The sequence below is a fragment of the Mobula birostris genome, chromosome 10, assembly GCF_030028105.1.
Source record: "Mobula birostris isolate sMobBir1 chromosome 10, sMobBir1.hap1, whole genome shotgun sequence".
Lineage (NCBI taxonomy): Eukaryota > Metazoa > Chordata > Chondrichthyes > Myliobatiformes > Myliobatidae > Mobula > Mobula birostris.
This window is the reverse complement of record NC_092379.1, coordinates 16,456,177-16,585,398: the sequence shown is the minus strand read 5'-3', so window position 1 is coordinate 16,585,398 and position 129,222 is coordinate 16,456,177. Positions and strand designations below refer to the sequence as shown.

Below are 129,222 nucleotides of genomic sequence, written 5' to 3'. Positions count from 1 at the left end.
TGTCTGACCCCGGGTGTGTGTGATGGGACGGTGTAGAGGGAGATTCACTTTGTGTCTGACCCCGAGAGTGTGTGATGGGACGGTGTGGAGGGAGTTTCACCCTGTGCCTGACCCCGGGAGTGTGTGATGGGATGGTGTGGAGAGAGTTTCACTCTGTGCCTGACCCCGGGAGTGTGTGATGGGACGGTGTGGAGGGAGCTTCACTCTGTGTCTGACTCCGGGAGTGTGTGATAGGATGGTGTGGAGGGAGTTTCACCCTGTGCCTGACCCCGGGAGTGTGTGATGGGATGGTGTGGAGGGAGTTTCACTCTGTGTCTGACCCCGGGAGTGTGTGATGGGACGGTGTAGAGGGAGATTCACTCTGTGTCTGACCCTTTTTTTTTACAAAATTCTTTATTACAAATGTCGGTGCTATACAATATTTACAAACCCAGTGACTAACAGATTTACTACACTACAGCAGACAATACATGTTAAACCAATATATTGCCATGCTCATCAATGATGGCATTTACACCCCGCGGAGCCCAACGGTCCCGGAACATCTCTACGGTCGCCGTGGACTGTGTGTATTCCTTTTCAATATTCACCCGGGCACGAACATACCCCCTAAACATAGCCAGGCAGTCCGCCCGGGGAGAACCTCCTGCCACCCTTTTCCAGGAGCCACGGATGGCAATTTTCGCCAGTCCCAGGAGCAAGTTGACAAGGACATCCTCATCCCTCTGTGCCCCCCTCCTTACTGGATGACCATATATGAATAGGGTGGGACTGAAATGCAACCAGAAGGCGAGAAGCAGCCCACGCAAATACGCGAAAAGGGGCTGCAGCCTCACACACTCCACGTACATATGGTACACGGTCTCCTCCAGCCCGCAGAAGTGACACGCGGCTGGGAGATCCGTGTACAAACTAAAGAACTTATTGCAGGGCACCGCTTTGTGCAGCACCCTCCAGCCGAGATCCCCAAGGTGCATGGGGAGGACTCCCCTGTAGAGGGACTTCCATTGGGGACCCCCCTCACCTCCAGGTGGAAAGACCGACCGCCATGGCGTGTCGGGACGGTGGACAAGGGCTAGGAAGTGGAGGGTGTGGAGCAGCAGCCCATAAAGGTACCTCCTGCCTGCATCCCTGAATGGGATTGTGGGTGTTGATGAAAGATGGCTCAAGTTGTGTGGATTCGTCTCTCGGGTAAGGCTGCGGGGCCTGGGCCCGACGAGCAGCTCAGCCCGAGTCGTTCCACACATCTGAGCCACACTGACATCTGTTGAGACAGGGCAAGGGTCGGCCAGGACCCCACCCTCTGCCAGAGGAGGGGATTCCCGGCCTGAGGCAACCATGTTCCAGACTCTCAGTAGGTCCTGATAGAAGCCGGGCAGCCTCTGCAAAGCTGCACGGCTGACGCCCGCCGGTGGTAGCTGCATATCTTCGGCAAGACAGCAGCCCCTCCGGAGGAAGAAAGTCGCCAACACGTGCCACCTGGGAGGGTGCTCGGCGTACAGGAATCTCTGCAGAGTCCTGAGGCGGAGAGCCGCCAGTCGTGTGCGTACACACACCAGCGACTGTCCGCCCTCTCCTTCTGGGAGACTCAGAACCGCTGCAGAGACCCAGTGCTTCCTGTTTCCCCAGAAGAAGTCCACTAGCTTCCTCTGCATTCTTGCGACAAAAGGGGCAGGGGGGGCCAAGGTGACCATCCGGTACCACAACATGGAGGCCACCAGCTGGTTTATGACCACCGCCCTGCCTCGATAGGAAAGCACCCTGAGAAGGCCTGACCAGCGCCCTAGCCGGGCCATGACCTTTGTCTCCAGGTCCTGCCAGTTTGCCAGTCAGGTCTCCCCAGAAGGACTCAGGTAGACTCCCAGATAGAGAAGACGTCTGGTGCTCCACTCAAAAGCTCTCATCTCCTCCGGCAGGGAGTCCATCTGCCACTGGCCTACTAAGAGTCCGGAACATTTCGCCCAGTTGATCCTGGCGGAGGATGCCGCCGAGAAAGCATCTTGGCACTCGCGCATCCTCCGCAGACCCTGGGAGTGTGTGATGGGACAGTGTGGAGGGAGTTTCACTCTGTGTCTGACCCTGGGAGTGTGTGATGGGATGGTGTGGATAGAGTTTCACTCTGTGTCTGACCCTGGGAGTGTGTGATGGGATGGTGTGGATGGAGTTTCACTCTGTGTCTGACCCCGGGAGTGTGTGATGGGACTGTGTGGAGGGAGATTCACTCTGTGTCTGACCCCGGGAGTGTGTGATGGGACGGTGTGGAGGGAGTTTCACTCTGTGTCTGACCCTGGGAGTGTGTGATGGAACGGTGTGGAGGGAGTTTCACTCTGTGTCTGACTCCGGGAGTGTGTGATGGTATGGTGTGGATGGAGTTTCACTCTGTGTCTGACCCCGGGAGTGTGTGATGGGACAGTGTGGAGGGAGTTTCACTCTGTGTCTGACCCTGGGAGTGTGTGATGGGATGGTGTGGATAGAGTTTCACTCTGTGTCTGACCCTGGGAGTGTGTGATGGGATGGTGTGGATGGAGTTTCACTCTGTGTCTGACCCCGGGAGTGTGTGATGGGACGGTGTGGAGGGAGATTCACTCTGTGTCTGACCCCGGGAGTGTGTGATGGGACAGTGTGGAGGGAGTTTCACTCTGTGTCTGACCCTGGGAGTGTGTGATGGGACGGTGTGGAGGGAGTTTCACTCTGTGTCTGACTCCATGAGTGTGTGATAGAATGGTATGTTGGGAGCCTCAGCCTGTGTGTGATGGGACAGTGTGGAGGGAGTCTCACCCTGTGCCCGACTCAGCGGCACTCCATTCCCCCATCTCTCACCGACAACAAGGCGTTCTGGATGGCAAGCGAGTCGGTGGGCAGAAGCAGAGCCTGGTTGGAGAGGTGCTCGAGCAGCCGCCTCTCGAGGAGGGGGTCAATCTTCTCATCCTGGTCCAGGCCACTGGGTTTGGTGGGTGGTAGGGCAGCCGGCGGGACTGGGCTGTCACTACGCAGGCCTGCACCTACCCCCTGAGCAGTCTCTGTCTGGGCTGTGGAGGCAAAGGCAAGGTGTGGTTGAGGGGGGTGTGTATCTTAGTGACCCCATCCCCACCCAGGTCACCTCATCACGGAGTCCAACAGGACGCACACATGCCCTTTGGCCCAACCGATCCATGCTATCCAGTACCAAGAACACACACAAGTATGGTTTAAGATCAGTCTTCCCTTCTCGAGAGCCCTGCAGACTCGCCAGTCCTCAGTCCCACCACTGGCCTCTGACACTTTGCATGCCTGACTCTGTCCTCGACCTTCCATGTTATCCACACACTCTGCCTCTGCCTGAGGGAACCGCTCTCTCTAACTGGGGCAAATTCCTGCACGGCGTCACGGTCCAGCTATTTACTCACGCTTTTCCACAGATCACAGAGTCGCATAGAGCACAGATACAGGCCCTTCAGCCCGACTAGTCCATGCTGACCACAGGCCCGACCCGGCTCATCTCAATGCTCTGCTTTCAGCTCATAGCCCCCGAAGCCCCACCTCTCCATGTCCCTGCCCAAGTGCTTCAGATGACACTATTGTCCCTGCCTCAACTCCCCCTCCAGCAGCTCGTTCCATAAACTCAAATGCAAATGTTGTCCCTGGGGTCCCTTTTAAATCTCTCCCCTCTCACCCTAAATCTGTGCCTTCCAGATTTGGACTCCCCTGCCCTGGGGAAATGACTGTTACTGTTCATCCCAGCTGTGCCTCTCATCATTTTAAACATTTCTGTACGGGTGTCCCTCGTTCTCCTATGTTCCTACTGCATGAAGATCTTGCCTGGCCGACCTCACCCTCTGGCCCTGGCAACTTCCTCGTGAATCTTCTCTGCCCTCTTTCCAGCTGAGCCACGTCTTTCCAAAACTGTGCACAGTACTCCAAGTGTGGCCTCGCCAGTGTCTCTTACATCTGCAACATAACGTCTCTTCTCCTACACCCCCTGATGAAAGCCAGCGTGCCAGACGTCTTCTTCACCACCCTGTCTCCCCGTGACTCCACTTTCAGGCAACCATGTACCTGTACCCCTGGGCCACTGTGTACCATTACACCCCATAGTACAAGTCCTGCGCTGGTTTGACTTTCTAAAATAGAGTCACAGAAAACTACAGCACAGAAACAGGCCTTTTGGCCCATCTAGTCTGTGCCAAACCATTTAAACTGTGTAATTTTACTGATCTGCAAATAGACCACAGTCTCCATACCCCTCCCATCCACGTACCGATCCAAAGTTCTCTTGAATGTTGAAATCAAAATCACATGCACCACTTGTGCTGGTAGCTTGTTCCACACACTCACCACCCTCTGAGGGAGGAAGTTTCCTCTCATGTTCCCCTTTAACTTCTCACCTGTCACCCTTAACCCACGACCTCTGGTTGTTTAGTCCCACCCACCTCAGTGGAAAAAGCCTGCTTTCATTTGCCCTATCCGTACCACTCCATCAGATCTTCCCTAAATCTCTGCCCTAACCTATTCAATCTTCCCTTATAGCTAGTATCCTTGTAAATTTTCAATCTTATTTACATCTTTCCTGCAGGTAGGTGCCCAAAACTGCACACGGTACTCCAAATTAGGCCTTACCAACGTCTTAATCAATTTCAACAGATCTCATTTCCTGTACTCAATACATTGATTTATGAAGGCCAATGTGCCAAAAGCTTTCCTAATGGCCCTTTCTACCTGTAGGGTCAGTATGTAGCACCTCACACTTATCTGTACTGAAATCTATTTGCCACTGCACGGCCCACTTCCTAACTGATCAAGATCCCCCCCTTGCAATCTATGACAATCTACTTCACTATCAACAAACCTCCTAATTTTATGTCATCTGCAAAACCTACTGATCACTCACGTCCAAATCACTGATACATATAACAAATTATTTATTCTGTGAATACAGGTTCATAATTCCTTGAAAGTGTTGTCCCAAGTCGATAGGGTTGTAAAGAAAGCTTCTGCAACCTTGACCTTCATAAATCAAAGTACTGAGTACAGGAGTTGGGATGTTATGTTGAAGTTCTATAAGACGTTGGTGAGGCCTAATTTGGAGTACTGTTCGCAGTTTTGGTCACCTACATACAGGAAAGATGTAAACAGGTTTGAAAGAGTGCAGAGAAAATTTACAAGGATGTTGCTGGGTCTGGAGGACCTGAGTTATAAGGAAAGATTGAAAAGGTTAGGACTGTATCCTGAGAAAGTAGAAGACTAAAAGGAGTTTTGATAGAAGTATTCAAAATTATGAAGGGTATAGGTAGGGTAACTGCAAGCAGGCTTTTTCCACTGAGGTTGGGCGGGACTACAACCAGGGGTCATGGGTTTAGGGTGAAAGGTGAGAAGTTTAAGGGAAACATGAGGGGAATCTTCTTCACTCAGACGGTCGTGAGAATGTGGAATGAGCTGCCAACATAAGTGGTGGATACGAGCTCGATTTCAATGTTTAAGAGAAGTTTGGATAGGTACATATGTAGTAGGGGTATGGAGGGCTATGGTCCCGGTGCAGGACGGTGGGAGTAGGCAGTTTAAATGGTTTCGGCATGGACTAGATGGGCTGCTGTACTTCTCTTTGACTATAAATAACAAAGGTCCCAACACTGATTACTGGCACACCACTAGTCTCCAGTCTCTGGTCTGAGAAACAATCTTCATCCACTATCCTCTTGCTTCCTACCACTGAGACAGTTTTGAATCTACCAAACTCGCTCTCCCTGGACTCCACGGGACCCGACCTTCCAGACCAGTCTACCACGTGGGATCATGTCAAATGCCTTCCAAAAGTCCAAATGGACTACATCCACTGCCCTATCCCCGATTACCTTTGTGGTAATCTCTTCAAAAAACATCTCCAAAGAGGCTCGTCGAGCACACAGAGCCACACTGACTCCTCTGGATCAGACACTTGTCGCTGGTAGATACTGACCCTAGGAATTCCCTCCAGTAACCTCCCTACCACTGAGGTCAGGCTGCCTGGCCTGGAGTTTCCTGCTTGTCACTGCTACATATTAGCCACCTCCCTGTCTTCGGGAACTCCACCAGTGGTGAACAATGAAGCAAAGGATGAAGACAAGGGTCTCTGCAATTTCCTCTCGGGCCTCCTACAAAGTCCTGGGATGTGCTCAGTCAGGCTTGTGAACAGAAACATAGAAAATAGGTGCAGGAGTAGGCCATTCCGCCCCTCGGGCCTGCACCGCCATTCATTACGATCATGGCTGATCATCCAACTCAGAACCCTGTACCTGCCTTCCCTCCATACCCCCTGATCCCTTTAGCCACAAGGGCTTTATCTAACTCCCTCTTAAATATAGCCAATGAACTGGCCTCAACTATTTCCTGTGGCAGAGGATTGCACAGATTCACCACTCTCTGTGTGAAGAAGTTTTTCCTCATCTCTGTCCTAAAAGGCTTCCCCTTTATCCTCAAATTGTGACCCCTTGTTCTGGACTTCCCCAACATTGGGAACAATCTTCTTACATCTAGCCTGTCCAATCCCTTTAGAATTTTATATGTATCCACCCTGGTAAAATGACTGCCTTCCAAAAGATCTCCACATTTTCCCAACCTTCTGAGCAGTCATATTTTCCTTCTCATTAACTACAGAAGATAAATACTCGTTGAAATTCCCACCCATCTCCAGTGGCTCAGGATACAGGCAGCCGTGCTGATCCCTAAGTTGACTTACTCTCTCTCTAGTCTTGGCTTGCCTGCAGAAGGCAGAGGGTGGTGGTGGAGGGAGTACATTCAGATTGGAGGATTGTGACTAGTGGTGTCCCACAAGGATCTGTTCTGGGACCTCTACTTTTCGTGATTTTTATTAATGACCTGGATGTGGGGGTAGAAGGGTGGGCTGGCAAGTTTGCAGCCGACACAAAGGTTGGTGGTGTTGTAGATAGTGTAGAGAATTGTCGAAGATTGCAGAGAGACATTGACAGGTTGCAGAAGTGGGCTGAGAAGTGGCAGATGGAGGTCAACCCGGAGAAGTGTGAGGTGGTACACTTTGGAAGGACAAACTCCAAGGCAGAGTACAAAGTAAATGGCAGGATACTTGGTAGTGTGGAGGAGCAGAGGGATCTCGGGGTACATGTGCACAGATCCCTGAAAGTTGCCTCACAGGTAGATACGGTAGTTAAGAAAGCTTATGGGGTGTTAGCTTTCATAAGTCGAGGGACAGAGTTTAAGAGTCGCGATGTAATGATGCAGCTCTATAAAACTCTGGTTTGGCCACACCTGGAGTACTGTGTCCAGATCTGGTCGCCTCACTATAGGAAGGATGTGGAAGCATTGGAAAGGGTACAGAGGAGATTTACCAGGATGCTGCCTGGTTTAGAGAGTATGCATTATGATCAGAGATTAAGGGAGCTAAGGCTTTACTCTTTGGAGAGAAGGAGATGAGAGGAGACATGATAGAGGTGTACAAGATAATAAGAGGAATAGATAGAGTGGATAGCCAGCACCTCTTCCCCAGGGCACCACTGCTCAATACAAGAGGACATGGCTTTAAGATAAGGGGTGGGATGTTCAAGGGGGATATTAGAGGAAGGTTTTTTACTCAGAGAGTGGTTGGTGCGTGGAATGCACTGCCTGAGTCAGTGGTGGAGGCAGATACACTAGTGAAGTTTAAGAGACTACTAGACAGGTATATGGAGGAATCTAAGGTGGGGGCTTATATGGGAGGCAGGGTTTGAGGGTCGGCACAACATTGTGGGCCGAAGGGCCTGTACTGTGCTGTACTATTCTATGTTTTATGTAGTCATCGTTTACTTTTAATCTCGCTATAAAACTTCCCAGGATTTTCCTTAACCCTACCTGCTAGATCCACCTCATTTCCTCCTTTTGCCCTTCCGATTTCCCTTGTAAGAGTATTCTTACTTTATAGTGATCGAGGGACTTGCTCTATCCTGATCTCCTAAACCATGCTTCTTTCTTCTTCTTCACCTGAGCTCCAACATCTCTCCTCAGCCAGGGTTCCCTAAACTCTCCTGGTTTGCCCAGACAGTACATGTGTTAGCTGGACACTTAATACTTCACTCCCATTTGCCGTTCATTCCCTTCCCTTCAAACAGCCTCACCCGACCAACCTCTCTTGCATCCTGCCTAATTCCACCCCCAAACTGGCTCTGCTCCAGTTTCATCACTCCCTTCCCTCTCCCCCTCACCACCCCCTTCCCATCAACCCTCCCCCTCATCCTCCAACCCCCAATGAACCTCCATCTACACCCTCCCACCACCCCTTGTACCCCATAACCTCTCACCACCCCGATCCACCTCACCCCTCCCACCCCAAACTCCCCCTGCCCCCATCCCCTTCCTACTCCCACCTCAAACTCTGCTTGCCCCATCCCCTTCCCACCTCAAACTCCCCCTTAACCCCCCACTGCCCCATCCCCCTCAACCCCACCCCCTGGCCCCCATCACCCTTAAAGTCCCCTTGCCCCTTCCCACTGCCACCTCAAACTCCCCCTCAACCCCCTCCCCCTTAAACGCCCTGGCCCCCATCACCCTTAAATTCCCCTGGCCCCATCCCCCACCCACCTCAAACTCCCCCTCAACCCCCCCGGCCCCCATCAACCTTAAACTCCCCTTGGCCCCATCCCCCACCCACCTCAAATTCCCCCTCAACCCCCTCCCCATCCCCCTTAAACCCCCCCAGCCCCCATCACCCTTAAACTCCCCTGGCCCCATCCCCCTTAAACCCCCCCGGCCCTCATCACCCTTAAACTCCCCTTGACAATCCCCTTCCCACCTCAAATTCCCCCTCAACCACCCCCCCCCCCGGCCCAATCCCCCTCCAACCCCCCGGCCCCCATCACCCTCAACCCCCTGCCCCATTCCCTCCCTCTCAACTCCACCCCTACCCCTCAACCTCCTTCCTCATCCCTCTCCCCCTCCCCCTCAAACTACCCCTATCCCCTTCCTTCTTAACCCACACCCCTCTCCCTCTCCCTACACCTTTTCCTCCCCTCCCCTGCCCCTCCCTTTCCACTGTCCACCAGCTACATGCCCCTCCCCTCCAATCCAAACCCCGACCCACCCTCCATCTCCACCTCCCCTCCCCTTTAACTTCCCTTTCCCCAGCCCCTTCTTCTTCCCCTCACCGCCTGGCTCCCTCCGCCTCCGCTGCAGCCTCTCCCTCAGACTGTGTAGCTGCTTCTTGTGGGCCTGGATGTCGCTCCACGTGTCTGACATCTTGGTTCCGGGCTCCGGGCCGTAGCCACAACTCGAGCCCGAGGCTGCAAAGCGAACGGTAGGCCCGGTGCATCACTTCCGCCCGGAGGCCCGCCTACTCCTCTGACGGACAGCTCATTGACCAACCCCCAGTACTGACAGCTGTCACTCTTCCATCAGTTGATTGACAGTGTTGGCTCCGCCCACACCCCACATCACAACAAAACAACCGCAAGCCATTCGGCCCTCCTGCCCCATGCCAATCCATGTGCCAAACCAACCCCTAGGTCTCTCTTTTCTACAACACTCCTCAGGGTATGAACGTCCACTGTGAAATTCCTGTTCTCAATAGTCTTCAAAATGTAACTCTCCCTCCATCCGTCCCATCACTCCCTCCCAGGGTCAGACACACAGTGAATCTCCCTCCACACCGTCCCATCACACACTCCCGGGTCAGACACAGAGTGAAACTCCCTCCACACCGTCCCATCACACACTCCCAGGGTCAGACACAGAGTGAATCTCCCTCCACACCGTCCCATCACACACTCCCGGGGCCGGACACAGAGTGAAACTCCCTCCACACCGTCCCATCACACACTCCCGGGGCCGGACACAGAGTGAATCTCCCTCCACACCGTCCCATCACACACTCCCAGGGTCAGACACAGAGTGAATCTCCCTCCACACCGTCCCATCACACACTCCCGGGGCCGGACACAGAGTGAAACTCCCTCCACACCGTCCCATCACACACTCCCAGGGTCAGACACAGAGTGAATCTCCCTCCACACCGTCCCATCACACACTCCCAGGGTCAGGCACAGAATGAAACTCCCTCCACACCGTCCCATCACACACTCCCGGGGTCAGACACAGAGTGAAACTCCCTCCACACCGTCCCATCACACACTCCCGGGGTCAGACACAGAGTGAAACTCCCTCCACACCGTCCCATCACTCCCTCCCAGGGTCAGACACAGAGTGAATCTCCCTCCACACCGTCCCATCACACACTCCCGGGGTCAGACACTGAATGAAACTCCCTCCACACCGTCCCATCACATACTCCCGGGGTCAGACACAGAGTGAAACTCCCTCCACACCGTCCCATCACACACTCCCGGGGTCAGACACAGAGTGAAACACCCTCCACACCGTCCCATCACACACTCCCGGGGTCAGACACCGAGTGAAACTCCCTCCACACCGTCCCATCACACACTCCCAGGGTCAGACACCGAGTGAAACTCCCTCCACACCGTCCCATCACACACTCCCGGGGTCAGACACAGAGTGAAACTCCCTCCACACCGTCCCATCACACACTCCCGGGGTCAGACACAGAGTGAAACTCCCTCCACACCGTCCCATCACACACTCCCGGGGTCAGACACAGAGTGAATCTCCCTCCACACCGTCCCATCACACACTCCCGGGGTCAGACACAGAGTGAAACTCCCTCCACACCGTCCCATCACACACTCCCGGGGTCAGTCACTGAGTGAAACTCCCTCCACACCGTCCCATCACACACTCCCGGGGTCAGACACAGAGTGAAGCTCCCTCCACACCGTCCCATCACACACTCCCGGGGTCAGACACAGAGTGAAACTCCATCCACACCGTCCCATCACTCCCTCCCAGGGTCAGACACAGAGTGAAACTCCCTCCACACCGTCCCATCACACACTCCCGGGGTCAGACACAGAGTGAAACTCCCTCCACACCGTCCCATCACACACTCCCGGGGTCAGACACAGAGTGAAACTCCCTCCACACCATCCCATCACACACTCCCGGGGTCAGACACTGAGTGAAACTCCCTCCACACTGTCCCATCACACACTCCCGGGGTCAGACACAGAGTGAAACTTGCTCCTGGGGCTGGCGAAAATTGCCATCCGTGGCTCCTGGAAAAGGGTGGCAGGAGGTTCTCCCCGGGCGGACTGCCTGGCTATGTTTAGGGGGTATGTTCGAGCCCGGGTGAACATTGAAAAGGAATACGCACAGTCCACGGCGACCGTCAAGATGTTCCGGGACCGTTGGGCTCCGCGGGGTGTAAATGCCATCATTGATGAGGATGGCAATATATTGGTTTAACATGTATTGTCTGTTTGTAGTGTAGTAAATGTGTTAGTCACTGGGTTTGTAAATATTGTATAGCACCGACATTTGTAATAAAGAATTTTGTAAAATAAAAATAAAAAAAAAGGGGTCAGACACAGAGTGAAACTCCCTCCACACCGTCCCACCACACACTCCCAGGGTCAGACACAGAGTGAATCTCCCTCCACACCGTCCCATCACACACTCCCGGGGTCAGACACAGAGTGAATCTCCCTCCACACCGTCCCATCACACACTCCCGGGGTCAGACACAGAGTGAAACTCCCTCCACACCGTCCCATCACACACTCCCGGGGTCAGACACAGAGTGAAACTCCCTCCACACCATCCCATCACACACTCCCGGGGTCAGACACTGAGTGAAACTCCCTCCACACTGTCCCATCACACACTCCCGGGGTCAGACACAGAGTGAAACTTGCTCCTGGGGCTGGCGAAAATTGCCATCCGTGGCTCCTGGAAAAGGGTGGCAGGAGGTTCTCCCCGGGCGGACTGCCTGGCTATGTTTAGGGGGTATGTTCGAGCCCGGGTGAACATTGAAAAGGAATACGCACAGTCCACGGCGACCGTCAAGATGTTCCGGGACCGTTGGGCTCCGCGGTGTGTAAATGCCATCATTGATGAGGATGGCAATATATTGGTTTAACATGTATTGTCTGTTTGTAGTGTAGTAAATGTGTTAGTCACTGGGTTTGTAAATATTGTATAGCACCGACATTTGTAATAAAGAATTTTGTAAAATAAAAATAAAAAAAAAGGGGTCAGACACAGAGTGAAACTCCCTCCACACCGTCCCACCACACACTCCCAGGGTCAGACACAGAGTGAATCTCCCTCCACACCGTCCCATCACACACTCCCGGGGTCAGACACAGAGTGAATCTCCCTCCACACCGTCCCATCACACACTCCCGGGGTCAGACACAGAGTGAATCTCCCTCCACACCGTCCCATCACACACTCCCGGGGTCAGACACAGAGTGAATCTCCCTCCACACCGTCCCATCACACACTCCCGGGGTCAGACACAGAGTGAAACTCCCTCCACACTGTCCCATCACACACTCCCAGGGTCAGACACTGAGTGAAACTCCCTCCACACTGTCCCATCACACACTCCTGCAGTCAGACACAGAGTGAAGCTCCCTCCACACAGTCCCATCACACACTCCTGGGGTCAGACACAGAGTGAATCTCCCTCCACACTGTCCCATCACACACTCCCGCAGTCAGACACAGAGTGAAGCTCCCTCCACACCGTCCCATCACACACTCTCGGGGTCAGACACAGAGTGAAACTCCCTCCACACCGTCCCATCACACACTCCCAGGGTCAGACACTAAGTGAAGCTCCCTCCACACTGTCCCATCACACACTCCCGGAGTCAGACACAAAGTGAATCTCTGTCCACACCATCTCATCACACACTCCCGGGGTCAGACACAGAGTGAAACTCCCTCCACACCGTCCCATCACACACTCCCGCGGTCAGACACAGAGTGAAACTCCCTCCACACCATCCCATCGCACATTCCCGGGGTCAGACACAGAGTGAAACTCCCTCCACACCATCCCATCGCACATTCCCGGGGTCAGACACAGAGTGAAACTCCCTCCACACCGTCCCATCACACACTCCCGGGGTTAGAAACAGAGTGTATCTCCCTCCACACCGTCCCATCACACACTCCCAGGGTCAGACACTAAGTGAAGCTCCCTCCACACTGTCCCATCACACACTCCCGGAGTCAGACACAAAGTGAATCTCTGTCCACACCATCTCATCACACACTCCCGGGGTCAGACACAGAGTGAAACTCCCTCCACACAGTCCCATCACACACTCCCGGGGTCAGACACTGAGTGAAACTCCCTCCACACCGTCCCATCACACACTCCCGCGGTCAGACACAGAGTGAAACTCCCTCCACACCATCCCATCGCACATTCCCGGGGTCAGACACAGAGTGAAACTCCGTCCACACCGTCCCATCACACACTCCCGGGGTCAGACACGAAGGAATCCCCATTTGACCCATCCCAAGAGTCTTGTGCTCCCTCTTATCTTTTGTGCCATGTCAGCTCCCAGTGTTTCCTGGATGACTCAGAGCGAGAGTCCACATCGCAAAAGTGCTCTCAGAGCACAGTTGTCTGTCAGCTACCATCAGGCAGTGCCGTGGTCCTGGGGCTCTGGCAAACAGAAACCTTTCCCACCAGCATGGTATCAAATATCATTCAGATCCAGCTCCTTCTCCTCTTTGCTGGTAAGGGACCTACTCTTTTCCTTCTGATTACATTGGTGTGGTTCTCACCCACAGACGGGAACTGTGCGCGGTGCTCCCGGTGTGGGTCTGACCCAGGAGTATGGAGACGGGAACTGTGCGCGGTGCTCCCGGTGTGGGTCCGACCCAGGGGTACGGAGACGGGAACTGTGCGCGGTGCTCCCGGTGTGGGTCCGACCCAGGGGTACGGAGACGGGAACTGTGAGTGGTGCTCCCGGTGTGGGTCCGACCCAGGGGTACGGAGACGGGAACGGTGCGCGGTGCTCCCGGTGTGGGTCCGACCCAGGGGTACGGAGACGGGAACTGTGCGCGGTGCTCCCGGTGTGGGTCCGACCCAGGGGTACGGAGACGGGAACGGTGCGCGGTGCTCCCGGTGTGGATCCGACCCAGGGGTACGGAGACGGGAACTGTGCGCGGTGCTCCCGGTGTGGGTCCGACCCAGGGGTACGGAGACGGGAACTGTGCGCGGTGCTCCCGGTGTGGGTCCGACCCAGGGGTACGGAGACGGGAACGGTGCGCGGTGCTCCCGGTGTGGATCCGACCCAGGGGTACGGAGACGGGAACTGTGCGCGGTGCTCCCGGTGTGGGTCCGACCCAGGGGTACGGAGACGGGAACTGTGCGCGGTGCTCCCGGTGTGGGTCCGACCCAGGGGTACGGAGACGGGAACTGTGCGCGGTGCTCCCGGTGTGAGGCAGACCCAGGGATACGGAGGCAGGAACTGATGCTAACCACTCCATTTTTAAAAAAATCTCCCTAGGCTCCTGCTTGGCTGGAACCAACTTCCGCGTGTCCTCGGCAAAGATGGTGGCCACTGAGGGCTCTCCGGTGTCCCTGCAATGCCGGTTCTCCTACCAGCACGACAACCGGTACTTCCTGTGGTTGTACGTGCCTCCCAGTGGGGGAGGAGCCCTCAAGAAACTGCTGTACTGGGAGCCCGGCTCCCAACAGCCCATATACCTCGCCGGGAGCACCGACCGTTACCTGGCCCGCAAGGACATCCGCCGCGGGACCATGTCCTTGCAGATCAACCGTGCCACGTCCACCGACACCACCCGCTACTTCTGCCAGATTACCGACAACCTCTGGGACGTCAACGCCACGGACTGGTGTGGCTGTGGGATCTCCCTCTCCGTCGAGCGCAGTGAGTCCGGTGTCTCCACCCGTTGCCGCGTTTGACAATAGACAATAGGTGCAGGAGTAGGCCCTCGGCCCTTCGAGCCAGCACTACCATTCACTGTGAATGGCTGACCATCCACAATCAGTACCCTTTTCCTGCCTTCTCCCCATATCGCTTCACTCCGCTATCTTTAAGAGCTCTATCTAACTCTTTTTTGAAAGGATCCAGAGAATTGGCCTCCACTGTCTTCTGAGACAGAGCATTCCACAGAACCACAACTCTCTGGGTGAAAAAGTTTTTCCTCAACTCCATTCTAAATGGTCTACCCCTTATTCTTAAACTGTGCCCTCTGGTTCTGGACTCTCCCAACATCGGGAACATGTTTCCTGCCTCTAGAGTGTCCAATCCCTTAATAATCTTATATCAGATCCCCTTGCATCCCCCTAAATTCCAGTGTATACAAGCCCAGTCGCTCCAATCTTTCAACATATGACAGTTCCGCCATCCCGGGAATTAACCTCGTGAACCTACGCTGCACTTCCTCAATAGCTAGAATGTCCTTCCTCAAATTTGGACACCAAAACTGCACACAGTACTCCAGGTGGGGTCTCACCAGGGCCCTGTACAACTGCAGAAGGACCTCTTTGCTCCTATACTCAACTCCCCTTGTTATGAAGGCCAACATGCCATTAGCTTTCTTCACTACCTGCTGTACCTGAATGCTTACTTTCAGTGACTGATGAACAAGGACACCTAGATCTCATTGTGCTTCCCCTTTTCCTAACTTGACACCATTCAGATAGTAATCTGCCTTCCTGTTCTTGCCACCAAAGTGGATAATCTCAAATTTATCCACATTAAACTGCATCTGCCACGCATCTGCCCACTCACCCAGCCTGTCCAAGTCACCCTGCATTCTCATAACATCCTCCTCACATTTCACACTGCCACCCAGCTTTGTGTCATCTGCAAATTTACTAATGTTACATTTAAGCCCTTCATCTAAATCATTAATGTATATTGTAAATAGCTGTGGTCCCAGCACTGAACCCTGCGGTACCCCAGTAGTTTGAGAGGGGTGTAAATTGAATTGAATTGACTTTATTACTTACAACCTTCATATACATGAGGAGTAAAAATCTTTACGTATGTCTCCATCTAAATGTGCAATGCGCAATTTATGGTAATTTATAATAAATAGTATGTACAACAGGACAGTCAATATAGCTTAGAAATACAATTGTATCAGCGTGAGTTAATCTGCCTGGTGGAAGAAGCTGTCCCGGAGCCTGCTGGTCCCGGCTTTTATGCTGTGGTACCGTTTCCCGGATGGTAGGAATTGGAACAGTTTTGAGTTTGGGGTGACTCGGGTCCCCAATGATTCTTTGGGCCCCTTTTTCACACACCTGTCTTTGTAAATGTCCTGAATAGTGGGAAGTTCACAACTACAGATGTGCTGGGTTCTCTGGGAGACCCCTTGCCTTCTCGCCCCGTACTGGGGCAACCGGTCACTGCGGGCACCATCCATTCAGCCCACACTGCCCCTGCTGAAAACCAGAATCAGGTTTATTATCACCGGCATGTGACATGAAATTCATTAACTTAGCAGCAGCAGTTCAATGCGATACATAATCTAGCAGAGAAAATAAATAAATAAAAAATAAGTAAACAAGTAAATCAATTACGTATGTTGAATAGATATTTAAAAAGTGCAAAAACAGAAATACTGTATATTAAAAAAAGTGAGGTAGTGTCCAAAGCTTCAATGTCCATTTAGGAATCGGATGGCAGAGGGGAAGAAGCTGTTTCTGAATCGTTGAGTGTGAGCCTTCAGGCTTCTGTACCTCCTACCTGATGGTAACAGTGAGAAAAGGGCATGCCCTGGGTGCTGGAGGTCCTTAATAATGGACGCTGCCTTTCTGAGACGCTGCTCCGTGAAGATGTCCTGGGTACTTTGCAGGCTAGTAGCCAAGATGGAGCTGACTAGATTTACAACCCTCTGCAGCTTCTTTCGGTCCCGTGCAGCAGCCCCTCCATACCAGACAAATGATGGCCAGTCTGCCTCCAACACCACCCCTGGCGGGATATTCCAGGCACCCACCACTCTCTGTGTAAACACAAACTCCCCCTCCCATCTGAAATTCACACCCCCTGGTATTCGATCTTTCCACCTTGCGGAGAAAGATACCGACTGTCTACCCCATCTTTGCCCATCATAATCGATAGACTTCTGTCAGGTCTCCCTTCGCCCTCCTTAACTCCAGAGAAAACAACCTTGTCCAACGTCTTCATACAGCTCCTGTCCTCTAATCCAGGCAGCATCCTGGCGAGCCCCTCTGCACCCTCTCCAAAGCCCCCACACCCTTCCTGTAATGTGCTGTAGATTTTATTTCTGTGAAAAGACACTAGCCCGTCTGTCTGTGCCTGTCTTAATTTTATAAACTTCTGTGGAGTCAGTAAGTTGGTTTATTACTGTCACAAGTACCGAATACAGTGAGAAGTTTGTCTTGCACACAGTTCATAAAGATCAGATTATTACAGAGTGCATTGAGGTAGAACGAGCTAAAGCAGTAACAGAATGCAGGATAAAGTGTCACAGCCACAGGGAAGAGTGCAGTGCAGGGAAAGGATAAGATACAAGATCCTAATGAGGTAGGTTGGGAGGTCAAGGGTCAGTCTTACCGTACAAGAGGACCGTCCAAGTGTTTGATAGCAGTGGGGCAGAAGCTGGTCCTTGAGCCTGGTGGGACGTGCTTTCAGGAGTCTGTATCTTCTGCCCGAAGGGAGAGGGGAGAAGAGAGAACATCTGGGGTGGGTAGGGTCTTTCATTACGTTGGCTGCCTGCGTTTGACCCACGTTAGCCTGTTGTGGCTGTGAATGAAGTCACCGGGAGACACTGAAGCTGGTGGATATAGAAGCTCTTATTCTGCACAACAACCAGGCATCATACGGGAGACATTCTTCGAAGAAGAGGCTCCCCAACCCCAACGTTAGATGACATTGTAGGACAATTTCTATTGATACAATGCATTCATAATGCTCCCTTTGAGTTATGTATAGTTTTCAAACACCTAGTTCTTCACACCAACACCCAAGACTGAATGTTAATCACCACTGTCTCTTAGTTGCCTTCATGCATATGCAGACATCTCAGGTCCATGGTGACTTTCCTGGTTTGCAATCGATCCCAGTCTGCAGTTCCAAGAAGACCATTGTTCTGAGCTGCATTTTAAACTCAATCTACAATCCACATTCAGGTCTGAAGACAGGTCAATGCTGAAATTAATATTTGCTATATTCCATAACTCCAGAATATGCCCTAAAACCTTTCCTATCATATATTCACACATAGCCCCTTCAGCCCTACCACGGTTGCCATCCCAGCTACTCCCCTCCATCTGTGTTTGGCCTAGATCTCTCTAAGCCTTTCCTATCCAAGTCCCCTTTAAATGTTATTAATGTACCTGCTTCAAGCACTTCCTCTGGCAGCTCATTTCATGTTCGGACAAACGCCCGGGTGAAAAAGCTGCCCCTCGGGTTCCTATTCTTGCCCCTCTCACCTTAAACCTGTGCCCACTGGTTTGTGATTCCCCAACCCTGGGGAAAAAGGCTGCGGGCATTCACCCTATCTGTGCCCCTCATTGTTTTGTACACCTCTATATAGTCACCCCTCAGTCTCCTACACTCCAAGGAATAAAATCTTATTCCTCTCAGCCACTCCCTGTACATTAAAAGACAGTTGGACAAGTCCATGGATAGGAAAGGTCTGGAGGTTCATGGGCCAATGGGAATCTAGGTTGGCACAGGCCAGTGGGAATCTAGCTTGGCATGGGCCAATGGGAATCAAGGTTGGCATGGGCCAATGGGAATCTGGGTTGGCTTGGGCCAATGGGCCTGCTTCCGTAGTGCGTGACCCTGTGTGGCCATGCTCTCCTCTCTCCTCGCTGCTGCCATCAGGAGGGAGGTACAGGAGCCTCAGGACCTGCACCACCAGGTCCAGGAGTAGTTACTACCCCTCGACCATCAGGAACCAGTGTGAATAATTTCACTCCCCCCAACACTGAACTGATTCTACAAGCTACAGACTCACTTTCAAGGACTCTTCAACTTATATTATTAATTACTTAGTTTTTTCCCCTTTTTATCTATTTATTAATTATGTTGCTTTATTTTCTTTTTTGTATTTACACAACTTGTTGTCTTTTGCACATTGGGTTGTTTGCCCGTCATCGCGTGGAGACTTTCATTGATTCTGCTGTGTTTCCTGTGAATGCCCACAAGGAAATTAATCTCAGGATTGTATACGGTGACATATGTGTCCTTTGATAATCAGCCTGCTTTGGACTTGGAACTTAGATGTCCGTGCCAAGTCCAACGTCAAATACAACTAAATCCCATCTTGCTGCACATGCTCCCTATCCATGTGTCAGTCCAACAGCCCCTTAAATGCCTCTGTTGTATCTGCCTCCACCACCACCCCACACTGCACATTCCAGACACCACCAACTCTCTTCGCAAAAGAACTCTTCTTTGAACTTATCCCCCCCCCCCACCTTAAAAGTGCACCCACTGGTAGTTGACATCTCCTCCCAGGGGAGAAGGTTACCGGCTGTTTACCCTATCTATGCCTCTCATAATCTTCTAAACTTCAATCAGGATTTTATAAACCTTTTAAATCTTCACCCTTTCACTTTCTAGTTTTAGACTTCCTTGCCCTGAGGAAACGTCTCTTATCAACACCCCTCATGGTTTTATAAGCATTGGTATTGTTGTCCCTTGGCTTCCTTCACTCCCGGGAAATGTCCCAGACTGTCCATTGTCTCCTAATAACTCCAGCCCCCAGGTCCATTCCAGGGAGTGTCTTCAGGTGGAGGCAGGGAGTCACATGGCAAAGGAAACTGGGAAACAGACGCCGGAAAGTCAGGAAACTGGGAAACAGAAACCAGAAACTGGGGAACTTCGTAAACAGAAACTAGAAACTGGCGAAATGGGGAACAGAAAATGGAAACTAGGGAAATGGGCAAAAAAAGTGGCAGATGGAATACAGTGTTAGGAAATGTACGATAGTGCATTTTGGCAAAAGGAATAATAGTGCGGACTGTTATCTAAATGGGGAGAAAATTCAAACATCAGGGGTGCCGAGGGACTTGGGAGTCCTTGTGCAAGACTTGTTGAAGGTTAATTTATAGGTTGAGTCTGTGCCAAAGAAGGCAAATGGAATGTTGGCATTTATTTCAAGGGGAATAGAATATTAAATACGGAGATAATGCTGAGCCTTGAAATAGAGTAAGACGTTGGTAAGGCCTAATTTGGAGTTTTGTATGCAGTTTTGGTCACCTACCGACAGGAGAGATGTCAATAAGTTCTAAAGAGTAGAGAAAAATTACAAGGATGTTGTTGGGTCTGGAGGACCTGAGTTATAAGGAAAGATTGAATAGGTTGGGGCTGTATTCTTGAGAGGAGATTTGATAGAGGTAGGCAAAATTATGAGGGGTACAGACAGGGTAAATGCAAGCAAGCTTTTTCCACTGAGGTTGGGTGGGACTACAACCAGAGGTCGTAGGTTAAGGGTGAAAGGTGAACAGTTGAAGGGGAACATGAGGGAAAACTTCGTCTCTCAGAAGGTGGTGACAGTGTGGAACGGGCTGCCAGCACAAGTGGTGCATGCAAGCTCGATTTCAACATTTAAGAGAAGTTTGGATAGGTGCATGGATGGTAGCAGTATTGGAGGCTCTGGTCCCGGCGCAGGCTGATGGGACTAGGCAGTTTAAATGGTTTGGCACGGAGTAGATGGGCCGAAGGGCCTGTTTCTGTGCTGTACTTCTCTATGACTGTGCCATATAACATCCCGTAAACATGTATTCCACACAATTTTATTGATGAGAAAACACAATTGGAATGAAAAGCGAAGTCCATTGGAGAGCAGGGTGGTCACAGTGTCGCTGTACTGTGGTAACGGGCAGGGTCTTGCCCATTGGTTCAAGAACCGAATGGTTGAAGGGAAATAGTTGTTCTTGAACCTGGTGGTCTGGGTGTCCAGGGTTCAGTAACCCCTGCCCGATGGGAGCTGTGAGAAGATGGCCTGGCCCAGGTGGGTGGGTGTTGGACTCCCGACACGACGCCTCCTACAGATACTACTGATGGTGGGGAGCGACGAGCCCGTTATCTGCCGGGCTGAGACCGCGACTTCCTGCACCTTCTCACATTCCTGTGCATTCGAGCTGCAACACCAAACTGCGATGCAGCCCAGAACATGTTTTGGAACAAAGTCTGTTGTAGGGCGAAGTTGTCATGGTGATTTAGGCTCGTGCCAGTCGGATTGAGAGTCAAATAGTTGAGGGGAAACAGCTGTTCCTGAACAGGGCAGTGTGGAACTTCCAGCCTGAGTGCCTCCTGCCCAATGGGAGCTGAGAGATGTCTTGGCCGGGCAGTGGGGAACTTTGATGACAGATTGTTGATGCACAACTTTGCTGAGTCTTCTGTGTCTTGTCAGCAAGTCCTGTGACTACATGGTTTGAAATACCCTCTTCTTCCCCATCAGAACTGGAGGAGGTCCAGCTCCTGTGAAGGAAAGGGGAAGTTCTGATTGCACCATTGACAAGAGGTCATTCCATCCCAGAAGGTTTAGATAGAATCACCCAAGTCACCCAGGAGAAGGACACAGAGAGTTGGAAGAGCAGGGGTGAACAGAGAGCCCCAGGGACCCATGCATGTTGTGTGGTCTACACTTGTGCACTGAGGTCCTCTGTTCCTGGGCACACCACACCATTCACAGTGTGTGTGTGTCCTACCCTCATACACTGATGTCCCCCTGTCCCTCAACACTCCCCACCATTCACAGTGTGTGTGTGTCCTACCCTCATACACTGATGTCCCCCTGTCCCTCAACACTCCCCACCATTCACAGTGTGTGTGTGTCCTACCCTCATACACTGATGTCCCCCTGTCCCTCAACACTCCCCACCATTCACAGTGTGTGTGTGTCCTACCCTCATACACTGAGGTCCCCCTGTTCCTCAACATTTCCCACCATTCACAGTGTGTGTGTGTCCTACCCTCATACACTGAGGTCCCTCTGTCCCTCGACACCTCAACACTCCCCACCATTCACAGTGTGTGTGTGTCCTACCCTCATACACCGAGGACGCTCTGTCCCTCGACACCTCGACACTCCCCACCATTCACAGTGTGTGTGTGTCCTACCCTCATACACCGAGGACGCTCTGTCCCTCGACACTCCCCACCATTCACAGTGTGTGTGTCCTACCCTTGAACACAGAGGACGCTCTGTCCTCAACAGTCGCCTCGAAGTCTGGTGCCGATACCGGCTGGCAGTGAGGGTAGGGGTCCGTGGTTGGGAACCCTTGCATTGGTGGTTTGGTTTCGGCTGGGGCAGCACAGACTGAGGTTGCCGCAGCACACGCCGCAAATTCCAGTCCTGTAGGTTAACCGTCGTTGCCTGCTGGCTTACCTGCAGTTGCCGTGGCTGTGTGATAGCGAGCAATAGCTGCTGGCCACTGATCGATGGGTTAACTGACCCCTCCTGTAAATGATCTTAGTCATAGTCATAGTCATACTTTATTGATCCTGGGGGAAATTGGTTTTCATTACAGTTGCACCATAAATAATAAATAGTAATAACACCATAAATAGTTAAATAGTAATATGTAAATTATACCAGGAAATGAGTCCAGGACCAGCCTATTGGCTCAGGGTGTCTGCCCCTCCAAGGGAGGAGTTGTAAAGTTTGATGGCCACAGGCAGGAATGACTTCCTATGACGCTCTGTGCTGCATCTCGGTGGAATGAGTCTCTGGCTGAATGTACTCCTGTGCCCACCCAGTACATTATGTAGTGGATGGGAGACATTGTCCAAGATGACATGCAACTTGGACAGCATCCTCTTTTCAGACACCACCGTCAGAGAGTCCAGTTCCATCCCCACAACATCACTGGCCTTACGAATGAGTTTGCTGATTCTGTTGGTGTCTGCTACCCTCAGCCTGCTGCCCCAGCTCACAACAGCAAACATGATAGCACTGGCCACCATAGACTCAGAACATCCTCAGCATCGTCCGGCAGATGTTAAAGGACCTCAGTCTCCTCAGGAAATAGACGGCTCTGCCCCTTCTTGTAGACAGCCTCAGTGTTCTTAGACCAGTCCAGTTTATTGTCAATTTGTATTTGTAATCCTCCACCATGTCCACACTGACCCCCTGGATGGAAACAGGGGTCACCGGTACCTTAGCTCTCCTCAGGTCTACCACCAGCTCCTTAGTCTTTTTCACATTAAGCTGCAGATAATTCTGCTCACACCATGTGACAAAGTTTCCTACTGTAGCCCTGTACTCAGCCTTATCTCCCTTGCCGATGCATCCAACTATGGCAGAGTCATCAGAAAACTTCTGAAGATGACAAGACTCTGTGCAGTAGTTGAAGTCCGAGGTGTAAATGGTGAAGAGAAAGGGAGACAAGACAGTCCCCTGTGGAGCACCAGCTTCCTTGGACTTCAACATCCCTACAGGCTTTCTGTAACCCACCACGAGGAACACCAGCTTCACTCCAATTCAATGTGTCAGCTTCACCATTCTGGCAATATCTTGTTGCAAACTGACAATACCTAGATTCCTCCCTGTTATTGTCGTTTATTCCCAAAGTCCCTGGATAACTTAACCACACTGTCCGGTAACTTTCCTCATCATCAGAAACTGTTTGCTTGCAGTCAACCCCATTCCTCCGATCAGTCTGCATTGGAGACTGTTCTTCCAATAACATCCCAACCACCTTGTAGGTTCTGTTTATCATGTCCTGTATGGTCGTCTACTCAACATGACAACCGTCTGACTTGCTGAGAAGCCATAAAACCATAAGATACAGGAGCAGAAGTAGACATTCAGCCCATTGAGTCTGCTCCGCCATTCAATCATGGGCTGATCCAATTCTTCCAGTCATCCCCAATCCCCTGCTTTCACCCCATACCCTTTGATGCCCTGGCTAATCAAGAACCTATCTATCTCTGCCTTAAATCATCGGGTTCTCTCCTCCTGCCATTAGAGACATTTACACCACACGCTGCATCCGTAAAGCAAACAGCATTATGAAGGACCACACGCACCCTTCATACAAACTCGTCTCCCTCCTGCCATCTGGCAAAAGGCACCGAAGCATTCGGGCTCTCACGACCAGACTATGTAACAGTTTCTTTCCCCAAGTCATCAGACTCCTCAATACCCAGAGCCTGGACTGACACCAACCAACTGCCCTCTACTGTGCCTATTGTCTTGTGTATTATTTATTGTAATGCCTGCACTGTTTTGTGCACTTTATGCAGTCCTGGGTAGGTCTGTAGTCTAGTGTAGTTTTGTGTTGTTTTACGTAGTTCAGTGTAGTTTTTGTATTGTTCATGTAGCACCATGGTCCTGAAAAACGTTGTCTCGTTTTTACTGTGTACTGTACCAGCAGTTATGGTCGAAATGACAATAAAAAGTGACTTGACTTGTCCTCCACAACCGCTCGTGGCAACAAATTCCACAGATTTACCACCCTCTGACTAAAGTAATTTCTCTGCATCTCAGTTCTAAAAGAACGTCCTTCAATCCTGAAGTCATGCCCTCTTGTCCTAGACTCCCCTACCATGGGAAATAACTGTGCCATATCTAATCTGTTCAGGCCTTTTAACATTTGGAATGTTTCGATGAGATCCCCCCTCATTCTCCTGAACTCCAGGGAATACAGCCCAAGAGCTGCCAGATGTAAGCCAACATTGTTCCCAGAGTTTGGATGCCGTCGTATGGGTGCAATTTATATATGTTCTTAATATGTTGAAATTAAGCCCAAGTTTTCAAAATTATTATACATTGAGTTATTGCAATCCAGACTCGATGAGCCAAATGGCCTGATTCTGACTCTATGTCTTATGGACTTAAACTTCCTCTTTTTAGGATGTGGGAAACTTCTTTGGACCATTTATCAATATTTTCCAGCTGAGGTGGTTGATGAAAGAACATCCATCTCCTTTCAGCCTCTGGTTCTGTGTCTCTTTTGGGGCAAGTTGTGTCATGGCTGCCAACCCTGACGTGAGCCACTAGAGGGCACCTTGGAGTCCGTGAAATGTCTAACCCGTAATTCCTCAGAGACTGGATGGTGGCGCTGCCTTGGAGAGGGTGTTTTTTCCGAGGAAGAGCCACCTGAGGTCCCTGCTGGGTCCTTAGATACCATTTCTGTTTACTTTGAAGCTCTATGCAAAGCACTTCAACTTGATTACACTTATTATGTTGTTTTTTCCACTTACAAAGTTCAAAGTAAGTTTTATGATGAAAGTACATACATGACATCATATACAACCCTGAGGTTAATTCTCCTGTGGACATACTCAACAAATCTACACAATAGTAACTCTAACAGGATCCATGGCGGATCTGCCGAACTCGGACTTTCAACCAGAGTGCAGAAGTCACCAAGTGCAAAAAAAAAGAAGCAATAATGCAAATAAATAAAGGAAGAACTATCGAGAACATGAGACGAAGAGTCCTTGAAAGTGAGTCCGTTGGTTGCGGGTACATTTCAACGACAGGGCAAGTGAAATTGAGTGAAGTTACCCGCTTTGTTCAAGAGCCCAACGTTGCTGAACCTGGTGGTGTGAGCCCTGAGGCTCCTGTACCTTCTTCCTGATGGCAGCAGCGGGAAGAGAGCAGGACCTGGACGGTGGGGGTCTCTGATGATGGATGCTGCTTTCCTGTGACAAAACTTCATATAGACGTGCTCATTAGTGGGGAGGGCTTTACCCACGATGGACGGGGCCATATCAACTACTTTTCGCAGGATTTTCCGTTCGGGGCAGTGGTGTTTCCATACTAGGCTGTGATGCAGCCAAGCATTAGATTCCCCACCACACATCTCTAGAAGTCTGTCAAAGTTTTAGATGTCATGTCAAATCTCCACAAACTCCTGAGGAAGTAGAGGCACTGCCATGCTTTCGTTGCAATTGCACTTGCGTGCTGGACCCTGAAATGATATCACCGAGGAATTCCAAGTTGCCTCTGATCCTCCGATGAGGACTGGCTTATGGACCTCTGGTTTCCCCCTCCCGAAGTCAATAATCAGCTCCTTGGTGTTGCTGACACTGAGCAAGAGGTCATTTTTATGACACCGCTCAATCTCCCTCCTACACGCTGATTTGTCACCACCGCGACCGCGGTGTCATCAGCAAACTTGAACATGGCCTTGGCGCTGTGCTTGGCCTCACAGTCCTAGGTGTAAAGCGAGTCGAGCAGGGGGCCAAGCACACAGCCCTGTGGTGCGCCTGTGCTGGTGGAGACCGTGGAGGAGACGTTGTTGCCAATCCCAACTGAATGTGTTCCACAAGTGAGGAAATCTGGGATCCAAATGCAAAAGGAGGTATTGAGGCCAAGGTCTTGGAACTTATTGATTAGTTTGGAGGGGATGATGGTATTGAATGCTGAGCTGTAGTCGAGAAAGGGCATCCTGATGTTTTGGATCTTTGCCGTCCGGATGTTCCAGGGTTGAGCAAAAAGCCAATGGGGTGGCACCTGCTGTGGACCTGTTGTTCCTGTAGGCAAATCGGAGTGGTTCAGTTGAGCAGTTCACTCACTCAGTTAACACAGAGATTTGCTCTTTACACTTTATACCATCTCTGTCTTACTGCTTTCATTGTTTATCACCCGTCTCCTTTTCCTCGCAATCAAACCAGGTTTATTTAACATAGTCATAGTCATACTTCATTGATCCTGGGGGAAATTGGTTTTTGTTACAGTTGCACCTTAAATAATTAAATAGTAATAAAACCATAAATAGTTAAATAGTAATATGTAAATTATGCCAGGAAATAAATCCAGGACCAGCCTATTGGTTCAAGGTGCCTGACCCTCCAAGAGAGGAGTTGTAAAGTTTGATGGCCACAGGCAGGAATGACTTCCTATGACGCTCTGTGCTGTATCTCGGTGGAATGAGTCGCTGGCTGAATGTACTCCTGTGCCCACCCAGTACATTATGTAGTGGATGGGAGACATTGTCCAAGATGGCATGCAACTTGGACAGCATCCTCTTTTCAGACACCACCGTGAGAGAGTCCAGTTCCATCCCCACAACATCACTGGCCTTACGAATGAGTTTGTTGATTCTGTTGGTGTCTGCTGCCCTCAGCCTGCTGCCCCAGCACACAACAGCAAACATGATATCACTGGCCACCACAGACTCGTAGAACATCCTCAGCATCGTCCAACTATATATAGTTACAGCCGAATGAAACAGCGTTCTTCTGGGGGCCAAGGTGCAAAACATACACAACACATTCAAAACAGAGAGGGAAAAAAACAGTCACACAAAAAAAAAACAGATATATATATATATAGTCCAAGACTCTGAACGGCATGTCCCACAAATTGATGGTAAAGTTTCCAGCAATCCAGCCTGTCATTCCACAGCTTGAACACTGGAGGGCAGCACTGACTGGAGAGGTAATTAGTTCAGGTAGTTAATTTTTTCTCTCTATTTCCATTAACCCGCATATCGGATTTTCCAACTCAGTAGCTGCACGTTTATTTAAGTGCACGTTTATTTAAGTGCTAATGTCCCTGCAATTTTCTTTTCCCCTCTCTGAATCTTACCCCATACTTTTCGTGAAGCAGCTGCATTTCATTAGACACAACGTGATTGGTGTATTTTATTCTGATTGCTTCATTAATCTTGCAAAATCAAAATACTTTGTTTAGGCAAGACCTCAGTCATCGCGTAACAACTGGAGCTTCGGTAGCGGTGATACAACTCTGAGATCGTCTTCTCCAGATAGCCACAAGACAACGAAAACCATGGAAGTCAGTTCAAAGGGAAACAGCAACCTCCCCCCGCCCCCGCCACCACGCACACAAAAGGAATGTCAACACGATAATTAATTCCACCCCTAAACTCCCTTCCTGCACAAAACACAACAAGAACATCAGCACCCAAATCCCCTCCCCCACTCAAGAAAACGACGACAAACAAGTGACAACAAAGGATATAAAAACCACGAGATAGTCCAAACCTATAAACACAGAACTTCCTGTAACATCTTTCAACATCATCAAAAGAGAGAGAGACTCTCAATAGTTTCCAAATGAAGGGTCAATAAATTGCAACCACAAGTATTTTTTATGCACAGTTAACTTTATAAGACTAAAGTACTACAGACTTTTCCTTCACTCTTAAACTTTCTTTAGATGGGGTATTGAAGCGAAAACTAGGCGATTTCTCTGACGATCAGACAAATAAGGAGGATGGTCTTGCGCAGGCTAAAACTTTCCCCTTCCTCTGGGATTCTTCCACGTCCTTCAGTCTTTGCCCATGCCAAGCTGTTGGACCCTGATGCGTTTGCACCCAAGGGTTCTTCAGAAGTTAAGAATGAGGCATGAAAAGTGTTGCTTACGGTGGTTTTCTCAAGAGCAAGGGAAGAAACACGGCTGGAGAACGAGCAAAGGAGTCAGAGGCGGAGGAAGCAACACCAGTTTCCAGAAAATACAGAGACAACTCAATGAGCAACCATATGTATGTGTCAGTTGTCGTCATTTTCCACAATGACGATAGGAAGCTGTGCGGAAAAGCTTTTAAAGTGGAAAACCATCGCCCCGGGGCAGTTTCACTTTCTCCAGCCCGGAGCCCTATCTCAGTGGTATGAGCAGTCGTCACATTTTTATAGGCGATTATGTAAAAATACAAACGTGAAAGTTAAACTACAAGAAAAATGACAATTCTACAGCCCAGTCCAACATGCCCTTGTACACTGAGATCTCTGTCCCGCGACACTCCCCACCATTTACAGTGTGTCCTACCCTTGTACACCGAGGTCCCTCTGCCCCTCGACACTCCCCACCATTCACAGTGTGTCCTACCCTTGTACACCGAGGTCCCTCTGCCCCTCGACACTCCCCACCATTCACAATGTGTCCTAACCTTGTACACCGAGGTCCCTCTGTCCCTCGACACTCCCCACCATTCACAATGTGTCCTAGCCTTGTACGCCGAGGTCCCTCTGTCCCTCGACACTCCCCACCATTCACAGTGTGTCCTAGCCTTGTACACTGAGGTCCCTCTGTCCCTCGACACTCCCCACCATTCACAATGTGCCCTAGCCTTGTACACCGAGGTCGCTCTGTCCCTCGACACTCCCCACCATTCACAATGTGTCCTACCCTTGTACACCGAGGTCCCTCTGCCCCTCGACACTCCCCACCATTCACAATGTGTCCTAGCCTTGTACAGCAAAGTCCCTCTGCCCCTCGACACTCCCCACCATTCACAGTGTGTCCTAGCCTTGTACACCGAGGTCCCTCTGTCCCTCGACACTCCCCACCATTCACAATGTGTCCTAGCCTTGTACACCGAGGTCCCTCTGTCCCGCGACACTCCCCATCATTCACAGTGTGTGTCTTGAACAGAGATGTGAACTGTTGTGGAGACGCTGGGGTGAAGATGTTAGGACTGCATTGTAAGTAGCCTCCATTCATACAAAGGATAAGACTACGACTCTTAATGACCCTCATGTGAGTGCCACACCTTTAAACAACTCACAGAGTTTATCAGCCGGAAAACTACCCACCGTGGGACAGAACTGAAGGAGCCTCTCAGACGAGTGGCGAAATGTCTTCTAGACAACACAAGGTGCCTTCATTTACTGCTGTTCGATGTACAGTGTTCTGGATGATTGAGAACCTTCATAGACGTACAGTTAGGGTTAATGTAGAGCACATTTGCAAAAGGCAACCCACTTCAATTCCACTTCCCTCTCCCACACCGACCTACCTGTCCACGGCCTCCCCTACTGCCGCCGTGAGGTCAGACGTAGGTTGGAGGGGCAATGCCTCGCATTGCGTCTGGGTAGGCCTCCAATCTGATGGCATTAGCATCGGTACCTCGCACTTCCGGTGATTTCTTCACCCTCCCCCGGTCCCGATGAAGGGTCTCAGCCCAAAACATCAGCTCTTTAACCCCACTGAATAGATACATCTTGGCCTGCTTACTTCCTCCAGGCTTTAGTGTGAGTTGCTTCAGGTTAATATCTTGTTTCATAACCTCTTAACAAATCTCCCCTCAGCCTCCGCTGCTCCAGAGAAAACAACCTAAGTCATAGGGTCGTAGAAAAGTACAGCACAGAAACAGGCCATTCGGCCCATCTAGTCCATGCCAAAACCATACTAAACAGCCTACTCCCATCGCCATGCACTGGGTCCATAGCCCTCCATACCCCTACCATCCACGTACCTATCAAGACTTCTCTTAAGCATTGAAATCGAGCTCACGCGGACCACTTGTGCTGGCAGCTCGTTCACCACTCTCACCGCCCTCTGAGTGAAGAAGTTCCTCCTCACGCTCCCCTTAAACATCTCACCTTTCAGCCTCAGCCCCATGACCTCTGGTTGTGGTCCCACCCAACCTCACTGCTTTTCCAGCCAAAGGTCTCCTTATAGCCTCTGCCCTCGAATCCAGGCAGTATTCCGGTGAACCTCTTCCGTTGGTTGTTGTTCGTCCATCGTTGACGTCGATGAGGACCTCGACACCATTATGATGATGATGATGGTGATGGTGTTGAGACTAGCGCGTGATTTGGATTTAAGTGAGGGAGAGTTGCGCAGCGTCAGCCTCACTCTCTCTTCCCAATTCCCATCTGGGTCCAGTGGCAAGACAGAGTCTAGACGGCTGGAGATGGGACTAGGCTCAGTGGATGACCAGGACGTCTTCTGTGTCTTGTCCTGCCCTACACGTTCCACGACGCTTGCAGAGACCGCCTTCTTGACCGTTGGACCTCCCATTGGTCTCGTCCGCTCAATCCGCCGGAGTCTGTCTTCACATGCTGGGATAGACAACTCCCTATCTCACCGAGGGTTTGAGACCCGTCGGCTACGCTCACCTGGTTTAGCCGGCTTGTCGAAGACGTTGCCTGGGGTGTGGCCGCTGTCGCATGCAAACAGCTACGGGGGAGCCACAAGTGAGAGCTGAGTGCTGGGTGGGGACCAAAGGTGGACTAACCGCCCTGAAAAGGACACGACATGTTCCCCCACCAGAAGTGCTACCCCTCCCTGACACCCCATACACCCCTTCCACACCCTCTCCAAAGCCCCCACATCCCTCCAGTCACGGGGCGGCCACGACTGCACACAATATTCCAGGTGAGGCCTCAGCCAGAGGTTTGTGAAGCTGCTACGCAACTTCCCAACTCTTGAACTCAGTGTCTCGACGTGCCCCTTGCCTTCTTTACCCTTCTCGACCACATTCAGGGAGCTGTGGACTTGGACCCCAGGGTCCCTCTGTATGTCTGGCCATTAACTGTGTACTGCCGCTTTACAGTTGATTTCCCAAAGTGCAATATCTGGCACTGTGCGGAGGGACTTGGGAGTGTTTGTGCATGAATCGCAAAAGGTTGGTTTGCAGGTGCAGCAGGCTATCAAGAAGGCAAATGGAATGTTGGCCTTCATTGCTAGAGGGATTGAATTTAAGAGTAGGGAGGTTATGCTGCAACTGTACAAGGTACAGCTGGGGCCACACTTGGAGTACTGTGTGCAGTTCTGGTCTCCTTACTTGAGGGAGGATGTATTGGCTTTGGAGGCAGTTCAGAGGAGGTTCACCAGGTTGATTCCAGAGATGAGGGGGCTAGACTGTGAGACAAGATTGAGCCACCCAGGACTGTCCTCGCTGGAATTCAGAAGAATGGGAGGGGATCTTATAGAAACATAGAAAATTATGAAAGGGATAGAGAAAATACAGGCAGGAAAGTTGTTTCCACTGGTAGGTGAGACTAGAACCAGGGGACATGGCCTCAAGATTCGGGGAAGTAGACTTAGAATGGAGATGAGGAGGAGCTGCTTTTCCCAGAGAGTGGTGAATCTGTGGAATTCTCTGCCCAATGAAGCAGTGGAGGCTACCTCAGTAAATATAATTAAGGTTGGATAGATTTTGCATAGTAGGGGAATTAAGGGTTATGGGGAAAAGGCAGGTAGGTGTAGATGAGTCCGTGGTCAGATCAACTATGATCTTATTGAATGGCGGGGCAGGCTCGACGGGCTGAATGCTCCTATTTCTTAACGTTCTTAAACTCCTTCTGGCATTTCCCTGCCCATACCTGTAACTGATCTACATTGACCAAACCCACCACCAGTCTTTGCGCCGTCTGTGAATTTGCCAACTGACCCACCCACGTTTTCACCCAGGACATTTACGTAAATGGCAAACAGCAGCTGTCCCAGCGCGGGTCCCTGCAGAACACCGCTAGTTACGTCTCTCCGGCCAGGCCACTGTCTTCTGTGGGCAGGCCAGTTCTGAGTCCGAACCGTGGATCCCATGCACCTTAATCTTCCGGATGAGCTTCCCACAAGGAGCCTCGTCTGACCTGGCTCTCTCTGTCTCTCACCGACCCTTCCCTCCAGTGCGGTCTCCCGACGTGCGGCTGCAGGCCCCTTTCCAGGAGGGGGCGGTCTGGTCAGCGAGGGCGACGCTCATCTGCAAGGCAGTGGGGTTCTACCCCGAGAGCATCACCTTCCGGTGGATGGTGGACAGAAAATCGCACTCCCTGCCCACGGAGCAGGACGGCCCCGTCAGGAGCAGCAGCGGGACCTACAGCGCCAGCAGTCAGATACACATCCCGCTCCCGGAGTGGGACCGGGTCGGGAGCGTCTACTGCCTGGTCACGCACGTCTCCAGAGACGCACCCGTCGTCAGTGTGTTCCAGAGAAAAGCTGGTAAGACTGATGCCTCCCCAGAGGACGGGGGGGGGGGGTGATATCAGCCCTCACCCCCATCCCGTCAGTGCACTCCAATGAACCCCCTTCCGATCCTTCACCTGTTGCCATCTCTGTGACTCCCATTCCTCCTTGTCTCAGTGAAACCCCTCGCTCACCTCTGCACTCCCCACCGCTGTGAACCCATCCCAATCCTACAGTCTTGGCAAACCCCTGGGCCCCACGCCCCTACCTGTGTATGTGACTCCTTCCCTCCTCTCTTCGTGACCGCTCACCTCTCCTATGCGCCTACCCGTCTCCTCGCCGACGATAACCCAGTTAAACTGACCCTTTTCCTCAGCACACCCCTCCATGTTACCGCGACCACTCCCAGCCCCACGGCAACACAAAGTACACTGCAGGTGCCGGGGTCAATTCAACACTCACAACACGCTGGAAGAACTCAGCAGGTCGGGCAGCATCCGTGGAAACGTTGACTGATCGTTTTCCACGGACGCTGCCTGACCTGCTGAGTTCCTCCAGCGTGTTGTGAGTGTTGCCCCAGCCCGTCTCCTTGAACACACTCACACCCCACCCCACAGCCCGTCCCTTCTCTGTGATCGCCTCCCTCCCCTACACCCCCTCCCATCTCCATGACTTTCACCCTCTCCAATGCCATTCCTCATGTCTGTGACCCCCCCCCGCCTCCTACCCCGCCCCGTCCTCCACCCCACCCCTGTCCCCGTATAGTTTCTGATCCCCGGCTGAATTCCCACTCCCGCAGGGAACGACAGGCACGGTTTGATGCGTGACCGCATCCTCTCTCTCAGTTCCAGCCCCACAGCCGCCAGTCACATTCTTGCTGCGGCCCCCGGAGACCCCCTCTGGGGACGGAGCCAGCGTCACAGTCACCTGTGGGGCCACGGGATTCTACCCGGCATCGGTCTCCTTCGGCTGGGAGGTGGAGGGGAGGCCGGTGACCTCAGGAGTGCGGAACACGGAGCCGGTGAGAACCCCCGACGGCACCTACCTCGCCATCAGCACGCTGAACACCCCTCGATCACGCTGGAGCTCGGGGGCTCGCCACACGTGTCTGATCAGCCACCAGCAGCTGGATCAGCCCGTCAGAAAGGACATCGACGTCCACGGTGAGTGGGCTGAGGCAGGGGGTGGGGGGAGTGTGGGGGGTGTCACATATCAGCAGCTCACATACATCTCCGAATCCCTGTCTGACCTGCACTGGGAATACCATGCACAGTTCCCATCTCTGTATCCCAGGGTCAGACACACACTGGAATCATTGTACACAGTTCCCATCTCCGACTCCCTGTGCCTGACCAACACTGGGAATACCGCGCACAGTTCCCGTCTCCGTATCCCAGGGTCAGACCCACAACAGGAGCACCCTGCACGGTTCCCGTCTCCGTATCCCTGGGTCAGACCCACAACGGGAGCACCGTGCACATTTCCTGTCTCCGTATCCCTGGGTCAGACCCACAACAGAAGCACTCTGCATAGTTCCCGTCTCTGTATCCCTGGGTCAGACGCACACCGGGAACACCGTGCACAGTTCCTGTCTCCATATCCCTGGGTTAGACCTACACCGGGAGCACCATGCACATTTCCTGTCTCCGTATCCCTGGGTCAGACCCACACCAGGAGCACCGTGCCCAGTTTCCGTCTCCGTATCCCTGGGTCAGACCCACACCGGGAGCACCGTGCACAGTTCCCATCTCCGTATCCCTGGGTCAGACCCACACCGGGAGCACCGTGCACAGTTCCCGTCTCCGTATCCCTGGGTCAGACACACAGCGGGAACACCGTGCACAGTTCCCGTCTCCGTATCCCTGGGTCAGACACACAGCGGGAACACCGTGCACAGTTCCCGTCTCCGTATCCCTGGGTCAGACACACAGCGGGAACACCGTGCACAGTTCCCGTCTCCGTATCCCTGGGTCAGACACACAGCGGGAACACCGTGCACAGTTCCCGTCTCCGTATCCCTGGGTCAGACCCACACCAGATCAGTGAGGAAACCTACAGCACAACCAGTCAGTAATATTTGGATGAATATTCCTGTTCCAGATTGGGATCCGGTCATGTGTGCCTCCTCTCCAGCCTCGCACCAATCCTTAACAACACCATTAACAACAGAAGCCATGGAGATGGACTCAACAACAGTCGGTAAGTGCCAGGAAGCTCCCCCCCCCCCCCACACTTCCCCATCTTCCTCCCCGACATATCCTTATCCCGATGTTGCCCTCCCACCCCTAAGCTCTTCCCCATCTTTGAAAGCATTCCCACCCCAACATCCCTCCCCATCTCAGAGACCCTCTCCCTCACCTATGCCCCCGCCCCGCCTCTATGATCTTCTCCTTCCCTTACACAATGCCCGTCTGTGTCCTCCTCACTTCCCTGTCTCCGTGATTCATTTGCATTCAAACACCCCTTCACAGCTCCACGACCAACACCCATGCTGCCCCTCCCTGCTCTACACCTCTCCCCGTCTCTGAGTCTCTTCCCTCTCCACAGTGACCCTCTGCAGTTTCTGATCCCCGGCTGAATTCCCACTCCCGCAGGGAACGACAGGCACGGTTTGATGCGTGACCTCATCCTCTCTCTCAGTTCCAGCCCCACAGCCGCCAGTCACGTTCTTGCTGCGGCCCCCGGAGACCCCCTCTGGGGACGGAGCCAGCGTCACACTCACCTGTGGGGCCACGGGATTCTACCCGGCATCGGTCTCCTTCGGCTGGGAGGTGGAGGGGAGGCTGGTGACCTCAGGAGTGCGGAACATGGAGCCGGTGAGAACCCCCGACGGCACCTACCTCGCCATCAGCACGCTGAACACCCCTCGATCACGCTGGAGCTCGGGGGCTCGCCACACGTGTCTGATCAGCCACCAGCAGCTGGATCAGCCCGTCAGAAAGGACATCGACGTCTACGGTGAGTGGGCTGAGGCAGGGGGTGGGGGGAGTGTGGGGGGGTCACATATCAGCAGCTCACATACATCTCCGAATCCCTGTCTGACCTGCAGTGGGAATACCGTGCACAGTTCCTGTCTCTGTATCCCTGGGTCAGACCCACACCGGGAGCACCCTGCACAGTTCCTGTCTCTGTATCCCTGGGTCAGACCCACATCGGATCAGTGAGGAAAGCTACAGCACAACCAGGGAGTAACACGTGGATGAATATTCCTGTTCCAGATTGGGATCCAGTCATGTGTGTATAACCATATAACAACTACAGCACGGAAACAGGCCATCTCGGCCCTTCTAGTCCGTGCCGAACTCTTACTCCCACCTAGTCCCACCGACCTGCACTCAGCCCATAATCCTCCATTCCTTTCCTGTCCATATAGCTGTCCAATTTAACTTTAAACGACAACATCGAACCTGCTTCAACCACTTCTGCTGGAGGCTCGTTCCACACGGCCACCACTCTCTGAGTAAAGACGTTCTCCCTCATGTTACCCCTAAACTTTTGCCCTTTAACTCTCAACTCATGTCCTCTTGTTTGAATCTCCCCCAGTCTCAATGGAAAAAGCCTATCCACGTCAACTCTATCTATCCCCCTCATAATTTTAAATACCTCTATCAAGTCCCCCCCCAACCTTCTACGTTCCAAAGAATAAAGACCCAACTTGTTCAACCTTTCTCTGTAACTTAGGTGATGAAACCCAGGTAACATTCTAGTAAATCTTCTCTGTACTCTCTCAATTTTATTGACATCTTTCCTATAATTGTGTCTCCTCACCAGCCTCGCACCAATCCTTAACAACACCATTAACAACAGAAGCCATGGAGATTGACTTGACAACAGTTGGTAAGTGCCAGGAAAGCTCCCCCCCTCACACTTCCCCATCTTCCTCCCCGACTCTCTCCTCTGCCATTCCTCGTGTATGTGACCCCTCCCTTCTCTACCTCTCTCCCTGTTTTTGAGTCTCCCTCTCAACTCCCCCACCCCTGTCCCTGTATAGTTTCTGATCCCCGGCTGAATTCCCACTCCCGCAGGGAACGACAGGCACGGTTTGATGCGTGACCGCATCCTCTCTCTCAGTTCCAGCCCCACAGCCGCCAGTCACATTCTTGCTGCGGCCCCCCGAGACCCCCTCCGGGGACGGAGCCAGCGTCACGCTCACCTGTGGGGCCACGGGATTCTACCCGGCATCGGTCTCCTTCGGCTGGGAGGTGGAGGGGAGGCTGGTGACCTCAGGAGTGCGGAACACGGAGCCGGTGAGAACCCCCGACGGCACCTACCTCGCCATCAGCACGCTGAACACCCCTCGATCACGCTGGAGCTCGGGGGCTCGCCACACGTGTCTGATCAGCCACCAGCAGCTGGATCAGCCCGTCATAAAGGACATCGACGTCTACGGTGAGTGGGCTGAGGCAGGGGGTGGGGGGAGTGTGGGGGGTGTCACATATCAGCAGCTCACATACATCTCCGAATCCCTGTCTGACCTGCACTGGGAATACCATGCACAGTTCCCGTCTCTGTATCCCAGGGTCAGACACACACTGGAATCATTGTACACAGTTCCCATCTCTGACTCCCTGTGCCTGACCTACACTGGGAATACCGTGCTCAGTTCCTGACTCTGTATCCCTGGGTCAGACCCACACCATGAGCACCATGCATAGTTCCTGTCTCTGTATCCCTGGGTCAGACCCACACCGGGAGCACCGTGCATGGTTCCCATCTTCGTATCCCTGGGTCAGACCCGCATCGGGAGCACCGTGCATAGTTCCTGTCTCTGTATCCCTGGGTCAGACCCACACTGGGAGGACCATGCATAGTTCCCATCTCCGTATCCCAGGGTCAGACACACACTGGAATCATTGTACACAGTTCCCATCTCCGACTCCCTGTGTCTGACCTACACTGGGAATACCGTGCACAGTTCCTGTCTTTGTATCCCTGGGTCAGACCCACACCGGGAACACTCTGCACAGTTCCTGTCTCTGTATCCCTGGGTCAGACCCACACCGGGAACATCCTGCACAGTTCCTGTCTCCGTATCCCTGGGTCAGACCCACACCGGGAGCACCGTGCACAGTTCCCGTCTCCGTATCCCTGGGTCAGACCCACACCGGGAGCACCGTGCACAGTTCCCGTCTCCGTATCCCTGGGTCAGACCCACACCGGGAACATCCTGCACAGTTCCCGTCTCCGTATCCCTGGGTCAGACCCACACCGGGAACATCCTGCACAGTTCCTGTCTCCGTATCCCTGGGTCAGACCCACACCGGGAGCACCGTGCACAGTTCCCGTCTCCGTATCCCTGGGTCAGACCCACACCGGGAACATCCTGCACAGTTCCCGTCTCCGTATCCCTGGGTCAGACCCACACCGGGAACATCCTGCACAGTTCCTGTCTCCGTATCCCTGGGTCAGACCCACACCGGCAGCACCGTGCACGGTTCCCGTCTCCATATCCCTGGGTCAGACACACACTGGGAGCACCATGCATAGTTCCTGTCTCTGTATCCCTGGGTCAGACCCACACCGGGAGCACCGTGCATAGTTCCTGTCTCTGTATCCCTGGGTCAGACCCGCATCGGATCAGTGAGGGAATCTACAGCACAACCAGGGAGTAACACGTGGATGAATATTCCTGTTCCAGATTGGGATCCAGTCATGTGTGTATAACCATATAACAACTACAGCACGGAAACAGGCCATCTCGGCCCTTCTAGTCCGTGCCGAACTCTTACTCCCACCTAGTCCCACCAACCTGCACTCAGCCCATAATCCTCCATTCCTTTCCTGTCCATATAGCTGTCCAATTTAACTTTAAACGACAACATCAAACCTGCTTCAACCACTTCTGCTGGAGGCTCGTTCCACACGGCCACCACTCTCTGAGTAAAGAAGATCCCCCTCATGTTACCCCTAAACTTTTGTCCTTTATCTCTCAACTCATGTCCTCTTGTTTGAATCTCCCCCAGTCTCAATTGAAAAAGTCTATCCACGTCAACTCTATCAATCCCCCTCATAATTTTAAATACCTCTATCAAGTCCCCCCCTCAACCTTCTATGTTCCAAAGAATAAAGACCCAACTTGTTCAACCTTTCTCTGTAACTTAGGTGATGAAACCCAGGTAACATTCTAGTAAATCTTCTCTGTACTCTCTCAATTTTATTGACATCTTTCCTATAATTGTGTCTCCTCACCAGCCTCGCACCAATCCTCAACAACACCATTAACAACAGAAGCCATGGAGATTGACTTGACAACAGTCGGTAAGTGCCAGGAAGCTCCCCCCACACTTCCCTATCTTCCTCCCCGACTCTCTCCTCTGCCATTCCCCGTGTATGTGACCCCTCCCTTCTCTACCTCTCTCCCTGTCTTTGAGTCTCTCTCTCAACTCCCCCACCCCTGTCCCTGTATAGTTTCTGATCCCCGGCTGAATTCCCACTCCCGCAGGGAACGACAGGCACAGTTTGATGCGTGACCTCATCCTCTCTCTCAGTTCCAGCCCCACAGCCGCCAGTCACATTCTTGCTGCGGCCCCCTGAGACCCCCTCTGGGGACGGAGCCAGCGTCACGCTCACCTGTGGGGCCACGGGATTCTACCCGGCATCGGTCTCCTTCGGCTGGGAGGTGGAGGGGAGGCTGGTGACCTCAGGAGTGCGGAACATGGAGCCGGTGAGAACCCCCGACGGCACCTACCTCGCCATCAGCACGCTGAACACCCCTCGATCACGCTGGAGCTCGGGGGCTCGCCACACGTGTCTGATCAGCCACCAGCAGCTGGATCAGCCCGTCATAAAGGACATCGACGTCTACGGTGAGTGGGCTGAGGCAGGGGGTGGGGGGAGTGTGGGGGGTGTCACATATCAGCAGCTCACATACATCTCCGAATCCCTGTCTGACCTACACTGGGAATACCGTGCACAGTTCCCGTCTCTGTATCCCAGGGTCAGACACACACTGGGATCATTGTACACAGTTCCCATCTCTGACTCCCTGTGCCTGACCTACACTGGGAATACCGTGCACAGTTCCTGACTCTGTATCCCTGGGTCAGACCCACACCGGGAGCACCGTGCACGGTTCCCATCTCCATATCCCTGGGTCAGACACACACCACGAGCACCATGCATAGTTCCTGTCTCTGTATCCCTGAGTCAGACCCACACCGGGAGCACCGTGCATAGTTCCCATCTTCGTATTCCAGGGTCAGACACACACTGGAATCATTGTACACAGTTCCCATGTCTGACCTCCTGTGTCTGACCTACACTGGGAATACCGTGCACAGTTCCCATCTCCGTATCCCTGGGTCAGACACACACCGGGAGCACCGTGCATAGTTCCTGTCTCTGTGTCTCTGGGTCAGACCCACACCGGGAACACCCTGCACAGTTCCTGTCTCTGTATCCCTGGGTCAGACCCACACCGGGAACACCGTGCACAGTTCCTGTCTCCATATCCCTGGGTCAGACACACGCCGGGAGGACCATGCATAGTTCCCATCTCCGTATCCCAGGGTCAGACACACACTGGAATCATTGTACACAGTTTCCATCTCCGACTCCCTGTGTCTGACCTACACTGGGAATACTGTGCACAGTTCCTGTCTCTGTATCCCTGGGTCAGACCCGCATCGGATCAGTGAGGGAACCTACAGCACAACCAGGGAGTAACACGTGGATGAATATTCCTGTTCCAGATTGGGATCCAGTCATGTGTGTATAACCATATAACAACTACAGCACGGAAACAGACCATCTCGGCCCTTCTAGTCCGTGCCGAACTCTTACTCCCACCTAGTCCCACCGACCTGCACTCAGCCCATAACCCTCCATTCCTTTCCTGTCCATACATCTATCCAATTTAACTTTAAACGACAACATCGAACCTGCTTCAACCACTTCTGCTGGAAGCTCGTTCCACACAGCCACCACTCTCTGAGTAAAGAAGTTCCCCCTCATGTTACCCCTAAACTTTTGCCCTTTAACTCTCAACTCATGTCCTCTTGTTTGAATCTCCCCCAGTCTCAATGGAAAAAGCCTGTCCACGTCAACTCTGTCTATTCCCCTCATAATTTTAAATACCTCTATCAAGTCCCCCCTCAACCTTCTACGTTCCAAAGAATAAAGACCCAACTTGTTCAACCTTTCTCTGTAACTTAGGTGATGAAAACCAGGTAACATTCTAGTAAATCTTCTCTGTACTCTCTCAATTTTATTGACATCTTTCCTATAATTGTGTCTCCTCTCCAGCCTCGCACCAATCCTTAACAACACCATTAACAACAGAAGCCATGGAGATGGACTTGACAACAGTTGGTAAGTGCCAGGAAAGCTCCCCCCCTCACACTTCCCCATCTTCCTCCCCGACTCTCTCCTCTGCCATTCCTCGTGTATGTGACCCCTCCCTTCTCTACCTCTCTCCCTGTCTTTGAGTCTCCCTCTCAACTCCCCCACCCCTGTCCCTGTATAGTTTCTGATCCCCGGCTGAATTCCCACTCCCGCAGGGAACGACAGGCACGGTTTGATGCGTGACCGCATCCTCTCTCTCAGTTCCAGCCCCACAGCCGCCAGTCACATTCTTGCTGCGGCCCCCCGAGACCCCCTCTGGGGACGGAGCCAGCGTCACGCTCACCTGTGGGGCCACCGGATTGTATCCGGCATCGGTCTCCTTCGGCTGGGAGGTGGAGGGGAGGCCGGTGACCTCAGGAGTGCGGAACACGGAGCCGGTGAGAACCCCCGACGGCACCTACCTCGCCATCAGCACGCTGAACACCCCTCGATCACGCTGGAGCTCGGGGGCGTTCGTGATGTTGTCTTCTTCATGGCTGTTACAAGGCGCTGTCATCCGCATGCCGGGCGAGCGCACCCGAGCAGCTCCTTTGTGGGGAACTCTCTGCTGGAAGACGCTCGCATGGAGAGCAGAAGAAATGTTACAAAGACGCACTAAAGGCCTCCCCGAAGTCGCTTGACATAGACACGAGCTCTTGGGAAACACTGGCACAAAACCGCCCTACCTGGCGCGGCCTCACCCACAAGGGCTGTCAAGCTTACGAAGCAAGGCGCACTGCTGAAGCACAACATAAGCACGAACTGCGCGAGTCCAGAGCCACCAGCGCAACAACTGCAGTGCCTACACATGTCTGCCCAACATGTGCCAGGACATTCCTGACTACTCATCTTCCGACACAGTCTCAAGGTGACGAATGGTGTCGAGGGTCTTCGTCGACGACGATGGACGAACCACAAGGCGCTGAGCGAGAGAGAGACTGCGTGGCGCGCCACTCCTCACACTGACATTTTCGCGGTATTTTTCCCTTTATTTTACGAGGTCGAGTTGTGGTCTCGACACTCAACCCGGCACGGATGGAAAGCGTACTCGGGAGCGGACCCGACTAGATTCGAACCCGGGAACCTCCACTCCCAGGTCCTGCGCCACCAGCCGGCCCCTGCTCCACAGTTTGATTACGCCTGATCCCCTCAGCCGCAATCTCCTGCTTTCTCTCAATTTCCCTGCATGCCTCGACCAGTCAAGGATCTATCAACCTCTGCCTTAAACTTGCATAAAGACTTAACCTCCACACATGCCTGTGGCAAAGAATTCCACAGATTCACCACTCTCTGGCTAAAGAAATTCCTCCTCATCCCCTCTATTCTGAGGCTGTGTCCTCTGGTTTTAAACTCTCCATCATAGGAAACATCCTCTCCACATCCACTCTATCAAGGCCTTTCACCATTCAATAGGTTTCAATGAGGTCACCCCTCATTTTATGAATTTTAGTGAATTCAGGTTCTGAGCCATCAAACGTTCTTCATATGACAAGTCATTCAATCCTGGAAAATTTTTCATGAAGCTCCTTTGAACCCTCTCTGGTTTCAGCACATCCTTTCTGAGAGATGGAGCCCAAAACTGCTCACAACACTCCAAGTGAGGCCTCACCAATGCTTTATAAAGTCTCAACATTACATTCTTGCTTTTATATTCTCGTCCTCTTGAAATGAATGCTAACATTGCATTTGCCTTCCTCACCTCAGACTCAACCTGCAAATTAACCTTCAGGGAATCCTGCACAAGGTCTCCCAAGTCCCTCTGCGCCTCTGTGTTTTCTATTGTCTCTCCATTTAGAAAATAGTTAACCGTTTCATTTCTTCTAAAATGCATGACCATACACTTCCCGACACTGTATTCCGTCTGACGTTTCTTTGCCCATTCTCCTAATCTGTCTAAGTCTTTCTGTAACCTCTCTACCTTCTCAAAACTACTTGCTCCTCTACCTGTTTTCATATTGTCTACAAGCTTTGGAACAAAGCCAACAATTCCACCATTCAAAACATCGACATATAACGTAAAAATAATCGGTCCCGACGCAGAAACCTGAGGAACACCACTAGTCACCCGCAGCCAATCAGAAAAGGCTTCTGTTGTTCCCACTCTTTGCCTCCTGCCAATCAGCCACTGCTTTATCCATGCTAGAATCTTCCCTGTAATACCATGGGCCCTCTATAAACCGTTCCCGTCTCCGTATCCCTGGGTCAGACCCACACCGGGAGCACCGTTCACGGTTCCCAAATCCGTATCCCTGGGTCAGACCCACACCGGGAGCACCGTGCACAGTTCCCGTCTCCGTATCCCTGGGTCAGACCCACACCGGGAGCACCGTGCACAGTTCCCGTCTCCGTATCCCTGGGTCAGACCCACACCGGGAGCACCGTGCACGGTTCCCAAATCCGTATCCCTGGGTCAGACCCACACCGGGAGCACTGTGCACAGTTCCCGTCTCCGTATCCCTGGGTCAGACCCACACCGGAAGCACCGTGCACAGTTCCCGCCTCCGTATCCCCGGGTCAGACCCACACCGGAAGCACCGTGCACAGTTCCCGCCTCCGTATCCCTGGGTCAGACCCACACCGGGAGCACCGTGCACGGTTCCCGCCTCCGTATCCCTGGGTCAGACCCACACCGGGAGCACCGTGCATGGTTCCCATCTCCGTATCCCTGGGTCAGACCCACACCGGGAGCACCGTGCACGGTTCCCGAATCCGTATCCCTGGGTCAGACCCACACCGGGAGCACCGTGCACGGTTCCCGAATCCGTATCCCTGGGTCAGACCCACACCGGGAGCACCGTGCACAGTTCCCGTCTCCGTATCCCTGGGTCAGACCCACACCGGGAGCACCGTGCACAGTTCCCGTCTCCGTATCCCTGGGTCAGACCCACACCGGGAGCACTGTGCACAGTTCCCGTCTCCGTATCCCTGGGTCAGACCTACACCGGAAGCAGCGTGCACAGTTCCCGTCTCCGTATCCCTGGGTCAGACCCACACCGGGAGCACCGTGCACAGTTCCCGTCTCCGTATCCCTGGGTCAGACCCACACCGGGAGCACCGTGAACAGTTCCAGTCTCCGTATCCGTGGGTCAGACCCACACCGGAAGCACCGTGCACAGTTCCCGTTTCCGTATCGCTGGGTCAGACCCACACCGGGAGCAACGTACACAGTTCCCATCTCCGTATCTCTGGGTCAGACCCACACCGGGAGCACCGTGCATGGGCCCGTCTCCGTATCCCTGGGTCAGACCCACACCGGGAGCACCGTGCACGGCTCCCATCTCCGTATCCCTGGGTCAGACCCACACCAGGAAACACTGTTCTCACTTCCTGTTTTTATATCCCTGGGTTGGACCCACTCCTGGAGCACCGTGCACAGTTAATTACTGACCTGTTTTCTGTGTCCTAGAACCCTGCCAGCCGACCTGGTATCTCGGGGAGATCAGATGGCTGTGGATTGCAGCTGCCTTGGCCGCGCTGGTGATCTACACTAGCATCGTGCTGTGCATTTTCCATGGCATCTCGACCTGTCGGCAGAGGAGGAGAGGTTCGTCTGCCTCTGCGATGGTCTCCTTGGGGGTGGTGCTAGTTGGCCAGATGATTGTGGCAGTTGTCCGGGCCTGGATGAGGGGGGCTCCTCATGTAAAATCATCTGCAGATACGGTTTACAGGGTTCAGACATCCGGCACAGACTTGTACAGACTTGAAGTGCAGACACAGACGGGTTGGCCGACATCAGGCACAGACACAGACGGGAGGTAGACGGCAGGTACAGACGCAGACAAAGTCCGACAGCAGGCGCAGACAGGGACAGAGGGTTCAGGCGGCAGACACAGACCGGAGCACGTCAGACAGCAGTCGCAGACACAGCGGTGAAGGTACAGACACGAGCAGATAGGGAGATCGGAAGGCAGGCCGAGCCTGGGATGGGGAGACAGGGGTCGTGGGTGAGGGAGGGACGAGACGTTCTTAGCTCTGTACCTCTGACCGGTGTTTGGGTCGGGCTCCGGGAATGCCTGCTGAAATGACAGATGTTTGTCTCCCCCCACCCCCACAGGATCCAGTCCAGACTCTCTCTGGGTAAACACGGACATCCCGATGGAGAAGATCCCAGCAGACACTGGGAAAGGGTAAGTTGGGAGAGGGGAGGGTGGCAGGAAGTCTAGTACAGCACCCTGGGGACGTGTTCAGTGTGTGTAACGCCGGCCACGAGAGATTGGCTTCAGGTCATCAATCGCAAGCCCGGGGTGACGTGATTCGTTGGGCTGTTCTAGACCCACAGAGTGGGATAGCACATAAACAGGCCATTTGGCTCATAAGAGTGCTTCAAGATGGCACATTCTTTGTTGGTTTTCTTTAGGCAGGGGACTGAGTTCAAGAGCTATGCGGTAACGTTGCAGCTCTCTAAAACCCTGGTTTGACCACGATTAGAGTTCTCCCACCCGGCACTTATCCCTGTAAGCGTAAGTGCTACACCTGTCCCCACACCTCCTCTCTCGCCACCATTCAGGGCCCCAAACAGTCCTTCCAGGTGAGGCAACACTTCACTTGTGAGTCTGTTGGGGTCATCTATTGTATCCGGTGCTCCCGGTGCAGCCTCCTCTACATCGGTGAAACCCGACGCAGATTGGGGGACCGCTTCGTTGAGCACCTCCGCTCCATCCGCCACAACAGACAGGCTCTCCCGGTTGCCACCCTCTTCAACTCTGCTTCCCACTCCCATTCAGATATGTCCATACATAGCCCCTACTGCCATGATGAGGCTAAACTCAGGTTGGAGGAGCAACACCTCATATACCGTCTAGGTAGTCTCCAGCCCCTTGGTATGAACATAGAATTCTCCAACTTCCGGTAATTCCCTCCCCCTCCCTTCCCCTATCCCTATGTCACTCTGCCCCCTCCCCGAGCTGCCTATCACCTCCCTCATGGTTCCGCCTCCTTCTACTACCCATTGTGCTTTCCCCTATTCCTTCTTCACCTTTCCTGCCTATCACCTCCCTGCCTCCCCTCCCCCACCCCGTTATCTTTCCCCTTACTGGTTTTTCACCTGGAACCTACCAGCCTTCTCCTTCCCACCCTCCCCCCACCTTCTTTATAGGGCCTCTGCCCCTTCCCTCTACAGTCCTGACGAAGGGTTCCAGCACGAAACGTCGACCCATCGTTTCCACAGATGCTGCCCGACCTGCTGAGTTCCTCCAGTGTCTTGTGAGTGTTGCTTTGACCCCAGCATCTGCAGAGTATTTTGTGACCACCATTAGAGTATTGTGTTCAGGACTGGAAGGACTTGGAAGCTTTAGAGGGGGTGCAGAGGAGACTTACCAGGATGCTGCCTGGATTGGAGAGCCTGCCTTATGAGGTTATGAAGGAAAGGTTGAACGAGCTTGGGCTTTTTTTCTTTGGAGCAAAGGAGGATGAGAGGTGACTTGATAGAGGTGTATAAGATTTATTTATTTATTGAGATACAGCGTGGAGCAGGCCTTTGCGGCCTTTCACCGCCCAGCAATCCCCTGACTTAACCCTAGCCTAACCACTGGACAACTTACAATGACCAATTAACCTATCAACCGATACATCTTTGGACTGTGGGACGAAACCAGAGCACCCAGAGGAAACCCAATCGGTCACAGGGGAGAAGGTACAAACTCCTTACAGGCAGTGGCGGGAATTGAACCCTGGTCGCTGGCACTGTAAAGCGTTGTGCTAACCACTACACTACCGTGCCGCCCCAAAGAGGTGTCGGTAGAGTGGCTAGCCAGTGCCTCCCCCCCCAGGATGGAAATGACTAATATGAGAGGCGTAATTTTAAGGAGATCGGTGGAAAGTATAGGGTGGGGGGAGAACGTCAGAGGTCAGTTTTATACACGGAGGGTGGAGAGTGTGTGGAACGCCCTCCCAACTCTTAGATAGGTGCATGGATGAAAGCAGAATGGAGGGTTTTATGGGAGGGAGGGTTAGATTGATCTTGGAGCATGTTAAAAGCCTGGCACAACATTGCGGGCTGAAGGACCGGTACTGTTCTATGTTCTATGACGATTTCCCCTACCCCACCCCCGATAGCACCTGCCCCACTTACACCAATCCTGTCTGATCAATGTCTGTCTCACGGCCCCTTAAAGGCACTAACTGTCTACTGTCTCCTCTGGCACCCTCCCTACCTATCCTTTAAATCGCCACCCTCCTCCCACCTCAAACACGCCCTTTTGTTTACAATACCCCCTCACCCTGAGGAAAAAGATACCGGCTGTCTCTCTGTCCCTGTCGTAACGTTATGAACCTCTGTCAGGTCACCCCACACCCTCCACCGCTCTGGAGCAAGAGGTACCAACCTGTCCAGTCTCTTCCCATAGCCAGGGTCCTGGCAATAACTCAGTGAATCCCCTCCAGCATAATCCTACCCCTCCTGCAGCCTGGCGAACATTAGACCATAAGGAACAGAATTAGGCCATTCAGCCCATCGAGTCTGCTCTGTCGTTCCATCAACCCTCTCAGCCCCATTCTCCTGCCCTCTCCCCGTAACCCTGGTTAATCAAGAACCTATGTAGGTGTTATGTTTAAATGCTTGCAGTATACAGAGTAAGGTAAATGAACTCATAGTTGGGGAATGGCAGGTATGATGTTGTGGGCATCAGAGTCATGGCTGAAAGAAGATTATAACCATATAACAGTTACAGCATGGAAACAGGCCATCTCAGCCCTTCTAGTCCGTGCCAAACTCTTACTCTCACCTAGTCCCACCGACCCGCACTCAGCCCATAACCCTCCATTCCTTTCCTGTCCACATAGCTGTCCAATTTAACTTTAAACGACAACATCGAACCTGCTTCAACTACTTCTGCTGGAAGCTCGTTCCACACAGCCACCACTCTCTGAGTAAAGAAGATCCCCCTCGTGTTACCCCTAAACTTTTGCCCTTTAACTCTCAACTCATGTCCTCTTGTTTGAATCTCCCCCAGTCTCAATGGAAAAAGCCTATCCACATCAACTCTATCTATCCCCCTCATAATTTTAAATACCTCTATCAAGTCTCCCCTCAACCTTGTTCCAAATGTTCCAAAGAATAAAGACCCAACTTGTTCAACCTTTCTCTGTAACTCAGGTGCTGAAACCCAGGTAACATTCCAGTAAACCTTCTCTGTACTCCCTCAATTTTATTGACATCTTTCCTATAATTTGATGACCAAAACTGTACACAATACTCCAAATTTGGCCTCACCAATGCCTTGTACAATTTCAACATTACATCCCAACTCCTATACTCAATGCTCTGATTTATAAAGACCAGCATACCAAAAGCTTTCTTCACCGCCCTATCCACATGAGATTCCACCTTCAGGGAACTATGCACCATTATTCCCAGATCCCTCTGTTCTACTGCATTCTTCAATGCTCTACCATTTACCATGTATGCCCTATTTTGATTAGTCCTACCAAAATGTACCACCTCTCATTTATCAGCATTAAACTCCATCTGCCATCTTTCAGCCCACTCCTCTAACTGGCCTAAATCTCTCTGCAAGCTTTGAAAACCTACTTCATTATCTACAAATCCACCTATCTTAGTATCATCTGCATGCTTACTCATCCAATTTACCACCCCATCATCCAGATCATTAATGTATATGACAAGCAACTTTGGACCCAGTACAGATCCCTGAGGCACACCACCAGTCACCGGCCTCCAACCTGACAAGCAGTTATCCACCACTACTCTCTGGCATCTCCCATCCAGCCACTGCTGAATTCATTTTACTACTTCAATATTAATACCTAACAATTATAGCTGGGAGATTAACATCCAAGAGTACACATTGTAGTGAAAGGACAGGCAGGTAGGCAGAAACGGTGGGGTAGCTCTGTTGGTAAAAAAAAAAATGAAATCAAATCCTTAGAAAGAGGTGACATAGGATCAGAAGATGTAGAAACCTTGTGGGTAGAGTTAAGAAACTGCAAGGGTAAAAAGACCCTGATGGGAGTTACGTACAGACCTCCGAACAGTAGCAAAGGTGTGGGCTACCAGTTGCACCAGGAGATAGGAAATGCATGTTGAAAGGGTAATGTTACAATAGTTATGGGAAATTTCAATATGCAGGTAGATTGAGAATATCAAGTTGGTGTTGGATCCCAAGAGGGTGAGTTTGTAGAATGCCTGCAAGATGACTTTTTAAAGCAGCACATGGTTGAGCCCACTAGGGCATTAGTTATTCTGGATTGGGTGTTGTGCAATGAACCAGAATTGATCAGAGAGCTTAAGGTAAAAGGAATCCTTAGGGGAAAGTGATCATAATAGGATCAAATTCATCCAGCAGTTTGAGAGAGAGAAACAAAACTCAGATGTATCAGTATCACAATGGGGTAAAGCAAATTACAGAAGCATGAGAGAGGAGCTGGTCAGAATTGATTGGAAAAGAACACTGGCAGGGATGATGGCAGAGCAGCAATAGCTGGAGTTTCTGGGAACAATCTGGAAGGTGCAGGATAGATACATACCAAAAAAAAAAGTATTCTAAAGGCAGGATGACCAATCGTGGCTGACAAGAGAAGTCAAAATCAACATAGAAGTCAAAGAGAGGGCATATAATAGAGCAAAAATTAGTGGGAAGTTAGAGCATTGGGAAGGTTTTAAAAACCAACAGAAGACAACTAAAAAGGCAAAGGAGGAAAAGATGGAATACAAAGGTAAGATAGCCAATAATATTAAAGAGAATACCAAAAGTTTCTTCAGATACATAAATTGTAAAAGAGAGGTGAGAGGAGATATTGGAGTGCTGGAAAACGATGCAGGAGAGGTAGTAATGAGGGATAGGAAATAGTGGATGAACTGAATAAGTATTTTGCATCAGTCTTCAGTGTGGAGGACACTAGCAGTATGCCAGAAGTTTGAGAGTTTCAGGGGGCAGATGTGGGTGAAGTTGCCATCACTCGGGAGAGGGTGTTTAGGAATCTGAAAAGTCTGAAGGTACATAAATCACCTGGACCAGATGGTGTACACCCCAGGGTTCTGAAGGAGGTGGCTGAAGACATGTGGAGGCTTTAAAAATTATCTTTCAAGAATCAATAGATTTTGGAATGGTTCCGGAGAATTGGAAAATTGCAAATGTCACTCCACTCTTCAAGAAGGGAGAGAGGAAGTAGAAAGGAAATTATAGGCCAGTTAGTCTGACCTCAGTGGTTGGGAAGACGTTGGAGTTGATTATTGAGGATGAGGTCTCAGGGTACTTGGAGTCATATGATAAAATAGGCCAAAGTCAGCATGGTTTCCTCAAGGGAAAATCTCGCCTGACAAATCTGTTGGAATTCTTTGAAGAAATAACAAGCAGGATAGACAAAGGAGAATCGGTTGATCTTGTGTACTTGAATTTTCAGAAGGCCTTAGACCAGGGGTCCCCAACCTTTTATGCACTGCGGACTGGTTTCATATTGGCAATATTCTTGCGGACTGGCTGACCCGGGGGTGGGGGGGTGGGTAGGGTTTCCAACGGACAAGAGTAGCAGTCAAATACATTGTGTTTACCCCGAGAAAGACTACAATGACCATGAAGCCTTGCGCCGGCACCTGTGTGCGCATGCGTGTACGTGCCAATTTTTTTTCTACTAATCGTTTTTGGCGACTCTGTTCTGGGGGGGGGGGGGGGTGTTAATCACGACCGGAATATAGGTGATAAGTGCCCAACACACTCAATTTCATTTCTAAAAGGGTTTACCTAACGAATTTAATATTAAACGCACAGCGCATATTTTCCTCGCATGAATATAGTGATAAGTCAATTATCAGGGGAGGACAGGGGAGCTTGAAGTAAGTGTTGAATGAACTTCCAGTAGAAGTGGTAGAGGCAGGTTCGATATTATCATTTAAAGAAAAATTGGATCGGTATATGGACAGGAAAGGAATGGAGGGTTATGGACTGAGTGCAGGTCGGTGGGACTAGGTGAGAGTAGCGTTCGGCACGGACTAGAAGGGCAGAGATGGCCTGTTTCCGTGCTGTAATTGTTATATGGTTATATAAGTCACTTATAAGTCAATAGCATCATAACATTTTCAGTAACGTTTGGATATTAAACACACAACACATATTTTCCCCGTATGAACATATAAAATCATTGCAACGCACCAATATCGCTGAATCAGTGGGAGCCCTGGGCTTGTTTTCCTGCAACGAGACGGTCCGATCGAGGAGTGATGGGAGACAGCGATACTCGAACGGGGTTCCTTATGTCCAGTCTATTCCGCAATTTAGTTTTCGTTGCATTCATTGCAGAGATATGTTGGAAATGGAAACACCGTTTTCAGTGCTTTCGTGGCTATCTCAGGATATTTAGCCTTGACTTCGATCCAGAATGCCGGCAGAGATGTTATGTCAAACATACTTTTCAGCCCGCCGTCATTTGCAAGCTCGAGGAGTTGATCTTCTTCCTGCGCTGACATGGATGATGCACGGGTGATGACCTCGCGTGCGTTCAAACTCAACAGAGCGTGACAGGGAATGAGGAAAGGAGCAGCTGACTCATATCACCAAATCATATTGTTTCCTCGCGGTCCGGTGGTTGGGGACCGCTGCCTTAGACAAGGTGCCACACATAAGGCTGCTTAACAAATTAAGAGCCCGTGGTATTGTAAAGAAAGATTCTAGCATGGATAAAGCAGTGGCTGATCGGCAGGAGGCAAAGAGTGGGAATAAAAGGTACCTTTCCTGATCGGCTGCCAGTGGCTAGTGGTTTTCCACAGGGGTCTGTGTTGGGACCGATTCTTTTTAAATTGTATGTCAAAGATTTGAATGATGGATTTGATGGCTTCGTTGTAAAGTTTGCAGACGATATGAAATTAGGTGCAGGGGCAGGTAGAGTTGAGGAAGCAGAGAGTCTGCAGAGAGACTTAGACAGATTTGGAGAATGGGCAAAGAAGAGGCAGATGGTCATGGACTTTGGTAGAAGAAATAAAAGTGTAGATTATTTTCTAACTGTAGAGAAAATTCAAAAAACTGTGGGGCGTGGACTTAGGAGTCCTCTTGCAGGATTCCCTAAGGGTTCATTTGCAGGTTGAGTCCGTGGTGAGGAAAGCAGATGTAATGTTAGCATTCATTTCAAGAGGACTAGAATATAAAAGCAAAGATGTAATGTTAAGGCTTTATAACGATAAGCAAAGATGTAATGTTAAGGCTTTATAACGAGGAAACGATATGATTTGGTGATATGAGTCAGCTGCACCTTTCCTCATTCCCTGTCACACCCACCGTTGAGCTTGAACGCACGCGAGGTCATTACCCGCGCGTCATCCATATCAGCGTGGGAAAGAGATCAACTCCCCGAGCTTGCAAATGACGGCGGGCTGAAAAGTATGTTTGACATAACATCTCTGCCGGCATTCTGGATCAAAGTCAAGGCTAAATATCCTGAGATAGCCACGAAAGCACTGAAAACGTTGCATCCATTTCCAACATATCTCTGCAATGAATGCAACGAAAACTAAATCGTGGAATAGACTGGACATAAGGAACCCCGTTCGAGTATCGCTGTCTCCCGTCACCCCTCGATGGCACCGTCTTGTTGCAGGGAAACAAGCCCAGGGCTCCCACTGATTCAGCGATATTGGTGTGTTGCAATGATTTTATATGTTCATACGGGGAAAATATGTGCTGTGTGTTTAATATCCAAACGTTACTTAAAATGTTATGATGCTATTGACTTATAAGTGACTTATTTAACCATATAACAATTACAGCACGGAAACAGGCCATCTCTGCCCTTCTAGTCCATGCTGAATGTTACTCTCACCCAGTCCCACCGACCTGCACTCAGCCCATAGCCCTCCATTCCTTTCCTGTCCATATACCTATCCAATTTTTCTTTAAATGATAATATCGAACCTGCCTCTACCACTTCTACTGGAAGTTCGTTCAACGCTTACTTCAAGCTCCCCTGTCCTCCCCTGATAATTGACTTATCACTATATTCATGCGAGGAAAATATGCGCTGTGCATTTAATATTAAATTCGTTAGATAAACCATTTTAGAAACGAAACTGAGTGTATAAGCCACTTATCACCTATATTCCGGTCTTGATTAACCCCCTCCCTGAACAGAATCGCCAAAAACGATTGGTAGAAAAAAACCGGCACATACACGCATGCGCACACAGGTGCCCGCGCAAGGCTTCATGGTCATTGTAGTCTTTCTCGGGATAAACACAATGTACTTGACAACAGGAATTCTGCAGATGCTGGAAATTCAAGCAACACACATCAAAGTTGCTGGTGAACGCAGCAGGCCAGGCAGCATCCGTAGGAAGAGGTGCAGTCGACGTTTCGTCCTGACGAAGGGTCTCGGCCTGAAACATCGACTGCACCTCTTCCTACAGATGCTGCCTGGCCTGCTGCGTTCACCAGCAACTTTGATGTGTGTTACAATGTACTTGACTGCTAATTGGCAACCCTACCACCCTCCCCCCCCACCCCGCCGGGTCGGCCGGTCCGCAAGAATATTGTCAATATTAAACCGGCCCGCAATGCAAAAAAGGTTGGGGGACCCCTGCTTTATAAGACACTGGTGAGGCCTCGCTTGGAGTGTTGTGAGCAATTTTGGGCCCCTTATCTAAGGAAGGATGTGATGGCATTGGAGAGGGTTCAGAGAAGGTTCAATACTTCATTTACAATTTTCAGTTTTACAAAGACAAAATGTACTGAAGACATACAAAACAATACAAAGTAAATACAGACAAAACAAAAAAAACAAAAAGGCTGCCAGACAATTTACAAGATTACATAAATAAACCTTCAGAGAAAGAGTTGATACCATAGTGACATCACTGAAGCAATGTAATGTAAAGTAAAATGAATAAAGTCTCAAAATAGAGGGAAGCCCATTTAGCTATGGGTAAACGCGGGCAGCCTCGGGAGAGACGAAGGCTACGGGAGTAAACCCAGACAGCGAATCTGGAGTGGAGCCCCTAAGGTGGCTGGATGTCATTGAATATCCTTCCAGCAGCTCTTGCAGCCAAACGTATCGCTTCATAAGCTTTCCTTTGGACTACACTGGTGGGGCCGAGAGGGGGATCTTGACGACTGGGCTTCTCAGGATCTCTGTACTTTGTGCCCTGGAGAGGCCACTCTCTCCATTGTTCTTCCAGACAGCCGGATGCCATCAATCAGTCATTTAGCATGGAGATGAGGAGGGATTGTTTTAGCCAGAGAGTGGTGAATCTGTGCAACTCATTGCCACAGGTGGCTGTGGAGGCCAAGTTACGAGGTATATTTAAGGCAGAGGTTGATAGTTTCGTGATTAGTCAGGGCGTGAAAGGATACGGGGAGAAGGTAGAGCTTGGGGCTGAGAGCGAAGTGAATCAGCCATGATGAAATGGAACAGTCTCGATGGGCCAAATGGCCTAATTCTGCTCTTATGCTCTTGTGGTCTACCAACCTCCTCTTTAAATATACACAATGACTTAACCATCTGTGGCAAAGAATTCCACAGATTCACCATCCTCCTCACCTCTGTTCTGAAGGGTCGTCCTTGTATTCTGAGGCAGTGCCCTCTGGGCCTAGACTCCTCCACGATAGGAAACGTCCTCTCCACATCCACTCTGTCGAGGCTTTTCAACACTGAACAGGTTTCAGTGAGATCCTCCCTCATTCTTCTGAGTGGCACAGGCCCAGAGCCGTCAAACGCTCCTCAGGCCTTAACCCTTTCATTCCTGGGATCATTCTCGTGAACCTGCTCTGGACCCTCTCCAATGCCAGCCCATCTTTTCTTCCATGGGAAGAGGTACAGTCGACGTTTCGGGCCGAGATCCTTCGTCAGGACTAACTGAAGGGAGAGCTAGTAAGAGATTTGAAAGTGGGAGGGGGAGGGGGAGATCTGAAATGATAGGAGAAGACAGGAGGGGGAGGGATGGAGCCAAGAGCTGGACAGGTGATTGGCAAAAGGAATGTGAGAGGATCATGGGACAGGAGGTCCAGGGAGAAAGAAAGCGGGAGGGGGGGAAGCCCAGAGGATGGGCAAGGGGTATAGTGAGAGAGACAGAGGGAGAAAAAGGAAAGAGAGAAAAAGAATGTGTGTATAAAAATAAATAAATAATGGATGGGGTACGAGGGGGAGGTGGGGCATTAACGGAAGTTAGAGAAGTCAATGTTCATGCCATCAGGTTGGAGGCTACCCAGACGGAATATAAGGTATTGTTCCTCCAACCTGAGTGTGGCTTCATCTTTACAGTAGAGGAGGCCGTGGATAGACATATCAGAATGGGAATGGGACGTGGAATTAAAATGTGTGGCCACTGGGAGATCCTGCTTTCTCTGGCAGACAGAGCGTACTTTTTTCTCCCTCTGTCCCTTTCGCTATACCCCTTGCCCATCCTCTGGGCTTCCTCCCTCCCCCTTTTCTTTCTCCCTGGACCTCCTGTCCCATGATCCTCTCATATCCCCTTTGCCTATCACCTGTCCAATTCTTAGCTCCATCCCTCCCCCTCCTGTCTTCTCCTATCACTTCGGATCTCCCCCTCCCCCCTCCCACTTTCAAATCTCTTACTATCTCTTCTTTCAGTCAGTCCTGACGAAGGGTCTTGGCCCGAAACGTTGACTGTACCTCTTCCTAGAGATGCTGCCTGGCCTGCTGCGTTCCACCAGCATTTTGTGTGTGTGTTGCTTGAATTTCCAGCATCTGCAGGTTTTCCCATGTTTCCATCTTTTCTTCGATGGGGGGGGGGGCCAAAACTACTCGCAGTGCTGCAAGCACGCTCTCGTCACTGCTTTGTAAACGTTGTGATGTAATGCTTACAGTCTGCACCCCCGCCCTGCGAAGGGAAGTAGGCATTGCTGATTAAACGTAGTCGATTGCTCCATCTGCCAAGACATGCCAGCAATGACTCTGCCTGTTAACTCCACCTTATCAGTCAAGATCAGTGCAAACAGCTGAAGGCTAGACTACACAGTGCCAAAAGTAATTCATTAACTCTTTAGCTCAACAATTTTTTTCCCCCCCAGTCGCAGGTCGACAGGGTGGTAAGGAAAACAACTGGGTACCCTGACCTCCATCCGGTCAGGGCCCTGAGCCCTGGGACACGGTATTGCAGGTGTACCAGATGCTGCTGAGGCCGCTGGGTATTGTGTTCAGGTGTGGTCGCCCTGCTCTAGGAAAGATGCCTTTAAGCTGAAAAGAGCGCAGAGGGTGTTGCCAGGTCTCCCACAGACTGAGTTATGGAGAGAGGTTGGGACTTTACTCCTTGGAGTGAAGGGTGACCTTATCGAGGTGTATAAAACCACGAGGGGCACAGATAGGGTGAATGCGTGCAGTCTTTCTCCCCAGGGTTGGGGGAATCAAGAACCAGAGGGCACTGGTTTAAGAATGAGAGAGGGAAGATTTAATAGGAACCTGAGGGGCAATTTTTTCACCCAGAGGGTGGTTTGTATATGGAAAGAGCTACCAGAGGAAGTGATGGAGGCAGGCAGGGGGAGGGAACGTCGACTTGGACCACGAGAGGCCTGCGTCGGGCATTTCCATGCCTTACAAGGCGCAGATTGGAAGTCTGTGTGGGGCGCCAGCCCTCGCACAGACACTAGAGCAATGTGTGATTAAGTGCCTTGCTCAAGGGCACAAACACGCTGCCACAGCTGAGGCTCAAACTAGCAACCTTCAGATCACTAGGTGAATGCCTCGACCACTTGGCCACGTGCCCAACACAATATTGGGCATGCACATTGAGGCTGGCACGTTAACAATTTTTAAAAGGCACTTGGGCGGGTACACAGTTAGGAAAGGTTTAGAGGTTTATGAGGATGTAACTGAGATTTGATAGACCAAATTAAGGAGTAAAGTCCGAACTTGCTCAACAATCCCTCTCTCCAGTTTAATACCATCTTTCCTGCAACAGGGTGACCAGGCAGAACACAATACTCCAAGTGCGGCCTCACCAGCGTCCTGCACAACTGCAAAATAACGGTCACAACTCTTGTACCCAGTGCCCTGACTGACGAAAGTCAGCGTGCCCAACGCCTTCTTCACCACCCGGCCTACCTGTGACTCTGCTTTCGGGGGGGGCCACATACTTCGGGCCCCTGGGTCCCTCTGGCCTACAACACTCACCATGGCCCTGCCACTCACTGTGGAAGCCTTGCCTTCATTTTATCCTCCTAGAGTGCATCTCCTCGCTTGGAAAATGGCTGCAAATGACGCCCCCATCAGCTTGACTCTGGCCTAGTTTCTTTCACCGTGTTCAGAGGTTCCTCTAAGCACGGAGACACACATCAGCGCAGCTCAGAAACAGGCCCTCGTTGTGCACAGCTATTGAGCCCTAATTAAACTAAACTAATCTCATCTGCCTTCCTGTGATCGATATCTCTCCCTCGCTCGCTCATCCACGAGTCTATCTAAGGACGCCTTAACCGCCCCCGTCGTTCCTGCCTCCACAACCGCTCCCAGCACCCGTCACACTCCGTGCAAAACTTGCCCCCGCATCTCCTTTGAATTTTCATTTCATTTCAATTTTTAAATCTTTTTATTAATTATTATTGAAAATCGACAACAAAAAAAACATTGAAATAATCAAGTCAATATATCAATAATAAGATTCAAACTATTAACCAAGCTAAACAATATATCAATAGTAATAATAATTTAAAAAATGTTAAAGCTATTTTTTTTTGGAAAAAAGAACCCCTACTAACTAAAAAAAAACCCAGCTAACAAAAAAAACGAGAAAAAAAACCCACTTGGAGCACAAACCCAGAGCTATACGCCATACAAACTTCCATAAAAGAAAAAGACTTTCACCTTAAATGCATGCTCTCTTGTATTTGATATTTTGACCCTGGGGTGAAACGATATGGTCATAGAAAAGGACAACACAGGAGCAGGCTGTGACGAACCATTGAAACTGTCTAGGTTCGTTGATCTGCACCCTCCATAACCCTCCCACCTGTGTACCTACCCAAACTTCTCTTAAACATTGAAATCGAACTCGAACGCACCACTTATGCTGGCAGTTTATTTCACACTCACGAGCCTCTGTCTGTCTGTATCTTGTTCTACGGCGGTTGGCATCCAGCTTAATGGTGCATTACCGCCACCCTCTGCTCCGGAATGTGCACTAGACATACACTCTAAATCCCTTCACCCAATCACTCACACACTCACACACACACACACACACACACACACATATATATACAAACCTACACTTCACCCTCCCATCTTTGACCATCCTAGTATCCTATTCCTGTTTATTCGTCATATTCTATAAAAAACCCCTGTACCCCTTAAAAACGCTAAAAATACCCGGACTTGTGCTCTCTCACCCATGCCCAGCAACCCTTTTAATGTGAATTCCTGCATCCCCAACTCCCTTAATTTATTTCTCATCATCTCTCTCTGTATCTCATACTTCCTGCAACTCAGAACTACATGTTCTACTGACTCCTCTTCCTGACATTCCTCACACAATCCTGTCTGGTGTTTCCCTATCATTTTCAATGTTTTGTTTAATGCACAATGCCCCAGCCTTAACCTAGTCCACATACTTTCCTCTCTTCTGTTTCCATTACCTACCCTAGTAACTGCAACACTCTTTTGTATTTGATATAAATGCCTCCCTTTCCCCTCCCTGTCCCATCTTTCTTGCCACATTCGGTTGACTTTTGCCCAGATTACACACTTAACCTCTGCTTTACTGATACTAATGTGCATTTCCACATTTTCTTTCTTTAATGCCCTCTTTGCCAACTCATCCACCCTCTCATTCCCCTTCACCCCTACATGTGCTGGAACCCATAGAAATTTTACCTGACCTCCCTGATTTGCAATTCTTGTAACTAACTGAAGGACTTCATAAAGTACATCTTGCCGACTGTTTGTGTGAAAAGACCTTAAATTTGCTAGAACTGAAGATGAATCTGAACATATCAATGCTTTGGCTTGTCTGGCTTTCTGCACCCATTGCAACGCAACCAACACTGCCAGCATCTCCACTGTAAACACCCCTAACTTATTAGATGTTCTTCTGCTGATTCCAATTTCTTTTGCTGGTATTACCACCCCAAACCCTGTCACTCCTGTTTCAGGTTCCTTCGCACCATCCGTATAAATGTGAGTATAATCACTATACTTTTCCATCACATGACAGTTAAATGCATTTACCAAATCTATTTTATATCTTTCTTTCCTTTTTACCTCTAACAAATGGCAGTCTATGTCAGGCCATACAAGCTTCCATGGAGCTACAACCGGATAAACTACTGAAGGACTTATTCTCAGATCAAATACTCCACATTCTTTCGCGATATCATTCCCTACCCGACTAAAGGTATCCCTCTGAAACCTCCCATTTTCCCAGCACTGCTGCAACACTCCTTTAGTAGGGTGAGAATCATTGTGCCCCTGCAAGTTAGCCCAGTAGTTTGCCATCAGTTGCATCCTTCTTAGTTCCAAAGGCATTATTCCCATTTCTACCTGTAGGGCTGACACTGGTGACGTTTTAAAAGCTCCACTGCACACTCTCAAGGCCTGAGCCTGAATCACATCCAGTTTCCTTATAAGAGACCTAGCTGCTGATCCATATACTACATTTCCATAGTCCAACACAGATCTCACTAAAGCCACATACATTCTCTTCAAAGCTGAACAACTTGCTCCCCATTCTCTACCAGTCAAACATCTCATCACATTTATTACTTTTTTACATTTCTGCTCAACTTTCCTGATATGGTCTGCCCATGTTAATCGTGAATCAAATATAACTCCCAGAAATTTAAATGATGCAACCCTTTCTAATTCAACCCCATACATTCTTAACTTCTTCCCTACCTCAACCCTTTTCCTGGTAAAAAATACAGTTTGAGTTTTATCTACTGAAAATCTACATCCCCAATCATAACCCCACTCCACCACTTCATCAATTGCTTCTTGTAGTTTCCTGATTATATGGTCCATGTTCCTGCCTCTTTTCCACAAGGTCCCATCATCCGCAAACAGTGACCTACCTATATCCACTGGTACCTTTGTGAAGACATCATTGATCATAATGATGAAAAGTAACGGGCTAATCACACTACCTTGAGGTGTGCCATTTTCCACTATGTACTGTTTTGATAATTCTGATCCAATCTGAACTTGAATTTTTCTACCAAACAAAAAATCTTTAATCCAATTAAAAACTCTCCCACCAACCCCCATCTTGTGCAGTTTAATTAATAATCCTTCCTTCCACATCATATCATAGGCTTTTTCAATGTCAAAGAACACTGCCACTACTGACTCTCTATTTGCCGGGGCCTTCCTTATTTCAGTCTCTAACATAATCACTGAGTCCATGGAATTCGTTCCCTTTCTAAAACCACTCTGGTAACTTGCCAGCATTCCCCTTTTCTCAAGCTCATATGATAACCATTCTGTTATCATCCTTTCCATTATCTTACATATACTTGATGTTAATACAATTGGTCTGTAGCTAGTGGGTTTTGACAGATCCTTGCCAGGCTTCCTTATTGGAATTACTACTGCTTCTTTCCATGCACTTGGTAATCTTCCCTCCTCCCACACTCTGTTATAAAAATGCAGCAACTTCAAGAACGCTCCTTCTCCTAGATTTTTTAGCATCACAGAGCATATCAGATCTTTCCCTGGGGAGGTTGGTCTCGATCTGTTTATTGCTCTCACCATTTCTGCTAATGTAAATGGTTCATCAATTATTTCATCTGTTCCTTCCCTCCTGCTTAACACACCTGGGTGTTGGCTCATTATTCTTTCCCTTCTTCTTCTCCCTTCTTCAGACAAATTTTCTGAACTATGTATCAGTACAAACGACTTGGCCATGACCTCAGCCTTATCCCTACTGGAGATTGCAGTTTCCTCCTCAGATATCATTACTGGATATTCCCATTCCCTTCTATCTCCTCCCATCCTCTTAATCATTCCCCATATCTCTCCCACAGGTGTTGTTCTTCCTACCTTGTCGCAAAAACTCCTCCAACTTGCCCTTTTAGCTTGACGTATAGTTCTCCTCACCACTGCCTGTGCTTTCTTATATTGAACCAAATGCTGCATATTATGGGTTCTTTTAACTAGCCTGAATGCTCTATTTCTGTTTTTTACAGCCTGACAACATTCCTCTGTCCACCATGGTACCAGTTTTCTATTCATCCTATTTTTACTCCTTGGTATAGATCCTTCTGCTGCCATGATAATTGCTGAAGTCACCTGACTGTTTAATTCATCTACATTTCCAGAAATATCAATCTTTGTCAACCCTTCTTCACTCAACTTCTGGAACTTACCCCAATCAGCTTTTTCAAACACCCACTTTGGGGTTCCGCCACCTGGTCTTACTTCAACTCTTTCACCCACTGAACACAAAACTGGGTAGTGATCACTGCCTACTGTTGAAGCAGTCCAAACTCCCCAGTTACTAATGCCAGCCAAGGTATTAGACACTAACGTAATATCTAACACTGACTCAGTTCCTGTTGTTATATCTATCCTTGTGTCGTTACCATCATTCATACACACCAAATCCCTTTCTTCCATCAAATCTTCAATTACCTTTCCATTTGGATCTGTAATCTGATCCCCCCCATATTGTGCTATGAGCATTGAAATCTGCACACCACACTACTTTATGTCCGTTTTGTCCTTGTATCTTTAATAGGCTGTCCAAATCCAACCTTTTACATGGATTGTAGTAGTTAATTATAACCACTCCCTCCCCTCTCTCCCACACTTCCACCGCTATGTATTCCTGATCATCTCCTTTTTCCAGTACCCTATATGGTACACCTTGCTTGATTAACATAGCACAACCCCCTCCTCCCCCTAGATTTCTATCTTTCCTTATCATTGTATACCTATATACCACAAAGTCTAAAGTTGGTTTCAACCAAGTTTCCTGAATACACACTACATCCGGTTTTACAACCATTTCTTTAATAAAGTGCTTGAATTCCTGGCTATTGGCCAGTAAGCTCCTTGCATTCCATTGTAAAAGAATCACCATAATTAGTATTAACCAACACATGACACTTCCTGGCTTGACTGATTACTGAGGTTCTCCCTCACTTCCTCCCACGTCAGTCCTACTAACCCTAAATGGTTTACTGCTGCTTTTACCACCAGCTGAATTTTGTCACTTTTTGACTTTACCTCAGCCGTACTATTAATCACTCCTGCAATGAATGTTACTAGAGCCTTTTTGTCTACATAAATCCTGTCATTTGTTCTTTGTTGCATCTCTCGTATCCCTACTGCTCCCTGTTCATTAGGAGCATTATTCTGTTCTCTTGACATTCTTACAGCTTCTGCATAAGTGATCTTTCTTTTCACTCTTATTTCTTGAATTTTAGTCTCCCGTCTGACAACCTCACACCCACTATATGCAACATTATGAGCTCCTCCACAATTGCAGCATTTTGGTTGAACTCTTGTTCCGCACTTTCCATATTCATGATCACCCCCACATCTAGCACATCTCCTCTGCCTTTTACAGTTTTTAGCCACGTGTCCAAACCTTTGACAATTATAGCACCTCAGTGGCTTTGGCACATACACCCTTACTGGGTAACTCATGAAACCCAGGAACACCTTCCTTGGCACTCTTTCTTCTTCATATTCAATCAATACAGATTCACTTTCCTTTTTCACTCCCTCCTTTGTTGTTTTCAGTCTTTGAACATTCATTACTTTCCCTCCTTTGATATTCCTCTTTATCTCCTCCATATTTATACTCATTGGTATCCCCGTGATCACTCCTTTACAACCACTGTTTTGTGCTCCCACCCTCCCAGTGTATTCCACCTTGCATTTTCCTATCTCTTTTAGCTTGAGTGCTTTCTCAAGTTGTTCCTCATTCCCACATCTTACCAATAAGTTGCCATCATTAAGGACTTTTGCAAATACTATTTCCCCTATCTTATTTGTCAGAGTTGTTGTTAGCACAAACGGGTTAATTTTCTTCATATGTCCCTGAGCCTTCTCATTAAACCTAATTATGACAACACCTCCTCTCTGAGCTTGTTCATTTTCCTCACTTTCTGAGCTTTCTCCACTATCATTTCTTATTCTTTTATTCCCTCTGTCTTGGTTTTTATTCATCCGACCCCTCACTACCTCCTCATTCCCTTTATTTCTCCCTTCACAATAATCCACCTCTCCCCAGCTGCCTACCTCTGGTCCCAAGTCTCTATCCCTCTCCTTCTCCACTTTCTTTCCCTCAATCCCACCTCTTCTCTTGTCCGCCATTACCGGACCCACACGACCCCCTCCCAGCAATTTCCGTTCCTTCCCCACTCTCTTTCCCTCAACAGGTTCCCAAAACACACGCACGCATCAAGCAAAACACAGCCAGCTTCCAGTCGACGCGCACAGCCTTTATTCGCCGGCTGATGGAAGGTTCGATCCTCACGAGCCTCTGAGTGAAGAAGTTTCCCCTTAAGCTTTTCACCTTTCACCCTTAACCCATGACCTCTAGTTGTAGGCCCATCCAACCTCAGTGGAAAAAGCCTGCTTGCATTCACCCTATCTATACCACTCATAGTTTTGAACACCTCTATCAAATCTCCTCTAAATATTCTACATTCCAAGGGATAAGTCCTAGCGTATTCAATCTCTCATCATAACACAGGTGTTCCAGATCTGGCAACATCCTTGCAAATTTTCTCTGTACTCTTTCCACCTCGTTTACATTTTTTCTGTAGGTAGGTGGCCAAAACCGCACACAGGGCTCCAATTTAGGCCTCACCAACGTCTTATACAACTGCAACATAACATCCCATCTCCTGTGCTGAGTAGCTTGATTTATGAAGGAGAATGTACCAAAAGATAAAAGCTGTCTGCTATATCGGTGCCGTTCATGATCTCATAAACCTCATTGGAATTGATAAATTGGTTTGTTATTGTCATGTGCACTGAGATACACTGGAAAAACCTGTCTTGCTTACTGTTCGTACAAATCAATTCGTTACACAGTGCACTGAGGTAGAACAAGGTAAAGCAGTAATAGATTGCAGAATAGAGAGCCACAGCTACAGAGAGAGTGAGAAAGAACAAAGTAAAACAGTAACACAATGCAGAATAATTAACTACAGAGAGAGAGAGAGAGAGAGTGAGGTGCAGACAATGACATGCAATATCATAACAATGTGAAGTCAGGAGTTTACCTTATGGTACAAGAGCCTGATACCTGTGTGATAGAAGCTCTCCCTGAGCCTGGTGATATGTGCTTTCAGGCTTTTGTGTCTTCTGCCCGATGGGACAGGAGAGAAGAGGGAATGTCCGGGTGGATGGGGTCTTCGATAACGCTGGCTGCTTCACTGAGGCAGTGAGAAGTGTCGACAGAGTCTGTGGAGGGGAGGCTGGTTTCCGTGACGTGCCGGGGTGCGTCCGCGACTCTCTGCGGTTTCTTGCAGTCACGGGCAAAGTGGCTGCTGTGCCGGTCGGCAATACAACCAGATCAGAATCAGGAACAGGTATAATATCACGAGCAAGTTTGTGAGCTTTGCAGCAGCTGTACAAGGCAATACATAATAATAGAGAGAAAGAGAAAACTGTGGATCACAGTACTTATATATGTATTAAATAGTTAAAAGAAGTAAAAATGGCCAGAAGTGGGGATGTTCGCCGATGACTGCACAATGTTCTGCACCAATTGTGAGTCCTCAGATGGTGAAGCAGTTCATACCAAACACAGCAAACAACAATATCCAGGCTCAGACTGACAAGTGTCAAGTAACATTCGAGCCATGCAAGTCCCAGGCAATGACCATCTCCAACAAGAGAAGCTCTAACCATCGTCCCTTGACACTCAGTGGCATCACCATCACTGAATCCCCTACTATCAACATCCCGGGGGTTGCCATTGACTGGACACTGAACTGGTCTAGCCAAATAAACACCGTGGCTACCAGAGCAGATCAAAGGCTAGGAATCCTGCGGCGTGTAACTCACCTCCTGGCTCCCCAAAGCCCGTCCACCATTTACAAGCCTCAGGTCAGGAGTGTAATACTCGTCACTCGCCTGGATGAGTGCAGCTCCATCAACACTCGAGAAGCTCGACACCATCCAGTACAAGGCAGCCCACTCGATTGGTACCCCTTCCACAAGCATCCAATCCCTCCACCATCGACCAACAGTCACAGCAGTGTGTACTGGCTACAAGATGCACTGCAACAACACACCAAAGTTCCTAAGGCTGCCCCTTCCAGACCCACGACCACTACCATCTAGAAGGACGAGAACAGCAGATACCTGGGAACACCACCCACTTGGAAATCCTCCTCCAAGTCACTCACCATCCTGACTTGGAAACATATCACTGTTCCTTCATTGTCGCTGGGTCAGAATCATGGAATTCTGCCCCTAACAGCACTGTGGGTGTACCTACACCTCAGGGACTGCAGTGGTTCAAGAAGGCAGCTCATCACCACCTTCTAAAGGGCAACGAGGGATGGGCAATGAATGCTGGCGTAGCTGGCAATGCCCACCTCCCGTGAATGAATAAAAAATATATATGATGAGAGGTGTATAAGATGATGAGAGGCATTGATCGTGTGGATAGTCAGAGGCTTTTCCTCAGGGCTGAAATGGCTAACACAAGAGGGCACAGTTTTAAGTTGCTTGGAAGTAGGTACAGAGGAGATGTCAGGGGTAAGTTTTTTTTACGCAGAGAGTGGTGAGTGCGTGGAATGGGCTGCCGGCGATGGTGGTGGAGGCGGATACGATAGGGTCTTTTAAGAGACTCCTGGACAAGTATATGGAGCTCAGAAAAATAGAGGGCTATGGGTAGCTCTAGGTAATTTCTCAGGTAAGGACATGTCCGTTTAGAAACCTGGTGGCAGAGGGGAAGAAGCTGTTCCTGAATCACTGAGTGTGTGCCTTCAGGCTCCTGTACCTCCTACCGGACAGTAACAGTGTGAAGAGGACATGTCCTGGGTGATGGGGGTCCTTAATGACGGACGCTGCGTTTCTGAGGCACCGCTCCATGAGATGTCTTGGATACTGCAGAGGCCCGTGCCATGACTAGTAGAAAGGATGCTATCTGTGGTTCGTTGATACAGGAAATGGTGAGGGTCAGTGGGGACAAGCTAAATGTTTTCAGCCTCCTGAGTAAGCAGGGCTGTCGGTGAGCTTTCTTGTCTGCGGCATGTGCGTACTTGGATCAGGACAGGCTGTTGACGTTCTCTCCTAGCTGCCTCTTGACCTGTTGATGTAAACAGGAGTGTGTGCTCTGACCCCTTTCTGTGAAGTCAATGGCCAGCCCTTTTGTTTTGTTGGCATTGAGGGAGAAGTTGTTGTCCTGAGAAAACTCCCAATGTTCTCTGTCCACTTGACTCTGGTGTCCTGCTCCAACATCTGACTTCTGAAAGTTCACCACCTCGCACTTTGAACACAGAACAGCACTTGCTCACTGTCTGTTACGCCGCTGGCGTTTCGGGCAGCAATGAAGGTCCTCCGTCTCTGGTGGTGTTCAGGGCTTCCTTTGTCATGTCAGTAGCTTAGAACATAGAACAGTACAGGAGCAGGCCATTCGGCCCACAGTGTTGTGCTGACCCAGATAAAAAGCAAATCAAAAACACCCAAACACTAATCCTTCTTACCTACACCATGTCCATATCCCTCCATCTTCCTCACATCCACGTGCCTATCCAAACGTCTCTTCACAGCCTCTAATGTATTTGCCTCCACCACCATACCAGGCAGTGCATTCCAGGCACCCACCACTCTCCGAGTAAAATACTTACCCCTCACATCCCCCTTGAACCTACCCCCCTCTCCCCTTCAGCGCAAATCTTACCCTTCACCTCCCCGAGCTGTCTCTCAGTTTTCGCTCCTGTCCCGGATGGAGACTCAGGAATACCGTTGCACCCCGATGTAGAAGGATTCTTCATTGCTGCTTCTGTAACAGTGCTGTTTGAACAGTCGGGGTTGTTAGCCCTGAGCTGAACCCCCGAACCTGGAGGACCGGTGGACCTCTGGCCTCTGCCCTTTGACCTGTTTGGCACGGGTGACCCTACCAAGAGCCAAAGCACAAGGCCCTGACTCCAGCCGACATCGCTCTCCAGGTCATTGAGGCACACAAGCCTGCAAACCCTACGACAAGGCTGTGGTCCTCTTGAAGGCTAGAACAGTATAAACGGTTGGCCCACGATGTTCTGCCGAACTTTTAACCTACTGTAAGATCAATCTAACCCTTCTTTCCCACATAGCCCTCCATTTTTCTCTCGTCCATGTGCCTATGTGTCCCAAATGCATTTGCCTATACCACTGCCCTCTAGCAGGGCATTCCCCACACCCACCACACTTACCTCTGACTATCCCCCAGTACTCAATTCACCTTCAGATTATACCCTCTCATACTAGTGATCTCCACCCTGGCGAAAAGATGTTGGATGTCCACTCTATTGATGTCTCTTATCATCGTATACTCCGCTATCAAGTCACCCCTTCCCGTCCTTCACTCCAAAGAGAAAAGCCCCACCTCGCTCAATCTCTCTTAATTCAACGGGTGCAACATCATGGTAAATCTCCTCTGCATCCTCTCTAAAGTACACATACATCTAAGCAGAGTTTTATACCAACGTTACCCCAGCTAATGGAGACCACCATAGGCCTCGATAGAGTGGATGTGGAGAGGATGTTTCCTGTGGTGGGGGGGTCTAAGACCAGAGGACCAGAATAGAGGGGATGAGGAGGCATTTCTTTACCCAGAGGATGGTGAATCTGTGGAACTCTTTGCCCCAGGCAGCTGGGGAGGCCAAATCTTTATGCATATTTAAGGCAGAGATTGATAGACTCTTGATTAGTCAGGGCACGAAGGGATAGGGGGAGAAGGCCGGAGACTGACCTCGGGCCCAGTTGCAAAGCGAGGCACGACCCGATGTTCGGATGATTCGAACACCAGCCCAGACAGACTTGAGAGGCAGGGCACTGGGACCGGAAGCAAGGGTCGGGCCGATTTCGCTTGCTCGCCCGTGATTTTCATTCCTCCCTCTGCAGCTTCGCGCCAGCTTGCCTTGCTAACGTGACGAACTGAGACCAAGGCTTTAGGCCTAGGGATTCGGGTCCAGGGACTCAATTTGGTTCGAAATGCTCTTGCTTTCTTCTGTTGTTTGCATGATTTGTGTTTTTTTTCTTTCTCTGCGCATTGGGGGTTGGTCTTTTGTTTTTTAATTGGGCCCTTGCTTTGTGACTGCCTTGTAAGCAGACAAATCTCAAGGTTGTGTAATGTATAAGCATACTTTGATAGTAAATGTAATTGGAACCATTTGAAGTGGGGCTTAGAGGGAAAATGGATCATAGAAACATAGAAAATAGGTGCAGGAGTAGGCCATTTGGCCCTTTGAGCCTGCACCGCCATTTATTATGATCATGGCTGATCATCCAACTCAGAACCCCGCCCCAGCCTTCCCTCCATACCCCCTGATCCCCGTAGCCACAAGGGCCATATCTAACTCCCTCTTAAATATAGCCAATGAACTGGCCTCAACTGCTTCCTGTGGCAGAGAATTCCACAGATTCACCACTCTCTGTGTGAAGAAGTTTTTCCTAATCTCGGTCCTAAAAGGCTTCCCCTTTATCCTCAAACTGTGGCCCCTCGTTCTCACTCTTTCATCAGCCATGATGAAATGGCGGAGCAGACTCAATGGGCCAAATGGCCTAATTCTACTCCTACTCAACATTAGGAAGAGCCACAGCACCCTTCCCTGTGGGTACAATACCAGTCACAGATTTTCTGCCCCTTTGATCACACGCTTACTCACCCTCTTTCCTTCCTTCCAGCCTGTGAATGAGCAGAGGGGTGGCGGGGAGAGAGAGAGACTCCAGCCAACAACACGAGACCGGAGAACATTCTCGACCCTGGACCCCGCAGCAGCTTCTGAAACTCAAACCCAAACTTCCCCGCAGCCGCCGGGTAGACGGAATCCAGCCCACCCAGAGGGGGATGAGGCGTGGCAGTATCCGGAATGCTCAGCTCTACGTGTACAGCTTCCCCACCCCATGTGGCTTCCTGTACCCCTGTCTGTGCTCCCCACACTGGGAAGAACATCGTCGGCAGTCCTGTGGTGTTGGGGGGTGGGCATAGGACAGACAGCAGCCCTCACGGGAACAGGCCCTTTGGCCCACAGCGCCTGTGCTAACCAAAATACTAAATAAAACTAAATGCCTTCTTCCTGGACGTGTCTAACAGCTTCTTAAACACCTCTGTGGTATCTACTTCCTCCATCACCCTCGGCAGAATATTCCGGGAAGTGTAAAAAACTGCCCCACACATCTCCATTTCACCTTAAATGCATACCCTCTAGTATGAGACATTACTACCCTGGGGGATAACGATACTGGCTGTCTACACCATCCGTGCCTCTCCTAACAGCCATCAGGTCTCCTTTCAGCCTCTGCCATTCCAGGAAAAACAACCCAAGTTTGCCCAGCCTCTTCTCGTGCCCTCTAATCCAGGCAGCAACCTGGTGAGCCCCTTCCGCGCCCTCTCCGGGACCGCCACATCTTTCCCTACGACGAGGTGACCAGAACCGAGCGCGTTACTCCAGGTGCTGCCGGACCGGACCCTTACCCACCTGCAATGACGATCTAGCATGCGGAACCTCACCAGCCCGTACACCCTCATCAGGACCCCCCCCCCACCACCACCATCCCAGTGCTCCAGGTCTATCCTTGTGACTGAAGCCCTCCCTCCCAGGGAATCTCCCCTGCAGTCTCTCTGAAGAATCAGGTTTACTTCCACTGACGTCAGCATGAAACTTCTCGTTTTTGCAGCAGTGCAACAGAAGGCACAAAAGTTACCCCGAGTTACAAAAAAAACAAATAAATAACTGAAAAGGAATAATGAGGACTGTCCCCTAACGCTGATGGCAGAGGGGAAGAAGCTGTTCCTGAATTTCTGTGTGTGTGTGTGTGTCTTCAGGCTCCTGTACCTTCTCACTGACAGTAACGGTGAGAAGAGGGCATGGCCCAGTTGGCAAAGGTCCTCAGTGGTGGCTACCACCTTCCTGGGGCACTACCTGGTGAAGGTGTCCTCGAGCTGCGGCAGCATGTGCTTGTGACAGAGCTGGCCGCACCCGCTACCTGCTGCGGCCCAGACACCAGTACCGGCCCTCTGGCCCACAATGCTCTGATGACCGTTAAGCAGGCTCGAGCGTCAACCTCACCCTTCCCTCCCACGTCGCCCTCTATTCCCCCTGCCACCCTTTCATCCAGGTGCTTAAGTCTCTTAAAGCAGAGGCTGATCGGATCTGGACTGGTCAGGGCGAAGGTTACAGGGAGAAGTGTTTTTTTTTTGGTGGGGAGAGAAGAAAATAAATCAGCCATGATGTAATGTCAGAGCCCTGATGGGCTGAATGGCCTGGTTTGCTCCCACATCCTGCATGTCGCTAACATATCTGCCTCTATCACTGCCCTTAGCAGGAAACTCCACACAAAGAACTAAACTCTAATACCCCCATCATCTCTCATGTTAGCATTTCCACTCCAGGAAAAATATACTGCTTATCCACTCTGTCATATCACCTCCCACCCTCATTCGCACCAAAGAGGAAAATCCCCAGCTTACTCAACCTTTCCTCATATGACATGCTCACTAATTCAGACAGTATCCTGATAAATCTCCTCTGCACCCTCTCTAAAGCTTTCACATCCCTCCTATAATGATGCCCCCAGAACTGAACACTATATTCCAAATGTGGTCTACTTCATTACGGCCTGTTACGCCTCTGGCGTTTTGGGCAGCACTGAAGGTCCTCAATCTCTGGTGGTGTTCAGGGCTTCCTTCATCATGTCAGTAGCTTCCTCTCCGTTTTCACTACTATCAGTCACGCAAGTCCTTGCAGATTCAGGAATACCAGCGCCCTGAGACATAGAAGGATTCTTTATTGCTGTTTCTATAACAACTTTGCTTGACCATCCAGGGTTGTTAGCCCTGAGCTGAACTCCCGAACCTAGAGGTGGACCACTAGCCTCTACCCTTTGACCTGTTGAGCATGGGTGACCCTATCAAGAGCCAAAGCATTAAGCCCCGACTCCAGCCAACGTAGCTCTCCGGGTCATTGAGGTACACAAGCCTCCAAACCCTACGACGACTTTGTGGTCCTCTCAGAGGGAGCGTGGCCTAGCCAGAGTTTTACCGAGCTGCTGGTGCATTCGGATGCCACCAGTACAAATGCTCTCCGTCAGGCGGCCGTGGGCATTTGGAAGAGGACTCACCTTCTTCCAGGGACTCATTTCAGCAGAGGACCAGTGAAGGTGGGGGATAATCAGGATCAGGAGGGATGTGGAGACCAGATGTGACGAGGAGAAAGAGGATTGCCCAGGGTAATACAGAAGATGCTGGAGGGACACAGTAGTCAGGCGGCATCAACAGAGAGGAGTAATGAGCTGATGTTTTGAGCATCATAGAGGGTCACATCCTGAAAAATTATCTCTTTATTCCTCTCCATAGATGCCACCTGGTTTACTGAGTTCCTCTAGCATTTCAAGTGTAACGCTGGATTTCCCCGCTAAGAGGACCACAACCTCAGCGTAGGGTTTGGAGGCTTGTGTGCCTCAATGATCTGGAGAGTGATGTTGGCTGGAGTCTGGGCTTTATGCTTTGGCTCTTGGTAAGGTCAAAGGGTAGAGATCGGACTAAGAGTGGCACACCGGTCCTCCAGGTTCGGGGGCTCAGCTCAGGGCTAACAACCCTGACTGGTCAAACAAAACTGTTACAGAAACAGCAATGAAGAAGCCTTCTACATCTGAGTGTGATGGTATTCCCAAGACCCCACCCAGAACTCGCATGACTGATAGTAGTGAAAACTGAGCTGATGGAAGCCCCAAATGCCAACAGAGATGGAGGACCTTCATTGCTGCCCTAAACGCCAGCGTAACGGACAGGAAAGTACTCTGGAATTCCTGCATCTGCAGAATGTCTTGTGTTAGGATGACCCCATCTCCTCACTCGCCCTCCCCACAATCCATCCTCCACCTTCGACTCAATAGGGAGTAGAATTTGAGTCCCCACCCGTGACCCCCCCAGCCCGAGCTCCTATCGTTAAAACACACAGCCACCAAGTCTTTCTGACTTTTATTTTGCTTCTATGACGAGTTACAGACTTTGCGTCACACGGAGGAAAGTTAGCATCGTTAAATATAAATTAGTGAGGACTCCCAGTTTTGTTTCCTGAAGCAGACTTCACCCCCAGGTGAAAGTATCCCTTCACCCAGACACAGTCACAGGTCCTGTCCTCCTCTCTCCCACCCACTCATAGCAGTGGTGGCCACCAGACCAATGACTCCCCCCTCCCCCCACCCACACACAAAATGGACACGAAGTCTGCCAGGGAGGCAAAGCTGCTGGTAGGGATTGTGAATGCAGAGGTCAGCAAAGTTATTTCCCCACTTGGCCCAGGCTACGGGGACTAACCCCACAATGACGAGGGGTTTGTCATAGTCCTTTCACATCCTGAGGACCCACATACACAGTACAGTACAGAAGACTGAGCAGAACTAAACATAATAAATAAATTTCAAATACATATAGATAAAGAGTTCAGTGCACAGATCTTCCCCCCTGAGGGAGACTGAGAGACACCAGTTAGTAGACAGGTGTCCCTCAGGAAGAGAGCGAGCAAGCAGGGGCAGGGAACTCTCCACCCTGGATGTGAACCATGATAAAGGTGGACAGTTCTCTCCCCCTCACCAGCACACTGTACAAAAACCTCTGATTAAATAACTATAACGATAGTTTGGTCCCAGAAATTCTAACAAGCAAACCATGTCAATGCAAACAGGCATAGGATTGGGCTTCCCACAACTCAATCATCCAATCACAAACCTCCTCTCAAACTCCACAGACCCCAGTGGTAAACTGGCATCACAAGGCTTCCCCATTGGAGTACTGGACCCTTCACAGCACCATGGGGCTTCCCCATTGGTCAACCTGACTCCACAAATTAAATGGCCAGCTCATTGGTAAATGAGACCCTTGGGATCTCCTGATTGGTCTACTGGATCCTTTCCATGCGACAGGGAGGGAGCCCATTGGTCAGTTGGAGTCGGACATCATCGCACTGGGGGAAGGGCCCAGCTCCTTGGATGCCTGGAGATGGAGTGAGAGGTGGTTAGCTGTGGAGAATGAACCGCTCCTCCTAAAGTTGGGAATCAGCTCATTTAATTATTGGAGCTGGGGCAGATTGCCTTGAGGTAAAAAGGAGGGGTGTGGGGGAGGGGGCTGAAAGGGAGTGAGGGAGGGAGGGAAGGTAGGGTCAAGTCCAGCACAGGACCCTCAGGAGGTGTTCCTACTGCAGTCCATCCGGGCCACAATGTGGGTCACCAGCTTCTCCAGGAGCTCAGCACTGTGCTTGCTGGACTGCAGGACCTCCTCATGGTTGGCCCGCTCCTCACTCTCGTAGTCCATCACCACCTTGTTGGTGACCAGCGACAGCCCCAGGACTCGCAGCTTGCAGTGACGGGCAGTGATCACTTCGTGGGTCGTGCTCATTCCTGGGGGGGGGGGGGGGGGGTAAAATTCCACAACAGGTCAGACACAATGATATTCCCTCCACACCGTCCCATCACACACTCCCGGGGTCAGACACACAGTGAAACTCCCTCCACACCGTCTCCCATCACACACTCCCGGGGTCAGACACAGAGTGAATCTCCATCCACACCGTCCCATCACACACTCCCGGGGTCAGACACAGAGTGAATCTCCCTCCACACTGTCGCATCACACACTCCCGGGGTCAGACACAGAGTGAATCTCCCTCCACACCGTCCCATCACACACTCCCGGGGTCAGACACAGAGTGAATCTTCATCCACACCGTCCCATCACACACTCCCGGGGTCAGACACAGAGTGAAACTCCCTCCACACCGTCCCATCACACACTCCCGCGGTCAGACACAGAGTGAATCTCCCTCCACACCGTCCCATCACACACTCCCGGGGTCAGACACAGAGTGAAACTGTGAAACTCCCTCCACACCGTCCCATCACACACTCCCGGGGTCAGACACAGAGTGAATCTCCATCCACACCGTCCCATCACACACTCCCGGGGTCAGACACAGAGTGAAGCTCCCTCCACACCGTCCCATCACACACTCCCGGGGTCAGACACAGAGTTAGGCTCCATCTAGTTCAGGGCTTCCCTCAGTTAAAGTTAAGAGTCCATGGCATTAAAAAGGGCTGGGAGCCCCTGGTCTAGTTGCTCCCATTGGTTAGAAAAACTAGTGTACACTCATTTCTATTGGCACCCATTTTAACCCAATCGAGACTGGAAACTGGGGCTCCTCTATCTCTCACTAGAACAGAGGGATCTGGGGATACAGATCCATTATTTGTTGAACGTGGCATCACAGGTTGATAGGGTCGTAAAGAAAGCTTTTGGCACTTTGGCCTTCATAAATTAATGAATTGAGTACAGGATATGGGAAGTTATGTCGAAATTGTACAAGACATTAGCGAGACTTAATACAGAATATTATTTTGGTCACCCTCCTACAGGAAATATAAATACAATTGAAAGAATGCAGAAGAACTTTTACAAGGATGTAGCTGAGACTGAAGTAACTGATTTATAGAGAAAGCTTGAATAAATTAGGACTTTGTATGCATTCAGTATTCTTTGAAAGTGGCATCACAGGCAATGGGGTCATAAAGAGAACTTTTGGCCTTCATAAATCAGAGATTCCCAATCAGGGGTCCACAGACTCCTCAGTTAATAGTAAGAGTTCATGGTGCCAAAGATTAGGAACCCCTGTTATATGAGACCTCCCCTCATTCTCCTGCATTCCGGGCAACTAAATTGAGAGGTATATAGATAGTCTGCCTGCATGCATCACCCTCAGGTTGGGTGAGACTAGAACTAGAGGTCACAGGTTCAGGGTGAAAGGTGAAATATTTAAGGGGATATCTGAGGGGAACTTCTTCACTCAGAAGGGGTGTGTGCGGAATGAGCTGCCAATGAAAGTGAGGTTTGTTCAATTGTAATGAAGTTTTGGATGAGAGGGGTACAGAGGGTCCAGGTACAGGTAGATGGGACTTAGGCCAGTATGGACTAGATGGCCTGAATGGCCTGCCTGTGCTGTGGTGCTCTGTGATCCCACCACTTCTGACATTCAAACCCCACCACATCTCTTCCCCTCCCCCCCAAAAACCACCCTCAGTCAGATCACTCTCACTGCTGAACCAGAGACAGACAGCGGCACCCACCCACGGCGTCCGCTCCCAGTGCCCTCAGCATCCGGCACTCCGCGATGGTCTCGTACGACGGGCCGCCCAGGGCGCAGTAGATGCCTTCGCGGAGGATGCCGCAGGGGTCCAGGTCCCGGGACACCTCAGCAGCCAGACTCCGCAACTCCTTGTCATAGGCATCCGACATGCAAGGGAAGCGCTCGCCAAACCTGGGGGGAAGAGTATGACCCGGGGGGGTGGGGAGAGAAAACAGGAATTCAGATTACCAGGATCCAGATGTAGATCCTTTAGCCTATGTGTTGCCCCTATTGCCCTCACCACCCCCCCACCCAGACCCTCTTCCCCTCCCCAGCTGACTCCTGACCCCCCCCTCCTTCAGGCTGACCCACCCAGCCGTTCTCACACTGACCACTCATCAGGCACCCCCCCCCCCCGACTCACCTCTCCTCGTTGGGTCCCACCAGAGGGTTGACCCCCGCGAAGCCAGGCAGGTTAATGTGGTCCTTCACCAGCATGATGTCGCCCACCTTGTAGTCGGCGTTCAGGCCCCCCGAGGCATTGGTGACAATCAGCGTCTTCACCCCAATCAGCTGGAACACCCGGATCGGGAACGTGGTCTGTGGGCACAGGGATGTCACCATGGGACTCTGAACCCTCACCCACAGCCCCTGACTACCATCTTTAATGCCCGACCCCAACTTCGCCAACCCCTGGACCCTGACCATCACTGAAGAACTCCCAACCAATGAAATCTGACCCCAAGGCACAGCATTCCAAATCACTGACCCATGGCCCTCAACATCCCCCCACCCATACTCACCCAATGACTTTGAACTTCCCCAACCTTGATCCCTGACCTCAGCCTCCTCAAATCCAACCTTATTGCCCTCACCCCCACTTCACCTTCCAGACGGCGTGTCCCTCGTACAGGTGAAATCGGCCTTGCATGCAGACACAACCCTTCCCATTCAGGGTCCCGAACACCAGCCGCCCCACGTGGCCAGCCACTGGAACACAGTGAGGGAGTTGGTCAGTGTATGTATGAGGGGGAGGGGGACGGGGGACGGGCATGAATGCGAGGGGGGCAGGCATGTGGCGGGGGCCGAGTGAGACCAACCGGCAAGGGGAGCGGGAGTGGCGGAGAATGAGTGGGGACGCGTCGGGAGAGCGGGAGAGGGTGGGGGGGGGGGGGGGTTGAACCTTACCCGAAGTGGTGGGGAAGTTGGGGATATCACAGTACTGGAGTTTAACCGGATCCTTCAGAGTGTCAGCGAGAGCCCCGAGGCCGGAGCCGCAGATGATGGCGATGGTGGGCCGGTGCTGCGTCTGGGACAGCAGCCAGTCCGCTGTAGCCTTGTATTCCTCATAGGTGTATCTGCAGGAGAGACCAGGCATCCACCTTACATCCTGAGCAGGCAACCCCGTCCCGCAGCGGCGTTCACCTCCGATATCCCCCCTCGTGGAGTTTGCGTGCTGTTCTATTAGTGCGCAAAAATCCCCCCCCCCCCGGGGGGAGTCGGGCAGGGTGAATCACAGACGCGAAACCAGCCTCCCTCTGTGCCCGTAATGAGCATCACCGCCGGTGACTCACGTAAAGGCACCCGGGGGGGGGGGGTGGAATCATGTACCACTGTCCCGTTTAGAGATGAGCGGGCGGATTTGCGGCAGCTGCCCTCCGCCCCGCGGTCCCTCCGGCCAGTGAGCCTGGAGGCCGGAGATCAGGGAGAGACGTTGCGGGGGGGGGGGGGGTCGGGTCGTGGGGCGGCGCCGAGCAGGTTCCCATCAACCGGAACGCATCCACTCACGTGGAGTGAGACACAGACACACACACACGGTCACACCATTCCCTCTCATGCGCACCTGCACACACACACACACGTAGAGGCACCCCAGGGTCGCCAGCACACCGCGCACACGCACACGGGGCTCACAATGCGGTTCACACTGCCTCCTGTCAACCCAACCCAGGCAGCATCCGGTCCGACCCCCGCAGTCCCGGCTCCCTCCTATCTGCAGCGTAGCGGCTTTTTATTTTGTATTGTTAATATTATCACTATTTCTAGACAAGGATTTATGGAGCCCAGATCTTACCCACTCCTCTCACCGGGCGCCATCGTTCCTGGTCGTAAACCACTGCTCCTCCGCCGCCCGCTTTTATCAATGGGGAGCCTCCCCCATCCAACTACATCACACCGTTCCAGCCCTTTGATTGGCTAGGGCGGAGGAGGGGTAACGTCTGATAGTAAAGGGAACGTGTGACGTCAGCCAAGAGCCCCATCATTATTGCGAACGCTCCGCTCCGATTGCCCCCGGAGAATGTCAATCAGAGGTGAGGCAGGGATTAAAATAAAATAATTTATTTGTCACAAATTAATTTATTGCAGTCAGAAACTAGGTAAAATAAAGTCCGTGCATCAGTGCGATTTATAATAGGTTTGTTGTAATCTAAAGACATTGTCCAAAGTAAATATGCCCTCCACCCTTCCCCCTTAGTACTCCCCTCCCACAGCGCCCCCTCCCATGGTGCTCCCTCTTCCCCTCGCCTACTCGCAGTTGCTCCTAATGGGTTTGGGTTTGTTGTGGGATTGGTAATCTATGTCGAGCTGACCATTTAACATTTTATAAAAACAGGTCAGGCGGTAGACTTAAACACAAGGAATTCTGCAGATGCTGGAATTTCAAGCAACACACATCAAAGTTGCTGGTGAACGTAGCAGGCCAGGCAGCATCTCCGGGAAGAGGTGCAATCGACGGGAGCACCGGACGCAATATATCACCCCCGCTGACTCACTGCTGAGGCGACACTTCATCTGTGAGTGCTCCCGATGTGGCCTTCTATACATTGGCGAGACCCGACGCAGACTGGGAGACCGCTTTGCTAAACACCTACGCTCTGTCCGCCAGAGAAAGCAGGATCTCCCAGTGGCCACACATTTTAATTCCACATCCCATTCCCATTCTGACGTGTCTATCCACGGTCTCCTCTACTGTAAAGATGAAGCCACACTCAGGTTGGAGGAACAACACCTTATATTCCGTCTGGGTAGCCTCCAACCTGATGGCATGAACATTGACTTCCCTAACTTCCGCTAGGCCCCACCTCCCCCTCGTACCCCATCCGTTATTTATTTATATACACACATTCTTTTTCTCTCCTTTTTCTCCCTGCACTATACCCCTTGACCATCCTCTGGGTTTTTTCCCCCCACTCCCCCTTTTCCTTCTCCCTGGACCTCCTGTCCCATGATCCTCTCATATCCCTTTTGCCTATCACCTGTCCAGCTCTTGGCTCTATCCCTCCCCCTCCTGTCATCTCCTATCATTTTGGATCTCCTCCTCCCCCTCCAACTTTCAAATCCCTTACTCACTCTTCCTTCAGTTAGTCCTGACGAAGGGTCTCGGCCTGAAAAGTTGACTGCACCTCTTCCTACAGATGCTGCCTGGCCTGCTGCGTTCACCAGCAACTTTGATACGTGTTGCAGGTGGTGTACTTCACGTCTATCTTGGAGAGAGAGTTCCACTTTTAATGAATTTAAAAGTTGGGTAACACTCGCTTCTGTCTCACAGAAAATCAGGCTGCCTGTCTTTGGGCTCGCTCGATGGAAGCTGCTCACTCACCTTGTTGACTTGTTGTGGTGTTAGCAATGTTTTTAGTTTGTGGGACTGCGTCCCTGGCCGTGAATTCAGGAACTCGGAAATATTGACCCCAGCAATGTTTGCTCTATCGAAGAGTGTGTTTTCCAGGAATGACCCTTGACTGGAAGCTCTCAGAACTGACAACACACTGTCGCAGCTTGCCCGGCCTTTGAACTTACCACTCTCCTTAAATACCTGCTGACTGGTACTGGACGTTCCCAACTGGGGGGAAAAAGATACCGACTGTATACTCTATCTGTGTCTATCAGGCCTCCCCTCAGTTTGTCCAGCCTCTCCTTGTAGCATCATCTTGGTGAACTTCTGCACCCCCCCCCCCAAAGACCCCAACACCCTTCCTGTAATGGGGCAACCAGAACTGATTGCAATACTGCAGAAGCAGCCTGACTAGAGTTTTATGAAGTTGGAACATAACTTTCTGACCCCTGAACTCAAATGCCTACACTAATAAAGACAAACATGCCTTAGGCCTTCTTTACCACCTGCTAGACCCATGTGGCCACTTTCAGAGGGCTGTGGACTTAGACCCTGAGGTCTCTCTGTACACCAACACTGTTAGGGTCCAACCATTAACCGTGTACTGTCCCTGTACACTTCACCTTCCAAAGGGCAACACCTCACACTCGCCCGGATTTAACTCCATTTGCCATTTCTCTGCCCTTGACATTGGGTGACCCAGTCAACATCAGGGAGCTACAGATCCTATAAAAAGTATTCACCCCGCTCTCCCCCCCCCAGAAGTTTTCATGTTTTATTGTTTTACAACATTGAATCACAGTCAATTTAAATTGGCTTTTTTGACACTGATCAACAGCAGAAGACTCGTGTCAAAGTGAGAACAAGTTTCTACAAATTGGTCCAAATTTATTACAATTATTAAACACAAAATAATTGATTGCTTAATTACTCACCCCCTTCAGGTCAGTATCTAATAGATGCACCTTTGGCAGTAATTACAGCCTTGACTCTGTGTGGATAGGTCTCTATCAGCTTTGCACATCTGGACACTGCAATTTTTCCCTATTTTCTTTATAAAACTGCTCAACTCTGCCAGGTTGCATGGGGATCGTGAGTGAACAGACCTTTTCAACCACAAATTCTCAATTGGATTGAGGTTTGGACTCCGACTTGGCCACTCCAGGATATTACCTTTGTTGTTTTTAAGCCATTCCTGTGTAGCTTTGGCTTTATGCTTGGGGTCATTGTCTTGCTGGAAAACAAATCTGCTCCCCAGTCGCAGTTCTCTTGCAGACTGCATAAGGTTTTCCTCCAGGATCTCCCTGTATTTTGCAGCATTCATTTTACCCTTTACCTTCACAAGCCTACCAGGGCCTGCTGCAGTGAAGCATCCCCACAGCATGATGCAGCCATCACCATGTTTCACAGCAGGGATTGTGTGTTTTTCATTGAGCGCGGTGTTTGGCTTATGCCAAACATAGCATTTAGTCAGATGGCCAAAAATGCTCAATTTTGGTTTCATCAGATCATGGAAATTTCTTCCAGATGACTCAGAATCTAGCCAAGATCTCATGGGAGCTTTTTTTTTCAACAGTGGCCTTCTCTTTGCCACTCCCCCTTAAACCTGTGACTGGTGAAGCACCTGGGCAACAGTTGTTATATGCGCAGTCTCTCCTATCTCAGCCACTCCCTCACTAGTCCCCTCCTTGCACGGTCACTCCGTTTTTGAGGACAGCCTGCTCCAGGCAGATTTACAGCTTTCCATATCTTTTTTGTAATATAATTTTTATTGAATTTTCAAAAAGAATACATGAAAAGATAAAATCTACCCTCCCCCCCCCATATATAGTCCTACCTAAAAAGAAAGAAAGAGAAAAAAAAAGAGAAGAACCGCCTGGGTGTTGGAAGGTTTCCACATGCTCCATGGGATTCAAAATAAATTTGGTATAATTATTCATTACTTTCCCCAAGGGACCAAGATCTTTATCGGAGCACTTAAATATGCCATCCTATCTTTTGTAAATAAGGGCGCCAAATATTCAAAAATGTTACATATTTATCTCTTAAATTATAAGTAATTTTTTCAAGTGGAATAGAACTAGCCATTTCATTATTCCAACGATCCATACTTAAATACGAATCAGATTTCCAAGTAACTGCTATAGTCTTCTTAGCTACTGCCAATGCAATTTTTATAAATTCTTTCTGATATTTATTCAATTTAAGTTTTGGTTTTATCCCTTCAATATCGCCTAATAGGAATAATACAGGGTTATGTGGAAGTTGAGTTCCAGTAATTTGTTCCAATAAGATTCTTAAATTTATCCAAAAGGGTTGAATTTTAAAACAAGACCAAGTAGAATGGGAAACAGATCTGAATATTAATATTGATGAAACAAATTGGTCAAGACTTTGTCTTGACAGTATGACAAATACAATAAATGTTCGACTTAGATTAGTACAATATAATTTTTTACACCAATTATATATTACACCGCAAAAAATAAATAGATTAAATTCAAATCTATCTGATAAATGTTTTCGGTGTAATCAAGAAATTGGTACTTTTTTACATTCTACTTAGCTTTCCATATCTTGATGATTGACTTAACTGTCCTCCAAGGGCTTGGAAATTTTCTTGTATCCATCTCCTGACTTGTGCTTTCCGATAACCTTTTTTGCGGAGTTGCCTGGAGTGTTCTTTCGTCTTCGTGGTGTAGTTTTTGCCAGGATACTGACTCACCCGCAGTTGGACCTTCCAGATACAGGTGCAGGGAAAAGGCACATACGTTTGTTGATTATAGCTCTGCTTTTAATACTGTCATCTCCAGCAGGCTCATCTCCAAACTCCACCAGCTAGGCCCTCAGCTCATCACTCTGCAACTGGGTCCTGAATTTCTTGTCAGAGCGTTCGCAGGCAGTGAGACTGGGCCCTCACCTGTCCTCCACTGCTATCCTGAACGCTGGTGCACCACAAGGTTGTGTATTGAGTTCCATACTCTACTCCCTCTTCACTTATGACTGTGTACCTGCATTTAACACCAATACCATCGTCAGATTTGCAGACGACACGACAGTGATCAGGTTGATCTCCAACAGAGACGAATCAGCGTACAGAGCGGAGGTACAGAACTTAGTGAGCTGGTGCTCAGAGAACAACCTGTCTCTTAATACAGCAAAGACTAAGGAGCCAATTATCAACTTCGGAAAGTCACGGGATGACGAGTACGCTCCAGTCTATATTAACAGAGACATAGTGGAGAGAGTGTCCAGTTTCAGGTTTCTGGGAACACATATCTCAGAAGAACTTACATGGTCCACTAACACCACTACAATAGTTAAGAAAGCACAGCAACACTTGTTCTTCCTCAGGACACCGAAGAAAGCTGGTCTACCTGAACAGATGCTGGTGACCTTTTCTCGCTGCACCACAGAGAGCATCTTAACATACTGCATCTCTGTGTGGTATCTCAGTTGTACAGCAGCTGATAGGAAAGCACTTCAGTGGGTTGTCTCTAGTGCACAGAAGATCATCGGGACACAGCTCCCAGCCCTGGAGGACACCTACAGCTCTCGCTGCCTAAGGAAAGCTACAAGCATCTGTAAGGACAATACACACCCATGCAATCATCTGTTTGGACTTCTTCCATCTGGCAGACGTTATAAGATTTTCTATGCCCGCACTTCCAGACTGAAAAATAGCTTTTTCCCCAGAGCTATAATTGCTCTGAACTGATCGATCAAGCATCATCCATAAATTTGTTATATTGCTACTTTAATACTGGGTTTATGGCTGTCATGCATCTGAGTTGTGCTTTTGTACTGCTGGACGTTGCTTGTACTGGCTGGTTACTGGATTTTATTTATTGTTTATTTATTTTATTTGTTGTTTTATAGCATTGAGTATGAGAGTTGCAAACTCATTTTCGCTGCATTGGTGCATGACAAATTGTACTATGCTATGACAATAAAGATTTTTCATTTTTTCATCTTTCTACTATAATCAATTGAAACACCTTGACTGAACACAATTCTCCAATAACAGATCTCTATTTAACTAATTATGTGACTCCTAAAACCCATTGGCTGCACCAGTGATGATTTGGTGTGTCATACTAAAGGGAGTGAATACTCATGCAACCAATTATTTTGTGTTTTATGTTTGTAGAGATTTGATTTCACTTTGACACAAAAGAGTCTTTTTCTGTTAATCAGTATCAAAAAAGTCAAATTAAATCGACTGTTGTGAAATTTGTTAACTTAGCAGCAGTAGTTCAATGCAATACATAATATAGAAGAAGAGAAAAATAAGTAAGTAAATTAATTACATTATACGCCTGGGACTATACTCTCTGGAATTCAGAAAAATGAGACGGAGATCTTATAGAAACATACAAAATTTTGAAAGAGGTATATAAGATAGAAGTAGGAAAGTTGTTTCCATTGGGTAGGTGAGACTAGAACTAGGGGACATAGCCTCAAGATTCAGGGGAGAAGATTTAGGATGGAGATGAGGAGAAACTGTTTTTTCCAGAATTCCAGCCAGTGAATCTGTGGAATTCTCTGCCCAGGGAAGCAGTTGAGGCTTCTTCACTAAATATATTTAAGAAACAGTTAGATAGGTTTTTACATAGTAGGGGAATTAAGGGTTATGGGGAAAGGGCAGGTAGATGGAGCTGAGTTTACGGACAGATCAGCCATGATCGTATTGAATAGTGGGGCAGGCTCGATGGGCCGGATGGCCTACTCCTGCTCCTATTTCTTATGTTCTTATGTATATTAAATAGATTAAAAAGCAGGCAAAAACAAAAAATAATATATATTTAAAAAGTGAGGTAGTGTTCATAGGTTCAATGTCCATTTAGGAATCAAATGGCAGAGGGGAAGAAGCTGTTCCTGAATCGCTGAGTGTGTGCCTTCAGGCTTCTGTATCTCCTACCCGATGGTAACAGTGAGAAAAGGGCATGCCCTGGGTGCTGGAGGTCCTTAATAGTGGACGCTGCCTTTCTGAGACATCACTCCTTGAAGATGCCCTGGGTACTTTGTAGGCTAGTACCCAACATGGAGCTGACTAGATTTACAACCTTCTGCAGCTTCTTTCAGTCTTGTGCAGTAGCCTCCTCCCTCCATACCAGACAGTGATGCAGCCTGTCAGAATGCTCTCCACAGTACATCTATAGAAGTTTCTGAGTGTTTTTGTTGACATACCAAATCTCTTCAAACTCCTCATGAAGTATAGCTGCTGTCTTGCCCTCTTTATAACTGCATTGTTATGTTGGGACCAGGTTAGATCCTCAGAGATCTTGACACCCAGGAACTTGAAACTGCTCACTCTCTCTACTTCTGATCCCTCTATGAGGATTGGTATGTGTTTCTTTGTTTTACCCTTCCTGAAGTCCACAATCAGCTCTTTCATCTTACTGACGTTGAGTGCCAGATTGTTACTGTGGCAGCACTCCACTAGTTGGCATATCTCACTCCCGTACGCCCTCATGTCACCACCTGAGATTCTATCAACAATGACTGTATCATCAGCAAATTTATAGATGGTATTTGAGCTGTGCCTAGCCGCATAGTCATGGAGTAGAGAGAGAGTAGAGCAGTGGGATAAGCACACATTCCTGAGGTGCGCCAGTGTTGATCGTCAGCGAGGAGGAGATATTATCACCAATCCGTACAGATTGTGGTCTTCTGGTAAGTGAGTTGAGGATCCAATTGCAGAGGGAGGTACAGAGGCCCAGGTTCTGTAACTTATCAATCAGAATTATGTAGTTATCCTCTTCTGTGCAAGAGCCTGATGGTTGAGGGGTAGTAACTGTTCTTGAACCTGGTGGTGCGAGTCCTGAGGCTCCTGTACCTTCTACCTGATGGCAGCAGCGAGAAAAGAGCACGGCCTGGGTGGTGAGGATCTTTGATGATGAATGCTGCGTTTCTACGGCAACGTTTCCTGTAGATGTGCTCAGTAGTTGGGAAAGTTTCACCCGTGATATACTGGGCTGAATCTACTACCTTTTGTGGGATTTTCCACCCAAAGGCTTTGGTGTTCCTGTACCAGGCCATAATGCAGGCAGTCAGCACACGATCCGCCACACATTGCCAAAGTTTTTGATGACATGCTGAATCTCTGCAGACTCCTGAGGAAGTAGAGGCACTGTCGCGCTTTCTTTGCAATAATATTTACATGTTAGGACGGGAGTTGAGAAAAAGGACCGCAAAGGTAGTAATCTCGGGATTACTGCCTGTGCCACGTGACAGTGAGAGTAGGAATGCGATGAGGTGGAGGATAAACGCGTGGCTGAGGGATTGGAGCAGGGGGCAGGGATTCAAGTTTTTGGATCATTGGGACCTCTTTTGGCGCAGGTGTGACCTGTACAAAAAGGACGGGTTACACTTGAATCCAAAGGGGACCAATATCCTGGCAGGGAGATTAGCAGGGGCTACTGAGGTGACTTTAAACTAGAATGGTTGTGGGGTGGGAATCAAATTAAAGAGGCTAGGCGTGAGGAGGTTAGTTCACAACAGGGGGATGGGAACCAGTGCAGAGAGACAGAGGGGTGTAAAGTGAGGGTAGAAACAAAAAGTACTATGGAGAAGAGTAAAAGTGGCAGGCTGACAAATCCAGGGCAAGCATTAAAAAGGGCCACTTTTCAACATAATTGTATAAGGCCTAAGAGAGTTGTAAAAGAGCACCTGAAGGCTTTGTGTGTCAATGCAAGGAGCATTCGTAATAAGGTGGATGAATTGAAAGTGCAGATTGTTATTAATGATTATGATATAGTTGGGATCACAGAGACATGGCTCCAGGGTGACCAGGGATGGGAGCTCAACGTTCAGGGATATTCAATATTCAGGAAGGATAGACATGAAGGGAGGGGAGGTGGGGTGGCGTTGCTGGTTAAAGAAGAGACTAACGCAATAGAAAGGAAGGACATAAGCCGGGAAGATGTGGAATCGATATGGGTAGAGCTGCGTAACACTAAGGGGCAGAAGACGCTGGTGGGAGTTGTGTACAGGCCACCTAACAGTAGTAGTGAGGTCGGAGATGGTATTAAACAGGAAATTAGAAATGTGTGCAATAAAAGAACAGCAGTTATAATGGGTGACTTCAATCTACATGTAGATTGGGTGAACCAAATTGGTAAAGGTGCTGAGGAAGAGGATTTCTTGGAATGTATGCGGGATGGTTTTTTGAACCAACATGTCGAGGAACCGACTAGAGAGCAGACTATTCTGGACTGGGTTTTGAGCAATGAGGAAGGGTTAATTAGCAATCTTGTCGTGAGAGGCCCTTTGGGTAAGAGTGACCATAATATGGTGGAATTCTTCATTAAGATGGAGAGTGACATAGTTAATTCAGAAACAAAGGTTCTGAACTTAAAGAGGGGTAACTTTGAAGGTATGAGACGTGAATTAGCTAAGATAGACTGGCAAATGATACTTAAAGGATTGACGGTGGATATGCAATGGCAAGCATTTAAAGGTTGCATGGATGAACTACAACAATTGTTCATCCCAGTTTGGCAAAAGAATAAATCAAGGAAGGTAGTGCACCTGTGGCTGACAAGAGAAATTAGGGATAGTATCAATTCCAAAGAAGCAGCATACAAATTAGCCAGAGAAAGTGGCTCACCTGAGGACTGGGAGAAATTCAGAGTTCAGCAGAGGAGGACAAAGGGCTTAATTAGGAAGGGGAAAAAAGATTATGAGAGAAAACTGGCAGGGAACATAAAAACTGACTGTGAAAGCTTTTATAGGTATGTAAAAAGGAAAAGACTGGTAAAGACAAATGTAGGTCCCCTACAGACAGAAACAAGTGAATTGATTATGGGGAGCAAGGACATGGCAGACCAATTGAATAATTACTTTGGTTCTGTCTTCACTAAGGAGGACATAAATAATCTTCCAGAAATAGTAGGGGACAGAGGGTCCAGTGAGATGGAGGAACTGAGCGAAATACTTGTTAGTAGGGAAGTGGTGTTAGGTAAATTGAAGGGATTGAAGGCAGATAAATCCCCAGGGCCAGATGGTCTGCATCCTAGAGTGCTTAAGGAAGTAGCCCAAGAAATAGTGGATGCATTAGTGATAATTTTTCAAAACTCGTTAGATTCTGGACTAGTTCCTAAGGATTGGAGGGTGGCTAATGTAACTCCACTTTTTAAAAAAGGAGGGAGAGAGAAACCAGGGAATTATAGACCGGTTAGCCTAACGTCGGTGGTGGGGAAACTGCTGGAGTCAGTTATCAAAGATGTGATAACAGCACATTTGGAAAGCGGTGAAATCATTGGACAAAGTCAACATGGATTTGTGAAGGGAAAATCATGTCTGACGAATCTCATTGAATTTTTTGAGGATGTAACTAGTAGAGTGGATAGGGGAGAACCAGTGGATGTGGTATATTTGGATTTTCAAAAGGCTTTTGACAAGGTCCCACACAGGAGATTAGTATGCAAACTTAAAGCACATGGTATTGGGGGTAAGGTATTGATGTGGATGGAGAATTGGTTAGCAGACAGGAAGCAAAGAGTGGGAATAAACGGGACCTTTTCAGAATGGCAGGCGGTGACTAGTGGGGTACCGCAAGGCTCAGTGCTGGGACCCCAGTTGCTTACAATATATATTAATGACTTGGATGAGGGAATTAAATGCAGCATCTCCAAGTTTGCGGATGACACGAAGCTGAGTGGCAGTGTTAGCTGTGAGGAGGATGCTAAGAGGATGCAGAGTGACTTGGATAGGTTGGGTGAGTGGGCAAATTCATGGCAGATGCAACTTAATGTAGATAAATGTGAAGTTATCCACTTTGGTAGCAAAAATAGGAAAACCGATTATTATCTGAATGGTGGCCGATTAGGAAAAGGGGAGGTGCAACGAGACCTGGGTGTCATTATACACCAGTCACTGAAAGTGGGCATGCAGGTACAGCAGGCGGTGAAAAAGGCGAATGGTATGCTGGCATTTATAGCGAGAGGATTCGAGTACAGGAGCAGGGAGGTACTACTGCAGTTGTACAAGACCTTGGTGAGACCGCACCTGGAGTATTGTGTGCAGTTTTGGTCCCCTAATCTGAGGAAAGACACCCTTGCCATAGAGGGAGTACAAAGAAGGTTCACCAGATTGATTCCTGGGATGGCAGGACTTTCATATGAAGAAAGACTGGATGAACTGGGCTTGTACTCGTTGGAATTTAGAAGTTTGAGGGGGGATCTGATTGAAGCGTATAAAATCCTAAAGGGATTGGACAGGCTAGATGCAGGAAGATTGTTCCTGATGTTGGGGAAGTCCAGAACAAGGGGTCACAGTTTGAGGATAAAGGGGAAGCCTTTTAGGACTGAGATTAGGAAAAACTTCTTCACACAGAGAGTGGTGAATCTGTGGAATTCTCTGCCACAGGAAGCAGTTGAGGCCAGTACATTAGCTATATTTAAGAGGGAGTTAGATATGGCCCTTGTGGCTACGGGGATCAGGGGGTATGGAGGGAAGGCTGGGGTGGGGTTCTGAGTTGGATGATCAGCCATGATCATAATAAATGGCGGTGCAGGCTCGAAGGGCCGAATGGCCTACTCCTGCACCTATTTTCTATGTTTCTATGTTTCTATGATGGGCCCAGGGTGGATTCTTTGAGACAGTGGCACCCAGGAATTTAAAGTTGCTGCCCCTCCCCACCTCTGATCCTCCGATGAGGACTGGTTTCCCTCTCCTGGAGAATACGGCCAAATAATGATAACGATGAGTGTCAGGGGTTGAGCAATGACCTTACAGACGTCTGTAAAACCATGAGGGGGCACAGATTGGGGGAAAGCCCACAGTCCTTTTCCCGGGATTGGGAACCAAGGACCTCAGGTGTGAGGAGAGCAATTTAATAAAGACCAGCCGATGGTCTGTGTACGGAACGAGCTGCCAGCGGAAGTAGGTGAGGCAGGTACATTAGCAGCATTGAAAAGATGCTTTGGTAGGTGCGTGGGTAGGAAAGGTTTCGGAAGAGATGGGCCGAGCACGGGCAGATGGGGCTGGCGCGGACGGCGATCTTGGTCGGCCTGGTCTGAATGGGTTGCTTCTGTGCTGTGTGGCTCTGTGACACTTCTTCCACGGAGGCTGCAGCTTCTCCCTCCAATTCCTTTCTCCTCCACCCCCTTCTCTCTTTCTCCCCCTCTCTTTTCCCTCCCTCTCTCTTCCTCCCTCTCTCACCCTCTCTTCCCTCCCTCTCTCTCTTCCTCCCTCTCTCGCTTCCTCCCTCTTACACTCCCTCCCTCTCTCTCTTCCCCTTCTTTCTCTTATCCCCTCTCCCTCTCTCTTTCTTATCCCACTCTCTCCTCCCTCATTCCCTCTCTCCCCCTCTCTCTCTCACTCAATCTCTTCCCGTCTCCCTTCCCCACCTCTACCTCCTCTCTTCCCCACCTCTACCCCCTCTTCCCCTCTCCCTCTCTCTTCCCCCTCTTTTTTCCCCCCTCTCTCTTCCTCCCCCTCTCCCTCTTTCCTTTCCCTCTCCCTCTCTCTTCCTCCCTCTTCCTCCCCCCTCCCTTTCTCTTCCTCCCCCTCTCTCTTCCTACCCCCTTTCTTCTCTCTTTCTCCTCTCTCTCTCCTCTCTCACTCTCTCTCTCTTCCCCCCCCCTCCTCTCTCCCTCTCTCCCCTCTCCCTCCCCCTCATCTCTGGGATCCCTCATCATGCGCGGCTCGAAAGGCTGGCAGGGTCTCCTCAGCGCTTATCGCTTACCAGCTGAATTAAATTAATGACGAAAGGGAAGTGGGTCCAAGATGCCAGGATATCCTGTCCCGCACTGAGAGAGAGACAGATGGAGGGTTAGAGACCGTCCATCTGTTACGTTTTTAAACCTGGCCTCGGGCTAACGCGAGTTCATCTCTGGGAATTGCTGTTCGAGCCTGACAAGACTCAGAAGAGAACTGTGAAGGTATCAGTCCTTCGGCCTGCACAAACCACACTGCCAGTTAAAGCCTAACCCCTTCCGCCTACGCAGACGATCAGAGTCAGAATCGGGTTTAATATCACCAGCACATGTCCTGAAGTTTGTTAACTTAGTGGCTGCAGTCCAGTGCAATACATGATAAATAAATATAGAGAGAAAATGGAATTACAGTAAATATATATATATGTCTATTAAATAGTTAAATTAAAGAAGCAGTGCACAAATGGAAATTTTTAAAAAGTAGTGAGGCAGGGTTCCTGGGTTGAGTGCCCAGTCAGAAATTGTTTGGCAGAGGAGAACAAGCTGTTCGTGAACCACTGAACGAGTGCCTTCCGGCTTCTGTACCTCCTTCCTAACGGTTGCAATGAGAAGAGAGAGTGTCCCTCGAGAGGAAGGTCCTGGAAGGCGCCCTGGATACTACGGAGGCTAGTGCCCATGATGGAGCTGATTAACTTCACGGCCCTCCACATCCCTCCATCCTCTGCACATCCGTGTACCCCTTAAGAGCCTCATCAACACCTCTATCATATCTGCCTCCTCCTCCCCCCCCCCCCAGGCACTCCACCTAAAGTTACTAAGGCAGCCCCTTCCAGACCCATGACCACTACCATCGAGAGGGACAGGAACAGCAGATCCCTGGGAGTGCCACCACTTGGAAATCCCCCTCCAAGTCACTTACCATCCTGACTTGGAAACATATCGCTGTTCCTTGGGCCAGGATCCCTTACAGCGCTGTGGGTTGTACCTACACCTCAGGGGCTGCAGCGGTTCAAGAAGGCAGCTCATCACCACCTGCCCGAGAGCAACGAGGGATGGGCAATAAATGCTGGCGTAGCTGGCGATGCCCACATCCCGTAAGTGAATAAATAAAAAATAGTCCCCCACACCTCCTTTGAATTTACCTCCCTCTCTCCTTAAGTACATTGCCCCCCCCCCCCACAAATATCGGATGTTTCCACCCTGGGGAAATAGATACCGGCTCTCAAATCTACTAGCTCATTTTATAATCTTACAAACCTCTATCAGGTCTCCACCACTCAGAGAAAAACAGCTTGCGTTCGGCTAATCTCTCGGTATAATTCATGCCCTCTAATCCAAACAACAGGAATTCTGCAGATGCTGGAAATTCAAGCAACACACATCAAAGTTGCTGGTGAACGCAGCAGGCCAGGCAGCATCTGTAGGAAGAGGTGCAGTCGACGTTTCAGGCCGAGACCCTTCGTCAGGACCAACTGAAGGAAGAGTGAGTAAGGGATTTCAAAGTTGGAGCGGGAGGGGGAGATCCAAAATGATAGGAGAAGACAGGAGGGGGAGGGATGGAGCCAAGAGCTGGACAGGTGATTGGCAAAAGGGATACGAGAGGATCATGGGACAGGAGGTCCGGGAAGAAAGGGGGGGGGGAACTAATCCCTCTAATCCAGGTGGTTTCCTGATGAACCCTCTCGGAAGCCCTCACATCCCTCCTGTAATGGGGGAGAACAGAACTCAATGCAATCCTAACCCCGAGCGATAAAAGGGCATTCTCCCCTCTCCGGCCGCAGAACGATCCCACCTGTGACTGAGAAAAGGGCAGGCGGCTGCCGCTCACCGTCCGCATCCACCTCAAAGTTTTGATCTCCCTCGTTGCTTTAATCAGCAAACAATGGAAGCTTTAATTGGCAAAATGGACTAAAACATCGGCTCGTGCCCCGTCCTGCTGCCTTCTTGCCACAAAGTTCATAGTCATAGTCATAATTTATTGATCCCGAGGGAAACTGGTTTTCGTTACAGTTGCACCAACCAAGAATAGGGTATAAATAAAGCAATATAAAATCATAAATAATTAAATAGTAATATGTAAATGCCAGGAAATAAGTCCAGGACCAGCCTATTGGCTCAGGTTGTCCGACCCTCCAAGGGAGGAGTTGTAAAATTTGATGGCCACAGGCAGGAATGACTTCCTATGACGCTCTGTGTTGCATCTCGGTGGAATGAGTCTCTGGCTGAACGTACTCCTGTGCCCAACCAGTACATTATGTAGTGGATGGGAGACATTGTCCAAGATGGCATGCAACTTGGACAGCATCCTCTTTTCAGACACCACCGTCAGAGAGTCCAGTTCCGTCCCCACAACATCACCGGCCTTACGGATGAGTTTGTTGATTCTGTTGGTGTCTGCTACCCTCAGCCTGCTGCCCCAGCACACAACAGCAAACATGATCGCACTGGCCACCACAGACTCGTAGAACATCCTCAGCATCGTCCGGCAGATGTTAAAGGACCTCAGTCTCCTCAGGAAATAGAGACGGCTCTGACCCTTCTTGTAGACAGCCTCAGTGTTCTTTGACCAGTCCAGTTTATTGTCAATTCGTATCCTCAGGTATTTGTAATCCTCCACCATGTCCTAGGTTCACCCACGCTGCCTCCGCCTCCCAGAATCCTCTTTGAGCTCTGGAACAGCCAAACGATTTCCAAGCTGCAAATCACAGGCTTCAACACATTCAAGACGAAAAACAAACGTAAAAGACGTAAAAGAAGTGAAAGATGTGGTTTCACGATCAATCCAGAAGATGCCGACTGAGGGAGAGCTGTACGCAGGCGCCATCTGGACCGGAACACTGCGCACAGAGAGTTGTCGCCCTCTACCTCGTCAGCATGTTAAGTATATTTCACGATCGCACACAATCACGTTTCCTTTTCCGCTTTCTGACGCGGGTGGTGTTGACAACGTGAGGCTTGTGATGATTTGTCTTCAGATTTTAGAACTGGCTTACTTATACTGTTTTTATTAAGGAAGTTACTCAGCGTGCATATGTTGTTGTCACTGGGCAGAAGAAATTGCACAGCACAAGATTTTTGCGCACACTGGTCATTACAAATTAGAGGGAACGTTGCTCTTCAGAGGTTGTCTGCCTGGCGTCAGTGGTCGCATAACCAGGACTTGTGATCTGCACCGGCTGCTCGTACGACCATCCACCACCTGCCCCATGGCTTCACGTGACCCTGGTGCTACTCCTTGCCCAAGGGTGACCTGCAGGCTAGTGGAGGGAAGGAGCGCCTTACACCTCCTTTGGTAGAGACGTATCTCTGCCCCGTCACCCACCCTTCGTACAACGGCGTGACCAGAACCGTATGCAATTCCTCAGATGCTTATAAAGCTGCAACATAACTTGCTGACTTTTGAACTCATTTAAATTAGTAGCAGGCCTCCGTCAGTCTTGTGAGACCATGGATTTGCGCCTTTGGAAGGTTTCCAGGGCAAGGTTGTATGGAAGACCAGCAGTTGCCCACGCTGCAAGTCTCCCTTCTTCACGTCACCGATGTTGTCCAAGGGAAGGGCACTAGGACCCATACAGCTTGGCACCAGTGTCGTCGCAGAGCAATGTGTGATTAAGTGCCTTGCTCAAGGACACAACACTCTGCCTCAGCTGAGGCTCGAACTCACGACCTTCAGATCACTGGACTGACGCCTTAACCACTTGGCCACGCGCCAATACATTTAGTGAACCAACAAAGGCAAGCATGCCATACGCCCTTTTCACCAAACGAGGACTGAGGAAGCTTCTTTAAAGGCTGAACATGAGGCCGGGATTCTAGGATTTAATTTGGACGATGCACTCTCTGGGAACCATGGGACTCATAAACGCTGCCTCACAATTCCCGTTTTGCTCAATTTTTTCTGTAACCTGTGGATTTTTTTTTATGCCTTTTGCATCGAACTGTTGCTGAAGAACGACGGATTTCAGCAGGTTGATTCTGATTACGAGATGACGCACCCTTCGTCCACCCCCGCCCTTCATCACTCCAGGAGTCCAGACCGTCAGTCTCGCGGGACGAGGTGTGTACCCCGCAGGGGGCTCACCCCATACCCCCCGTCCATGACGTCCGATAGGTGGCGGAGCCGCTGGGGGTGGGGGGGGCACCTGACGTTGGGGCTGGATATCGCGGCTCAGCTCGAGCAGAGGGGGAAGGACAGGCACCAGCCGCTGGGCTGTTGAGGTGAAGCTCCTGACTGCGAGGTTGGGATTGTTTACTTCGCCGCCAGTGCTTCGGGCAGCAATGAAGCCCCCCACTCCCCTGAGGTGTTCAGGGCTTCCCTCATCACGTCAGTATCTTCACCACTGTCAGCCATGCAAGTCCCGGGTGGAGACCCAGGAATACTGTCACACTCAGATGGAGGAAGATTCTTCATTGATGTTTCCGTAACAATGTCTTTTTACCAGTCAGGGCTGCTATCCCTCAACTGAGTCCTTGAACCTGGAGGACCCAGTGGGCCACTCTTAGTCTGACCTCTACCCTTTGACCTGTTTGGCATGGGTGACCTTACCAAAAGCCAGAGCACAAAGCCCTGATTCCAGCCAGCATACATAGCTCTCCAGGTCATCGAGGCTTGTAAGCCACCAAACCCTACGACAAGGTTCTGGTCCTCTTGGAGGAGAGGTTGGGATGCTTCCTCATAATGTGTGATGGGACGGTGTGGAGGGAGCTTCACCCTGTGTCTGACCCTGGGAATGTGTGATGGGACGGTGTGGAGGGAGATTCACTCTGTGTCTGACCCCGGGAGTGTGTGATGGGACGGTGTGGAGGGAGTTTCACTCTGTGTCTGACCCCGGGAGTGTGTGATGGGACGGTGTGGAGGGAGATTCACTCTGTGTCTGACCCCGGGAGTGTGTGATGCGACGGTGTGGGGGAGTTTCACTCTGTGTCTGACCCCAGGAGTGTGTGATGGGACGGTGTGGAGGGAGTTTCACTCTGTGTCTGACCCGAGGAGTATGTGATGGGACGGTGTGGAGGGAGCTTCACTCTGTGTTTGACCCCGGGAGTGTGTGATGGGACGGTGTGGAGGGAGTTTCACTCTGTGCCTGACCCCAGGAGTGTGTAATGGGACAGTGTGGAGGGAGCTTCACTCTGTGTCTGACCCCAGGAGTGTGTGATGGGTTGGTGTGGAGGGAGCTTCACTCTTTATTTGTCCCCGGGAGTGTGTGATGGGACCGTGAGGAGGGAGTTTCCCTCTGTGTCTGACCCCGGGAGTGTGTGATGGGACGGTGAGGAGGGAGTTTCACTCCGTGTCTGTCCCCGGGATTGTGTGATGGGACGGTGAGGAGGGAGTTTCACTCTGTGTCTGACCCTCGGAGTGTGTGATGGGACGGTGAGGAGGGAGTTTCACTCTGTGTCTGACCCCGGGAGTGTGTGATGGGACGGTGAGGAGGGAGTTTCACTCCGTGTCTGACCCCGGGATTGTGTGATGGGACAGTGTGGAGGGAGTTTCGCTCTGTGCCTGACCTGGGGAGTGTGTGATGGGACGGTGTGGAGGGAGCTTCACTCTGTGTTTGACCCCGGGAGTGTGTGATGGGACGGTGTGGAGGGAGTTTCGCTCTGTGCCTGACCCCGGGAGTGTGTGATGGGACGGTGTGGAGGGAGTTTCACTATGTGTCTGAACCTGGGAGTGTGTGATGGGACTGTGTGGAGGGAGATTCGCTCTGTGTCTGACCCCGGGAGTGTGTGATGGGACGGTGTGGAGGGAGCTTCACTCTGTGTCTGACCCCGGGAGTGTGTGATGGGACGGTGTGGAGGGAGTTTCCCTCTGTGTCTGACCCCGGGAGTGTGTGATGGGACGGTGTGGAGGGAGCTTCACTCTGTGTTTGACCCCGGGAGTGTGTGATGGGACGGTGTGGAGGGAGTTTCCCTCTGTGTCTGACCCCGGGAGTGTGTGATGGGACGGTGTGGAGGGAGATTCGCTCTGTGTCTGACCCCGGGAGTGTGTGATGGGACGGTGTGGAGGGAGTTTCAGTCTGTGTTTGACCCCGGGAGTGTGTGATGGGACGGTGTGGAGGGAGATTCACTCTGTGTCTGACCCCGGGAGTGTGTGATGGGACGGTGTGGAGGGAGTTTCACTCTGTGTTTGACCCCGGGAGTGTGTGATGGGACGGTGTGGAGGGAGTTTCACTCTGTGTCTGACCCCGGGAGTGTGTGATGGGACGGTGTGGAGGGAGTTTCACTCTGTGTTTGACCCCGGGAGTGTGTGATGGGACGGTGCGGAGGGAATTTCACTCTGTGTCTGACCCCGGGAGTGTGTGATGGGACAGTGTGGAGGGAGATTCACTCTGTGTCCGACCCCGGGAGTTTGTGATGGGACAGCGTGGATGGAGATTCACTCTGTGTCTGACCCCGGGAGTGTGTGATGGGACGGTGTGGAGGGAGTTTCAGTCTGTGTTTGACCCCGGGAGTGTGTGATGGGACGGTGCAGAGGGAGCTTCACTCTGTGTCTGACCCCGGGAGTGTGTGATGGGACAGTGTGGAGGGAGATTCACTCTGTGTCCGACCCCGGGAGTGTGTGATGGGACAACGTGGATGGAGATTCACTCTGTGTCTGACCCCGGGAGTGTGTGATGGGACGGTGTGGAGGGAGTTTCACTCTGTGTTTGACCCCGAGAGTGTGTGATGGGACGGTGCGGAGGGAGCTTCACTCTGTGTCTGACCCCGGGAGTGTGTGATGGGACAGTGTGGAGGGAGATTCACTCTGTGTCCGACTCCGGGCGTGTGTGATGGGACAGCGTGGATGGAGATTCACTCTGTGTCTGACCCCGGGGGTGTGTGATGGGACAGTGTGGAGGGAGCTTCACTCTGTGTCTGATCCCGGGGATGTGTGATGGGACGGTGTGGGGGGAGATTCACTCTGTGTCTGACCCCAGGAGTGTGTGATGGGACGGTGTGGAGGGAGTTTCACTCTGTGTCTGACCCCGGGAGTGTGTGATGGGACGCTGCGGAGGGAGTTTCACTCTGTGTCTGACCCCGGGAGTGTGTGATGGGACGGTGTGGAGGGAGTTTCACTCTGTGTCTGACCCCGGGAGTGTGTGATGGGACGGTGTGGAGGGAGTTTCACTCTGTGTTTGACCCCGGGAGTGTGTGATGGGACGGTGCGGAGGGAGCTTCACTCTGTGTCTGACCCCAGGAGTCATGGGATGGTGATGAGGGGAGCTCCGGCCTGTGGTTGACTTGTGTTTTTCCACTTAGACTCACAGTTTCGTGAATCAGCCTTGTGCTGTCTGTGAAGCTGTCTTCGTTGATGTTTGAATGAATAATTTGCAAAGTTGCTGTTCAGCTGAAATCCCACTGGTGTTTTAATTGAGATGAAGCTTCTGTATACTAAACTCACTGGTTGAGCAAACATTGGCAGGCAAGAACAATGCCGTGTTTATTTTGATTACATAACTTCTCTGCTGGCTGTAACACAAAATAAAGTACGGTATTTGTTGGCTCTTTCTCTGCCGCTTTGACAGGACAATTGTAACCACAAAACAATGTCAAGCTTCAAATAGAAGCCTCAGGCAGGTTCAAACCTTCACACAGATTGTAAAACCTCCGGGGGGTGGGGGTGTGACAGAGCGTGAGAGACTGTGTGTGTGAGAGAGACACTGTGTGTGTGAGAGAGAGAGACTGTGTGTGTGAGAGAGAGAGACTGTGTGTGTGTGTGTGTGAGAGACTGTGTGTGTGTGTGCGAATGAGTGTGTAAAAGAGGGAGAGACACTGTGTGTGTGTGTGTGAGAGACACTGTGTGTGTGTGTGTGAGAGACTGTGTGTGTGTGTGAGAGACTGTGTGTGAGAGAGACTGTGTGTGTGAGAGACACTGTGTGTGTGTGTGTGAGAGAGACTGTGTGTGTGTGTGAGAGACTGTGTGTGTGTGAGAGAGACTGTGTGTGTGAGAGACTGTGTGTGTGTGTGTGTGTGTGTGAGAGAGAGACTGTGTGTGTGTGAGAGAGACTGTGTGTGTGAGAGACACTGTGTGTGTGTGTGAGAGAGAGAGACTGTGTGTGAGAGAGAGACTCTGTGTGTGTGTGAGAGGGAGACTGTGTGTGTGTGCGAATGAGTGTGTAAAAGAGGGAGAGACACTGTTGTGTGTGTGTGTGTGTGAGAGACAGACTGTGAGAGAGAGAGACTGTGTGTGTGAGAAAGAGAGGCTGTGTGTGTGTGTGTGTGTGTGTGTGTGTGTGTGTGTGTGTGACAAGGTGCCGCACATGAGGCTGCTTAACAAGATAACAGGAAAGATTGTAGCATGGATAAAGCAGTGGCTGATTGGCAGGAGGCAAAGAGTGGGAATAAAGGGAGCCTTTCCTGATTGGCTGCCGGTAAACTGTAGTGTTCTACAGGGGTCAGTATTAGGACCACTTCTTTTAAGTTACATGTTAATGATTTGGATGAAGGAACTGATGATTTTTCGGCCAAGTTTGAGAACAAATAGGTAGACAGGTGAAGGGGCAGGTAGTTTTGAGGAAGTAGTGAGGCTACAGAAGGACTTAGAGAGATCAGGAGAATGGGCAAAGAAGTGGCAGATAGAATAGAGTGACGGTAAGTGTACAGTTTTGCACTTTGGTAGAAGAAGTAAGAGCGTAGACAATTTTCTAAATGGAGAGAAATTTCAAAAATCAGAGGTGCCAAGGGTCTTGAGAGTCCTTGTACAGGATTCCCTAAAGGTTTATTTGCAAGCCAAATTGGTGGTGAAGAAGGCAGGTGGAATGTTAGCTTTCATTTTGAGAGGACTGGAATATAAAATCAAGTATGTAATGCTGAGGCTTTATAAGGCGTGGATGAGTCTTCACTTGGAGCATTGAAAGCAGTTTTGGGCTCCTTATCAAAGAAAAGATGTGCTGACATAGGAGAGGGTTCGAAGGAGGTTCACGCAACTGAATCCCGGATTAAAAGTCTTATCATATGAGGAGAGTTTGAGTGTTTGCAGCTCTGGGCCTGTACTGGAATTCAGAAGGATGAGGGGGGATTTCATTGAGACCAATCGAATGTTGAAAGGCCTTGATAGAGTGGATGTGGAGAGGATATTTCTTATGGTGGGTGAGTCACCAGGGGACACAGCCTCAGAATTGAGGGACATCCATTTAGAATGGAGGTGAAGAGGAATTTCTTTAGTGGTGAATCTGAGGAACTTGTTGCCACAGGCAGCTGTGGAGATCAAGTCATTGGGTGTGTTTAAGGCCGAGGCTGATAGATTCTCGATTGGTCAGGGCATGAAGGGATACGGGGAGGAGGCAGGAGACTGGGGCTGAGAGGGGAAATGGAAATGGGTCAGCCAAGATGAAACGGTGGAGCAGACTCGATGGGCCAAATGTCCCAAGTCTGCCCCTATATCTGATGGTCTTATGGTTGGATAATGGCTTGGAATGGCAATCGTTTTTCCCATGACTGCATGACACAGCAGAGAGTCGTGACTTGTGGCCACAGCTCAGTACTTCACAGGAACCAGCCTCCCCTCCATGGACTCCGTCTACACCTCACTGCCTCAGTAAAGCAGCCAACATCATCAGAGACCCCAGCCTCCCTAGTTATTCCCTCTCTTCTCCCCTATCCCATTGGGAAGAAGAATAAAGAAACCTGCAAGCACGTACCACCAGGCTCAAGGGCAGCTTCCACCCTCTGTTATCAGTCTCTTGAATGGAACTTCTGTGTGATGAGATGAACTCTCGGCCTCACAATCTGCCTCATTATGATCTTGCACTTTATCGTTGGCGTGTGCGGCACCGTTTCGGTAGCTTTTACACTTCTACGTTATTAGAGTCAGAAAGAGACCCTTTGGCCCAACTAGTCCATGCTGAAACCATTTAAACTGCCTACTCCTACTGACCTGCATCCGGACCATAGCCCGACTGTCCATGTACCTACCCAAACTTTTCTTAAGCGTTGAAATTGCGCTCACAGACACCACTTGTGCTGGCAGCTCGTTCCACACTCTCACCGCCCTCTGGGTGAAGAAGTTTCCCCTCATGTTCCCCTTAAACGTTTCACCTTTCACCCTTAACCCATGACCTCTGGTTGTAGTCCCACCCAACCTCAGCGGAAAAAGCCTGCTTGCACTTACCCTCTCTGTACCTCTCATAATTTTGTATACCTCAATCAAATCTCCCCTCAGTCTTCAATGTTCTGAAGAATACAGTCCCAAACTATTCAATCTTTCCTTCTAACTCAAGTCCTCCAGACCCAACAACATCCTCGTAAATTCTCTCTGCACTCTTTCAACCTTGTTTACATCTTTCCTGTAGGTAGGTGACCAAAAATTGCACACAGTACCATAAAAAGGCCTTGCCAATGTCCTATACAACTTCAACATAACATCCCATCTCTGTACTCAATACATTGATTTATGAAAGCCAATGTGCCAAAAGTTTTCTTTACAACCCTATCTACACGTGACACTACTTTCAACAAATTATGGACCGGTATTTCCAGATGCTTCTGTTCTATAGCTTTCCTCAGTGCCCTACCATTCACTGTGCATGTCCAACCCTGGTTAGTCCTACCAAAGTGCAAAACCTCACCCTTGCCTGCATTAAATTCTTTCTGCCATTTTGTCAGCTGGTTCAGATTCCCCTGCAAACAATGATAGCATTCATCATTCTCCACCACACCCTCTATCTTGCTGTCATTTGCAAATTTGCTGCTCCGGTTAGCCATATGATCTCCCAGATCATTGATACAGATGACAAGCAACAGTGGACTCAGCAACAGTTCCTGCATCACTCCACTAGTCACAGGCTTCCAGTCAGAGAGGCAATCATCTACTACCACTCTCTGTCTTCTCCCACAAAGCCAATGTCTAATCCAATTTACTACCTCATCCAAGAATGCTGAGCGACTGAATCTCCTTGAACAAACTCCCATGCTGGACTTTGCCCAATGCTTTGCTAAAGTCCATGTAGACAACATCTACTGCCTTGCCTTCATCAACTTTCCGGGTAACTTCCTCTGTAAGATTGGTTAGACATGACCTACCATGCACAAAGCCATGCAGTCTATCCCTAATAAATCCATGCCTATACGAATACTCGTAACTGGTCCCTTAGAATAACTTCCAATAACTTTCCCACCACTGATGTTGTGGGGTGGGTGAGGGAGGGGTTTGGTGCTGGCCTACAACTTCCTGGTTTATTTTTAAATCCTTCTTTAAACAGTGGAGCAACATTGGTTATCCTCCAATCCTCTGATACCTCACCTCTCGCCAAGGATGATTTAAATATCTCTGCTAGGGCCCCTGCAGTTGTCTCCCGCAGGGTCCGAGGGAACACCATGTCACGCCCATGAGCATTTATCCAGCTAAAATAAGCCTCATGACCACAAACACTCCTCCTCTGTAATCTGTACAGGGTCCATGAAGTTGATACTGCTTTGCCTCATTTCTATAGACTCTGTGTCTGTCTCCTGAGGCAAAGAATGCATTTCAGATTTCCCCCATTTTTTTTGACTACATGCAAAGCTTACAATTCTGATCTTCAGTGGACCAATTTAGTCCCTTGAAATCCTATTGTTCTTAAACATATCGGCCGAATCCCTTAGGATTCTCCTTCACCAAGTCTGCCAGAGCAACTTCATGCCTTCTTTTCGCCCTCCTGATTTCTTTCCTAAGCGTTCTTTTGCATTTCTCATACTCCAGTAGCACCTCATTTGTTCCTACCTGCCTGGACCTGCTATGCACCTCCCTTTCTCTCTGAACCAGGGCCTCAATATCTCTCAAAAACCAAGAATCCCCACACCTGTTATCTTTGCCTTTTATTCTGAAAGGCACATTCAAGCTTTGTACTCTCAAAATGTTACTTTTGAAGGTCTCTCACTTTCCAAGTACACCTTAGCCGGAGAACAGTTTGTCCCAATCCAGCGTGGCCAGATCATTTCTGATACCATCAGAGCTGGCCCGTCTCCAATCTGGAATCTCAAACAGCGGACCAGACCTATCCTTTCGCATATATATTTTGAAACTGCTCTGACTTTCTGCCCTGCTGGTGTGATGTACTGGGGACCGAGATTTGAACTTACTCGGGCTACTCCGCGACCGGATCTGGGACTCGGTCTGATCTGGGACGCTGTTGGCTTGCTTCTGTTGTTTGCAGGACGTGTGTGTTTCTTGTTCCTTCTCCTTCTCTGCATAGTGGTTATTTGGATTGCACAAGTCTCTCGTGTGTAATTTATACATTATAACTGTGCTCTGAACCTTTGACTCACCCTGGGAAGGGTTCATGCAGATTTCTGCAGACGTGCGATGGCAGGCATTGGGAGAGGTTGCATCACTCTCTGGTCTGGAGGCTCCGAGGCTCAGGGTCACAGGAGAGGGCAGAGGGTTTGCAGATTCACCCTGCACCATCAGGTGCACAGGCGTCCCCACCGTCGAGAGGCAGTGCCTGACGAAGGCGACAGCCGTCATTCAGGATCCTCTCCGTTCGGGACGATGTCCAGTTCTTGTCACGCCCACTGGGGAGGAGATACGGGAGCCTGACGACCCAGACAGAATGATTCAGAACAACATATTCTCCTTCACCATCAGCTTTCTGAACGGTCTGTGTATGGACCGCAGCTATTTACATGAATGGATTAAAAGTAACATTAGCAAATTTGCAGATGACACAAAGCTGGGTGGCAGTGTGAAATGTGAGGAGGATGTTATGAGAATGCAGGGTGACTTGGACAGGTTGGATAAGTGGGCAGATGCATGGCAGATGCAGTTGAATGTGGATAAATGTGAGGTTATCCACTTTGGTGGCAAGAACAGGAAGGCAGATTACTATATAAATGGTGTCAAGTTAGGAAAAGGGAAGGTACGAGATCTAGGTGTCCTTGTTCATCAGTCACTGAAAGCAAGCATGCAGGTACAGCAGGCAGTGAAGAAGGCTAATGGCATGTTGGCCTTCATAACAAGGGGAATTGAGTATAGGAGCAAAGAGGTCCTTCTGCAGCTGTACAGGGCCCTGGTGAGACCACACCTGGAGTATTGTGTACAGTTTTTGTGTCCAAATTTGAGGAAGGACATTCTAGCTATTGAGGGAGTGCAGCGTAGGTTCACGAGGTTAATTCCCGGGATGGCGGGACTGTCATATGTTGAAAGATTGGAGTGACTGGGGTTGTATACACTGGAATTTAGAAGGATGAGAGGGGATCTGATTGAAACATATAAGATTATTAAGGGATTGGACACGCTAGAGGCAGGAAGAAATGTTCCTGATGTTGGGGGAGTCCAGAACCAGAGGCCACAGTTTAAGAATAAGGGGTAGACAATTTAGAATGGAGTTGAGGGAAAACTTTTTCACACAGAGGGTTGTGTTTCTGTGGAATGATCTGTCTCTGAAGGCAGTGGAGGCCAATTCTCTGGATTCTTTATAAAAAGAGTTAGATAGAGCTCTTAAAGATAGCGGAGTGAAGGGATTTGGGGAGAAGGCAGGAAAAGGATACTGATTGTGGATGATCAGCCATGATCACAGTGAATGGTGGTGCTGGCTTGAAGGGTTGAATGGCCTACTCCTGCACCTATTGTCTATTGTCTATTGCTATTCCTTTATTTACATATTTTTGTTAATTTATAGAATTTTAATGCCTTACGCTGCATCGCAACAGCATATTTCATGGCATACATTAATGATAATAAACGGAATTCTGCTTCAGACTCACAGGGCAACTCCCCATCTTGCAGTAATCTGCCAACGTCAGGTGCCCTTCCTGTCTGTAACAGAACAAGTTCTGAGCCAGATGTTACCTTGGCTACGATTTCCACTTCCTGCTTTTCCATTGTGTAACTTGTTCTGCTGGTCTTGCCTCATGATTACCATGACATCACACGAACACAGCAGCCCAAACCAACCCTCATTGTGAGCTAACTAGGCCATGGCGGACTGACCCTATCAGACATCTCCTCCTGACTCCACCACTCCCACCTCACGGTTAACTGGTTCTCTCCCCATTTTGGTTTTTGCAAGAACTTCAGACCTGGAATATTTCTCAAAACAGGTGGAGCACAGCCACAAGCCACCTGGACACGATCGGACGGCTCAGCCCGCTCCTGGATCGACTTCCTCTTCCTGTCAGAGTCCCTCACGGTCAGGTCCACCGACGTCACGCCGGTGTTCTTCTCTGACCACCGCCTTCTGAGAGCCACCTGTCTCTTATGGGAGGACTAGAAGGCAGCCAGGGGGACTTGGAAGCTGAATGTAAAGCTGCTGACCCCAGAGAACATCGAGGAACTAGAGAGGGAGTACACAGGTTGGAGAACCTTGAAAGCCTTCTTTGATTCCCCGGTTCACTGGTGGGAAGCCACCAAGGAGAACATCAAGAAGTTCTTCATCTGCAAGGGTATCCAGAAAGCAAGGCAGGAGCAGAGGGAACTGCGTAAACTCCAGGCAGAGTTGCAGCAACTTCTCCTTCTGCAGTCGAAGGGGGTGGATGTCAGGGAGGAATTGCGAGAGGTGAAGGGCCGGCAAGCCCAGCACCTCACCGCCGAACCCTCCAAGATCATCTTCCGATCAAGGGTCCAAACTGTGGAGCAGGACGAGATGTGCTCACGCTACTTCTTCCAAAAGGTGCACAGGGGGAGCTCTGTGATCCACAACCTTAAGGAAGAGGACGGCTCAGTCGCGTCCTCGCAGACCGACATACTGAGGATCTGCAAGTCCTTCTATGCCGGTCTGTATGACGAAAAGGCCACAGAATCCACAGCCTCCCACAACTTCTTGTCGTCTATCACGCAGGTCTTAGACGACGGCAAGCGGGAGAGTCTGGATCAGCCACTGACCCTGGACGAGCTGACAGGCTCCATCCGTTCCTTTGGGTCGGGTAAGACTCCCGGAAGCGACGGCTTACCGGCTGAGTTGTACTCGGCTCTGTGGAACTGGATGGGCCCAGACCTGCTGGAAATGTACAACGCTATGCTTCTGGCCGGCAGTATGTCTGAGTCCATGAGGAAGGGCATCATCACCCTCATCTACAAGCAGAAGGGGGAAAGCGAGGACATTAGAAATTGGAGACCCATCTCTCTCCTGAATGTGGATTACAAGATCCTGTCCAAGGCTATCGCCAACAAGGTCAAGTCTGCTCTGGGACAGGTGATCCACCCGGACCTAACCTGTGCTGTACCGGGCAGGAAGATCTCAGACAGCTCGCGCTGCTGAGGGACACCATTGCCTACGTGCAGGACAGGGGGGTGGATGCCTGCCTGGTCAGCTTGGACCAGGAGAAAGCCTTCGATGGGATATCGCACACGTACATGGCGGACGTGCTCTCCAAAATGGGACTTGGGGAGGGAATCCGGAATTGGATCAGACTGCTCTACACAGACATCCATAGTGCAGTCCAGGTCAACGGGTGGGAAACAGACAGCTTCCCCATCAGGTCTGGAGTCAGGCAGGGCTGTCCCCTCTCCCATCTTGTTCGTGTGCTGTATAGACCCCTTTGCCAAAGCCATCAGGAGGGATGAGGGCATAAGAGGGGTGACGCTGCCAGGCAGTGGAGGGGACCAAGTGAAAACCTCCCTGTACTTGGACGACGTCACCGTCTTCTGCTCTGATCTGAGGTCAGATCGCAGGTTGATTGGCATCCGCGAACACTTCGAGCTAGCGTCGGGGGCCAAGGTCAACCGCACGAAGAGCGAAGCCATGCTCTTCGGCAACTGGCCCGACCGATACAGCGTCCCCTTCACCATCAGTCTGACCACGTGAAGGTGTTGGGGATCCGGTTCGGAGGGGCCAAGGCGTGCAGGAAGAACTTTCAGGAGCGAACTGCCAAGGTAAAACAGAAACTGGGACTGTGGGGAGGGCGCTCCCTGTCGATAACGGGCAAGAACCTGGTCATCAGGTGTGAGGTGCTCTCAGGGCTGCTGTACTTGGCGCAGGTGTGGCCCGTCCCCCACTCCTGCAGCTCGGAAATAACCCGGGCTGTCTTCAGATTCGTCTGGGGATCCAAGGTGGAGCGGTTGAGACAGACCGTCATGCACAAGTCCCTGGACAACGGGGGCAAGAACGTCCCCAATGTCGTCCTCACCCTGATGGCCAGTTTCGTGTGTGGCTGCTTCAGGCTGTGAGTGGATCCCAGATACTTGGGCACTAAGTACCACTATGTGCCCAGGTTCTACCTGTCACCCTGGCTACGAAGGATGGGTCTGGCCCCTTTCCCGTGCAACACCCCTGTCAGCTTGTCGTTGCCGCAATACCTGTCCTTCGTAGAAAAATTCTTCAAGGCCAACGCATTTGACCACAGGGCTATTAGACAGTGGTTGGTACGTAATGTCCTGCAGGCACTGCAGGAGGAGGACATGATGGACACAGTGGGGTGGTTCCCTGAGCAGACCATCCAGTTCATCTGGCAAAATGCCTCATCGCCAGACCTCACCAACAGGCACAAAGATCTCGCCTGGCTGGCGGTGAGAGGGGCCCTCCCAGTCAGATCCGTCCTGTACGCCCGGAATGTCGTCTCCGCACCCCACTGCCCACGGGAGGACTGTAATGGGGTGGAGTCGGGGGCTCACCTCTTTGCACACTGTGGGTTCGCCAAGAAGGTGTGGAGGAGAATGGAAGGGACAGTGCTAAGATTCATGTCCAGCAGCTGCGTTACAGAGGACTCCGTGATCTACGGGCTGTTTCCGGGGACGCATACGGAGACAAACATCCGGTGCTGCTGGCAGATCATCAATTCGGTGAAAGACGTGCTTTGGTCTGCCCAAAACTTGATGGTCTACCAGCACATGGAGATGTCCGTGACTGAATGCTGCCGACTGGCTCACTCTCGCCTGCAGGAGTACGTGCTGATGGGATGCACTCAAGCTTGGTGCGGCCACCGCGAAGGCCCGGTGGGGAAGGACCACAGTTTAACGTTCATCACCCGTGGGAGTGTGAGGGGTTGGGTGGGGAGGAGACTAACCCTCATCAGCGGTGTGGACAGATAATCAACATGGTGCCCCAGGAGTGGGTGGAATTGTTAATTTGGAAAAAGCATTAGAGCCAACGCCTGCCTTTATTGTTGATAATTTTATTGTTAATAAGTCTTAACTCTTGACCAAGGGTTGAGAGTAAGTGAACGGCTTATTGTAAACATCTTTCATTTGTATATGAACAGAGAGTCAATGCATAATTTTATTGTAAATAACTTTATTGAATAAGGACTCAGAGTCAACAAATGTTTTTTCTTATATGTAAATAACTTTATTTTGTAATAATTCTGAATAAGGTATTTTTGGAGAAAAAAAAATTCTCAAAACCTGACCTCCGTCCTTTAGGGATCTTTGGAAGAATACCAGTCCCCAGAAGCCTACCAGTCACAGTGTGTCCTACCCTTGTACAGCGAGGTCATCTGTCCCTTGACACTTTGCTCCATTCACAGTGTGTCCTGCCCTTGTACACTAAGGTCCCCCTGACCCTCGACACTCTCCACCATTTACAGTGTGCCCTACCCTTGTACACTGAGGTCCCCCTGACCTTCCACACTCCCCACCATTCACAGTGTGTCCTACCCTTGTACACTGAGGTCCCCCTGACCCTCGACACTCTCCACCATTTACAGTGTGTCCTACCCTTGTACACTGAGGTCCCCCTGACCTTCCACACTCCCCACCATTCACAGTGTGTCCTACCCTTGTACACTGAGGTCCCCCTGACCCTCGACACTCTCCACCACTTACAGTGTGTCCTACCCTTGTACACTGAGGCCCCCCTGACCCTCGACACTCTCCACCATTTACAGTGTGTCCTACCCTTGTACACTGAGGCCCCCCTGACCTTCCACACTCCCCACCACTTACAGTGTGTCCTACCCTTGTACAGCGAGGTCATCTGTCCCTCGACACTCCCCAACATTCACAATGTGTCCTACCCTTGTACACCGAGGTCCCTCTGTCCCTCGACACTCCCCACCATTCACAGTGCCTGTCCTATCCGTGTACAGCGAGGTCCTTCTGTCCCTCGACACTCCCCACCATTCACAGTGTCTGTCCTATCCGTGTACAGCGAGGTCCCTCCGTCCCTCGACACTCCCCACTATTCACAGTGTCTGTCCTATCCGTGTACAGCGAGGTCCCTCTGTCCCTCGACACTCCCCACTATTGACAGTGTCTGTCCTAAGTTCCGTACCCCATAACTGGGTTGCCAAACCAGCAGAAATGGATCACTCAGTTGGAGTCTGGATTACTAGAACTAAGAAAGTTTTATTAAAGAAACAAGCAACACAGTACTCTAATCAAAAGGATAATAAGTGCAACAGTTCAGCAATGATAAACACACATGTACACAGAATTAGGATAACAGGATCAATCAAGCACTATCGTTGTCTGGGGGTAAATGACCAGTTCCAAAGTGACGCAAGGTTCAGTTCAGTTTGCTGTAATCGCTGCCGTGGCGATGGACAGTGTGGGGGAAGGAGAGAGAGAGCAAAACGAATGAATATTCAAACGGCTTCCACACAGACCTTCGCAGTCTGCTTTCAGGCGAGCCCTTTGTGATGTCATCTGAGGTCACCGACCGTGACCCCCCTCCGTTTCCAGATACGATTGTTTCTCTGCGGTGAACCTGGCACCCAGGCAAGGGTGGACACACACCAGGTTCCCGCCGATCGTGCCTTTCCACCCTGTACGTCTATGGCTTGATCCCGCGACCAACCGTCCAAAACTTCCCATCGAGTTGTGGGAGACGCACCACTTCCAGGGTCTTGTTACCTCGGGGTGTCGTGTGTGTCTTGCCTTAGCGAATCTGTCCCTTTTTATCCCCCTGCTGGGGTATCCCCTGTCCATCACTTCAAACAGTTCAGGGTTCAAAGGGGGAGCCGATCTTGACAGCTCTCCTTCCGTTACTCTCTCCCATCCCTTCATTAACATCTCCAAATGCTGCTGCATTGTTTTCCTTATCTCTCTCTCTCCTGAAGACAAGTGGCAGACCAACTGCTGATCCCACTGGTGCCAGCCCAGGCCAGCTAACATCTTAATCTATGTGTATTCTTGTCACACCTATCTTCACTGAACCTTCCAAAGAGCATCATCTGTCAGGAAGCAGGATTAAATTGCCCCACCATTACCTCCACCAGCCCCATTTCAAGTGTTCAACGCCGTGTCGCTGGTCTACTTCCCTGGAGCTTGGAAGCAAAGCGGCGATTCCTTTGATCTCTCACTCTGCATTGCCTGGGTTTGCAGTGCCGCCACTGATGTTGTAGGTCTGTCCTGACTTCGAGATCGGTGGTATCACGTCCATTTCCGGATTCCCCACCCAGGCCGTCAGTTGGAGACACGTCTATGGCTCTCTGGCTCATCTGGCTACAAGGGGGTCCACGGGCTTCTCTGGAGAAGATGAGGAAGCCCTAGTGGGACGGTGTGGAGGGAGATTCACTCTGTGTCTGACCCCAAGTGTGTGTGATGGGACGGTGTGAAGGGAGTTTCACTCTGGGTCTGACCCCTGGAGTGTGTGATGGGATGGTGTGGAGGGAGTTTCACTCTGTATCTGACCCCAGGAGTGTGATGGGATGGTGTGGAGGGAGTTTCACTCTGTGTCTGAACCCGGGATTATGTAATGGGACGTTGTAGAGAGAGTTTCACTTTTGGTTTGACTTCAGGAGTGTGTGATGGGACAAGATTGAAGACACCTTATCTTTCTGTAGTCTCTTTATAACAGGTACTCGCAAGCTTAGATCAGGAAATCTATTCCAGCAATGAATAACTGCATTTAGATAAGATATGGGAGGTCCAAAGTTTGCAAAAACATCTCCTGATTTCACTTAAAGTTGTGTGACTTTCGCAGAAGTTACATAGTCCAGGGAAGAGGTCGGCAGAGAGAGAGTGAAAGGAGGGAGAAAGGGGAGAAGGGGAGGGGGTGAGGTGGTTTGGGGGCAGGGAGAGGGGAGTGTGGGGGAGAGGGAGACAGAGAGGGGTAGAGAGGGCAGAGGAGGACGGGGGACAGAGAGGAGGAGACAGGGCAGGAACGGCAGAGAGGCGGGTATGGGAGGCTGGGAGAGAAGGATGAGAAAGAGGGGGAGAGTGGCGAGAGAGACGGGTGGGAGAATAGAAAGGGGAAAGTGGGAGAGGGAAGAGGGAGGGGTAGAGAAGGGGCAGAGAGAGGGGGAGAGGGGGAGTGCGATAGTGGGAGAGATAGAGGGGGAGAGAGAGAGGGGAGAGAGGGGGTAGAGAGAGGGGATAGAGATAGTGGATAGGAGGGAGAGAGAGGTAGTGAGGTGAGAGCGGGAGTGAGATAGAAGGGAGAGTTATGAATGATTGATGGGGACAGAGCGGGGTAGAGAGAGAGAGGGAGAGGAGGAGTGGGGGTTGAGGGAAAGGTGGAGGGAGAGCAGGGAAAGAGGAGGAGTGTGCATTGGGACGATGTGGAGGGAGTTTCAATTTGTCTGACCCCGGGAGTGTGTGTTGATGGTGTGGAGGGAGCTTAACTCTGTGTCCATCCCCGGGAGTGTGTGATCGGATAGTGTGGGAGGGATAGTGCCTTAGAATACCTTCCAATAACTTTCCCACTACTGATGTTGTGGGGTGGGTGAGGGAGGGGTGTGGTGCTGACCTACGATTTCCTGGTTTATTTTTAAAGCCTTCTTTAAACAGTGGAGCAACATTGGTTATCCTCCAATCCTCTGATACCTCACCTCTCGCCAAGGATGATTTAAATATCTCTGCTTGGGCCCCTGCAGTTGTCTCCCGCAGGGTCCGAGGGAACACCATGTCACGCCCATGAGCTTTTATCCAGCCCAATAAGCCTCATGACCACAAACACTCCTCCTCTGTAATCTGTACAGGGTTCATGAAGTTGATACTGCTTTGCCTCATTTCTATAGACTCTGTGTCTGTCTCCTGAGGCAAAGAATGCATTTCAGATTTCCCCCATTTTTTTTTGACTACATGCAAAGCTTACAATTCTGATCGTCAGTGGACCAATTTAGTCCCTTGAAATCCTATTGTTCTTAAACATATCGGCCGAATCCCTTAGGATTCTCCTTCACCAAGTCTGCCAGAGCAACTTCATGCCTTCTTTTCGCCCTCCTGATTTCTTTCCTAAGCGTTCTTTTGCATTTCTCATTCTCCAGTAGCACCTCATTTGTTCCTACCTGTCTGGACCTGCTATGCACCTCCCTTTCTCTCTGAACCAGGGCCTCAATATCTCTCAAAAACCAAGAATCCCCACACCTGTTATCTTTGCCTTTTATTCTGAAGGGCACATACAAGCTTTGTAAACTCAAGATGTCACTTTTGAAGGTCTCTCACTTTCCAAGTACAACTTAGCCAGAGAACAGTTTGTCCCAATCCAGCGTGGCCAGATCATTTCTGATACCATCAGAGCTGGCCCGTCTCCAATCTGGAATCTCAAACAGTGGACCAGACCTATCCTTTCGCATATATATTTTGAAACTGCTCTGACTTTCTGCCTGCTGGTGTGATGTACTGGGGACCGAGATTTGAACTTACTCGGGCTACTCCGCAACCGGATCTGGGACTCGGTCTGATTTGGGACGCTGTTGGCTTGCTTCTGTTGTTTGCATGACGTGTATGTTTCTTGTTCCCTCTCCTTCTCTGCGTAGTGGTTATTTGGATTGCACAAGTCTCTCGTGTGTAATTTATACATTATAACTGTGCTCTGAACCTTTGACTCACCCTGGGAAGGGTTCATGCAGATTTCTACGGACGTGCAATGGCAGGCATTGGGAGAGGTTGCATCACTCTCTGGTCTGGAGGCTCCGAGGCTCAGGATCACAGGAGAGGGCAGAGGGTTTGCAGACTCACCAGGCACCATCAGGTGCACAGGCATCCCCACCGTCAAGAACATCTTCGAGAGGCAGTGCCTGACGAAAGCGACAGCCGTCATTCAGGACCCTCTCCGTTCGGGACGATGTCCAGTTCTTGTCACGCCCACTGGGGAGGAGATATGGGAGCCTGACGACCCAGACAGAATGATTCAGAACAACATATTCTCCTTCACCATCAGCTTTCTGAACGGTCTGTGTATGGACCGCAGCTATTTACGTGAATGGATTAAAAGTAACATTAGCAAATTTGCAGATGACACAAAGCTGGGTGGCAGTGTGAAATGTGAGGAGGATGTTACGAGAATGCAGGGTGACTTGTACAGGTTAGGTGAATGGGCAGATGCATGGCAGATGCAGTTGAATGTGGATAAATGTGAGGTTATCCACTTTGGTGGCAAGAACAGGAAGGCAGATTACTATATAAATGGTGTCAAGTTAGGAAAAGGGAAGGTACGAGATCTAAGTGTCTTTGTTCATCAGTCACTGAAAGTAAGCATGCAGGTACAGCAGGTTGTGAAGAAAGCTAATGGCATGCCGGCCTTCATAACAAGGGGAATTGAGTATAGGAGCAAAGAGGTCCTTCTGCAGCTTTACAGGGCCCTGGTGAGACCACACCTGGAGTATTGTGTACAGTTTTTGTGTCCAAATTTGAGGAAGGACATTCTAGCTATTGAGGGAGTGCAGCGTAGGTTCACGAGGTTAATTCCCGGGATGGCAGGTTGTCATATGTTGAAAGATTGGAGCGACTGGGGTTGTATACACTGGAATTTAGAAGGATGAGAGGGGATCTGATTGAAACATATAAGATTATTAAGGGATTGGACACGCTAGAGGCAGGAAGAAATGTTCCCGATGTTGGGGGAGTCCAGAACCAGAGGCCACAGTTTAAGAATAAGGGGTAGACAATTTAGAATGGAGTTGAGGGAAAACTTTTTCACACAGAGGGTTGTGTTTCTGTGGAATGATCTGTCTCTGAAGGCAGTGGAGGCCAATTCTCTGGATTCTTTATAAAAAGAGTTAGATAGAGCTCTTAAAGATACCGGAGTGAAGGGATTTGGGGAGAAGGCAGGAAAAGGATACTGATAGTGGATGATCAGCCATGATCACAGTGAATGGTGGTGCTGGCTTGAAGGGCTGAATGGCCTACTCCTGCACCTATTGTCTATTGTCTATTGCTATTCCTTTACATATTTTTGTTAATTTATAGAATTTTAATGCCTTACACTGCATTGCTGTCCCAAAACAGCATATTTCATGGCATACGTTAATGATAATAAACGGAATTCTGCTTCAGACTCACAGGGCAACTCCCCATCTTGCAGTAATCTGCCAACGTCAGGTGCCCTTCCTGTCTGTAACAGAACAAGTTCTGAGCCAGCTGATACCTTGGCTACGATTTCCACTTCCTGCTTTTCCATTGTGTAACTTGTTCTCCTGGTCTTGCCTCATGATTACCGTGACATCACACGAACACAGCAGCCCAAACCAACCCTCATTGTGAGCTAACTAGGCCATGGCGGACTGACCCTATCAGACATCTCCTCCTGACTCCACCACTCCCACCTCACGGTTAACTGGTTCTCTCCCCATTTCGGTTTTTGCAAGAACTTCAGACCTGGAATATTTCTCAAAACAGGTGGAGCACAGCCACAAGCCACCTGGACACGATCGGACGGCTCAGCCCGCTCCTGGATCGACTTCCTCTTCCTGTCAGGGTCCCACACGGTCAGGTCCACCGACGTCACGCCGGTGTTCTTCTCTGACCACCGCCTTCTGAGAGCCACCTGTCTCTTACGGGAGGACCAGAAGGCAGCCAGGGGGACTTGGAAGCTGAATGTAAAGCTGCTGACCCCAGAGAACATCAAGGAACTAGAGAGGGAGTACACAGGTTGGAGAACCTTGAAAGCCTTCTTTGATTCCCCGGTTCACTGGTGGGAAGCCACCAAGGAGAACATCAAGAAGTTCTTCATCTGCAAGGGTATCCAGAAAGCAAGGCAGGAGCAGAGGGAACTGCGTAAACTCCAGGCAGAGTTGCAGTAACTTCTCCTTCTGCAGTCGAAGGGGGTGGATGTCAGGGAGGAATTGCGAGAGGTGAAGGGCCGGCAAGCCCAGCACCTCGCCGCTGAATCCTCCAAGATCATCTTCCGATCAAGGGTCCAAACCGTGGAGCAGGACGAGACGTGCTCACGCTACTTCTTCCAAAAGGTGCACAGGGGGAGCTCTGTGATCCACAACCTTAAGGAAGAGGACGGCTCAGTCGCGTCCTCGCAGACCGACATACTGAGGATCTGCAAGTCCTTCTATGCCGGTCTGTACGACGAAAAGGCCACAGAATCCACAGCCTCCCACAACTTCCTGTCGTCTATCACGCAGGTCTTAGACGACGGCAAGCGGGAGAGTCTGGATCAGCCACTGACCCTGGACGAGCTGACAGGCTCCATCCGTTCCTTTGGGCCGGGTAAGACTCCCGGAAGCGACGGCTTACCGGCTGAGTTGTATTCGGCTCTGTGGAACTGGATGGGCCCAGACCTGCTGGAAGTGTACAACGCTATGCTTCTGGCCGGCAGTATGTCTGAGTCCATGAGGAAGGGCATCATCACCCTCATCTACAAGCAGAAGGGGGAAAGCGAGGACAGTAGAAATTGGAGGCCCATATCATTCCTGAATGTGGATTACAAGATCCTGTCCAGGGCTATCGCCAACAGGGTCAAGTCTGCTCTGGGACAGGTGATCCACCCGGACCTAACCTGTGCTGTACCGGGCAGGAAGATCTCAGACAGCCTCGCGCTGCTGAGGGACACCATCGCCTACGTGCAGGACAGAGGGGTGGATGCCTGCCTGGTCAGCTTGGACCAGGAGAAAGCCTTCGACAGGATATCGCACACGTATATGGCGGACGTGCTCTCCAAAATGGGATTTGGGGAGGGAATCCGGAATTGGATCAGACTGCTCTACACAGACATCCGTAGTGCAGTCCAGGTCAACGGGTGGGAAGCAGACAGCTTCCCCATCAGGTCTGGAGTCAGGCAGGGCTGTCCCCTCTCCCATCTTGTTCGTGTGCTGTATAGACCCCTTTGCCAAAGCCATCAGGAGGGATGAGGGCATAAGAGGGGTGACGCTGCCAGGCAGTGGAGGGGCCCAAGTGAAAACCTCCCTGTACTTGGACGACGTCACCGTCTTCTGCTCTGATCTGAGGTCAGTTCGCAGGTTGATTGGCACTTGCGAACAGTTCGAGCTAGCGTCGGGGGCCAGGGTCAACCGCACGAAGAGCGAAGCCATGCTCTTCGGCAACTGACCGGACCGATCCAGTGTATCCTTCACCATCAGGTCTGACCACGTGAAGGTGTTGGGGATCCGGTTCGGAGGGGCCGAGGCGTGCAGGAAGAACTTTCAGGAGCGAACTGCCAAGGTAAAACAGAAACTGGGACTGTGGGGAGGGCGCTCCCTGTCGATAACGGGCAAGAACCTGGTCATCAGGTGTGAGGTGCTCTCAGGGCTGCTGTACTTGGCGCAGGTGTGGCCCGTCCCCCACTCCTGCAGCTCGGAAATAACCCGGGCTGCCTTCAGATTCGTCTGGGGATCCAAGGTGGAGCGGTTGAGACAGACCGTCATGCACGAGTCCCTGGACAACGGGGGCAAGAACGTCCCCAATGTCGCCCTCACCCTGATGGCCAGTTTCGTGTGTGGCTGCTTCAGGCTGTGAGTGGATCCCAGATACTTGGGCACTAAGTACCACTATGTGCCCAGGTTCTACCTGTCACCCTGGCTACGAAGGATGGGTCTGGCCTCTTTCCCGTGCAACTCCCCTGTCAGCTTGTCGTTGCCGCAATACCTGTCCTTCGTAGAAAAATTCTTCAAGGCCAACGCATTTGACCACAGGGCTATTAGACAGTGGTTGGTACGTAATGTCCTGCAGGCACTGCAGGAGGAGGACATGATGGACACAGTGGAGTGGTTCCCTGAGCAGACCATCCAGTTCATCTGGCAAAATGCCTCATCGCCAGACCTCACCAACAGGCACAAAGGTCTCACCCGGCTGGTGGTGAGAGGTGCCCTCCCAGTCAGATCCCTCCTGTACGCCCGGAATGTCGTCTCCGCACCCCACTGCCCACGGGAGGACTGTAATGGGGTGGAGTCGGGGGCTCACCTCTTTGCACACTGTGGGTTCGCCAAGAAGGTGTGGAGGAGAATGGAAGGGACAGTGCTAAGATTCATGTCCAGCAGCTGCATTACTGAGGACTCCGTGATCTACGGGCTGTTTCCGGGGACGCATACGGAGACAAACATCCGGTGCTGCTGGCAGATCATCAATTCGGTGAAAGACGCGCTTTGGTCTGCCCAAAACTTCATGGTCTACCAGCACATGGAGATGTCCGTGACTGAATGCTGCCGACTGGCTCACTCTCGCCTGCAGGAGTACGTGCTGAGGGACGCACTCAAGCTTGGTGCGGCCACCGCGAAGGCCCGGTGGGGAAGGACCACAGTTTAACGTTCATCACCCGTGGGAGTGTGAGGGGTTGGGTGGGGAGGAGACTAACCCTCATCAGCGGTGTGGACAGATAATCAACATGGTGCCCCAGGTGTGGGTGGAATTGTTAATTTGGAAAAAGCATTAGAGCCAACGCCTGCCTTTATTGTTGATAATTTTATTGTTAATAAGTCTTAACTCTTGACCAAGGGTTGAGAGTAAGTGAACGGCTTATTGTAAACATCTTTCATTTGTATATGAACAGAGAGTCAATGCATAATTTTATTGTAAATAACTTTATTGAATAAGGACTCAGAGTCAACAAATGTTTTTTCTTATATGTAAATAACTTTATTTTGTAATAATTCTGAATAAGGTATTTTTGGAGAAAAAAAAATTCTCAAAACCTGACCTCCGTCCTTTAGGGATCTTTGGAAGAATACCAGTCCCCAGAAGCCTACCAGTCACAGTGTGTCCTACCCTTGTACAGCGAGGTCATCTGTCCCTTGACACTTTGCTCCATTCACAGTGTGTCCTGCCCTTGTACACTAAGGTCCCCCTGACCCTCGACACTCTCCACCATTTACAGTGTGCCCTACCCTTGTACACTGAGGTCCCCCTGACCTTCCACACTCCCCACCACTTACAGTGTGTCCTACCCTTGTACACTGAGGTCCCCCTGACCCTTGACACTCTCCACCATTTACAGTGTGTCCTACCCTTGTACACTGAGGCCCCCCTGACCTTCCACACTCCCCACCACTTACAGTGTGTCCTACCCTTGTACAGCGAGGTCATCTGTCCCTCGACACTCCCCAACATTCACAATGTGTCCTACCCTTGTACACCGAGGTCCCTCTGTCCCTCGACACTCCCCACCATTCACAGTGCCTGTCCTATCCGTGTACAGCGAGGTCCTTCTGTCCCTCGACACTCCCCACCATTCACAGTGTCTGTCCTATCCGTGTACAGCGAGGTCCCTCCGTCCCTCGACACTCCCCACTATTCACAGTGTCTGTCCTATCCGTGTACAGCGAGGTCCCTCTGTCCCTCGACACTCCCCACCATTCACAGTGTCTGTCCTATGTTCCGTACCCCATAACTGGGTTGCCAAACCAGCAGAAATGGATCACTCAGTTGGAGTCTGGATTACTAGAACTAAGAAAGTTTTATTAAAGAAACAAGCAACACAGTACTCTAATCAAAAGGATAATAAGTGCAACAGTTCAGCAATGATAAACACACATGTACACAGAATTAGGATAACAGGATCAATCAAGCACTATCGTTGTCTAGGGGTAAATGACCAGTTCCAAAGTGACGCAAGGTTCAGTTCAGTTCGCAGTAATCGCTGCTGTGGCGATGGACAGTGTGGGGGAAGGAGAGAGAGAGCAAAACGAATGAATATTCAAACGGCTTCCACACAGACCTTCGCAGTCTGCTTTCGGGCGAACCCTTTGTGATGTCATCTGAGGTCACCGACCGTGACCCCCCTCCGTTTCCAGATACGATTGTTTCTCTGCGGTGAACCTGGCACCCAGGCACACACCAGGTTCCCGCCGATCGTGCCTTTCCACCCCGTATGTCTATGGCTTGATCCCGCGACCTGCCGTCCAAAACTTCCCATCGAGTTGTGGGAGACGCACCGCTTCCAGGGTCTTGTTACCTCGGGGTGTCGTGTGTGTCTTGCCTTAGCGAATCTGTCCCTTTTTATCCCCCTGCTGGGGTATCGCCTGTCCATCACTTCAAACAGTTCAGGGTTCAAAGGGGGAGCCGATCTTGACAGCTCTCCTTCCGTTACTCTCTCCCATCCCTTCATTAACATCTCCAAATGCTGCTGCATTGTTTTCCTTATCTCTCTCTCTCCTGAAGACAGGTGGCAGACCAACTGCTGATCCCACTGGTGCCAGCCCAGGCCAGCTAACATCTTAATCTATGTGTATTCTTGTCACACCTATCTTCACTGAACCTTCCAAAGAGCATCATCTGTCAGGAAGCAGGATTAAATTGCCCCACCATTACCTCCACCAGCCCCATTTCAAGTGTTCAACGCCGTGTCGCTGGTCTACTTCCCTGGAGCTTGGAAGCAAAGCAGCGATTCCTTTGATCTCTCACTCTGCATTGCCTGGGTTTGCAGTGCCGCCACTGATGTTGTAGGTCTGTCCTGACTTCGAGATCGGTGGTATCACGTCCATTTCCGGATTCCCAACCCAGGCCGTCAGTTGGAGACACGTCTATGGCTCTCTGGCTCATCTGGCTACAAGGGGGTCCACGGGCTTCTCTGGAGAAGATGAGGAAGCCCTAGTGGGACGGTGTGGAGGGAGATTCACTCTGTGTCTGACCCCAAGTGTGTGTGATGGGATGGTGTGGAGGGAGTTTCACTCTGGGTCTGACCCCTGGAGTGTGTGATGGGATGGTGTGGAGGGAGTTTCACTCTGTATCTGACCCCGGGAGTGTGATGGGATGGCGTGGAGGGAGTTTCACTCTGTGTCTGACCCCGGGTGTGTGTAATGGGACATTGTGGAGAGAGTTTCACTTTTGGTTTGACTTCAGGAGTGTGTGATGGGACAAGATTGAAGACACCTTATCTTTCTGTAGTCTCTTTATAACAGGTACTCGCAAGCTTAGATCAGGAAATCTATTCCAGCAATGAATAACTGCATTTAGATAAGATATGGGAGTTCCAAAGTTTGCAAAAACATCTCCTGATTTCACTTAAAGTTGCGTGACTTTCGCAGAAGTTACATAGTCCAGGGAAGAGGTCGGCAGAGAGAGAGTGAAAGGAGGGAGAAAGGGGAGAAGGGGAGGGGGTGAGATGGTTTGGGGGCAGAGAGAGGGGAGTGTGGGGGAGAGGGAGACAGAGAGGGGTAGAGAGGGCAGAGGAGGACGGGGGATAGAGAGGAGGAGACAGGGCAGGAACGGCAGAGAGGTGGGTATGGGAGGCTGGGAGAGAAGGATGAGAAAGAGGGGGAGAGTGGCGAGAGAGACGGGTGGGAGAATAGAAAGGGGAAAGTGGGAGAGGGAAGAGGGAGGGGTAGAGAAGGGGCAGAGAGAGGGGGAGAGGGGAAGTGCGATAGTGGGAGAGATAGAGGGGGAGAGAGAGAGGGGAGAGAGGGGTAGAGAGAGGGGATAGAGATAGTGGATAGGAGGGAGAGAGAGGTAGTAAGGTGAGAGCAGGAGTGAGATAGAAGGGAGAGTTATGAATGATTGATGGGGACAGAGCGGGGTAGAGAGAGAGAGGGAGAGGAGGAGTGGGGGTTGAGGGAAAGGTGGAGGGAGAGCAGGGAAAGAGGAGGAGTGTGCATTGGGACGATGTGGAGGGAGTTTCAATTTGTCTGACCCCGGGAGTGTGTGTTGATGGTGTGGAGGGAGCTTCACTCTGTGTCCATCCCCGGGAGTGTGTGATCGGACAGTGTGGGAGGGATAGTGCCTTAGAATACCTTCCAATAACTTTCCCACTACTGATGTTGTGGGGTGGGTGAGGGAGGGGTGTGGTGCTGACCTACGATTTCCTGGTTTATTTTTAAAGCCTTCTTTAAACAGTGGAGCAACATTGGTTATCCTCCAATCCTCTGATACCTCACCTCTCGCCAAGGATGATTTAAATATCTCTGCTTGGGCCCCTGCAGTTGTCTCCCGCAGGGTCCGAGGGAACACCATGTCACGCCCATGAGCTTTTATCCAGCCCAATAAGCCTCATGACCGCAAACACTCCTCCTCTGTAATCTGTACAGGGTTCATGAAGTTGATACTGCTTTGCCTCATTTCTATAGACTCTGTGTCTGTCTCCTGAGGCAAAGAATGCATTTCAGATTTCCCCCATTTTTTTTTGACTACATGCAAAGCTTACAATTCTGATTGTCAGTGGACCAATTTAGTCCCTTGAAATCCTTTTGTTCTTAAACATATCTGCCGAATCCCTTAGGATTCTCCTTCACCAAGTCTGCCAGAGCAACTTCATGCCTTCTTTTCACCCTCCTGATTTCTTTCCTAAGCGTTCTTTTGCATTTCTCATACTCCAGTAGCACCTCATTTGTTCCTACCTGCCTGGACCTGCTATGCACCTCCCTTTCTCTCTGAACCAGGGCCTCAATATCTCTCAAAAACCAAGAATCCCTACACCTGTTATCTTTGCCTTTTATTCTGAAGGGCACATACAAGCTTTGTAAACTCAAGATGTCACTTTTGAAGGTCTCTCACTTTCCAAGTACACCTTAGCCAGAGAACAGTTTGTCCCAATCCAGTGTGGCCAGATCATTTCTGATACCATCAGAGCTGGCCCGTCTCCAATCTGGAATCTCAAACAGCGGACCAGACCTATCCTTTCGCATATATATTTTGAAACTGCTCTGACTTTCTGCCCTGCTGGTGTGATGTACTGGGGACCGAGATTTGAACTTACTCGGGCTACTCCGCAACCGGATCTGGGACTCGGTCTGATTTGGGACGCTGTTGGCTTGCTTCTGTTGTTTGCATGACGTGTGTGTTTCTTGTTCCCTCTCCTTCTCTGCGTAGTGGTTATTTGGATTGCACAAGTCTCTCGTGTGTAATTTATACATTATAACTGTGCTCTGAACCTTTGACTCACCCTGGGAAGGGTTCATGCAGATTTCTACGGACGTGTGATGGCAGGCATTGGGAAAGGTTGCATCACTCTCTGGTCTGGAGGCTCCGAGGCTCAGGGTCACAGGAGAGGGCAGAGGGTTTGCAGACTCACCAGGCACCATCAGGTGCACAGGCGTCCCCACCATCGAGAACATCTTCGAGAGGCAGTGCCTGACGAAGGCGACAGCCGTCATTCAGGACCCTCTGCGTTCGGGACGATGTCCAGTTCTTGTTATGCCCACTGGGGAGGAGATACGGGAGCCTGACGACCCAGACAGAATGATTCAGAACAACATATTCTCCTTCACCATCAGCTTTCTGAACGGTCTGTGTATGGACCACAGCTATTCCTTCATTTATATATTTTTGTAATTTATAGAATTTTAATACCTCACACTGTGTTGCTGTCCCAAAACAGCATATTTCATGGCATACGTTAATGATAATAAATGGAATTCTGATTCAGACTCACAGGGCAACTCCCCGTCTTGCAGTAATCTGTCAACGTAAGGTGCCCTTCCTGTCTGTAACAGAACAAGTTCTGAGCCAGATGTTACCTTGGCTACGATTTCCACTTCCTGCTTTTCCATTGTGTAACTTGTTCTCCTGGTCGTGCCTCACGATTACCGTGACATCACACGATCACAGCAGCCCAAACCAACCCTCATTGTGAGCTAACTAGGCCATGGCGGACTGACCCTATCAGACATCTCCTCCTGACTCCACCACTCCCACCTCACGGTTAACTGGTTCTCTCTCCATTTTAGTTTTTGCAAGAGCTTCAGACCTGGAATATTCCTCAAAACCTGACCTCCATCCTTTAGGGTTCTTTGGAAGAATACCAGTCTCCACTGATGCCCCATCACTCCCCAGGAGCCTACCATTCACAGTGTGTCCTACCCTTGTACAGCGAGGTCCCTCTGGGACGGTGTGGAGGGAGTTTCACTCTGTGTCTGACCCTGGGAGTGTGTGATGGGACGATGTGGAGGGAGATTCACTCTGTGTCTGACCCCGGGAATGTGTGATGGGACGGTGTGGAGGGAGATTCACTCTGTGTCTGACCCCGGGAGTGTGTGATGGGACGGTGTGGAGGGAGTTTCACTCTGTGTCTGACCCCGGGAGTGTGTGATGGGACGGTGTGGAGGGAGTTTCACTCTGTGTCTGACCCCGGGAGTGTGTGATGGGACGGTGTGGAGGGAGTTTCACTCTGTGTCTGACCCCGGGGGTGTGTGATGGGACGGTGTGGAGGGAGTTTCACTCTGTGTCTGACCCCGGGGGTGTGTGATGGGACGGTGTGGAGGGAGTTTCACTCTGTGTCTGACCCCGGGGGTGTGCGATGGGACGGTGTGGAGGGAGTTTCACTCTGTGTCTGACCCCGGGAGTGTGTGATGGGACGGTGTGGAGGGAGTTTCACTCTGTGTCTGACCCCGGGAGTGTGTGATGGGACGGTGTGGAGGGAGATTCACTCTGTGTCTGACCCCGGGAGTGTGTGATGGGACGGTGTGGAGGGAGCTTCACTCTGTCTGACCCCGGGAGTGTGTGATGGGACGGTGTGGAGGGAGATTCACTCTGTGTCTGACCCCGGGGGTGTGTGATGGGACGGTGTGGAGGGAGTTTCACTCTGTGTCTGACCCCGGGGGTGTGTGATGGGACGGTGTGGAGGGAGTTTCACTCTGTGTCTGACCCCGGGAGTGTGTGATGGGACAGTGTGGAGGGAGTTTCACTCTGTGTCTGACCCCGGGGGTGTGTGATGGGACGGTGTGGAGGGAGTTTCACTCTGTGTCTGAACCCGGGAGTGTGTGATGGGATGGTGTGGAGGGAGTTTCACTCTGTGTCTGACCCCGGGAGTGTGTGATGGGACGGTGTGGAGGGAGCTTCACTCTGTGTCTGACCCCGGGAGTGTGTTTTGAGACAGTGTGAAGGGATTTTCACTTTCTGTTTGACCTCGGGAGTGTGCGATGGGACAAGATTGAAGACACCTTATCTTTCTGTAGTCTCTTTATAACAAGTATTTGCAAGCTTACATCAGGAAATCTTATCAAGCAATGAATAACTCCATTTAGATAAGATATGGGAGTTCCAACGTTTGCAAAAACGTCTCCTGATTTCACTTAAAGTTGCATGACTTTCGCAGAAGCTACATAGTCCAGGGAAGAGGGCAGCAGAGAGAGAAAGAGAGTTTGAAAGGAGGGAGAAGGGGGAGAAGGGGAGAGGGGGTGAGGTGGGTTGGGGCAGAGAGAAGGGAGGGTGGTGGAGAGAGGCAGGAAAGAGAGAGTGGGGAGAAGGGGAAAGAGGGAGAGAGAGAGGGACAGCTGTGAGAATGTGGGGCAAAAGGGGAGACAGGGGCAGATGGGGGAGAGAGGAATGGGGAGAGGGAGATGGGGCAGGATGGGGAGAGAGGGGCAGGAGGGGGAGAGGGGGATGGTGAGAGGGAAGGGGGGACAGGGGGCAGGAAGGGCAGAAAGGAAGGAATTGGGAGGATGGGAGAGAAAGATAAGAAGGGGCAGAGTGGGGTGAGACAAGGAGGGGTAGAGAATGGAGAGAGAGACAGGTGGGAGGATAGAGGGGGGAGAGGGAAGGGGAAGCTGGAGGCGGTAGAGAGAGGGGGCAGACGGGGGGGGCGAGAGCGAGGGGGAAGAGATGGGGGAGAGAGAGATGGGAGAGAGAGGGTTGGTGAGGTGAGAGAGGGAGTGAGATAGAAGGGAGATTTACGAAGGAGAGATGAGGGACAGAGAAGGGGTAGAGAAGGAGTGGGGGGAGAGAGAGGGAGAGGGGGAGAGAGGGGGAGTGTGCAATGGGACGATGTGGAGGGAGTTTCACTTTGTCTGTGCCTGGGAGTGTGTGGTGGGACAGTGAGGGGAGAGAAGAGGGAGAGGCAATGGAGAGAGAGGGGATGATGAGGAATGGAAGGCAAGGGGGAGGGAGGAGAGGCAGATAGTGGGAATGAGGAAGTGAGGGATGGAGAGAGGAGAGGGGCAGAGAGGGGCTGAGAGGGACAGAGAGGGAGAGGGGGAAGAGAGAGAGGGGAGGGAGAGAGGGGGAGAGAGAGAGGGAGGGGGGAGAAAGGCAGAAGGAGAGAGAGAGTGAGATAAAGAGGTCTGTGTGTGGGGAGAGCAGTTGGTGATGTGGACTGTGTACCAAGTGATGTTTTCAGCGACTGTTCCCACGGAAACAACTCCTGGCAGCGCTGGACCTGAGAGGGTACGTTCCAGACTTTGGCAGAGGGGTAGCTGTAGTTATGGAGAGGGAGGTGGTTCTGATCCTGGCTGGATGGGCTCTCGGTGAAATCAGAGTGAGTTGGGGGGGGTAGTGTGAGGGTATCTGCACTGTGGGGTCTCGTCAGACAGGGGTTCTGCCTCAGGATGTGGGGGGGGTGGGAAAGTTCATCGCTCTCTCCTACATTCGTCACCTCTGTGACCCCCGTCTCTCCCCTAAACCCCAGCAGATCTCTCTGACCCATCCACACCCCTCCCTCCCCTACACCCCTCCCTGTCTCTGCGACCCACTCCCTCCCTTACACCTCTTCCCATCTCAGTGATACCCCTCCCTGCCTCAGACATCACCCACACCCTCCCCTCTTCAACATCCCTCCCTGTGTCCGTGACCCCCTCCCTTCCTACTCTTCTCCCCGTCCCCGTTGCCCCTCCCTCTCTCTTTCTCCCCCCTCCCCACCAATTAGAGAGGTAGAAAAGGTCGGGGGGCGGGGGGTTCTCCCAATTGCACTCCAGCCTTTGTCCGTAGCTCTGGGAGGGAGGGGGCCAGTTGACTGGACCCATCACTACTGAGTAGACAAGGAATCGGAATCTATCTCTTGGTCTCTGTCTCCCTCTGCAGGCTGCATTGATCTGTTCCCCCTCTCATCCTCCCAACCTCCTCTCTCACACAAACTCTCACATACTTTCTTTCCTGGGTTTCTCTCGTCCTCCCTTCTCTCTCTCTCTCTCTCTCTCTCTCTCACACACACACACACACACACACACACACACAAACACTTTCTATCTCCTTCCCCGAGTCCCTCTCTCACTTTCTCCCTCTCCATTCTGCGCCCCACTTTTTGTCTTGTACTCACTACCCCCTCACTCTCTCTCGCAGTCCTCACTCTCTCACTCATGGTCTCTCACAGTCCCTGTCCCTTTCTCGCACCCCCCCATCTTGCTCACAGCTCCCCTCTCACACGCACCCTCCCTCCCTCTCCATTCTCTCTGACACTCTCACCCCATGTTTCACAGTCCCCTCCCTCTCCCAGTTGCATTATTCCACCCGAACCCGCAGATAAGGGGCGGGGTGGGGTGCTGAATTAGTCTGGCGGTCTGACCTCTACCTCGTTGAGGCCAGCAACAGCTCTCAAACACCTCTTCTTACCTACCCCTCGGACAGGACTCCACTAAGAAACACCAGGCCATTGTCTCCCACAATATCACTGACCTTATTAACTCTGGGGGTCTCCCATCCACTGCCACCAGCCTCATAGTTCCCTCGCCCCGCACCTCCCGTTTCTACCTCCTACCCCAGATCCACAAACCTGCCTGTCCAGGTAGACGTGTTGTTTCAGCTTGTTCCTGCCCCACTGAACTCATATCTGCATACCTTGACTCAGTTTTATCCCCCTGGCCCCCATTTCAGTCCCACCCTACCTACATCTGTGGCACTTCACACGCCTTGATGTTTTCAATGAGTTCAAATTCCCTGTCCCTGACTATTATTCACTATGGATGTCCAGTCCCTACACATCTCCACCACCCACCCATCAAGAAAGCCCCAAAGCTCTTCGCTTTTTTCTGGACCCCAGACCCAACCAGTTCCCCTCCACCACCACTCTCCTCAGTCCTGTGGAACTTATCCTCACTCGTAATAATTTCTCTTTTGACTCTCATGTGGGTCAATAGACCACATCCTTACTACTGTTTGGGGTCCGTATGCAATTCCTGTCAGGGTCTTTTTACCCTTGTGGTTCCTTAGCTCTATCCACAATGATTCAATACCTTTCAATAGACAATAGACAATAGATGCAGGAGTAGGCCATTCAGCCCTTTGAGCCAGCACCACCATTCACTGTGATCATGACTGATCATCCACAATCAGTACCCTTTTCCTGCCTTCTCCCCATATGCCTTCACTCCGTTATCTTTCAGAGCTCTTTAAGGGTCCTAGCTATGCCTGCCGCTTTGTCGGCTATATGGAACAGTGTATGTTCCAAACCTACACTGGTGTCTCTCTGCCACTTTTCCTACACTACATCGACGACTGCATTGGTGCTGCTTCCTGCCCCCACGCTGAGCTCGTCGACTTCATCCACTTCACCTCCAACTTCCACCCAGCCCTCAAATTTACCCGGTCCATTTCCGACACCTCCCTCCCCTTTCTCGATCTCTCTGTCTCTGCATTCAGATATCTTCTATACACCCACCGGTTATCACAGCTAGCTGGACAATAACCCCTTCCCACCCTGTTACTTCTCTCCTCCTCTCAATTCCTCCGTTTCCACCACATCTGCTCTCAGGAAGAGGTTATTTATTCCAGAACTAAGGAGATGCCCTCCTCTTTCAAAGAAAGGGGCTTCCCTTCCTCCACCATCAATGCTGCCCTCACCTGCATCTCTTCCATTTCACCCACATCTTCCCTCACCCCATCCTCCCGCCAACCCACTAGGGATAGGGTTCCTCTTGTCTTCAACTACCACCCCACCAGCCTCCACGTCCAGCACATAATTCTCCATAACTTCTGCCATCTCCAATGGGTTCCCACCACCGAGTACATTTTTCCCTCCCCCCCACCACTTTTCGCTTTCCACAGGGATCGCTCCCTGTGCGACTTCCTTGTCTATTCGTCCCTCCCCACTCATCTCCCTCCCGGCACTTACTTTTGCAAGCGGAACAAGTGCCACACCTGCCCCTACACCTCCTCCCTCACGACCATCCAGGGCCGCAAACAGTCCTTCCAGGTGAGGCGACACTTCACCTGTGAGTCTGTTGGGGTCATCTACTGTATCCGGTGCTCCCGGTGTGGCCTCCTGTATATCGGTGAGACCCAATGTAGATTGGGAGACTGCTTCGCCGAACACCTATGCTCCGTCTGCCAGAAAAGGTGGGTCTCCCAGTGGCTCCCACTTTAATTCTACTTCCCATTCCTATTCTAACATGTCAGTCCACTCCCTCCTCTACTGCCGCGATGAGGCCACACTCAGGTTGGAGGAGCAACGCCTGGGTAGCCTCCAACCTGATGGCATGAACTCAGATTCCTACAACTTCTGGTAATTGCCCCCCACCCTCTCCCTCACCATTCCCCATTCTCAATTCCCTCTCTCACCTTATCTTCTTACCTGTCCATCGCCTCCCTCCGGTGCTCCTCCCCCTTTTCTTTCTTCCATGGCCTTCTGTCCTCTCCCCTTTCCTCCTTCTCCAGCCTTGTATCTCTTTCACCAATCAACTTCCCATAGAACATAGAACATAGAATAGTACAGCACAGTACAGGCCCTTTGGCCCACAATGTTGTGCCGACCCTCAAACCCTGCCTCCCATATAAGCCACCACCTTAGATTCCTCCATATACCTGTCTAGTAGTCTCTTAATCTTCACTAGTGTATCTGCCTCCACCACTGACTCAGGCAGTGCATTCCACGCACCAACCACTCTCTGAGTAAAAAACCTTCCTCTAATATCCCCCTTGAACTTCCCACCCCTTACCTTAAAGCCATGTCCTCTTGTATTGAGCAGTGGTGCCCTGGGGAAGAGGCACTGGCTATCCACTCTATCTATTCCTCTTATTATCTTGTACACCTCTATCATGTCTCCTCTCATCCTCCTTCTATCCAAAGAGTAAAGCCCTAGCTTCCCTTCCCATCCCATCTTTTTACTTCATCCCTCCCCCTCTCCCAGAATCACCTATCACCTCCTACCATGTACTTCTTCCTCTCCTCCCCCCATCTTCTTACCCTGACTCTTCTTCTTCCTTCCCAGTCCTGATGAAGGGTCTCGGCCCAACACGTCGACTGTTTACTCTTTTTCATGCTGAGTTCCTCCAGGATTTTGTGTGTGTGTTGCTTTGGTTTCCAGCATCTGCAGATTTTCTCGTTTGTGACATTATCCCTCACTGTCTCTGCCTCCATCTCACACTCCCCTCTCCCTCTCTCACCATCTCAACACTCACAGTCACAGTCAGCTTTATTAGCACTGACATATATCATGAATTTTTTTTTTGCTTTGCGACAGCAGGACAGTTGAAGGCAAAAGAATTCTTCCCCCCCCCCACCCGTCCATTTATATTCTGGAATCTTCCTCCTTCCTTCTCAGTCCTGAAGAAGAGTCTCAGCCCGAAACGTTGACTGCTTTGAAAGGGAGAATATAATTGCGGCTGAGAAGATCCCCTGCTGAACCAGGCGACCCTGTGATCTGTGTCTTGGAGGCCGACGTCAGGAGGGTGAACATTTGCAAGGTGGCAGGCCCCGATAGAGTACCTGGTAAGGCTCTGAACACTTGTGCCAACCAACTGGCGGGAGTATTCAAGGACATCTTCAACTTCTCACTGCTATGGTTGGAAGTTACCACCTGCTTCAAAAAGGCAATTATTCTACCAGTGCCTAAGAGTAGAGTGATCTGCCTTAATGATTATTGCCCAGTAGCACTCACGTCGACAGTGATGAAATGTTTTGAGAGATTGGTCATGGCTAGAATCAACTCCTGCCTCAGCAAGGACCTGAACCCACTGCAATTTGCCTATCACCACAATAGGTCAACAACAGACACAATCTCAATGGTTCTTCACACGGCGTTAGACCAGCTGGACAATACAAACACCTATGTCAGGATGTTGTTCGTTGACTATAGCCCAGGGTTTAACACCATCATTCCCACAGTCCTGATTGATAAGCTACAGAACCTGGGCCTCTGTACCTCCCTCTGCAATTGGATCCTTGATTTCCCACCAGAAAATCACAATCTGTGCGGATTGGTGATAACATCTCCTCCTTGCTGATGATCAACACTGGTGCACCTCAGGGGTGTGTGCTTAGCCCGCTGCTCTACTCCCTCTCTACCCATGACTGAGTGGCTAGGTACAGCTCAAATACCATCTATGAATTTCTTGATGATACAACCATTGTTAGTAGAATCTCAGATGGAGACGAGAGGGTGTGCAGGAGCGAGATACACCAGCTAGTGTAGTGATGTCGCAGCAACAACTTAATGTCAGAAAGAGCCGATTGTGGACTTCAGGAAGGGTAAGATGAGGGAACATGAACCAATCCTCATAGAGGGATCAGAAGTGGAGAGAGTGAGCAATTCCAAGTTTCTAGGTGTCAAGATCTCTGAGGATCTAACCTGGTCCCAACATACCGATGCAGCTATAAAGAAGGCAAGACTGCCACTATTTTTCATTAGGAGTTTGAAGAGATTTGGTTTGTCATTAAAACATTCAAAAACTTCTACAAATGTACTGTGGAAAGTATTCTGACAGGCTGCATGACTGTTATATAGGGGTGGGGTGGGGGGGAATGGTGGTTATTACTGCACAGGACTGAACAACGCTACAGAACGTTTAAAATTAGTCAGCTCCATCTTGGGCACTAAGCCTCTGTAGTACCCAAGACATAGAACATCAAAAATTTACAGCACGTTACAGGCCCTTTGGCCCACAATGTTGTGCTGACCATGTAACCTACTCTAGAAGCTGCCTAGAATTTCCCTACCACATATCCCTATATTTTTCTAAGCTCCATGTACCTATCTAAGAGTCTCTGAAAAGACCCTATTGTATCCGCCTCCACCACCGTCACCGGCAGCCCATTCCACGCACTCACCACTCTCTGTGTGAAAAACTTATTTCTGACATACCCCTTGTACCTACTTCTAAGCACCTTAAAACTATATGTCCCCCCCCCCCCCCACGCTAGCCATTTCAGCCCTGGGAAAAAGCCTCTGACCATCCACACGATCAATGCCTCTCATCACCTTATACACCTCTATCAGGTCACCTCTCATCCTCCGTAGCTCCAAGGAGAAAAAGCCAAGTTCACTCAACCTATTCTCATACGCCATGCTCCCCAATCCAGGCAACGTCCTTGGAAATCTCCTCAGCTCTCTCTATGGTATCCACATCCTTTCTGTAATGAGGTCGGTGCCTCAGAAAGGCAGCGTCCATTATTAAGGACTTCCAGCACCCAGGACATGCCCTCTTCTCACTGTTACCATCAGGAAGGAGATACAGAAACCTGAAGGCTCACACACTCAGCAA

General features: G+C 50.4%; 2 protein-coding genes across 2 annotated transcripts; one reads left to right on the top strand and one right to left on the bottom strand.

The window, feature by feature from the left end:
- Window positions 1–13,450: 13,450 nt before the first annotated feature.
- On the top strand, window positions 13,451–68,875 carry LOC140203845 (immunoglobulin mu heavy chain-like). Its single transcript, XM_072269976.1, has 14 exons — window positions 13,451–13,569; window positions 14,346–14,729; window positions 32,119–32,430; window positions 33,240–33,557; window positions 34,495–34,593; window positions 35,035–35,352; window positions 36,166–36,231; window positions 36,466–36,783; window positions 38,587–38,652; window positions 38,883–39,200; window positions 40,639–40,704; window positions 44,123–44,260; window positions 44,771–44,843; window positions 68,461–68,875. The coding sequence occupies exons 1-14, from the start codon at window positions 13,524–13,526 to the stop codon at window positions 68,465–68,467; spliced, it is 2,529 nt and encodes an 842-aa protein (XP_072126077.1). The 5' UTR covers window positions 13,451–13,523; the 3' UTR covers window positions 68,468–68,875.
- A 2,867-nt stretch (window positions 68,876–71,742) lies between these two features.
- On the bottom strand, window positions 71,743–77,068 carry LOC140203844 (purine nucleoside phosphorylase-like). The gene is made up of 6 exons (XM_072269975.1): window positions 76,966–77,068; window positions 76,080–76,249; window positions 75,778–75,881; window positions 75,316–75,491; window positions 74,893–75,083; window positions 71,743–73,173 (listed from the first exon to the last, which is right to left on the bottom strand). Exons 1-6 carry the CDS (start codon window positions 76,986–76,988, stop codon window positions 72,956–72,958), a joined length of 882 nt encoding a protein of 293 aa, XP_072126076.1. The 5' UTR covers window positions 76,989–77,068; the 3' UTR covers window positions 71,743–72,955.
- Between the last annotated feature and the right edge of the window lie 52,154 nt (window positions 77,069–129,222).

Coding starts and splice junctions, on each gene's coding strand:
- LOC140203845 (XM_072269976.1), top strand. CDS start 13,524: ATGGTATCAAATATCATTCAGATCCAGCTCCTTCTCCTCTTTGCTG. Junction 35,353..36,165: donor AAAGGACATCGACGTCTACG/GTGAGTGGGCTG, acceptor TCTCCTCACCAG/CCTCGCACCAATCCTTAACA. Junction 39,201..40,638: donor AAAGGACATCGACGTCTACG/GTGAGTGGGCTG, acceptor TCTCCTCTCCAG/CCTCGCACCAATCCTTAACA.
- LOC140203844 (XM_072269975.1), bottom strand. CDS start 76,988: ATGGCGCCCGGTGAGAGGAGTGG. Junction 76,250..76,965: donor GCGCCCGGTGAGAGGAGTGG/GTAAGATCTGGG, acceptor TCTCTCCTGCAG/ATACACCTATGAGGAATACA. Junction 75,084..75,315: donor GTGGGACCCAACGAGGAGAG/GTGAGTCGGGGG, acceptor TCTTCCCCCCAG/GTTTGGCGAGCGCTTCCCTT.